General features: G+C 33.5%; 1 long non-coding RNA gene across 1 annotated transcript; it reads right to left on the bottom strand.

The window, feature by feature from the left end:
* Positions 1–43,748: 43,748 nt before the first annotated feature.
* On the bottom strand, positions 43,749–108,777 carry LOC149773252 (uncharacterized). The gene is made up of 2 exons (XR_016417432.1): positions 108,638–108,777; positions 43,749–45,567 (listed from the first exon to the last, which is right to left on the bottom strand). It is a non-coding gene; the product is annotated as an uncharacterized LOC149773252 (long non-coding RNA).
* Between the last annotated feature and the right edge of the window lie 35,402 nt (positions 108,778–144,179).

The raw sequence follows: 144,179 nt of genomic DNA, 5'->3' as shown, positions 1-144,179 counted from the left end.
ATTGCAAGAAGAAGGAAATCTGCATCTTTATTTTACAATTATCCGATCATGATATTTGGATGTTTTAAATTGACAAATGAACGCTTTTGTTCTCTTAAATGCTATCTTTGATACAACGAGATATAACGACCTTTTTTCCTCAAAGCTTGTATCAGAAATAGGCATTATCTAGTCATACGTACTGAGCTGCTTTCATGTGAAATTAGTGGCATATATTATCTAAAACCTTTTACATGTAATACCTTGATGCATGTTACATTATCTATGATGCGTAAAATTTAAATTTTACTCTATCTTGGCTCCACAGCTTTTTCTGCGCTAACTCACTCAATGTGTCTGGTCTATTAGTTTTAATTCTTGATCTAATGTTCCAGTTCTACCTGTTCTACTGACATTTGTTTTTGTTTTTTTTAGATTATAGCTGTAGTTGTTCTTAGAGTAAGATCATTTTGTTTCGAATTCTGATGTTAGCATTTCTCAATGCATTCATTGTTTATCTAACGCACGTAAGTGATAACATTGAAGTCGTATAAAATTTAACTAGCATCAGAATATCCAAACTTTACACTAAATCTTCAATTACGATATCGGGTACAAATCAATATAAAAATAGTTTTTAGATCCCTTTCGCAATAGGAATAATCTCCAGTATAAAGTATCATTCATCATTCTGGGTCATTAATTCTTCTATTGTGTCTCTAAACTATTAAACACAGCGCGTCATTATCAATGATTAAATTGATCATATATTAAATGAATAAAAAGCTCAATTGATCACATATCAAATATTTGTGAAAACCTTTTTAATATCAACTTGAATGCTGGCTTCGTACCAGATGTTTTAACTAAAGGTGTTACTTTGCCAATTTATAAAAATAATTGCGACCGTCCAGACAAATTAAATTATAGACCTATTAATTAATTTATCTTTTTTGGTAAAGTTCATACCACAATATTTACTTTCAGATTGTCTAAATTCCTTGATGATAATAAATTATTATCTGAGACTCAAGCTGAATTAAGGAATGGCTGTTCCACACTAAACAATGTCTTTCTTGTATACATCCTTTGTGAATTTATTTGACAATGCAAAAAGAACTTCTTTTTTGCACTTTGTGGATTTCAAAAGAACCTTTGATATGGTATAGCGTGTTGCATCATACAATTCATTCGGCAGGCATTAGTGAAAAGTGTTAGAATGCTATGCCGAATATCTATAATATCAAATCATGATTCTTTGTAAATTATACATTTCGGGAGGGCGGGGGGCTCTTAAAACGAGATGTAAGACTAGGTGAAAATTTATTTCCTTTATTATTCTCCTTATTCCTAACTGGCATATAATCCTTTATACTAATAAATATTTGTAAAGTTTGCTCCAAACAACCTACTTTGTCAATATGTTAAATATTAGGTTGCTTTTTCACAATGATGACACTATCCTTGCCAAAGATAATCCTGCTGACGTTCAATAAGACCTATATATGTTAAGTTTGTATTCCGATAACTAGCAAAGTTACAGCCAATACAGAGAAAACAAACAATTATATTTCTTTAAAAGAAATATCACACATAAAAATTTAAAATGGAAAGAAAAACATATTTCTTTGATATATAATTCAAATTACTTAGGCGGTATATTTAGCACGAATAGAAGGTTCACCTATGGCTTGAGAAGTCTTATATCCATAGCTAATACATGCACGCGGTTTAAAATAGCAAATCATACGTTTGCTGTTGAAACTGGTTGATGGGCTAATGTTCTCTTTAACGAAAGTCACTGTACACAGTAACAGTCACAGTAAATTTTGATGAATATCACCATCTTTTGTATCTTACTTATTTGCATATGAAAAAGCAACATTTATACCTTCCTTTTTACATTTCTATGACTAATGTCTAAAATATAATCTAATAATGAATACAGATAACGCTTATAAATATAATCTAATAATGAATACAGATAACATACGACGCTAAACATATTTGCAGGTTTTGTGTTCATGTAACCCTTGTTAAGCAACGTGTTATGATATCACTTCCTATATTCATGTTCTTGTTCTTATATACCTCATATGTTGTGAACTTTACAACCTGAGTGTACTAATGCCTCGTGTCTTGTCGTCATCCATAAACGGAGTGTACTAATGCCTTGTGTCTTGTCGTCATCCATAAACGGAGTGTACTAATGCCTTGTGTCTTGTCGTCATCCATAAACTGAGTGTACTAATGCCTTGTGTCTTGCCGTCATCCATAAACTGAGTGTACTAATGCCTTGTGTCTTGTCGTCATCCTTAAACGGAGTGTAATAATGTATTGTGTCTTGTCGTCATCCATAAAATAAGTGTAATAATGTATTGTGTCTTATCGTCATTCATAAACTGAGTGTAATAATGTATTGTGTCTTATCGTCATTCATAAACTGAGTGTAATAATGTATTGTGTCTTGTCGTCATCCATAAACTGAGTGTAATAATGTATTGTGTCTTATCGTCATTCATAAACTGAGTGTAATAATGTATTGTGTCTTATCGTCATTCATAAACTGAGTGTAATAATGTATTGTGTCTTATCGTCATTCATAAACTGAGTGTAATAATGTATTGTGTCTTGTCGTCATCCATAAACTGAGTGTAATAATGTATTTTGTCTTATCGTCATCCAAATACTAAGTGCAATAATGTATTGTATCTGTCTCTATCTCTGTGTCTGTCACTGTCTGTCTGTCTCTCGCTCTTGGTATTTATACACATTATTGTACTCTACATAATTGTTATAATTGTTATATATACTCGCTTACATAATATTGATTCGAATTTCAAAGCATACGTGTATGGCCTTGATCTGCCATAGCATAATGAGAAGCCAGATCAGGGTCTATGATGTCTGTTTAAATTATTAATCCTAACACGCTGAATATACCTAAACGCGATTAAATTTCTGTACTAAAGATTGGCAATAATCTGTACTGGCAAGATAATAAGTCAGGATATGCAACACCCTTTTCTCACAGTTTTTATTGCTTCTATCAACCGATTTCCAATTTGACTTCTTTTGTCTTCTGTTCAAATGTCTCTTTGCAAGCTTCAATCTGAAGTTTCTTTCACTACTCGTTGCAACCAAGGGGCAAACAGCCCATCTATTTGGAGTGATGGATTGCATCATAATTTGCAGTCATTGGAAGGATCGATAGCTTCCCAAACATCAATCTTTCGCATAGTATCTGGATGAGAGTGATCGCCGTCGCTTGGGAATGGATTTGACACGAACCAAGAGTGGTCTGATGGGATCCATATCCTAGGGGTAGACGGTGACATTTTCTATCAGAAAATCAACATGAAGTTAAAAACATTAATTTCCCTTTTCACTATGTACCCACTAGGCTTCTTTATCTGGTTTTGAAATAGATACAATAGATACAAAGCAGTAAGGGCAAATGATTTCAAAGGAATCTTATCGTAAATTGCAATTTCTATCGTTCACGTGCAAAGAATACCAGGGGTTTAACTGACACATGAATTATATTTATATCATCACATACCCAGGATAGGTAGGACGACATGTATGTACGTATCACAGAATAAACCTATTAAAATTCATGTCATGTTACCTTATTGTCGCGATTTCCGCTACAAAGCAATGCCCAACCCCATCCACGAACTCATACCAGAATATCTAGGCTTAAATTATTTGCAATTTTACGATAAATGGAAAACTGATTATATTATAGTTACAATATAGTATATCATATACACATTTTACAGCATTATATTGTATTGACAGCCATTTGATATAACTGACATTAGCGGTATTATTCACTGTTACCTTCAGCATCATCACACAGTTGTGTCCTTCTGGATGGTGCAATAGTATTCACCGATATACAGGACAAATCCAGAAAGATCGTATAAGGGAAGGGTAAATACCCACCTAAGGTGGCCAAGCCACGGCAGCTCGTGTAGTTTACGCGTGTAGATTTAACCCCTCTAACTGTGAAGGGAACCATTGGAAACGTCTTTGAAACCTTCATGTTTTTTCTCATTTTTAGCGGGGCTGGGGGGTGGGGGGGGGAAGAGGGAGAGGAACTATCCAGTACGTTTAAACGGCTGCATACCCAGTCTGCCGAGCTGTGCCACATCTGCATCCTTTGTCCTCCAAATCTTGACACACCTGCATCCAGCCATTTCTAGTACCTTGACACAGATGCATCCTCACTGATATAGCGACTTTTGTTTACACAATTAATTAGAGAAGTATTAAATTTAAATTATAGAGCAAACACGATAGCAATAATTCTATCGTACATTCATTTAATGATGATGAGAAGCAGGATGATAATTATTAATTATTTTATCATTGTTTTATTGTCGTCTATACAGTCTCTCTATCTGTCCTGTGTTTGTCATCTTCAATGTAGCTAATGTAACATATTTGTTCACCATTGACTTATATGGCACTGCTTAATTAGAAGTCATAACAGTCAATTCGGTAGTCAGAAAGACTTTATATACATATCTATCTATCTATCTATCTATCTATCTATCTATCTATCTATCTATCTATCTATCTATCTATCTATCTATCTATCTCTGCTATTACATATACTGCAATGGAAATTAAATAAACTGGGATTGGACATGAATTTTTGCTAATACATCTAATGAAATAAATGTTCATTCCCAAAACGACAAATACAATTCTCTCAAGAAGCGTGTTCTTGTACCTGTCTCAAATATTCCTAAGATGGAAAATGTAAAGGTTTCATTTCCCTACGATTTTTTTTTTTAGTGTAAACAATATCGACAACTGAAGCGGTGCATATGTTTAATGCTGCACATGAAATGAGATTTCTTGGGTAATGATTCACTCTGAAATTTATGACGGTCGATAATAAATTTACATATATCACTAGCTTGATTTATATATGAAGATCCAATTAGTGTCCAATTATAAACTGGGCATCAAACCAAACATAAAACAAATCGCTCATTAATTGCGCAAGCCCATACCCAAATAATAAGCGAACTATGTCTTTTAAAAGTGACTGAAATAAAAGTACATAGGATAAGATAACAACAAATAGATAAAATAATTGATTTATTGACACGAATCACAATTAAAATAAATTAAAAATTAATAATAATTATCTATCGCCTCTTGTTTGAAAAGGTACGTGACATGAATGAATAGGCAAACCTGTGCATATCTCATGACACAACGTTTACACTCAGGATGATGGAGAAATATGCATGCAACAAGATAAATTAGATTCAAAATGGACAATTGTATTGTTCACAAGTTAATATGGACGTCTACATAAAACAAAGCAGATTCAAAACAGACAACTGTATTACTCACATGTTACTATAGATGTCTGCATAAGACAAAGTAAAGTCATGCTGCACATCTGTATTACATGTAAGTTTTATGGAGATTTGATTTTACGTTTTCAATAGTAATCGATTTGTACGTTTCAGATATTAACGTGTGACAGATAGAAGTAAGAGACGGTAGGAAAGAGTCATGAAAAGTTAGGAAAAAATGTCACACGAAAGACAGATCAAATGGAAACACATGTCAAGTTGCAATTCGTTGTTCTTCGTGTTTACTCTGTGGCATCGACTCTCAACAGGTAAACCTCTAAACTGCATTAGCCCCTTTTATTGACTTTGTAACTTTTATGATAGCTCCTGCATGTATATGATAAAATGTCCAACTTTTACCACTTTAACTGTACGAATGCATGTTCAATGTTAGCACAGAGCTTGCACACAAGAAACTGAATCAACAGAAGCTTGACATATGGAATACTTGGTCTTAAACTGACCAGTTTTATATGCATTATTTCCCGAACTAAACGGTCTGCTCATCCAGATACCCGTGTCTGGATCTTCAAGAGTCGCTGGACATTTTTAAATCTCCAAAGTGTTACCAAAGGTTAAAGAATACTGCCTGAGCAGCTGTCCACTCACTGGCACCCAAGGTGTCATCTTAATCCTTGATCACGCATCATCACATAAATTGGCCGTCATACCAAAATTCTTCTTGAAAAAGGACAGCAACCACACTCTGTTTATCTTCCAAACAAGGCTGAGTTAGTTGCGAGTCACTTTCGGCTGAATCGTTGCATCAGCAATTCAATGAGGGGCAGGCGACTTAAACGCCCCAATATGGTTGCCAGTGTAATTTTCCAGTATGAACTAGATTTCTAAAAAGTGAATACAAAAGAGTACTTGATAATGGGATAATCAGACCGAAAAAAAAGCATACAGACTTTCGTAAGGAGTGCTTGAGGAGATGCTCTGGCGTGTTTTTTTCTAATTTAAAAAATCGCTTTTGTTGTACAACGCACTAATATTCAGAGCTATTTAAGTACCACGCATAAGGGTCAGGTAACTTCGATTTAAACGATTTTAATTGGGTTAAATGTTATCAAATACCCTAGTATATATATATATATATATATATACATATATATATATATATATATATATATATATATATATATATATATATATATATATATATATATATATATATATATATATATATATATATATATATATATATATACATAGATAGATACATAGATAGATACATATATAGAGGTAAATATAGAAAGACGTATTTGCTTTCAGCTGCCTTAAACCTTGACTTTATCATTAGGCGGATTTGAGTGTGAAGATTCCTCTGCTTCTTGTATAAGTAAAACTCTGAAAATGGTTGTTAGGAGAGAGAGAGAGAGAGAGAGAGAGAGATGCAGTTCGTATTTTTTATAATAATATTTTTATAATGATACAGAATCAAAGACAAGAATCTGGTACTGTCGTACTATACAAGTTCATATAAACGGAAGTATGCTTTAAATTCTCTTTAGTGGATGGTATTTGTGTTGTGACATTTATATCGGCAAATGCTATCTGTTCAAGAAGAGCAGCATCGAATCCAAGATATTAAGCTGATGTGACTGCCGTCTGGCAAGCACGAACTATATAGCTGCATGGAGAGAGAACGATATAATATATGTATGAACATCCTTTCAGGATTAGAATGTCGACAGCACGATGAGTTGAAACTCAAAATGCATGTGAAGGCCCTCACACTATGCACAACACATTAATTGTTAACGTTTTTATTTTCAGCAAAATGTATAAAAACATCGAAATCTTAAATAAATGTATTTCTTCATTACAATTCGTATTGTTTTAAAAGAAAAAATAAAATAAGCTGTTTGAATTTACTAAAAGAAGCCAAATCTTTCATTCATTAGAATATTTCTATAAAAATATGTTACATAATATTGTTATATCTCTAGGGTCTTAATCTATGTAACCATAACAAAGCGAAATCAACAAATTTAAACAAATTAAAAAAATAATGTATTTCTCCAGAATACAAATTATATTAACCAGACATACAAACCTGCGCATTAGAAATGTATGCTCCTCAACGAACAATAGGACACACAAGCGAACACACACACACACACACACACGCACACACGCACACACACACACACACACATATATATATATATATATATATATATATATATATATATATATATATATATATATATATATATATATATATATATATATATATATATATATATATATATATATATATATATATATATATATATATATATGTATGTATGTATGTATGTATGTGTGTGTGTGTGTGTGTGTGTGTGTGCGTTCGTACAAACTTGTAATTTCATGCTGCGGAAAATATAATAAATGTCATTCTTGTAAAAATAGACAGAGATATATCTGTCTTGAAACGCGAAGAATCGCAGCTGTTTGTCAGATGGATGAAAAATTTACTCCTCTTGCAAGCCTCTCCAGAGACTAAACGCACTTGTCACCTGTGCAGATACCGTGCAGGACACACCTGACAGGTACCGAGTATAAATCATTTTCAATGTGACTGTGATTGACATGGGTTTACTTCTTTCAATGATTAAATGCAAGTATCTCCACGCCCATCATACCGTGTAACTACATTGAATGTTGCTGTGTGATGTGATGTGATTTGGATTTTTAACGTAGTTTTAACAATTTTTCAGTCATATCGCTACGATGTCTGCAATGTGGCAGTTTATAGTGACGTCTAGCACTGGGGCATCATGCCGCAGACATGTAGCATGATGTCTCCCACCCAGTCACATTATCCTGACACCTGGCCGACCAGTCGTAACATTAACCTCTTAATGCTGAGCGCCATCGAGGCAGCTGTTAGTACCATTTGTGTATGTCTTTGACTCGGCCGGGTATCGAACCCACGACATACCGCATCCGAGGCGTACGCTCTAACCGCTAGGCCACCAGAGTGGTATATTGAATGATGAATGAGTTTGATTAAATGTTTTTATTTTTGTTTAAATCAATAAAAAACTCTGATACTACGAAATAAGTTTTTCACGTAATGGGTAATGGCCGCAGATCGCTTACTGTTAAGCTAACCATCGAAAGAATGGTTAGTAAATCAATGTAATGTTCCGCAGAATTGTTCATTTATTGAAGCGTTGTGCTTTGTTAACCAGCGTGAAGACTATTCAATGTAAATTTAATTCAGAATAAGTCAGATATATGGCAGGTTTTATGTTTAGTTACGTTGTACTTTCGCTTAACGCTGTACGAAAGTTGCACTTCACGAGTAAATGATATCGTAGGAGAATTTGTTGGAGTGTGGTAATATTGCCGGTTTATATCTTTATTCCCCCCTATGGCGATCTATTCGCAACATGATCCTGTTTCGAAAGTGGGGAAAATAACCTGATACCATATAGATCACATATAATCGATAGGTTTAAACCTACTTCATCTAATGGGGTCAAGTAATGTTAATGTTAATTATGTCAGGGTCAAATTGTATATGATATTCATCGTATCTAATGATATTTTTGTCTGGCCACATTGTTCGGAAAAAATTAAATTAAATTAACCAAAAGAAGTATTTGTCTGCTACTTAGTGACTGAGATTGTGATTATTGTCCTTCATACAGTGACGCCGACTTATTGGTTCTTCGTGGAGTAATTGAAACAACTTAGTTATATCGCCTTACAGTGTAATACGGTTATGTTTCTGTTCTCGTTTTCTTTTGTGTTTGTTTGGTGGCAGATCAAAGACCTTTTTTACCTGCTGTCAATAATCTTTTGTGGAGTGCAGGCTTTTTTGTGAAACACGTTTATAAATGTTTTTTTATTTGCTATATCAGATCATATGATGATTGACATTTAGCCATTCATTTGTATTTGGAATAGAATAAAACAATTGTTGATCTGTATTTGGAGTCGATTAAAACAATTTTCAATTAATAATGGTGGAGTCACGATCTCTGGAAGTCATCTCAGCTTTAGCATGTCATTCTTTTCATGTCTTTTCAGTCTTTGTCATGCTGTAAAAATTTGACTATGACGCTGGGTAACATATTTTAAAGACAAATATAAAGTTGCAGGTTTAACTAGTTTCAAATTTCTTTTAATTACATTGTAATACCACACATTTGCTAATAGCCAAGATTGCCCCCCCCCCCCCCACTCCATTGCTATTGTGGGCAAGGTCTGCTACATACCGAAATAAGAACGAATAGAGCTAAATATGTGATATGTCAGTTATATCTTTCAATCCCATTTGACATCACATAGCACGTCTTGTATCCACCAATCCCGCCTGCCATTACAAAGCACGTATTGCATTTACCAATCCAATTTGACACAACATAGCACGTCTTGTATTTACCTATCACATGTGACATCAGATTCACGTCTTATATTTACCAATCCGATTTGACATCACATAGCACGTATTGTATCTACGAATCCCATCTGCCATTACATAGCACATATTGCATTTACCAATCCGATTTGACACAACAGCGCACGTATTGCATTTACCAATCCAATCTGACACAACATATCACGTCTTGTATTTACGAATCCGATTTGACATCAAACAGCACATCTGATATCTACCAATCCCATCTGACATCACATAACAAGTCTTATATATATCAGGCCAAATTGACATCATAGAGCATGTTTTCTATCAATCCCATTTGACGTCACCGAGTATATCTTACTGATTCGTTTTATGCATCGTTTTTTAGCATACAGCCTATATACTAGGCCATTTTTATCATAAAATCATGACTGTAACTACTCCGTTATACCAAAGCGGTGACCACATGAACGGTTTTGATTTATTCGTGCACAATTTGAAAGAGATTTTGTCATAAATTTATTCCGTTTATTGAGCAGATGCTCGTACGTCTGATGGCATTTTGCACCTGCACGTGTCTTAACCATCAAGTACACGTAGAGATGTAATCCATAATGTGTCAAACATCTCATAAATTTACTGAAACAAGATAACTTTTGTCTGTTGCAAAGCATGTGGGTATGCCGTTAACTCCCTTTTTTCACTCCCTTTAGTTTACCATGACTATTTGAATCCGAGTGTGGCCTTCGGTTTAGATTTTTTTTCACTTCGTCTAGTGGCGGATACTAGAATATACTGTAAATGAATTGTTTCATACAAAAACACATACTCTATATTACTGTTTTAATTATTTATGTTTTTCTTTTATCGTTTAATATCAAATTTTTCTATAGCTTCTACGTTTTCACATTGTTTTTTTTTTTTTTTTTTCGTCCTGTTAATTTACAAAGTCAGACTTTCTGCCAGACGAGCGATGGAGCTAAAGCTTTATTTATTACTAATTATGGTGAATATGGATACCACTCGTTCATTCATGATTTGTAAGTAATGTCCTTAAACACCTTAGCATTCCCTGTAGAGGTCTGTGATTGTTGTATCATGTTTCAATATTTAAAAAAAACATGCCATGACAAATAGAAAGATAATGGACTTCCCTGACAACAATTCATCGTGTTAGATGACCTTTTTGTTTGAATAAAATACGCATAGTATACCCCATCAAAAATCACATTTTGTTACTCGTATGTGTAGAATAATTTATTAGCAGCTTTCCTTGTGAGTCATTAAGCAACGGTTGTATACTTTGAATCATAAATTCCTTTGCATCATAAAATGATTGGGTTACTTTGCTAACCTTTTGTTCGCTTTTTCTGTTGTGAATGAACGCAGTTTTGGCGCTAACCTACATAATTCTCTAATTCGGATGTTGTTTAACACATCCTGGTAAAGTCCGTGATGTAAGTAGTGCATAGCCATTGACCATGGTGACGTTGATTCCAAGAAATGCACAGAGCTTGAAATTCCAATAGCGCCCATTGTCTCGCAGGCCGAGAACTAGCTTCGTGCACTTAGTCAACTTACCATACCACAATACATATACCTAGGCATGCGAATGGTCACTTGGCCAGCTTTCATGAACGCACATTTTTCCTGCCAGCTTTTCTCAGAAATGTCAGAAAAGTTAAGCGGGCTGTAAAGGAATCCACCACGAAAGCTGTGCATCTTCAACTCGCTCCTAGCTGCCGATAGATGGAACTTTTGGTAAGAATTGCTACGGTTGCAAGATATTGTGAGTAAACCGCAACTGCCCAAGTAACCACATTTTTTTTCACTGGCTGGCATATTGAGGTGACCGTCGTAGCCGTGCAGGTTATGGAATACCACTGGCATCTCCTTTTCTTTCCGGGCAAATGCACAGCTTGATGTTAGATGCTTTAAGGGCGACACCTGTGGTACTTGTCAGTAATATCACGGTGGTCTCGCCCACTTGTCAGCCCCTAGCTCTCCCCCATAGAAGTGGTAGTCGACCAATTCCTGACAATTTGCTACTTTCGTCACCGTCTATGATCATCTCTGTGGGGCTTCAAGTAAGTCATATTTAGTGTATCAAATACAGTTGATACTGGGTTTGTTTTGGGGCCAGTCCCATTGGATGGGTTGGGGTAGGAGATGGTGGCCTTGCAAAGGACGTCGTTTTTAGATGCAGTTGGGCAAAGAAAGCCCTTGTGATGTGCATTATTATAGGCAGCTACGAACAAAAATAATAACAACTTTAAAACAAATTAAGCCAGTAATGCAGTTTGCAACATACATTGGGCCTTGACGTGATAAAATGGTTTCCTACATCATTCCAATGGTCTGTTCCAATAGTGTATTCATTTTAAATTTAGTGATGTTTTATTTCATTCAGTACCTTTGTATTTATTTTTCATTAATTTATTAGCTTTATAATTTAATTTTCATAAATTAATGAATTTCCACAAAACATTGTATTTCCATAAACATATTGCATTTCCAAATAAAAAGAAAATGTGTGGTCCGCGTTTGAGACAGGAACAAATCCAACATAATCAATCTAAATAGGATTGCATAAAATAACTCTCTAATTCTCTAAAACATATCACATGGTTGTATACATATCAACGTCAATTTATGCCATATATGGCTGCCGAATCCAGATGTCGTAATTGTCCATTATCTGACTCGATACGATCATCTTTCTTTTAATTGAGATCTCACAAATCCTCATAAGCCAAATATTTTTCGAAGGGACGTATGTTAATCTTATATTATAAGAATGCTTCAGAGGCAAATTTCTAAAAGTTTAAATGGTTAAAGATCGTAAAGCATTCTTTCCTGGTCTAGAGGTCTTCTGTTTTGTCAAATCTGACAGATTTTGTTTTGTTTTATTGGTAGAAAAATCATATATGTTCATTTTACTGTATGAAATTAACACTGTCTTTTAGCGACTGTTGCAGGTTTGGACGGGACTTATTTCATTATATGACATTTTCCCCACCCAAAAAGTCGCTCAAAGTAGGGAAAATTATATCTGCTGTCAAACTGAATGTGATTTATAGGTCTATGGAAAATTTCAAATGGCACGATCTCCTGTCAGATGGATGTTTGTCGAGTGAAGAATTAATACATTTTTAAGAGCTGAACTTCTATAATTATCTGTTTCAAAGAAAGTATTTCAAATGTGATCACAATGAAGGTTAATAATCGGCTTTCACGTCTTATAATATTGCTTTTCCATATGAATAATGATTCATCCTGTGCATTCTTAATAATAATATATAATAATAACAATGTTATCATCATCATCATCATCATTATAATCAGACACAAAATGACCACAATATCCTTACATGCCAATGAATACAATAGCCAAAATACAATTATATGTACAACTCCTATTTGATTCATGTTGCTGACCACGTGCTGTGCAATCAAGACGTCAGGATAAATAGACTCCATTAAGGAAACGATTTTCCTGGTTTTCTTTGTACGTTTGCAAATTATTACTTAAGTTTTGTAAATATTATTATCTAAATAACGCATATTCATGAATTACACTCATGGTTCTCTCCCTCTCCGTCTGTCTCTGTATTTTTGTCTCTGTGTCTGTCTGTCTGTCTCTCATCCCCACTTATTGTTCCAGATACTTCGATGCAGTTAAACTTCCTTACCTTAGTTGAGTAACACTTGTTGGCCAACCCAGTTACTTCATTACTATGGCGACGAGTATAAAACATATTTGAACTCAACCAAAAGTTGGAGAACTTACTGCGCTCTCCAACTGAGTCATTAAAAAGGCAATGCAATATGTTTAAACTGAAACAAAGTGCCTGGGTTGTAATTTTTAAATCATTATTTGAAGTAAAGATCAGTGTGAAATAATTTAGAGACTCAATATCTGATCACCTGCAATGAATACGATAACATGTCTGTGATTCAAAGAATGTCTGCTTTATATAATTTCGTCATAAATATGGTGCAACCTTTTGACCACTGTGTCTCGTAGCGCTGTAAATTCTTAGAGAGATTGGTCATGATTTTACGTGGGTGCAACATCTATAGTTTGCTAGATACCGGAAGAGAAAAATGCTTAAAAATGTTAAACATTATTATAACAATACCGTGAAGAAAGAAAATAAAGTGGAAAAATGTGATATCAATACGTGTGTCACGTATGAAAGCAATTCACTCTCCACCATACCCTTTTATCAGTGTATTATTGTAGAGGAATCTGTGAGTTTTTAAATTTGATACGTTTTGTACTTATATGGCTGTTCTTTAAATGACAATAAATTATATATATATATACAATGACCCTCATATGGGATGTCAGCTAAGTAAATTGCTTTTAATTTGACTGCTTTTCGTATTTCCTATACGAGATGGTAATGCACAAAACTATGAATAGTCCGGATTTTTGGAAATATCTATTACCCATACAGTAGTATGTGTGAATAGAGAAAGATCCCTCTTTGCGTTCATAGTTCATGCAAATTTTTTGCATATGTTTAGCAACTTAATCGCAAAATGTTTGTTGTCTGAAATCGGGTATTTCGAAACGTTCTGAAAAACACGACTACTACTATTACTACTCTCACTGGTAATAATAATAATAATAATAATAATCATTATCATCATCGTCATCATAACGATAAAAATAATTGTTATGATGATGATTACTAATAACATTACCACTATTACACTGCTACTGCTACTACTACTACGAAGAACAACAGCAATGTAAAAAACAATAACAAGAAGAAGAAGATGAAGAAGAAGAAAAGCAATAATAACAAGGATAACAACTCTCTATTCATAAGCCAAAATGGCGGCACATAACTTGAAACGCCTCTTTAACTTGACCACCTCTATTACGTGGACACCAAAACCGTAATTTAAGAAAATAATATGCAAATGGTAAACAGCTTAATTTCTTCAATGATTTCCTGGATTAGGTATAACACTCTTTCAAAATGGCTCTTTTACCTGCAACTCAATATAAAATTTTAATACAGGCAAGTCAATATTAGTCACACGTCTAACACTCTATTTGTCTTGTATATTTGTTCAAATGTATTTTTTTCTTCTTTATTTTCGCTAATATGTAAATGTCTTTCCATTCATACAAAATCCAACAAGTTTCCGATATTCTGACACCATCATGTTATTTTATATTACTTTCTTCTCTATTAAACGTTCAGTGGTCAGGTATCTCTGGAATCTTTTGATACACTACCTACATTTATATACTGATAACTGTCAATAGTGAGATGATTTGATTGATAAAGATGGGATCAGTTATAGGCTCAATAACTTTCATAATAATCTCCCCCATTCAGATTTTTTTTCCACGTTATTGAATCTTTATATTTTGGAGAAGAAAAAAGACCATTCACTATTATTATTATTACTATTATTATTATTATTATTATTATTATTATTATTTATTACTACTCTATTATTAGCAACAGTGTGTGTCTTCGAAGTAGTAGTAGTAGTAGTAGCAATGGTAGTAGTAGCAGAATATTTAATGTTTTCCTGCCACATATAAGGATTCAATGCCATGAAAAACAAATAAGAGGATCTTTTGAGGTAAACGTCGTGAGGCTAGAAGGTACATTCCTATCGCGGCATCGTCGCTAGAAGAACCGAACGTCATCCTAAGTGTATTTTGCCTGCGGTAGTTGCACATTTTATCGCAGATAATTCATTTATAGATACGGCACTTATAGATATGGCATTTATATTTACTACATTTATAGATACGGCACTTATAGATACTACATTTATAGATACGGCACTTATAGATATGGCATTTATAGATACGGCATTTATAGATACACATTTATAGATACGGCATTTATACATACTACATTTATAGATACTGCACTTATAGATATGGCATTTATAGATACTATATTTATAGATACGGCATTTATAGATACTACATTTATAGACATGGCATTTATAGATACGGCACTTATAGATACTACATTTATAGATACGGCACTTATAGATATGGCATTTATCGATACGGCATTTGTAAATAGTACATTTATAGATACGGGACTTATATATACGGCATTTATAGATACGGCCTTTATAGATGCGGTACTTATAGATACTACATTTATAGATACGGCACTGATAGATACGGCATTTATAGATACGGCGTTTATAGAAAACAGAGATTATTAGTATTGTTCCATCGCTGTTTTCTTAAGTCGTTAATGATTGTTGTTGTTATTGTTTTAGAGACGAACATCCCATAAGTAATAACAGGTGCTAATTTTCTTACGTTACGTATTTAGGGTTGAGAAAACAGCAGCCTAAGAAAGAGTGAAGACAACACGCTTTGAAAAATATAACAAATAATTTATTTCCCTGGAAAAATACAGTAAACTTGAAAAGATAAGAACTTACGGTTTTAAGAATCAAATCCAAAAATAATCCAAGAATAATCCACGAATATAATTTTAGAAGAATCATAACAAAATGTTTTAATGAATTCAAGTTCAAGTCCTGACGAATAATCCAAGATGGATGGCGGTGACGTATGCTGTAGCCTGTTCAATATTGTTGTCTACAGTTCCTTGTAGAAACTCAAGAAATAAGCCGGGGTTTGAATAAATTTTTAAAAAAATGTCTTTGTTCAATAAATCTATATGAGGACAAAACTATTTCCAGAGAAACGAATTAATCTTTTGAAATCCAATTAAATCTGAAGACAAATTAAACTATAACTCGAAAACTGGCTTCCAAAGAAGGAAACGACTTGACATCAATCACATTTAAGCCAATACTGAGATTACTTCTCTAAAACGATGGTAATACCGTAATTTTGTGACTCAGAATGAGTACACATGAGGGCCACGTGATCATGTTTACATCACGTACTATCAGCATGACCATGACGAAACCCATTCATTTTACTCTGAGGAAAAATGTTGTTTACTTCACTAAAACTACTTACATGGCGATAGTCCAGTATTCAATACAGCCTCGATCTCATTCTTATTACTCCCACAAAAAATAAATAAAAACGAACTTGTTGACGTGACTGTTACAAAGTTTGAATTAAGGTCGGGAACCAAGTCAGCCTTATGTGTTTACGGAAATGAACAGTCAAGGACGAACTATTTTCTGGAAAAAGTATGAGTTCCTAGTACACAAACTATATTATTTTGACATATAGTGAAATTAAAAATTGAAAGATTTTAAAACTTTCAAACAGTTAAATCAGATATAAATTAAATCAAATATACATACACTTCCCTTCATAAAGAAATAGAAAGATTTATATGATAAAGCTTTCTTTTTACCACGGACTAATTTTACATAAGGTCAAACAATCTCAGATAAATTACACACAGTGTACATGAAATAATATATTGTTTTACACGGACAAGTGCGTCTGCTATTAAATTATCTTTGCCCTTGATGTGCATGATGTCAAGATTATATCCATGTAACAACAAAATCCACCCTAGTAATCTTTGATTTTGTTTTAAAATCTTGCCGCTGAAGTAAGGGGGTTGTTGTCAGTAAACACAATAATCATAGAAGGAGTTGAACTAACGTAAACTTCAAAGTCTTGTAATGCCAATATCAAAGCCAAACACTCCTTCTTGATGTTGAATAATTTCTTTGGTGCTTATTTAAGTTCTTTAAAAAAAATAGCACACTGGATGATCGATGCCATTTTCATCCTCTTGAATCAAAACTGCTCCAACCCCAACATCACTTGCATCAACTGACAATTTAAATGATTGGCTGAAATTTGGAGCTGTACGAACTGGCACACGTTTAAGTATGGGTTTTAATTTGTCGAAAGCCTCCTGGCATCTTTCAGTCCAAAAGGAACTTGTTTTTCTTACTCAATACATTTGTCAGTGGTACATCAATTATAGAAAAAATTTCCGATAGTATCCAGCCATACCTAAAAAAGACTCAATTGCTTTTTATTAACAGGCACGGTAAATTCAGAGATAGCCTTGATCTTGGAATTTATAGGTTTAAAATGTTCCACGGTATGTAATGGAAAATGTTACACTAGCACGACAGAACTCACTTTCAGAAAAATATATTGTCAAACATGTATCAGTGAATTTGTCAAAGAGTTTCCGAATTGTTGCTAAATGTTCTGTACAGGTGTCGTTGTAGACGATGACATCATCAATGTAAGCATCACAATTGTCTAGTCCAGAGGTAATTACATTCACGAGACGTTGAAATGTACTTGGTGACACTTTCATTTTAAACGGCATTACTTTATATTGGTAAAGTCCATCTGGAGTTACGATTGCCGAACTTTCCTTTGCAATTTCCGTTAGCGGAATTTGCCAAAATTGGTCAATATAAAATCATTCTCCAGGAAATACTGACTTTCTTTTTTCAAGTATTCCTGTTTAAGAGGGTTTATAGTATACAGGTGTTGTGTCACAGATTTTGAATTTACAATTTCAATTTCAATTTTGTTTGTTCTTGTACATTTGGAAAAAGTGCTCATATTCAAATAATAATTGTTTAAGTTCATTTCTTTCTTGCTCTTGCACATGTGAACGTTTCTGATCCAGATCTTTCATAATGTCTGAATTACAAAGATTTTGCACTCCATTATCAGTAGAAGCGGACGATATTTCTTCACTTAAATCTTCACTGAGTGTGACAGGTACAACTAAATTAATTGCATGTTTAACCTGATTATCTCTTTCGATATACACTTTTATCATGTTTATGTGACAGAGTTGTTTTGGTTTATGCCTTCCAGGAGTATTTATGATGCAATTTAAATCATTTTGTTTCCTGTCATCTGTGTAGAGACCAAAATACTTGGCCTGAAGTGGATTTTATGGTATGGGCAAGAGAGCCAGAACTCTATTATCAGGATGGAAGCTCCTTTTCTTCCAGTTTGTGTCATATCGTGACTTTATTTTGGTTTGAGTAAAGTGCAGATTTGCTCATTCAACCTCACAATCCTTTGACAACTTACAATTAAAATACGAAACATAATCAAGAAGATTAATTTCAGAATCTTCTTTGAAAAGAAGTTTCTCTCTCAATAACTTAAATGGTCTAGTGTGTCCAAAACCCAGGTCAAAGGGACTGAAGCCTAAAGATTCTTGAACTGATTTCCGAAACGCAAACAATAGCAAATGAATGCCTTTATTCCAATCTTTACCCGTATCAAAAAATAATTATCGAATCATATTTTTCAACCTCTGATGGAATCTTTATAATGCCTATTGACTCTCATGGCGATATGCAGAATATCTGAATTGCTGGATGCCCAATTCACACATAATTTGCTGCGAAATTCCAGACATAAAAATTTGAGACTTGATCAGATTGGACAGCTTTGGGAAGGCCAAATTGAGTAAAACTTTATCAAAGCTTTCGTTATTGTTTTAGTTTTATATTTTTCAAAGGAATTGCCTCTGTAAACCTTGTTGACGCACACATAATGGTCGACAGGCATCGGTTACCTGACCTGGTCTTAGGTAAGGGAAAAACACAGTCTACTATAATTCTACTAAAAGGTTCGTCCAATACAGGAATTGGTTGCAGATGAGCCTTAGGTATTCTTTGCTTGGGTTTTACTACCATTTGACAGGTATGGGAAGATCGACAGTATTTACCAACATCACTTTTCATTTTTGGCCAATAGAAGTGAGTCAAGATCTTGTGATTAGTTTTATTAATCCCTAAATGACCAGCCAAAGGAGTGTCATGGGCCAGACTAGGTATTTCCTGTCTGTAAGATTTTGGAACTACAAATTGATAGATCACTGACCACTCATCATCAGCTGGTACCTTGGGAGGTCTCCATTTTATCATACGAATTCCATTTTTACTTAAATAACAATTAGGAACTTCAGTAGCGTCAGTTTCACTAATGGTCCTTTGAAACAAACAGGAGATCACATGATCTTTTTCCTGTTCGACTACAAGTGATTGTAGTTTATCACCCTGATTAGGATAAAGAGAATGAGTCGTTTAAAGAGGATCACTGTGATCAATATCGTCTGAGTGATTCAATCAAGGAGTGAATGTGACCTCATCAACAGTCTGACCAATACACGTGTGAGCTAAAGGATTACTTTCCTTATCAACAACATTATCACGAGCTTTATTTGCCATAGATCTAGTAACTACACAACCTGTGAATAAATCAGGGAATTCTTTTTCAATTGGATCGACTCTCTGATTCAAGCAAGGCATGTCAGTTACAAGTGGATTAATCATAACCTTGTCTCCAGCTAAGTCGTTGCCTAGTAATAAATGAATGCCATCAACGGATAAAACAGACACTGTTTCGACTGTCACGGGTCCTCAGACTAAGTCTGATGACAAATTTACACAATGGAGAGGAACATTAACAAAGCCGCACTCTACTCAATAAATAAGAAAATTCTCGTTAGAAGAAGACTTCTCATAAAAATGTAAAGTACTAGACAATAAAAGACTATGAGAAGCTTCTGTGTCCCTTAAAATTTGTATAGGGATACGATTGGCCGAATCACTCAAGAGTGATATAGAACCCTTCGATATAAATGGTTCATAATTCTCCATAATAAAATCAGACATTTTTTTTTAGACCGAACAAATGTATTGCTTTCAATACATGACCGTGACCTTGACCTCTTAGAAATAAGAGCATTTGGAATATGTCTGTCTTAGTTCTGATGCCTATTTTTCACTTTGGTGCAATCAGAAGTAACGTGTCTTTTCTGCTTGCAATAGGTACGCGCAGGAAGAGGCAATGATCTTGAATCAAGCTTATCAGAAACTTGATGTTTAAAAGTTGTGCCAGTTTGAGTTTTAGAAGGGCTTATATTAGGCTGAAACAATTTTCCGCCAGAAGACTGTTGAGTAGAAATCTAATTTATACAACAAACATTATGAGCTAAAGCGTAATTGTCTGGGGCACGAGCAGCATTTTCCAAAGTTTCAATCTGATGCTCGTTAAGAAAAGACTTAATGTCACTAAGGACACAGTTTTTGAAATCTTCAATTAATACAACTTATATGACACTTTCATAATCTCGTTCAACTTTCTTGGTTAAACACCAACTATCAAATAACTATTCTTTTTCTCTAGCAAATTTGACATGAGTTTGTCCAGCTTCTTTTCTTTAGTTTATGAATATTTGCCGATAAGCTTCAGGGACTAAATCATAACCCCTTAAGATGCATTCCATAACCGTATCATTGTCACCACTTTGGTGAAATGACAGAGAAGTGTAAATATCACTAGCCGTACCAGTGAGTACACACTGTTATAACTGAGTCCAATGCTCCCTTGGCCATTTCAAATTTTCAGCACCTTTTGTCAAAAGGAGTAGAATACTTGTCTACTTCTTTTTATCTGAAATGAGGAACTAATCTATTATTCTTCGCAAGATCAAAACGTAAATTTGGATTTGAAGTATGAATGTGCTTTTCGCTTGCCATTTCCATTTCTTTCATTCTACATTGATATTCTCTATATTGCCTCTCTTTCTCCAACTGTAACTGCATTTGCTCTTTCTGTAACTGGATGTGTTCGTTTTGTAACCGCATTTGTCTTTCTTTCACTCTTTATTCCTTATCTAACTGCATTTGCATCTGTTTCTCTTTCTCTCTTAATAATATGTATTTGTTCAATAATTCTGTGTGAGCACAAAAATATTTCCAGAGAAATGAATTATTCTTTTAGAATCCAAATAATCTGAAGAATAATTAAGATAAAACTCGAAAACTGGCTTCAACAGAAGAAAACGACTTGACATCAATCATTTTTGAGCCCATTCTGAAATTAATTCTCTAAAACAATATTTATACGGTCATTTTGAGACGTAGAATGCGCCTTATACGGGTCGCGTGATCATGCTTACATCAGGTACTCTCATCGTGACCTTGACAAAAATCATTTTACTCTGAGAAAAAAGTTGTTTACTTCACTAGAACTATTTCAAGCCAATGGTCACGTATTCAGTACAGCTTCGATCCCACTCTTATTACTCCCACAATAAAAATAAATTAAAAAAAGAACTTGTTGACGTGACTGTTACTAAGTTTGAATTAAGGTCGGGAACCAGGTCAACCTTATGTATTTACAGAAATAAAAAGCCACGGTCAAACTATTTTCTGGAAAAATTACGAGTTGCTAGTAAACAAATCTACATTACTTTGACATATAATGAAATTAAAAAATGGAAAGAATTTAAAACTTACAAAAATTAAATCAGACATAAATTAAATCCAATTTACATAACAATATTGATGTACAGATTTGCAATTGATTTATGTTTCAATTTCATTCAAAAGCTGACCATTACCCTGTACCCAAAAATGTATAATAAACTTAGATGATTGTTCGTTGGATATTACTCGAAGTGTACAATTTTACCTAATCTATGACAACGTTCAAAAGTCTACATTGTAGGTGATTATGTAACATGTACACTTCGATAAATACCCAGCTATGATGAGTCGATGCTTTTAATTCCAAATTTTCTCTTTTCTGCCTTGACAATAGCGGAGTTAATGAACAGAGCATTCGAATTTACGTCACTAGTAGGTTTCTTTTGTTAGCACCTTAGCGTTGCACCAGAAAGCTAGTCGCATCTTCGGTAATGAAGTGTCGTCGATGCGCATCATTTGTCGTTGGTATGGAATTGCGAACAACTTATCCAGTAAATTTGGCAAGCGAAGATGACCTAGCCCAACTAAAATAAAAAGTTAATGAAGGTCAACATGATGTTTAACTTAGCAAATATACTTACATGTTTAGCTTTCTCCTCTCGTGTTCTCTACACAGTTCGCACCATTCCTCCTCCACAAAGTTGCATTTTGAGATCGATATTCTTACGTCAAGTGACCGTGACCCCAAAGTCAACATGCCGTTATTTAGAAAGGTTCAATTGTTCTTACAGGATGTCACATGTTTTAGTTGCCAACATCAGTGAACGTTTGAGTGCAGTAAGGATGATTCTAGTCCACCAAAGTAACCCCTACAAATATATGTTGATACTGATGAACAATAAGTGGGGCTAATATCACCTGTTTATTAAAATGTGCCATTGTGCTGCTATCAAATGATTCCGGAACAAACCTACGTAAACTTGATATACATACTGGTAATTGGTCACAGCAATATCTAGCGCGAAATTAAAACTGGTCACATGACAGATGGATGTGCTATTCCCGGTGGATTTACAAGTTACCAAACATAGGCTTTGTTCCAGAAATATAATGCACATGTCACCATGAGAAACCCTTTATCCGACGGTAGCTCCACATCCACGAGAAATACCTGTAAGTGTGTACAATATACACCGATGTGTGCAGCCTAATTTGGGTGAAAATAATTGCAGGTTTTAAATAAATGGTGATATCAGTCCCGAATCTGACAATCAATATTATCACTGGTGAGGGGCTGGTTTATCGGCCTAGGATAATACAGGCAACGCTTGACAGAAAGGCACAGAAAACCGACTGTGAACCGAAAGTAGGTCAAATGTACACAAAGATCCCAAAACAGTATCATGTAGCCGTGTACAGCCCAAAACATGGCAGAATAAACATTCACTTCATAACAATTTTAATTATTACAAATAATATAGTTATTAGCAATGATCTGATTCTTTCATAATGATTAGGAATTAAATGATGTGTGCAGTTTCTATCATAGTGATTAGCAATGACATGTTGAGTAAAGTTTATATCATAGTGATTAGCAATGACATGATGTTTACAGTTTCTGTCGGGAATTGCGTGGAAAACCTCATATTAACATATTCTGGAAATGCCGCCACAAATTGTGTCCCTCACAAATCCCATCTTGACCTTCACAAATCCCATCTTGACCCTCGCAAATCTCATCTTGTCCCTTACAAATCACATCTTGGTTCTCGCAAATACCATCTTGACCCTCACATATCCCATATTTGCCTTCACAAATTCCATCTTGACCCTCACATATCCCATATTTGCCTTCACAAATTCCATCTTGACCCTCACATATCCCATATTTGCCTTCACAAATTCCATCTTGACCCTCACATATCCCATATTTGCCTTCACAAATTCCATCTTGACCATCAAAAATCCCATCTCTGCCCTCACAAAACCTATCTTGACTCTCAAACATCCCATGACTACCTCCACAAAACCCATCCTGTCCGTCACAAATCCCATCTTGACCTTCAAGAAACCCATCTCGTCCCCAACAAATCCCGTTTTCTCCTAGCAATTTCCATCTTGCCTCCAGTAATTATTATTATCTTTACGTACATCCGTCGTTCCTAGCTTACTGCCAATAACGCAAACATTAACAAAGATTTGGTGAATTCAGTCAAATTAGTTCTTATGGTAGATAAAAATCGTTCTCTATTCTTGCACATAGTGAATAGTGTATCGGGAATAAAACGTCTTAGGTAGCACATTGAATGCTTATGGACGCGTCTTATATATCCTATTGAATGTTTATGATTGCGTATATATTTTAGTCCGTCAAATAATACCATTTTCGTAGTCATTATTAGTTGAAGTTAGAAGACAGTGTTTGAAAACATTTTGTATCTGAATATATCAGAACAATTTTCAGAGGAAACGGAACTTGAAATATATTAAAAACCAGATATAATACAAGGTGATTTTTGTTTTGTAGATAGTTGAGGGAAGTTAATCCAATAAAGAAGAACAAAAATGTGTACGTTTTCTTCGGTACGCTTTGATTTAAAATATGTTCTAAATTATCAATACCACATACTTTGATGTTACTACTTCAAATGAAAATAAGTATATAGCGATATATTTTTCTTTTGGAACGAATATTTTTTGAAATAGCTTTTAATCACAAAATTAAAAAGACATTAAAGGCCATCTTTGACCTCTCAAGAGAGGAGAAACAGAATTTCCAGTTTTCTGACTGGAACTCTGTTTAGCCATTGCATAAAAAGTCATACTTATTTAAATATTAGTGAGGAAAACATTGTACAGATGGCACCACGTTGCCGTTCCTAAAATCCCAGTTATGATTTTGTGGCCACTTTAAGTGATCATCGCAGAAAATTTTACCGATTAATATATCAAGAGACTACCGAACGACCATTGAAAATCAATTATCCTTCGTTAAACTAGTTAAAGATGGCAAATTAGCTAGACACTGTATGCCTGCAAATAAAATCAGGGCATTCGGGGACTGGAAGTTTTAGGTCACCCAATGAAATATGAGTTGGATAATCCGCGCACAATTGTGAGTTTGAATGTAGTAATAAAATCCATAGTCAAATCAGATGCGCCATGGTATGCCCTCAATTTATCTTTAAGAAATGAAAAAAATTGAACAGACGCATATGAACGCAGTTGATGCAAATGATCAGTAAGGAAAATGTATATGCCGGTATTACATACGCTGTTTATAGTATAGGTACTAAGATCCAATTTGCTTGTTGATTTTTCCTGATAATGTTTTGTTGGCTATTTCCTGATATCAATACCCCCATGGTTTGTTGGTTATCTCCTGATTGTCGGTTAATTCCTGATATGAATGCCATCACGCTTTGTTGGTTAATTCCTGATATCAGTGCTATAAGACTTTGTTGGTCAAATCGTGATATCATTGCCATCACGCATTGTTTCTCCAATTACTGATATTGCCATCGAACTTTGTTGGTAAATTTCTGATATAAATGCCATCCCGCAAGCTTTGCTGGTTAATTCCTGTTATAAATGCCATCACACACGCTTTGTTTGTTAATTCCTGATACCAATACCATCAACACCTTGTTGGCTACTTCCTGTTATTGCCATCACGCTCTGTTGGTTATATCCTGATATGATTTGTATTAAGCTTTGTTGGTTACTTCCTGATATCATTGTCATCAAGATTTTATGGTTATTTCCTGATACGATTGTTATCATGCTTTGTTGGCTACTGCCTGATATCACTGCCATCACTTTTTGATGGTTACTTCCTGATATAACTGTCATCATACTTTGTTGGCTACTTTCTGATATTGCCTTCATGCTTTGTTGCCTACTTATAGATATCATTTCCATCACACTTTGTAGGCTACTTCCTGATATTGTCACCACGCTCTTTTGGCTACTTCCAGATATCATTGTCATCACGCATTATTGGTTATTTCCTGATATGATTATTTTCATGCTTTGTTGGCTACTTCCTGACACCATTGTCATCAAGCTTTGTTGGCTATTTCCTTATATGGTTGCTATGAAGCTGTGTTGGCTATTTCCTGAGCACGGTAAACAAGTGAGCGAGACCAGCATTCACAGTTTATTTTTTTTAAAAAAAAACATTGTCTAACGTCTTTCAGGACTGCGTCTTTGCCATGCATTATAACACAACTGATTTTATATCATTCTCAATTTAAATTATTCTTACATTAGTTGGGACGTCAAGCCTTCTAGGGGTAGATTCCTAACCTAATTTACATCGAGAAGGAAAATATAACGATAGATTTTGATAAGATGTTGTTTTTAAATGCAGTTTGAAATATTAAATCCATTTATGACTATAGACCCCGAATGTGAACAGTTTCAGATTTCATACTGAAATAAATCTGGAATATTAGAACTTTCTTCAGGAAGAAGTCACGTTAACAGCCATAGTAGTTATAACAAAATCGGCACAGTGGCTTAGATTTTTTTCTTTTAACGGTGGTAGTTGTATGGGACGCTTGAACATCAACTTATAATTATATTAGCGCTCTTAGGTTAACGTGCAGGGGTAATGACCTCACACTGGAAATCCTATGTTAAAATATTCCATAGAATTAACATTAGAGTAACATTATTACAAATGAATGACTTCAATTGACTTATATTGTAAGATTGTTAGAGTTGACCTCAGTATATACCATGACATGTATTTAGAGGAATTCATACATAAATATGCGAATGGTATTATAGCCTCACAATTTATATCTTCCAGCGGTTGCAAGTTTCTTTCTAAAACGGGAAATTAACGTTACATCATAGGTTTGAGGTCATACCACCATCTAAATGTTAGTCTTTGGAATCTAAGAATTTAATGCCGTTTTATAGCCACAAAGGGAAAGCTAATGTTACAATTGTGATCTACAATTCAACACACAACATTACAATTCACTGGTGCTATTCAAACACACCACATACACAGTCAGCCACTAGTTTTTTTATAACTATCCAATACACCACCTATAACATGCAACACTGTTCTTTTTATTATAATTTAAACCAACACTTACAAGGGTCTACGGGAACTTCAAATAATAAAGTTTATGAGGGCTACAAGAATTTGACATGGGAAATGCTAGGTGGTCAGTGAGAATTTAACGTGGGATTGTACATGTTGTCTAAAAGAATTCAACATAGAAAAGGGTATGGAGTCTACGTAACATTAATATGTGAATAATGTTGAGTTATAAAATTCTCGAGTTATCTACTATCCAACGCCCCATGTCCTTTATCCTAAACGTCTAGTGCAGCGTCTACACCTACTACCAAACGAAAATGAATGATGTGAATAAATTGAATGAAATCAAGCAACATACCATCCGACGCCTAGTTTGTGATTGCTATCCAATGCACACCTCACTGTACAACACCCACCTATGAGTACAATCCAAGATCTACATTTTGATTGATATTGTACACTAGCTTTTTGATTGTTATCCAACACACCATGCACATTATCAAACATGCCTTGGATAGAGAATACAATCTTACAAGTAATATCAAGTGAAACGATGTGAAGTAAACTGATGGAATGAAATCACACAACGTACTTTCCAACACACCACCTATATTTTCCCACACCCAAATGTTTTATTGATATTTGACACACTGTGGTTGTCATCAAGACCCCTTACACTTAATAGTCAATGAACAGGGTAATAGTGCTATTAACGCTTTATGCTTGCATACACACAACCCTACTAAAACGTGTGAGTGGTAGGATGTAAACAAAGCTGATGCAATATACATACATTATCATGCACAAGCAATGATACGTGGCGAATCTGGAGAATGCACTGCTTTTTTTAAAGCAGAGACATGATGGCAAACGTCCCTCCAAAAACAATGCGGATGTGACGGAAAAATCAAACTTGGCAGAGTGACCGAAAGACGATGTCACTACCATTTTGTTTTTATTCAAATACAAAACACATCACTACAATTTCTTTTTAACAATCAACGTATTTCACAATAAGATGAAGCTTCCCTGGCCAATCAATGAATAAAAATAAACAAGCAATATTAGCTTGAACAAAATTAAAGGGTTGGCAATATAGAGCCAAGTTTCACTTCCAAATGATAATTTTCAATAATGTAAGGCACTGCCAATTATGCCGTCGATGCAAACAAAGTTATTGACCTAACGAAAAGAGATAGGCATAATAGTTGCAAGACCAATTTTCAAGTTTATCATCATTACCAGAATACGGACGATCAAAACAAGTCACTAAATGTTCTGAGGTAAATCAAAGAAGGCGTTAACTTAAGAAAATACACATACTATTGTGAACTCAATATGGAAAGTGTTGCTTTTTATCGAATATTATTTAATCGAGTAGATACTGCATTTCGTCTCATAAAGTCAATGGTGTCGTCTTCAAGAGAAAATTATCCATATAAATCAAAATATTACACACTGTGAGTTTTGCGAAGGTAGACCGCAACCCATCATGGTCGATGACTTTTGTCTGTGTTCATTAAATAGGCTTCAACATTTTATTCGATTTTATATATCGTGTTACTTTCACAGACATCGATGTTACGCATTCCGGTCTGATTTTTGTTCCCTTGAATGGGTCTGTCAGATAAGTTAATGAACCACGGCTAGTCTCCTTTCTCTGTTGTAAGTGTGGTCTCCAGAGATATCATCGACAGTATTTAATGGTCACTTAAGTCTTTATACCACTTTCTAAGAACCGTCTTTTCTGAAATGACGGTCCATGCCTATTCCAGATATTCTTCCTACGTTTGTTAATGGCTCCTCATCAAATATTTGTTGTAATGTTATTTTTTTATTATTAGGATGATCAATTTGATATCCATAACAATGTTCTCTGCCGGAGAGACCTGTAATTCTTTCAACCAGGTCTCCAGCAAAATATTGTTCTTGTTATTTTAATGGCAAATACACTGAGCTATGACTTGAAACCTTCACAGATTCTAAATGCATTTGTTTTGGTAATGTTTACGGTTAGCAATAGAAAGGTCAAATGTGCTGCAATCTGTGACTCTTGTTTATTATTTTCTGAATGTGTCTAAGAGGCCTGAAAGGTTTTCGGACTCTCTTTTGACTCGTCGTTCTGGTGGCGTAGAGGAGTAATGAATGACTTTGACAGAAGCGAATCGAACTTATATGGGTCTCTTGGCGACCGAAAATGATTATTTCTTGTTTGAATGAAACACATTGTTTCCAGCTTTCATAAAGTCTTCTTCATGACCTTGTTGATAAATCATTTTGCTTGAGAAAATCAACGTCTTTTAAATTATGCAATCCTCGAATGACCATACGTTTCCTGATGTGCACTACCGTACAAAACACTGCTAGTAACGCAGCTCCTTAAACACGTCCTCGTTCTGAAGTGATCCAAGATCGCCTTGTATGTTAATACTGACACTATAAAAATAACATTTAGTAGCGGGAAGAAAATGAAGATGTACAAAGTATCAGTGAACGTGATACATGCTTACTCCTTCGCTGTAAGCAGCTATGTCAAAATCCACTTGAACATCCAAGAAAACAATATTTTAAAATTCAGGAGATTTGATTCACATAAGAATAACTAAGCTATAAATTGGAAGATACCAATACAGAAGTGCTAAATGAACTGTTAATTTGCCTCAGATGTACAGAGTGATTAAAAAGAAGGCATTATCCCACTAAAATGCAAATGTACAGGCAAATTGCATAGCTTGTACAATATATGAAAACAAACATACTAGTATACTATGTTACGAGCCTAGGCTCTTACAAAAAGTAACAGGAAAAAAGTGAATACAACAAGATTTGTGAAATTTAACAAATAATTTTCTAGAATATCAAGTGAAAAATTATAAGGAAAGTTCTTACGGTTTGAAGAATAAAATCCAAAAATAATCCAAGAATTAAAAAATAGAAGGCATATTAATAAAAAGTCCTGAATTCAAACCCAATGAAATCCAAAATGGAAGACGATGACGTCATTAATAGTCTGCAAAGTGCTGCAGTGTCAACAATCTCTTGTTGAATCACAGAAGATATTATTCCAGTTTCTGAATTTTGTGTAAATTTCGATAAATGTCTTTGTCCAAAAATTAATTTAGAGGACTGTATTTCCAGGGAAAATGATCACTTGGAATTCAAATAATATGAGGAAAACAAAATTTCAGTCCAAACTGGTCACAACAACACAACGTGTTAAAACCCACTGACTACTTCTGTACAAAATATCCGGCAAAATGCTAACTTAAGACGCAAAGCAGATTCCCGGACGGGGGTCAACCTTCTAGAAATGGATGTTACATGATAAATATCACGTCGTCAAAGTATGGCTTTGATGTGTATATATAATAATTCTTATTCTGAGAAAGAATAACAAAAAATATAAAATGTTGTTTACTAAAACTATCACTGGTTCTGAATCAAGGTCATAAACTAGATACAGTGTTCTATTATTAGTTGTTTATATATATATATATACATAAAAAACCCAGATCAAACAGGACTGAACTGAATTTCTGGACAATGTCAACTACAGTAAATACAGTTATATTACAATATCATTTACTGGAATAAGAAAAAATTAAATAAAAAATTAAATTAAAACAAATATAAATTAAATCATATATATATATATATATATATATATATATATATATATATATATATATATATATATATATATATATATATATATATATATATATAACAACTATCACATAAAATAGCAATTATAATCGAGGGATGTGGTTTTAGTTTGATTGTTTCGAATCAGTATGGCAGTACCTCTCTTTCAAGTGATCTATTCAGTTGAACAAAATTCATGTGTATGTCTAGGTGGTTCACAAAATACTTAACTTGAAACAATAAGTATGTTGATAGATTTACGTCATGAGTAAGTACGAATATCGTTTGCATTACAGATATAAATATAAAATTATTCTTACATTACAAACACTTCAAGTATAATACATAGCCTCCTTCCTGGTGGTAGATATGATTAAAAAAATCGCTATCGTCATCTTCTACCGACTTTTCTTCTTAAAGAGTGTTGGTTGACACAAAACCTCTTTGTCGTTTTACATTTGGAAATATTTGATCGTTTCGTGACATTCTACGATTCAAATTTATTTGGATTAGTTTACATCTTTTTTTTTCCCCAATGCACAGGTTGCCACTCGACCTAAAAAGAAAAATGCACTCATTCAGTTTTAAGTCTGTGAAGAAAGAAGAGTAACGGCAGATCGTACTTCCGTACCCCGACCGACCCATACCAACGACTTAATGTTAATAAATGCTACAATCAGCTGCCCCGCTCGGCGCTAGGCATTAAGAGGATAGTGTTACCACTGGTCGTCCTGGTGTCAGGATAATATGACTGGATGGGAAATCATGCTACTTGTCTGCAGCATGATGGGCCAATGCTAGACATCACTATAAAATTACACACACACACACACACACACACACACACACACACACACACACACACATACATACATACATACAGACAGACAGACAGACATACAGACAGACAGACAGACAAAAAGACAGACAGACAGACAGACAGACAGACAGACAGACAGATAGATAGATAGTTAGATAGATAGATAGATAGATAGATAGATAGATAGATAGATAGATAGATAGATAGATAGATGTTTATCAGTCTATGTAAGGAAGTTTGAATGTTTGAATGTATTTTCTATTTAGATCCGTGAATGGTACGTGTTTGTGTGTGCATATTCATACATGAATGTGGATGTCAAATCGAAATAACTGATTTTGCTGTGTTGCTGCATTGAGACAAAGATTAGCAGCAACTTAATAGTAATCAGCATCCAATTATAAAAGTAATGGCATGGTTATGGTCTGACTATGGTTCTCTACCCAGAAGTCAAATAACTTGCTCCTGCGTGAGTTCACTTCTTAAATCTTTGGACGGCTTTGACGTGCCGCTTTATTCTACATTATTTCGCGCAATTTACCCGAACGCCCCCGCTGACAACGTCAAAATCAATAGCATTTATCCCAACTTTGTTTCCAACTGATATCAGTTCCAGCACAAAATCAATTTTCCAATCGGATATTTTTTTATACTTTTCTGATCTTATTTAGAATGCAGGAAAAGGACCGACGTCAAAATCAGATTTCGCGCCGAACACAAAATGATAAGTCTTTGTTGCCCTAAATGAGACGAAAACGTTTATAATCCTGGGAGATATATAAATAAAAGCATGGTATATCATCATCTCATCATCATTCCCCAACCCTCTCTCTTTCTCCATATATATATATATATATATATATATATATATATATATATATATATATATATATATATATATATATATATATATATATATATATATATATATATATATATATATATATATATATATATATATATATATATATACATATATATACATACATACATATATATACATACATATATATATGTATGTATATGTGTGTGTGTGTGTGTGTGTGTGTGAAATTTGTGGAATCTTGTATTCGCCCTCGTTTTACACGTAAACTTAATTTAAACTCACTTCGACAAAAATGGATAGCACAGTGTCATCGAATTTACGGTTAATACATGAAGTTGGTAAGAAAAAATGACACGTTCGAATCACACGTGGCGAAAGGTTATCTTAGAATGGTATAAATCGATTTCTTTATATAAAAAACTAACTGTGTTAGGGACTCTTTGTATTAGAGACTCTTTGTATTATCGACGCTTTGTATTAGGGACTCTTTGTATTAGGGACTCGTTGTATTAGGGAATGTTTAGTGCTACAAAACAGTTACATAGACTGCTCAAATTCTTCTGTAAGTTTCAAAAAGTTCTCATACGAAGGATTAAGCCAGAAGAATGGCTGTCTTGGGAAATATTAATAGACAAATGGTCAGTCGGCATAGAGCTCAAATATTCATCAAAGTCTTATTAGATATCCGAGTCAGTTTTTATGGCATATTAGTTTTGTCAAAACGCCAGGCCTTGTGCTCCAAAAGCAATAAATCATTGCATGTTTGTTCCTCTATCAAAAAGGCCTAAAATAATAATTTCCACCATGTATTACAAGCAAAATGGTATATGTGTGAATTGGAAAGATTAGTGAAAACTTTTTGTATGTGTGAATTGGAAAGATTGATGAAAACTGTTTGAGTTTAGACCTATTTTTGATCTCATTATGTTATAAAAAAGAAGCTATACCAACTTTAAACCATGACTGCTAGAACCTCTTCCAAGCAATTAATGTCAAATTGTTATTATTATTATTATTATTATTATTATTATTATTATTATTATTGTTATTATTATTATTATTATTATTGTTATTATTATTATTATTATTATTATTATCATCATTATTAATATTATCATTATTATTATTACTATTAATATTATTATTGTCATCATCATCATTAATATTATTATTATTATTATCAGTATGATTATTATTATTATTATTATTATTATTATTATTATTATTATTATTATTATTATTATTATTATTATTATAAGAAGACAGTTTGGCATTAAAACTGATTGTTTAAATCAAACAGTTTCTGCACAGGTTTACATGTGTAGAGTTATATTTTAAAACAATATATGCGACGCATATTTTCATACACTTTAAAATTGTAATACTCTTTAATACTTTCACACACTTTAACACTTGTATAATATTTAACAGTTTCATACTGTTTAACACTTGCGTACTCTTTAATACATTTTCTAATTCCATTCCACACTTCCCGAAAGTAAGCTATGCAATTCAAATAGATGTACGTATTACCACTATTTAGTTTAGAGGAACAGAAATTCTCAAAATTTGAACATGGGATAGCACACAATATATAGATAGCCATATCATGTTATTTCCACTGTAGTGAGAAAACGATTGCTATGGCAATCAAATTCAAAAGCTTAGCAACAATCTAAGAATGTAATGATGTTACTTTTGTAGATTATGTATTGCAAATTAATTCTCAATAAAAAGGCAATAGCGAGAAATCGTACATTTAAATACAGGGTGTACGTAAGTTTTAAAAAGAGAAAATAAGACAGACGGAGAGGAAGACAATGTGATCCTTTCCTCCCTTAGAATGTGAGATGGTTAGAAAATTAATGTGTTGCAAGATTACCTATATTTACTTTAACTTCCTGGCTCGTGAAAATGATAGCAGAAGAGGAATGCTCAGATCAGAATCATTTGAATGTTCTGTGTTGTAAGCGGTTACTTAATATATCTTTTGTACCAATACAGGAAAGAGTGTACAGGTAATGTTTGACTAGTGTTTGACTGTCTGTTTATTTGTTTGTTTTATATATCCCTCCATCACATGTATACACGTCAAGTACGTCCTTTCCATTATTGTTAAAGATATTTGTTTCTTTTCAGTTGATGATTTATACTACCTATCTGATGTTCGTAATTTGGACTTTGGGTATATCAAGACTGTCAATCTAACTTAATGTGGACATCGGGTATATCAAAACTGTCAATCTAACTTAATGTGGACATCGGTATATCAAAACTGTCAATCTAACGTAACTTGGACATAAGGTATATCAAAACTGTCAATCTAACGTAATTTGGACATCGGTATATCAAAACTGTCAGTCTAACGTAACTTGGACATCCGTATATCAAAACTGTCAATCTAATGTAACTTGGACATCTGGTATATCAAAACTGTCAATCTAACGTAATTTGGACATCGGTATATCAAAACTGTCAATCTGACGTAACTTGGACATCGGTATATCAAAACTGTCAATCTGACGTAACTTGGACATCGGGTATATCAAAACTGTCAATCTGACGTAACTTGGACATAAGGTATATCAAAACTGTTAATTTAATGTAACTTGGACATCGGTATATCAAAACTGTCAATCTGACGTAACTTGGACATAAGGTATATCAAAACTGTCAATCTGACGTAATTTGGACATCGGTATATCAAAACTGTCAATCTAACGTAACTTGGACATAAGGTATATCAAAACTGTCAATCTGACGTAACTTGGACATCGGGTATATCAAAACTGTCAATCTAACGTAACTTGGACATCGGGTATATCAAAACTGTCAATCTGACGTAACTTGGACATCTGGTATATCAAAACTGTCAATCTAACGTAACTTGGACATCGGTATATCAAAACTGTCAATCTGACGTAACTTGGACATCAGTATATCAAAACTGTCAATCTGACGTAACTTGGACATCGGGTATATCAAAACTGTCAATCTGACGTAACTTGGACATAAGGTATATCAAAACTGTCAATCTGACGTAATTTGGACATCGGTATATCAAAACTGTCAATCTAATGTAACTTGGACATAAGGTATATCAAAACTGTCAATCTAACGTAACTTGGACATAAGGTATATCAAAACTGTCAATCTGACGTAAGTTGGACATCTGGTATATCAAAACTGTCAATCTAACGTAACTTGGACATCGGTATATCAAAACTGTCAATGTGACGTAACTTGGACATCGGGTATATCAAAACTGTCAATCTGACGTAACTTGGACATCGGGTATATCAAAACTGTCAATCTGACGTAACTTGGACATCTGGTATATCAAAACTGTCAATCTAACGTAACTTGGACATCCGTATATCAAAACTGTCAATCTGACGTAACTTGGACATCGGGTATATCAAAACTGTCAATCTGACGTAACTTGGACATAAGGTATATCAAAACTGTCAATCTAATGTAATTTGGACATCGGTATATCAAAACTGTCAATCTGACGTAACTTGGACATAAGGTATATCAAAACTGTCAATCTAACGTAACTTGGACATCGGTATATCAAAACTGTCAATCTAACGTAACTTGGACATAGGGTATATCAAAACTGTCAATCTAACGTAACTTGGACATCGGGTATATCAAAACTGTCAATCTAACGTAACTTGGACATAGGGTATATCAAAACTGTCAATCTAACGTAAGTTGGACATCGGGTATATCAAAACTGTCAATCTGACGTAATTTGGACACCGTGTATATCAAAACTGTCAATCTGACGTAATTTGGACATAGGGTATATCAAAACTGTCAATCTTACGTAACTTGGATATACATACACACATACATACATACATACATACATACATAACATAGCATTGTTTATCGATAAAAGAAGGACTTTTAAGTCGAAAAAGAAACATTATACATACTTTGTGTATCGGTCTGTGCGTTCTTGTTGAAAACATTTTGGTTTAGTTTATTATTATATGACTTCATGAAAGGAAGCTGAATCTTACAGAGGCATTTTTTTACTTCTTTTGTTATGTGTGGAAACATAGTCTGATTTTGTTTTCCAATTCAGCAGATATGTTATAGAGAAAAAACATTCTCGCATAAAGACGTTCACTGGTTTAATCTTTACCCTGCGCTATATATGCTACTAGTGTGAAAGTGGAATATTTACAGGCTCTCCTTTCTTTAATTAGAAACTGCGGTAGTTATTTTAGGTGAAAGGTCAAACTATTTTATAGTTCCTATCAGCCGCAGGACTGACATGTGTCTTTACACCCATTTCAAGTCGTGATGGGTTTGCTATAGTTCACACACCATAAAGGGCGGAGGGGTGCTTATTGGGCCATTTATTAAGGGCCTCAATGGTTATTTTCAAGGTACCCAGACCGTGTAATTCCCATTTCTATAATTCTTCGACAGGCAGCTGAATTTAGAGGAGATTTTGCTACAATGGAATGAATTATTATGTTTTCTGTTCCCGCAGTTTCAATGTTACTCAACGAAAATATTTATATAGTTTTTAGGAGCCGCTTAGTGGCTACAATAGCCAATACTTTGATAAACACATAATCAAATATGTGCAGCCTTAAATGTCTTTTGATAGACTCCATATTTATATCGAAGTAATTTTGTTTCTGAATTGAGCATAATGTATTCTCCCTCCACACTGACACAATCGGTTGTGTAGTATTGTTTGTGTTGTACACTAACAATATTATCTGGAGGTACAACAAAAAGTTATCATTTGCAATAAATCTTGCACGGGCATTTTGTAAAAGGTTTCTTGGAATCATGTTGAAAATGCGTGCAATAATCCCAAAATAAAAAGGGGTGGGGGACTAGCACCCCTATTTTTAATTTTCACAAAGTTATAGGCATCATGTATGTTATCTTTCAATGACAATTTACGCAACACCAAAATTTTTAGTTTTGACATCGGAAAAATATAACCTTTAACTTGCATTTAGGTAAGAACGGCTTCTAAAAGTTCATATTTATTTCACGCCTGTTTGTGTAAGGATTACAATGTCAGCCTAGTTAATTACAGGAAAGACGGTAGCGTAACTTGCATACACATATTACGAATAACTTATGTTACCAAGATTTTTATATTACATTCCATGAAAAAAAATATTTCTCAATTGCGATGAAGATATTTTGCCTGTGAATACGTGGTCTCAACGGCCATGACTACACATGCCTGTGAATACGAGTATTTTGTGTAGCTGTATAATCGATGTATACAATTTGTCATCGTTCTAATTCTTGTTCCAGTATCCTGTACATATATATATATATATATATATATATTGAGCAATGTTAAAAGCTGTAAATGCATAACGTTTTTAAAGTATAATCACTACCTTGCTTACTTTTCTACACTGTTTTCTCTGCCTTACTCAAATCTCTACACTATAATCACTTCTTCGCTTACTTCTCTACACTATTCGCTGCCTTTCGTAATTCACTACACTATAATCAATTCCTTGCTTAATTCTTTACACTTTAATGGAGGATCATTATTTTTCACTAGGGTCACTACAGCTTCAAATACAGTTTATTATTTACAGATAACCTGTAAATGTTGGCGTCATTTAGAAGAAGAAAATAAAAAAACATCCACGTATAATTTACAGTTGCATTTTTACTAGATAATCTTTGTTCTAGTCCCAGATAGATTATAATGACGTCGATACAATAATAAATAATACATATATCATATTAAATCTGTCCTGATTTTAAGTGTGCTAAATAGCATCCCTATTTGCAATACAAATTAGCCTATTTTTCCATTTCGTTCAGTCTGATCTAAGAGTTGACATTGATACCACCAGACAATGATCTGACAGAACACCACCTCCGCCATTTATGTATTCTGTACCCGGTATGGATGGATTCTCATATTAATTGAAGACAAAATTAATTGAGTTGCATGTATAATGTGCTTATTCCTATGAAAGCTTTATTGCCACTTGACGTTATTGACAAGCACGTCGTAACGTGACAAATGTTTCATAACGTATGTTGACACTGTTGGCTGGAAAGCATCCATTAGTAAATTGACTTTATGTATTATTGTAAAGGTATCAAGCACCAATGTCTATGTACGGACGTATTTAAAACAGCTACTATAGTATAATTTAAAAGGCAGAGGTACCCGCAGTAAATCTACAGACAGATAACAGAATAATAATGCGTTAAAGTTTTATCAGGTCCTTCAGGCACATTTTAACACGAATCGTATGTATTGTTAAAGCGATAAATCAATACGTACAGTTATTATCCTTTCAGCGACAGAACACGTGAGACCATACGTTTTCACATCTCACAGAACACATACAATGTACTTCAGAATAGTAAATAGTTTGTTTTGGTCTAACGGTATCCTGTGTTCACATCCCATGGGATATATAGCATGTACTGCAGAATAGTAAATGGTTAGTTTTGGGACTACCAATATCCTGTGTTCATATTTCATTAAATATAGAAAAGGTAGGTCAAAATGGTTAACGGTTAGTTTCTTATCTAATTTTGTCCTGTAATAGTGTTCGCATAAAACGTTTGAAGTTTCATCTTCATTTCATGCAATCGTTTAAATGCAAACAAAAAGGAAGAGAAAATAAAATAAAAAAGATAGTTGTGCGGACTTTTTGCCGATCAGCTTTTGATTGACTATCTAAGGCATAATTGATTACAAACCAGGTCAATTTTGAAACAAGAGAAGAAGATTGGAACGCGTTACAACAAGAACATTTGTAGGGCCTCGTTTGGTCTAAAATTACCTTTTGAAATGATGCTATCTTTACATGTCAAAGTAACGAGAAAGCAACAGATAATAATTACGATCCCTTTACTTAACAATCAAAATAGCCCCCGGAGTGTTTGTTCATTTCATTTCCTGCGTGAATCTTTACGGGAGCGTTTTTTTCCTTTACTCCAACAAATTCAGCTTTCCATTCTAGTCCATCAATCAATCTCACTTTACCGCCATTCATCACCGCGGTCCCTTTTCAAAGACACTCTGTCACACTAATATTATATTTTCCTCAGTTACTCTAGTATGAAGTTGTGGATGTCTACTGAATCAAAATTAAAATGTATGCGTGTCAACTCCATCTAAAATAAATAATCAAGACCTACCACAAGAACATGTTAATATCAAAGAGATCGAATGCAATAAATTACTCTCAAACGAAAGAATTCCATTCTTGTGCAAGAAGTCTCTCATATAATTTTCTCGATGTGCATTTTAATACCTTCGCTAGATCAGGTTTTCTCATTATATTTGGTGTTAGCACAGCCAAACAACAAATAGCTCCGATAAGAATGTGCTGACTGGAAACACGATGCTCTTTTCCGATTAATGGTTACTGGTGATAAATCTAATAAACTATAAATACAGAGTTGCTGAAAAAATCTGACATATTTTACATGTTTTATACATGTTACGATTCAAACTTTTTGTACACATTTAAAACTATACATCTTTAAGTAATTTCAAAATTAAGCTAATCAAATTTATCGGGTGGCCAGCCATATTAAAAATCACAGTAACATGAGTTCCTCTGATTTAATAACGACGAAAAAAATACGGGTATAATATGTTCTACAGGGAGTCAAAATACATCAAGGATATACATTTCAAAACTTCTTTATGCCCGTTGTCAGCTTTCTCTCCTTTCTTTCTAACATAACTACATTTCAATTGGGCTATCAATGGTTGTGCCCACAGTTGCATGTAAAATTCTATGTCGATAACAGGAGACAACTTTAGAACTATTTGTGCTAATTATGTTCTTTTTTGCTGGTGCAATTAAGAATATGTTAAAATTCGTTTCTTAATGAAAAGGTTTCCAAAGCTACCCAGAGAAATGTTTATGGTAAGGACTTGCCGTGATACTGAAGAGTCTAAAGAGGGGTTGAAATGATAATATCAAATGGAAAGGACATATAAATATAAAATGGAAAAGGGCTGCTATCGTAGTATATATTTAAGGTCACCTTGCGGTGTTTAAAGGAAGGGCAGGCATATTAACCTGTCTTTAAGGTAGCCTTGCAGTGTTTATAGAAAAGGGCAAACCTTTTTTGCTGGCTTTAACGTAGCTTTGTAATGTTTACAGAGAGGGCATCCATCTTAATATGTCTTTAAAGTGATCTTGCCATATTTATACAAAGGGCACCCATTTTAATCTGTCTTCAAAGTGGCATTGCAATGTTCATAGAAAGGGCACCCATTTTAATCTGTCTTTAAAGTGGCATTGCGATGTTCATAGAAAGGGCATCCATTTTAATATTTCTTTAAAGTTGCCTTGCAATGCTCATAGAAAGGGCAGCCATTTGAAGCTGTCTTTAAAGTGGCTTTGCAATGTTCATAGAAAGGGCAGCCATTTGAAGCTGTCTTTAAAGTGGCCTTGCAATGTTCATAGAAAGGGCAGCCATTTGAAGCTGTCTTTAAGGTAGCTTTGCTAAGTGCATGGAAAAGGCAGCATGTTTAAGCTGTCAAAAAGTAGCTTTGCAATCTGTATAGAAAGGGAGGCCATTTAAGCTGCCAATAAAGTAGCCTTGCACTGTGTAGAGAAGGGGTTGCCATTTTAAACTGTCTTTATAGTAGCCTTGCTATTTTCATACAACTGGCAGCCATTTTAAGCTGTCTTTACAGTAGCTTTACAAGATGTTTAAAAAGGGTTGCCATTTGAACTGTCTTTAAAGAAGTTTAACCTGTCAATAACTTACCCTTACAGTATGCATTGAAACGATGACAATTTAATCAGTCTTTACGGGAGCCTTGCAATCTGCATAGAAAGGGCGCCCAGTTTTAGTTGTCAGTAATTTATCCAGGCAAAGTTTATAGAAAGGGTAGCCATTTTAAGCTGTAACTAAAATAGTCTTGCAATGTTTAAATAATGGGCAGCCATTTTAAGTTATAAAAAGGTAGTCTTATAAAGTTTGGGAGTGTTGGAAACAACATCAGCAACAGATGTGTTAACATTAGTCACGTTTGGTACATAAGTAAAAGTTATCTTTTTCTTTCATTAAGAGAAAATACTTTTATGTAACAAACATACCCAATGTTTTAGTCAGTTTATGTTAACGAAATCAATTAGGCTGGATTTCAAAACATGTCGAGGATACAGAAATATGAATGACCATGAAATAGATATAGTATGTTTATTTAGGAGTTTCTGATGTCACATATACTGACGACTTTTAAGACAATTTCGTATCCAAAATGATTTGTAATGTTACATATATTGACGACTTCTAGGATACTTTTATATCCAAAACGATTTATGATGTCACATATATTACTGACTTCAAGGATACTTTAATATCTAAAATGATTTATGATATCACATATATTAATGACTTCTAGGATACTTTAATATCTAAAATGATTTATGATGCCACATTATTGATGACTTTTATGATACTTTTATATCCAAAATGATTTATGATGCCACATATATTGACGAATTTTAGGATACTTTCATGTCCGAAATGATTTATGAAGCCACATTATTGATGATTTTTATGATACTTTTATATCCAAAATGATTTATGATGCCACATATATTGACGAATTTTAGGATACTTTCATGTCCGAAATGATTTATGATGCCACATATTGTGACGACTTTTATGATATTTTTATATCCAAAATGATTTATGATGCCACATATATTGACGAATTTTAGGATACTTTCATATCCAAAACGATTTATGATGCCACATATATTGACGAATTTTAGGATACTTTCATATCTAAAATGATTTATTACATCAAATACATTGATCTCTTCGACGGTACTATTTTATTGAATTTTCGCAGGATACGTTTATATCCAAATTGATTTATATATTCAACAGATTTTTTCATGCAAAACGCCTGAACCGATTACCCGTTACTGTTCTTTATACTGATATATACATGTGCTAGGCTCATGTTGAGTCATGACTTTTATCGGAATGATTATCAATGATAAGAATATTTATGACGTCATTCGTCAGATATATAATCTCAAATTTCACGTTTATGGGCCGTTTATAGCTTTTTCTCCACAAAAAGAGACATTCTTTCAGGATTTATTCCAGTCATCAATTACAATCAAACACAGAATTTGTATGCAAATTGACATTCGCTATCTTCAAATCTAATATCGGACTGAAAATGGTAATGTCTGTGTCGGTTACTGTCGTTTAACTTTCCATTCATCATATTTTGCGTATGGTCTGTAAGACACGGTGACTTTGAACAAACTTCATACGCCATGTATTTAAAATACCTGTACATTTATTTTGCCTGTACTCTGTAAGACACCTTGGCATCCAGCAAACGTCCCATCCCACATATTTAAAACACCCGTACATTTATTTTTGCTGTATTATCTTAATATCGAGATGATACGATTGCTTCTTTAGAGAAACTTCTACGTCATATTCGTTTAGTCTGTTTGATTTTATATCTTTCTGTAACACATGTTTGTGTCTTCTTTGTATCTTCTGCTCTAAAGTTACAATATTTTAGACGGTTTGGTATGAGAAACAATGTTTTATTTCCAGAACACATTTTCGTATCATAGATGTTTATAAAACACATAGGTGTGGGTTTACTAAAGCATTTTCACATTTAGACATTTATAGTTGTTCTCTTTTTATTTCGTTTATATTATCCACTACAACAAAGGAATATTATAAGAGAAGAGTTCTCACTGATAGTTTATGTAATCATGTTTCTGCATAATGAATGTGTTGGACAAATATTATTTTCCTTTCCCAGGGTGACGATTATTACATCCACCCATTTTTTGGTATCAATCTCGTCAGAGGTTACCCATCAAGCAATTAATGCATACATTGGCAAGTATCTTTAGGAACAAATATATGCCAGGTATCCCAAAGTGTGAAATATCACTGATATGTCTTTAGCAGTTTCTAAAATTATTACAGCGCAATCCTAACTGGAAAGATTGAGTTGCCTATAGAAACTTTAACCTAGTGCACCTGTTTAAAATGAAAACAGGAGAGTTTCAACGAATCAAATGATCAGATGGTTTAACTATCCATGCGTATCTGCGACCCAGTCTAATATTTACTTTTAAATTGTCTGCTCTTCAGAGAAACTTGCACGAGATTCAGCCAAAAATCATTTGGTCTTGTATCATAGCTGTACTGAGGCTGTCACAAAGTTGGAATAATGAACAGCTTCAGGAGGCCTGTCACGGGGGCTAAAGTTTGTACGGTGCGTTGTCATTGAATATATAGATAAATACTGTACCGGTGCTGACGAGTGGTTCGATAGTTTTGCACCTTTTTTCTGGCAACACACTTTTGAGGCTGTGAAATGTCAGGTGACTAAATGAATGACCAAGCACCGAAAAAATAATATATTAAATGTTCTTTTAACAGCACGTCTACGTCGACCGATTTGCGGTTTCTGATCTAAACTTTATTATTTTTTCTTGAGTCGGGTTATAAAAAAGTAAACACATATCGCATCACCTATGACTATTTTATTCAAATGTCTCTGGTTATTCTTTCATACTTGGTGATTTTAACCCAAGTATGAAGTTGACTAGCCGCCAATAAATGAGGGATCATGCTTGTACAAACCATTCTGAGTTTCATACAATAAAACAGCTGACGAATTAATACGAATGACAATTTGAAATACATTCCACTAGGTACCATGTATATTCATAACCTACCACGTCCACGTTCGCCAGGTATCCGTTTTGTCCTTGACATCAGTGGGAGAGTATCCTATCAGCCACTGCTTGTATACATAACCTCATCGTGAGTAACAGTCTAAGCGTCACACCGGACTGCTACTGCTTGTATCATGAATGGCATTGTGTGTAACAGAAATAAGCGTCACATCGCACTATCAACGCTTCTTCTGCTTGTATCCAAAATGTCATCGTTTGTAACATAAATGTCACACCGCAGCATCATCTCTTCTACTGCCTGCATGCAGAACATCATCGTGAGTAGCATTGCTGTCAGAACGCACATACACCACATAAACCGCTTTTATCAAGAATTTCATCGTACTATCATCATTCCTGATGCTTGTATCCAGAATGTGATCGTATGTAGCATGAATAACCGTCACATAGCACGTTAAACACTCCTACTGTTTATACTCCTACTGCTTATATCAAGAATGTCATCATAACTAACAGTACTGTCGCACCGCACATTCACCACTGATTTTATCAAGAATTTAATCGTGTGTGTCATAAAAAGCCATCACATTACACTTTCGTCACCGATACTGCAAGTATCTCGAATGTCACAAAGCACATTCACCGCCGCTACTGATTGTGTCCAGAGTACCATCGTGTGCAGCAAATATAAATGTCACACCGTAATTTCATCACTGCTATTGTTTGTATCCAGTATGGCATTATGAGTAACACAAATAACCGGCTCATCAAATTACCATCTCTGCTACAGCTTTGTATATAGAATGTTATCTCGTGTAACATAATAAACCATCACATTGCACTTTCATAATTGCTTATATAAAATTTGGCATCGTGTGTAGCACACGTAACTGTCAGATGATACCTTTACCACAGCTACTGCTAGTATTCATAATTTCATCGTGTGTAACATTAATAACTGTCATTCCATACAATCGTCTCTGCTACTGCTTATATCCAAAATACCATTGTGAGTTACATTACTGTCGCACCGCACTTACACCACTGCTGTTACTTGTATGAAGACTGTAATCGTGTGTGACATATGTAACCATCACATAACTGTATCACCACTGCTACTGCCGGTGTATAGACTGTCTTCACATGTAGCATAATTAGCGTCACACCGCAATGTAGCATAAATTAACGTCACTTTCACAGTTGGTATCTTTGCATCCAGTATATTATTGTGAGGAAAATGAATAACCGAAACACCGTACTATCATATATGCTACAGCTTGTATCTAGAATGTTACCTCGTGTAACATTACAAGCTGTGACATTGAATTTACACAACTGTTCCCGACTTTATCTAGAATGTCATAGTGTGTAGCATAAATAACAGTCAACGTGGCACAAAGTGTTACCACTTGTTTCCAGAATGACGTCGAGTGTTACATTACTAAGCATTACACCGCGCTTTTACCATCATGTGTATTACTGCTAGCCGTCACATCACACATTCATCATTGCTACTACATGTTTCCGGAATGTCATCCTGTATAAAATTGCTAGCCGTCTTATATCACACTTTCACCACTGCTACTTCTTGCACCTAGAATGCTATCACGAGTAACACCATCAGTCGCCACATGCTGTCCCTCCCCTGCTACAATGAGAACATTTTCCACTTTTAAACCTGCTAATTTACTTTATGGAATCAAAATGTTTATAAAAATAATAAAAATTTAGTGTAGGTATTGCCATCTTCATCATTCATGTTTTTGTCGTAATTTCTATTGTATTACCACTAATAATACCACCACCACTACTATTACTACAACTACAAATGTAGTAGTAGTAGTAGTAGCAGCAGTAATAGTAGTAGTATATTACTACTACTACTATCATTATTATTATTATTATTATTATTATTATTATTATTATTATTATTATTATTATTAACGTTTAATATTAACATTAGCATTAACCTTAACAACAACTTGTTCATCTTCAGCACCGTTCGTGATTGATTTCATTGCTTTTGAAATATGTCTGTAATTAAGCATCCAAATGATTTAAATATATTGGCAAAAGTTATTTATAAAATGTAAATACAATGATCTACATATGACATTAACATTATCTGCATTTGACAATAACGGTGTCTCCATATAATAATACAATTACCTAAACATGACAGAAGCATTATCTACTTCAACTTATGACAATAACATTATTTACTCATAACAATAGCATTATCTACTTACGATAATATCAATATCTACTTATGACAGTAACATAATCTATTTATGACAATATAATTATCTACTTATGACACTAGCATTATCTACTTATGACGATAGCATTATCTACTTATGGCAATAGCCTTATCAACTTATGACTATATCACTATCTACTTGTGACAATATCATTATATACTTATGATAACATAATTATCTACTTATAATAATAGAATTATCAACTTACGACAATATCATAATATATTTATGATAATAGACTTATCTACTTATGATAATATAATTATGTACTTATGACAATAACATTATGTACTTGAGAAAATATCATTATCTACTAATGACACAAACATTATCTGCATTTGAAAATAAAAGTGTCTTCACATAATAATATAATTATCTAAACATGTCAACATCATTATCAACTTATGACAATATAATTATCTACTTATGACAATAGCATTATCTACTTCTGACAATATCATTATCTACTTAAGACAATAACATTATATACTTATGACAATATAATTATCTACTTACGACAATAGCATTGTCAATTTATGACGATATATTGATCTACTTATGACAATATAATTATGTACTTGTACCAATAACAGTATCTACTGATGAAAATATAATTATCTTCTAATGACATAACCATTAACTGCACTTGGAAATAAATGCGTCTTCTCATAATAATATAATTATCTAAACATGTCAGCAGCATTATCTACTTATGACAATAGCATTATCTACTTATGACAACAGTATTATCTACTTATGATAATAGCATTATCTATATTACGACACTGTCATTATCTACTTATGACAATAACCTTATCTACTTATGACAATATAATTATCTACTAATAACAATATCATTATCTACTTATGATGATAGCATTATCTATTTATGACGATATAATTATCTACTTATGGTAATAAAATTATCTACTTATAACAATAACTTTATCTAGTTATGACAATATAATTATCTACTTATGACAATAGAATTATCTACCAATGACGATAGCATTATCTACTTATGACAACTGCATTACCTACTCATGACAATAACATTATATACTTATGAAAATATCGTTGTATACCTTTGACAATATAATTATCTACTTACGACAATAGCATTATCTACTTACAGCAATATAATTATTTACTTATGACAATATACTTATCCACTTACGACAATATCATTATGCACTTATGACAATAAGATTATCTACTTATTAAAATATCTTTAACTAATTATGAAAATAACATTATCTGCATTTGAAAATAAAACTGTCTTCATATAATAAAATAATTATCTAAACATGTCAGCAGTATTATCTACGTATGACAATAGAATTTTTTACTTATGACAAGAACATGATCTATATTACGACAATAGCATTATCTACTTATGGCAATATCATTATCTGTTTATGACATTAGCATTATCTACTTATGACAATAGCATGATCTACTTATGACAATACCATTTTCTACTTATGACAATAACATTTTCTACTTATGACAATATAATTATTTACTTATGACAACATCACTATCTACTTATGACCATAGCATTATTTACTTATGACGATATCAGTATCTACTTCTGACAATAGCATTATCTACTCATGAAAATATCATTATCTAATTATGACAATATTATTATCTACTAAAGACAATAGCATTATCTACTTATGACAAAATAATGATCTACTTATGACAATAACATTATCTGCATTTGACAATAAAAGTGTCTTAATATAATAATATAATTATCTAAACATGTCAGCAGCATTAACCACTTATGACAATAGTATTATCTACTTATGACACGAATATTATCTATATTGCGACAATAGCGTTATCTACTTATGGCAATATCATTATCTACTTATGACAATAACATTATCTACTTATAACAATAGCATTATCTACTTATGACAAAATTATAGTCTATATTACGACAATATCGTTACCTACTTATAACAATATCATTATCTACTTATGACAATAACATTATCTGCATTTGACAATAAAAATGTCTTCTTATGATAATTTAATTGTCTAAATATATCAGCAGAGTTATCTACTTATGACAATATCACTATCTACTTATGACAATAGCATTATCTACTTATGACAAGAACATTATCTTTATTACGACAATATCATTATCTACTTATGGCAATATCATTATCTATTTATGACAATAAGATTATCTACTTACGACAATAGCATTAACTACTTATGACAAGAACATTGTCTATATTACGACAATAGTATTATCTATTTATGACAAGATCATAATCTATATTACGACAATATCATTATCTACTTCTGGCAATATTATTATCTACTTATGACATTGACATTATCTACTTATGACAATAGTATTATCTAGTGATGACAATAACATTATCTACTTACGACAATAACATTATCTACTTACAGCAATACAATTATCTACACATCACAATAATGTTAAATGACAGTAAAATTATCTACATATCACAATCGCATCATCTATATATGACAATAAAGGTGTCTTCATATAAGAACACACTTAGCTAAGCACGCATTAGTATTATCTGCATATGACAATAACATTATTTACTTATGACAATAATATTGTATACATATGACAATATTATCTCTTTGTGACAATAAATAACCTTGACAAGTCACGAGTATGTAAGATGTTTTTACAACACGTTTAAATAAATAACCACATTATCAATTCTTGATATCATGGTTTATAAAAAAAACAAAAAATCCAAAATGAAATATAGTGCACTCTAAAATCCAGATATAGCGTGTCACTGTTCTCAATATGATTGTCAAGTAAATTATGAATAATAAGCGAGCACGAATAAGTTTTTCGTATGTGTGGTTTTAGTTTTATCATTAAAACAAAGATTTCGCACATTACATTCGGCTGGTTGAACAACAATGTCACTCCTCGATGTTGCATTTGACTGATCGCTGTCATCCAAACTGAGGAGGCAAAAGAGGGCAAGTAAGGAATGACAAATCCTGCATAACAGCTCAAACAAAAGCACGGTCATGCGCCATATTGGTTTAACTTTAACGTATAAGTAAGGTCTCTCTCATAAACGTACAAATAAGAGTGCACACATGTATATGCATGTGACAATTACAAGTGCACACATGTATGTACACGTGACGAATACGAGTGTACACGTGTCTATGACAGTAGAAACATTTAAAGTAATACATGTATAATACTGTATCAAAGTTATAAATGTATAATGCTGTATCAAAGTAATTCATGTAAAATGCTGTATCAAAGTAGTTCATGTATAATGCTGTATCAAAGTAATTCATATGTAATGATGTATCAAAGTATTTCATGTATAATTCTGTAGCAAAGTAATTCATGTTTTGTGCTGTTTCAAAGTAATTCATGTGTAATGCTGTATCAAGGCAATTTATGAATAGTGCTCTGTCAAAGTAATTCATGTATAATGTTGGATCAAGGCAATTTATATATAATGCTGTATCAAAATAGTAAATGTATAATGCTGTATCAAGGCAATTCATGTATAGTGCTGTATCAACGTAATTCATGTATAATGCTGTATCAATGCAATTCATGTATAGTGCTGTATCAAAGTAATACATGTATAATGCTGTATCAAGGTAATTCATGTCTAATGCTGTATCAATGCAATTCATGTATTGTGCTGTATCAAAGTAATACATGTATAATGCTGTATCAAGGTAATTCATGTCTAATGCTGTATCAATGCAATTCATGTATAGTGCTGTATCAAAGTAATACATGTATAATGCTGTATCAAGGCAATTCATATATAATGCTGTATCAAGGCAATTCATATATAGTGCTCTATCAAAGTAATTCATGTGTAATGCTGCATGAAGGTAATTCATATATAATGCTGTATCAAAGTAATAAATGTATAATGCTGTATCAATGCAATTCATGTATAGTGCTGTATCAAAGTAATTCATATATAATGCTGTATCAAAGTAATAAATGTATAATGCTGTATCAATGCAATTCTTGTATAGTGCTGTATCAAAGTAATTCATATATAATGCTGTATCAAAGTAATACATGTATAATGCTGTATCAATGCAATTCATGTATAGTGCTGTATCAAAGTAATTCATATATAATGCTGTATCAAAGTAATACATGTATAATGCTGTATCAAGGTAATTCATGTCTAATGCTGTATCAATGCAATTCATGTATTGTGCTGTATCAAAGTAATACATATATAATGCTGTATCAAGGCAATTCATATATAATGCTGTATCAAGGCAATTCATATATAGTGCTGTATCAAAGTAATTCATGTATAATGCTGCATGAAGGTAATTCATATATAATGCTGTATCAAAGTAATAAATGTATAATGCTGTATCAATGCAATTCATGTATAGTGCTGTATCAAAGTAATTCATATATAATGCTGTATCAAGGTAATTCATGTATAATACTGAATCAAGGCAATTCATATATAGTGCTGTATCAAAGTAATAAATGTATAATGCTGTATCAATGCAATTCATGTATAGTGCTGTATCAAAGTAATTCATATATAATGCTGTATCAAAGTAATAAATGTATAATGCTGTATCAATGAAATTCATGTATAGTGCTGTATCAAATTAATTCAAATAAAATGCTGTATAAAAGTAATACATGTATAATGCTGTATCAATGCAATTCATGTATAGTGCTGTATCAAAGTAATTCATATATAATGCTGCATCAAAGTAATACATGTATAATGCTGTATCAATGCAATTCATGTATAGTGCTGTATCAAAGTTATTCATATATAATGCTGTATCAAAGTAATACATGTATAATGCTGTATCAAGGTAATTCATGTCTAATGCTGTATCAATGCAATTCATGTATTGTGCTGTATCAAAGTAATACATATATAATACTGTATCAAGGCAATTCATATATAGTGCTGTATCAAAGTAATTCATGTATAATGCTGCATGAAGGTAATTCATATATAATGCTGTATCAAAGTAATAAATGTATAATGCTGTATCAATGCAATTCATGTATAGTGCTGTATCAAAGTAATTCATATATAATGCTATATCAAGGTAATTCATGTATAATGTTGCATCAATGTAATAAATGTATAATGCTGTATCAAGGTTATTCATGTATAGTGCTGTATCAAAATAATTCATGTATAATGCTGTATCAAGGCAATTCATGTATAGTGCTGTATCAAAGCAATACATGTATAATGCTGTATCAAGGCAATTCATATGTAATGCTGTATCAAGGCAATTCATATATAGTGCTCTATCAAAGTAATTCATGTGTAATGCTGCATGAAGGTAATTCATATATAATGCTGTATCAAAGTAATAAATGTATAATGCTGTATCAATGCAATTCATGTATAGTGCAGTATCAAAGTAATTCATATATAATGCTGTATCAAGGTAATTCATGTATAATACTGAATCAAGGCAATTCATATATAATGCTGTATCAAGGCAATTCATATATAATGCTGTATCAATGTAATAAATGTATAATGCTATATCAAGGTTATTCATGTATAGTGCTGTATCAAAGTAATTCATGTATAATGCTGCATCAAGGTAATTCATGTATAGTGCTGTATCAAAGTAATTCATATATAATGCTGCATCAAGGTAATTCATGTATAATCCTGTATCAAGGTAATTCTTGTATTATGGTGTATCAAAGTAATAAATCAAGGTATTTCATGTGTAATGCTGTATCAAGGCAATTCATATATAATGTTGTATCAAGGCAATTCATATATAATGCTGTATTAAAGTAATAAATTTGTAATGCTGTATCAAGGCAATTCATGTATAGTGCTGTATCAAAGTAATTCATGTATAATGCTGTATCAAGGTAATTCATGTATAATGCTGTATCAAGGTAATTCATGTATAATGCTGTATCAAGGTACTTCATGGATACTGTTGTATCAAAGTAATTCATTTATAACTCTGTATCAAGGCAATTTATATATAATGCTGTATCAAAGTGATTCATGTATAATGCTGTATCAAGGCAATTCATGTATAGTGCTGTATCAAAGTAATTCATTTATAATGCTGTATCAAGATAAGTCATGTATAATGCTGTATCCAAGTAATACATGCATAATGCTGTATCAGAGGTAAACTAAATGGCATCGATGCAATATCTAATGTTACCCACCTTGTGATCCATATTCAATGCTAGAAACCGAAATAATGCCCTCTTTGCAATACATTACTGAAACACTAAACATTACAGCCCACTACTGTGGCCAGACTAATTACTGAATAAACTGGTTTAAAACTCCAACCATGCAGAATAAACTAACATTAGATCCGATCTGAATTCAAATTTGCAGCAGAAATAAAAATCAACTCTGCTTGGACGCAATTTAAGATTCAATATAATGATATTTTTCTTTCTTCATTATTATTTTAGCAATTGATTCGCCCGGCCTCTTTGAATTTCTCTGGTTAATGCATATATTTTTTTAAAGCCACGCCCACCTGCCCTACTTTTCTTTACATATACTCTATGAATAAAGACTATATTTAGAATATAGGATAACCCCAAAATCAGATTTCTAAGGTAAGAGTTTTGTTATGAACCAAATAATAGATATCCTAAAATACACATTGAACAGATAAATTAACATCTTCTTATATATCTTGATTTGATAGTATACTGTTACAACAAGGAAAGTAGAAATGTGTTAGTATACCGTTACAACAAGGAAAGTAGAAATTTGTTACTATACCGTTACAACAAGGAAAGTAGAAATGTTTTAGCATACCGTTTCAATAAGGATGTTAGAAATAATTTTCTTTAGAGTAAAATACATAAAAGGAGACAGCAAAATAATGTGGACACTTGGATAATTAAACCCACGACTATTAATACAACGTTCTAAACAGGTAAGCTATGCGATCACTTGATAAATGCAGGATTAGATAATGTACATAAAGCCAGTATATCCTGTTTACAGAGTTTATATATACACTTCATTCTATGGATTATTGTTTATTACGAAACAAATTGGACTTGCATAAAAACACACGTTAGCGTCTACTTCAGCTGATCAGCGTGGGGTATTGACGTTAGCCCGCGAGCTTTTCTCTGTTTCGCTGTAAATATATCAATGGAATTCGCTGGCTGTAAATATAGCACTGGGATACACTGTTCTGTATAATTGCGGCATAACGAATTAAATTCAAAATATTATATTATATAATAAAAGAATGTTATCAAACTGTGAGTTTGTGTAATCATTATGATGTTGAAGTTAAGTATAAGGATTGACCTTTTTTTTTTAATTCAACGCATTATGAACCGAACAAACAAAGTTTTGTATGATCTACTTTGCAGCTTGTACACTTTGCAGTGTTTTATTGCGGTTCCTTATTCATTCAATTTAATTTTTAAAAAATAAAAACTGTAAACAAATAAATCCTTAAATATTAAATACGTATAATAAGACAGCTTCATCAACGACACTACATATTTACGCTATTTTGTACACTGTACACAACTGACATTATTTTTTAAACTGTATATAATAAAAACTGAGATCACTTTGTAAATGCAAACAACAGAAATTGACATTATTCCCTCAACTATATATAACAGAAATCAATATTACTAAGTTCGCTGTATATAATAAGTTGTCATTATTTTGCAAACAATATACAATTATATAATATAAAATGACATTTTCCTGGTTAACTGTATATTCTTTCGTTCAACGCTCTGGTGGCCCAGTGGTTAGGGAGTCCACCTTGGATTCGGGAGGTCGCGGGTTCGAACGCCGGTCAAGTCGTTTCAAAGATATACAAAAAATGATACTAACAGCTACCTCGCTAGGTGCGCAGCATTAAGAGGTTAGAGTTAGGACTGGTCGGCCTGGTGTCAGTGTAATGTGACTGGGTGAGACATGGTGCTATGTGTCTGTGGCATCATGCCCTAGTGATAGACATCACAATAAACTGCCACATCGTAGCCATATGACTGCAAAATATGTTAAAGCTACGATAAGATCCAAATCACACACACACACACACACACACACACAAAGACACACACACTCTTACGTTACATGTTTAGGCTCTAAAACAGTAACTCAAGAAAGAGTGAAAACAACAAGCTTTGAAAATATAATTTATTTCCCCTGGAAAATTCTGTGAAAATTAAAAAAATTAAAAACATATGAACTTACGGTTTTATAAAATCAAATCAGAAAATAATCCAAGAATAATCCTCGAATACAATTTTAGAAGTCCTAGTAACAAAATGTTCTGCTGATTTCAAGTTCGGGTGGCAACGAAGAATCCAAGATGAAAGACGATGACGTATGATGTAACCTGTGGTGTTGAAGTCTACAGTTCCTTGTAGAAACAAGAAATATCACTCCGGTTTTGGAAATCTGCATAAACGTTTTATAAGAACTGTCTTCTTTCAAGAATCTCACATGAGCACACATATTTTTCAGGAAAACAGAATTAATCCTTTTGAATCGAAGTAATTTAAAATAACTCCAAACGACACAACCCTTTCCAGTGTATAGAAAATCCCAACAGAGATTTATTTCTCCAAAACAAAGGTCATATCGTATTCTAAAATGCAAAAGCGGGGGTGGGGTGGAGGTGGGGTCGCGTGATCATGTTTCAGAACCTCGTAGAAATTATTTACTTGTTAAAAATCACGTGTGGCCCTGATGACAACCAATCGTTTTACTCTTAGAAAATAAAAATTTTAAAAATTGTTTGCATCTTAAACCACGTAGTCCCATCATAACTTCGACAACAACCAATAATGTTAAAATACAAATCTAACTTATTTACGTGGTTGCTACTAATTTTGAATCAAGATCAGGATCTAGGTCAACACCTGGAGTTTTCTAAATCGAACAGTCAAGGACAAACCATTTTCTGAAAAAATTACAAGTTCCTAACAAACAGAACTACATTATTTTGACATATAATGCAAAAGAAAAAGATTTTAAAACTTACAAACAATTGAATCAGATATAATTCAACCAAATATACATAAACACACACACACACACACACACACACACACACACACACACAAATACACACTTTCATTAATGGGTTATCGATTTAAGCACTCGTAGATAAATGAGATACAGTGACAGTCATATTCCTCGCTCAGAGTAAAATGTACACTGATGAGTTCTAAATTTGCGATGTAGTATACTTTGTCTTTCTTCGATGCATGAGAGATGTTTGCTGATCTGAGTCAATCGTATTCAGTACAATCTAATTTTCATCGTGCATAGTAGTACTTCTAACATTAAATTATATATCACAATAGCCATGAATGTCAAAGAATAAACGCGTAAGTGTTCCTTCACAAGCGCGAAGTATCCGAGCGCGCAGTGAACACCTTGCTGAGTTGTAGTTTAATAACAAGAGTTAATACCATAAAATAAAATATAAATCTTCATAATTTGAAATCCATAATACATTCAGATGCCTAAAAAATATAATTTACCATGACGAAACAAAACGAAAGACAATATATTATAAACCTCGGGAAAAAATCTAAAATAAAATCGAACGAACTTAATATATTGTTACGACTCAATTGTCTTAAACTAAGTACAGAAAAAAGCGAAACACAACAAGTTTTGTCAAATTCAGAAAATAAGTTTTTCACAAAAATTTAAAGTAACAATTTAACAAGAATTTACAGTAATGTGAATGAAGGTCCTATCACAAGTCCAGATGTATAAAGTTCTAACTGAATCCTGTGGTGATCCAAAGGCATTCCAATATTGAATGAGCTAATGTGTCTGTAGTCTCAAATGTGCTAATGTGTTAATGGCCTTGAATGTGGTGATGTGTTAACCATCTTGATGTAATACAATAATATGTTCCTCGAATGAATTCACAATAGTTCTAAACAAAAAGTATGAAAGAGAACTTTGGAATTTCAGTAAATTATTTAAATGGATAGATCAACAAATACACCCAAATTAAAACCTGAACAGAACAGTAAGACTTAAATGGAAATGTTAACATTTCGACGATTAGAGAACGTTAATCCTGATTTGCTAAGCTAAAGGAGGGTGTGAGTTTCCCAGATGAAATTCAAGGTAATAAGTAATTTCCATACGACATTCGCCAGTCCAGTTTTTCTGTGGAAAAGAAGCTGACTCAGAGATAAGGTAAAAGGACATATCTCGTTAAAATTGTCCAAAGGATGAGGTCTGGAAAGTTGATGGACCTCGTAAATGGGGATACGGATTCATGAAAATGGAACCAGTCTCTTAAAAGCACCAGGTATTGTGTCAACCACACGCAGTGTGCTCGTTGATTTAAATTAGTAATTATTTTTTGAATTATTCATTTTAAATTAATACTTCAATTTGCATCGAGTTCAGAAGTTAAATTCGTTGTATTGAATATTATATGTATCATTTATTAGAAAAAATATTATACAATATCTAGTTGATAATGTACTCGGATTTAATGGCTTTTATCTGAGAAAAATTGTGTACTGTATGAATTTCATTCATGACTCTGATACGAATTTTAGAGAATTGATTATTCTGTCTTATATGATATGTAGCATGTATGCTACGAATTGATTTTACTTTGCCTAAGTCAATGAAACACTAGTTAGCAAGGAATTAAGTTGTGTATTCTCTTATGTGGAGAAAATCGGAGTGTAACCAGCGACTTGGTTCAGCTAATAATATATAGCCCAAAGTGGAATGTAATAGTTATCGAATGGGTCTAGTTATGCCATGGTTCCATTTACGAATGTAAGTGATGGTAGGAAAAGGCCATTAATCTTACAATGATAACGTGTGTTCATCAGGTTGAGAACTGACCACATATGTTTACTTCAGTATGACGTTATCAGACGTTTAAAGTGAGGGAATAATGTTCGTTCACAGGAAAAGTAAAACCAAATATATATATATATATATATATATATATATATATATATATATATATATATATATATATATATATATATATATATATATATATATATATATATATATATATATATATATATATACATATATATATATATATATATATATATATATATATATATATATATATATATATATATATATATATATATATATATATATATATATATATATATATATATATATATATAAACGTGAAAAATAGATCAATACCTATGCACCGTTTAGTAGGTACTTACAGCACAAAGCCAAATTACGGTTGATGAGAGAGAGAAAGAAAGAAATGCGGTAATGCTGACACGTCAAAAACACTGATTTGGAAACGACCGGAAGCAGCCAAGTTATGCTGACATGCTGACAATTTGAGTATTTATATATTTGCTTTAACTAATAAAACTGTATTATTTGTTTAGGCTTGCATTGAGGAGATGACAATTGACAAATGTTTCACCAACTTAATATATTGGACCACTCTGGTGCCCTATTTTGGATCCGGGAGGAAGCGGGTTCGAACCCCGGGAGATTTCTACCAAAGACATAAGAATGGCGCTCAGCATTAAGATGTAAGTGTTAGGACATGTCGGCCTGATGTCATGATAATATGACTGTGTGGGACATGATGCTACTATAAACTGCCATGCTGCAGACACTGTCGTGCTATGGCTACAATTGTTATAGCTACGTTAACGATAAATATTCAAATATCACACGCACAAATACAAGCATATTTAATACCTTTGCTTTCTGTAATGTGCATTTTTCTGTGTTTTTCTGTATCTAGTGCAACACTTAATTATAACTGTGAGGTTTATTTCCATTCGCTCGAATTGAGTTTACTGATTGGCAGGACTTTGTATTGACCGGGAAAGACTGTAATTTATATACCTTTCCCCAGAGAAATGAAAACATTACCAAAAAATATCAACAGAGATGTCGTTATTTCATTTAAATTACTTTAAACGATCATTCCTTTCCTTCTTGGCTCAAGCGTGTTGTTCGACAAGTCAGAATAACATATTACCGTTAAATGGACAAACTTTAAACCTTAGAACGCCATTCCTGAATGAGTGATTCACTATGGGATTTTTGTAATTAAGTTAATGATTCAATAAATATTTACACTCAGCTGCAAATGATGTTATGTTGTCTAGTTTTAACATTTTATAATGCAATTATATCTGTCTTTAGAACAAGCCATTTTAGTAATTCCTCATATCAAGATCATGATCGTGATATCGTATTTCTTTGTGAATTGAAAATTTTAAAATACAGTTCCAAAGATGGAGGAAATGAGTGAATAGTAATTAACTGCAACTCATCTGCCATCGTTGTTAAAATACATAAACTTAATTATTGAAATTTTAATGAGACAAGATAATAATCAAGTAATAAGGGCGTAAGCTTCGCAAATTAACGTTTCTATAATTTTAAATAATTTTTACCCAAAGTGAAATTCATATTATTCACCAGAGGCAATAAATGCTCAATTTCGATTGGCTATATCTTGAAACGTCGACCATTGCAAGGTCGTAAACTGTTTGTAATGTTTAGAAACAAAATTGAGTTAGTTCTTTCTGTACTTGAAATAAAGGAATCAGGTCTTAGGAAATAATGTATTTTCATAATTAAGATCAAGTTCTGAACTCATGATTTACATCACCGCGACTTGTGCAGACTCAATCACAAAATTCTATAAAGCGATTCAGATTGGTCTCCAGATAAATAAAGTTACGATGATATTTACAGTAGATCAACTTGGTCTTTGCTAAACAGTTCTTCATATATTTATTTCTCGATATTTTGTAAATACTATAATCTAATGCATTATTGAAAGGAAAACAATTATCAGAAACAAATGATTCGTAGTACGCAAATGCAACTCCGACTCTAAATAAACGTTGTCTGAACACGAAATGCACATTACAATGGCAAAACGATATTTTTAGATTACGTTTGAAAATTGATTAGAAAGACATCGACAAGATTCTCGGTGATGACCTTTGCCATAAACATCAGCAATAATGATAAGAATAAGAATAGGCACAATGTCTGTGTCATACGTCAGTAGCGAAGTTGAAGCATGTAGCAACTTTATCCGCCTAAATTCATGGAACAGTATACCTTGTAAATGCTTGCATTTTACATAGTTCAACTATCGCCGAAACGTACTTCGCTCCTGCAGTATGCAATGTGCTTTGGAGGTCCCAAGGTGACTGAGTGGTCTAAAAGAGTCCGCCTTTATCGATCACTGCCACCTCACCTGTGTCCACGTGGGTTAGAGTCTTGCGCTCAAACATTGTGGTTATGTGAGAGAGAGCTTCCAATGACTTCCCGCGAAGCGATGGTTCTTACTGGGCGTTTTCCGGGTTCTTTCTCCATCAGTTATACTTGTCGTCATGTATAGCCTATTTTGCGCTGAGAAATGGCATTAAACTCAAAAACAACAGCCACAGAGTGCTTTGCAACTTGTTTTCCAAGTTTTTAATTTCTCTTAAAGGCATGGTAAATGGTATGTTGCGATGCACTGGTTGCACGAGTGAACATATGCCACTAACTGTGTATATAAAAGGTTGCAATATTGGGCTAGGCATTTTTGCTACAGATCCCATGATGTAGGATAGTGTAAACTGATGTTTGCAAATTCTTTGAGCATGTGGTTGTGAAGGAATGTGATACAATTGATTACACCTTCACATTTTTACAGTTTTAGTTGCTTACATGTTTAGCATGAGAATATTATCTTACTGAATCTCCCAATTATAGCATTTTGAATTTTGAGTCCGTGCATATTAACAGTGTGATCTGCATCATCCGGCACGTTAAATATTGAATCCGTGCATATTATCAGTGTGCTGTGCATCTTCTGAAAGTTTTAATTATGAATGGGTATAGCTTGTTTACGTTTCTCCAATAATGAAGCAAACTATGTAATATCAAAAAGTGATCGTATGGCCATCCTACCTCCTACAGACCCATTATTAATATGTTCATGCCTTGTTCAAGTTCAAGTTACCAGAAAACAAGCAACGCAACATTCTAGCAGTGTTCTGACATTCAATGTCTCAGTACAGATAGTGTGTCTGAAATCAAGTTTTACAGTCACATTTGTTATGCTATCATCGTAGCCCACTCAACTGGTGGTGGGTCGTACGGAACGCGATGGTGTTTGGCAACACGACATCCGAAAAGCGATGATTTTATCTTTCACGAAACTCAGATATACTCCTTCGTTCAGGATACCCTAGCAGCTCACCAGGTAAACACGGGGTAGAAAAAAAAATTAATCTCGCCGTTTCAATGTACATCCTCCGCTTGGAATTGCGTTGACTTCCGTTGGGTTGCAAGTTCTTCGGCACCTGACCTGTTATGCACTTCACCAGAGCCTCGTTAGTCCACAGTTCCTGACAAACCTTCAGGACTACCATAACGACTAAAAGTAGCTAGACCTTCAGGGCTACCATAACAACTAAAAGTAGCTAGACCTCCAGGGCTACCATAACAACTAAAAGGACCTAGACCTTCAGGGCTACCATAACAACTAAAAGGACCTAGACCTTCAGGGCTACCATAACAACTAAAAGGACCTAGACCTCCAGGGCTACCATAACAACTAAAAGGACCTAGACCTTCAGGGCTACCATAACAACTAAAAGGACCTAGACCTCCAGGGCTACCATAACAACTAAAAGGACCTAGACCTTCAGGGCTACCATAACAACTAAAAGGACCTAGACCTTCAGGGCTACCATAACAACTAAAAGGACCTAGACCTTCAGGGCTACCATAACAACTAAAAGGACCTAGACCTTCAGGGCTACCATAACAACTAAAAGGACCTCCAGCGTCCTTGTAAACCATATCTTGCAGGCGATACATCCTGATAACTGCATCACAAAATTAGTGTTTTGAACAACTGATTTAAAAATAATAATTTTTCAAAGATAGGTTCTGAACTGTTATTTTCACAAATATACGTCTACTGATGTTAGTGTCTGTCTTAATCAATTTATTGTTATTATTATTATTATTATTATTATTATTATTATTATCAATATTATGCTGCTTTTGTTAGAATAGTAATTAAATAGTAAGTAAATAAATTATTTTATTTTATCAAAAACAAATTTTATTGTCTTCTTCTTACGCAATCCATTTGTGGTAATTATCGGATATTGCTGCAAGTTCCGGAAGTTGATCAATGTCTGATTTCAGCCTCTATCAAAAACACATATAAATTGCTTCCCAAGCACAGAAACACATATTTTCAAACTCAATTTTATCTTCAGTATGTTGTCAAAACTGCTAAATTTGACATATTTAAGCATGCTTTGAATATATATGTATATGTGTATACATACATTGAATTTGGAAACGTAAGTACGTATAACATAAGTTGCACCATATGATATTCATTTACGCATGCGTGGATTGTTAGGGTCAGATGATAGTGGACATATCTCCATAAACAACGATTACAACAGTTGGGCAGATTTACTATTTTCACTTTCCTATTTCATTCTGATCTAAAGTCAATGGCGGATCTAGAACTGGCTGCTGTCCTGTCCAAACTGTCGATATCAGACTTATTAACTAGATGAAAAAATAATTTCTCTTATCCCTCCCATACCCCCTTTATTTATGGCACTCATATCATTTAAAATGTTTTTTCATTAACGCGGAAGCCCTTAAAAGTTTATTTAAAATCCATATTACACGTTCTAGTTCCTATCAATCATTACAATTTCCGGGCTTTTACCAAACATTGTCATTTGAAAACATACATCATCTACGAAGGTCCCATAAATCATTTCCTGTGTGAAAAGGCTTTCATTTTTTGTGGGACACGGACCTTTGTCTAACGTGGTTTTACCACATATTTACAGCTCTAATTCATCTGTTGCGCCAAAAGGTAACAGTATATGAAAAAAAACTAGCTGATCATTTTCTTGTCCGTTGGTTCAGTTACATAGGCATCAACAACTGAATTTACGAAGCACATGTACAAGCAAAGGTAATCCATCATGTATCTTAAATGTCATAGCACCTCATGAAGTTCTCGCATGAAGTAGGAAACAATTTATTATGTAACCCATAACAGCCAACATGTAAAATCTCATCCAGGAATCGATACATCAGCTATGTATCTTGATACAAGTTGTCACGACCAACCGATAAAGGTGAAAAAACGATGACACTCGAGGAATATTAAGATATCAAATCGAACGCTCCGTCAAAGGAATTATATTTAAATAGAGTACATCGAGTAGATATTAGTAAAGAATGAAAGGATCTGAAATTGATGCAAGTCTTCCACAAATAGATATGTTTTCCAGAAAGTTATATGTCTTCCACAAATTGATACAAGTCTTCCACAAATTGATACAAGTCTTCCACAAATTGATACAAGTCTTCCACAAATTGATATGTCTTCCAGAAAGTTATATGTCATCCACAAATTGATGTAAGTCTCCCACAAATTGAGATAAGTCTTCCACAAATTGACATAAGTCATCCACAAGTTAATGTCTTCCACGAATTGATAGAAGCCTTCCACAAATTGATATAAGTCTTCCACAAGTTGATATAAGTTTTCCACAAATTGATATAAGTCTTCCACAAGTTGATATAAGTCTTCCACAAATTGATAGAAGTCTTCCACAAATTGATAGAAGTCTTCCACAAATTGATATGTCTTCTAAAATTGATATAAGTCTTGCACAAATCGATTTAAGTCTTCCACCGATATATGTTTCAAGTTAAAGTTTTCGTCATCGCTATAAATAACAGATGTTATAATTATACGATTTATCTTAAGACTGAATGGGCATAATTACATACACTTAAAGAGTTTAATTGTATACCCTTACAGACCATAATTACACTCATACATGGAATACTTACATACGCTTAAAGAGTATAATTACATACGCTTACAGATTCATGTTTCAGTTTTAGGAATTACGAGTGCAAAACAAAATTCATAAATTACATGCAAGCCGAACGAATACCACAATCATAAGATGTAAAATAGTACTGGCAGAAAATACGACAGTTGAGGCCCTCGAAGTAATTTTTGTAAAGTTATGTTTTTCTTTTCTTTTCTAAACGAAATGCTCTTACTTCAGAAAAAATGTCAACATGGGGCATGTTTATGTTGGTTTTTATCCAGTCACCTGCTGCTGAATTCATTGACTTTTTGATTTTCTAAGTGGACTTGAAGGAAGGCTAATTATATATCTTCTAATAACTGGGGCCCAAATTGATGTTTTGTCATTCAAATTACGTAAAAGGAAAGGAAGGTATAAAAAATATACATATTTTTTATGGAAATCATTGGTTAAAAACGTATGTATATATGCGATTAATCTTTGTAAACACAATTTTCTAAACTGTTTGAAAAAAGCAAACAATGATCACTATCGACAAATTGGTATTTGAATTTTGTTACGATGTGTGTTCATACATAAATAGGTGTCCAAAACACTCACCAATTATTCTATAATGTTACGACCACGAGGTCTTCGACTACAAAAAAGATTTATGCAAAAGCCTTTTTAAACTAGCAATAAAATATACACGTGATTAAAAATATATAAGTAAAGTCTTATCAATACCAGAAAATATTCATGAAGCAATATAACACGTATATGCACGTGAAAGTACATCGGCCATTTGATTATCTTTTGCCTTGATATTCCCGATGTCAATATTGCATTCCAGCGACATCAAAAGCCACCTTAATCATCTGTGATTTTCAGTTTTAAATTTGCCAGTGAAAAATATGCGGTAATACTCGGAGAAGGACCTGTACTAATTATACACTTCAAAGCGTTGCAAAACCAACATCAAAGTCAAATATTCATTCTCGATTCCAGAATAATTTCTCTGTTAATTATTCAATGTTTTAGAAAAATAACACACTGGAAGACCTATAGCATTTCGACTTCTTAAATCAGTACTCCACCAAACTCAACATCATTCGCTTCAACAGTCAATTTAAATGCTTGACTACTATTTAGAGATGAAAAAACTGGTCCAATTTTAAGTATAAGCCTTTAATTTATCAAAAGCATCCAGATATGTTTCAGTCCATTGACACTTGCTTTTCTTACTTATCAAATTATTCAGAGGTTCGGCAAAGTGTACGTGTAACGCATCTGTCGTTGTACATAATGACATCATATATGTAAGCATCACAATTAACTAATCCGGATGCAATCATGTTCATTAAAGGTTGATACGTACAATGCTAGTATTGTATATCAAAAGGCATTACTTTTTATTAAGTCCATCTGGATTTACGAATGCCACAAATCCTTTGCACTTTTCTGCAATTGAACTTGCCAAATTCCTTTCAAATGATCAAACTTTGTAACATATTTTGCATTACCATTTTTCTCGATGATGTCATTGATTCTTGGCAATGGAAATGAATCTGTTTTGGTCCAAATTCACTTTTCCATAGCATGTGAAAATGCCGAAAGTACTATCTGATACATGGTGATCTATAGTTATATATATATTTGGTTCTATGAAAACATTATCTAGCAAATACTAAAATTACTTTTTTAAACATTCATGTTTGAAAGTATTTATTGTGTACGGATGCTGTTTCACATTTGTGGAATCTATAATTCAACGTCATGGTAGATTTTTATTTGTTCATGTAGGAATATCTGCAAACAAGTGCTCATATTCAAATAGTAGCTGTTTTAGTTCACACTTTTCTTGTGCCTACAGATGTAAAAGATTCAGGTCCATGTTATTTGATATTTCTGAATACAGAAGATTGATTCTATTTCAAAATATAATTTGATTTCATCTATCGATGATTCTCATAAAACATATTTTCGTTGCTGTAGGAAAGCCGTGTATTATCACCCGACCCCCAATATTTGTTTATCACAGATACCAAATTGTCTTTCACTTAAATTTAACTAGCTAAACGTGCACATTCATTAGAACATCACAAGATTTCAAAGTCTCCAAATACAATTAAGTATTGGTCGCTTGATACATATCACCCAGCACAATAACCGTTTGGACAAATGTTAACTACCTGCTAGAGAATCGCTTATGTTCAGTTTCAGACACATTTGGTGTAAATTATGTTTTTACCACGATTAGTCATTGTAATTAGAGAATCTCAAATGGTCAATGATTTAATATTGAATTTATGAAACGAGTTGAACCATGTCTAGCTTTTGCTAGCATTAATTAGCGAGTTGTATGAATTTAATATCTTATCATTATCTATTTGAGATTCATCTTATCATTACCTATTTGAGATTCATCTTATCATTACCTATTTGAGATTCATCTTATCATTACCTATTTGAGATTCATCTTATCATTACCTATTTGAGATTCATCTTATCATTACCTATCTGAGATTCTTTTTTATTTCAGTAGAAATAATTTAGATTGAAAGAAGAATGTATAATTTCGTTCGTTCTGACAGACGTGGCGCCTTTCATTTGTTAACAGTCCAGAACAAAGTGGAAATAGTAAAAGTAGGTTATATATTCTTGTAAACTATAAATCAAAGAATAAGCGTCCATCCGAATAAACAGAACATTTCAAAAGACAAAATCATTTTTTAACACAAAATGTCCAATGCGGGTGATGACACAATGCTTGATATGGTACACACTATTCAGTGCATGTTAGAGTAGGCCTACACTACACGATCAATGTTTATCCTGAGGTGTCACTTCACAAAAACATTACATTGTGGCGATATTCATGTAAAAGGAAGTTTACAGGATGCATAACTTCCCATTTCTTCTGTGAAGTATCTGGTATTATTTGATTGGGAACAGTAGACTTTACCGAAGACGTAAACAAATTTCTTTTGAAGTCGGATTTGCATGACATATTTACCGCGCAAATATACTATGGTTGGATAAAGTTTGGTCAGTTGAGAGACCGGTTTATGTCCACATTCTTCTGTGCACAGAGGTGAGTTTATTTACTTGTAAATTAACATTTAAACCACTATTTCATAACGCACACCATTAAATACATTTGCAGACTGATTTTAAAACAAGAACATAGGACATATGAAATAAAGAACGAATTAAGTCGCTCCTTCTGTACATCTCCACCACTCTACTGCGATTCTATGTCGCAATACCTCCTTTGTGACGTACATCGCAACACAACCCACTTAACGTAATTGTCAAATGGTAAATAATCCCAAACTTGTCAACAGGTTCAATATAAAGAATTAAAGCAAATAATATATCTTTTCATAGCTCATTTCCATCTACAGTCATGTACCAAAGTTAGACACAGTATAGTTTTACCACTACCATATCAAGTTAAGTTAGATACAATGAATGTTAGAGAGAAACTATCCTTTAACATTTACTTTGCTATTTTTGTAATCCCCTTGCTAATCAACGGTAAATTCTTCGTTTCTTATGTAAACTATAGGCTCAGTTGCAAACGATGAAAATAAACCATGCTTGGTAGACTTTCTATCATCACCAAGATCGTCTCCATTGCCTGGTCTTATAACTTTTCCGGGTCAACATCTATATTATTTTTGCACATTATTATATTACTTTCAAAACCCATTCTGGGACAATCAAGAGCGGTTTTAGATAAAGATGCAGAAGCTGATATTTCTATGACTCTCTTTCTCGATATGGTTACAAAAGAAAGAAAGTCCATTCCTGTACTTTCATTTCACCGATTAAGCACTTGGTTGAGATGCCATTGTATCGTAATGGTGACAAATAGTTTTCGTTTCGCAATGCTGGCAATCACGTTTTGTTACTTCAGCAGCTTTTACGAATGTAAAGGTAAACATTGAAATCCAGAACACGAGCATCATGAATACGATAGTTATTAATTGAAAGCCAAGTTGCATCGTCAACTTCAATATTATTAATTTTTCAGCTTCAGTACAAGTGCTTTACTCGTTGCCAACACATAATCTCAGCTACTTAAATTGCAATACATTTTTCCTTCATGAAACTTATTTGGTTCTATAAAATGTCGTTTACTACTGCATTATTAGCAAATCCTTCAGCTTATTATCAGACGACGCTAAACAAATTTAAGACAAAAATGCCAGACACAGTAATAATATAGACTGTGTAACTTATTACGCAAACTTGCAGTGTTTGCTAGGGTTCAGTGAGATTAAGTTTCTGGGTAGTATCATGTTTGACCGGGGTACTTAATACGTTGTAAGGGAGTTGTGTGTTTATGATACGTCGACTTCTTCACAATTTATATTGGAACCCCTGGGGCCGAGTGCCCTAAGCCTCTCGCCAGTGACAGCTGATTTGTATGGGTTCGAGTCTTGGTTCGGCCAACCATGATATGTGCGAAAGCTTATCAGTACCTTCCCGTGGGTCGTTGCTACTTCCAGGAGTATTCCCAGGTTTTTCCTACACTAAGTATATCTACAACATATAGAAATCAAAACGCATCACATTAGCAATGAAAATGTATCCATTGATACCTTATTCATTTGAATGTAGGTAATAAATCATTCATATTAGGTTGTTTTTGTTTTTATCATTTATCCGATTCCCGTAGCCAACATAATTATGCGTTTTACTCGTAAAGGCTGAAAACATCATCACTGTTCAAATGCAGAGTAGTGTTCTCCAAAAATTGCGTTCAACTAGCAAAGTGTCCTCGCCATGTTTTCATTGGTTTTCCATTTTTATCTAGTAGTTCTCATTCGTACTTGTCGTGTCTAACAGATAATTGCTCATTATATATATTAAACGGTAAACGATTGTTCATCTATTATTTTCTACTGCTGCTAAGCTGTAAGGGATTGTTCATCCAATCAGTGGTGTTCTTGTGTCCATTTATCGTATTGTATTTATAAGCAACATATTTTGCTACTGTTTTTCTATTTTCTCTACATTTTAAGAAGTCTTCTGTAGTCGTTTTGAACCAATCTCTTCCCGGCATATGTTTATTTCAATCTCAGATTGCATATAATAGCTCCTTTATGACGTCTAATCAGAAAGAAATATTCGGTGAAAGTATTCTCTTTTATCATTCTGATTTCATCACCTAAAATTAAAAACATGTGGCTAGATGGTATGTTTGTCTCATCTATCTAACCATACTTTCAATAATATTCATTTGGTTTTGACATCTAACATTTTCCTAACTCTGTCAGATCATGGTTGTCCTGCTCTGTGGACAGCATATATGCAACAGTTAAGATTCTGCCATTCAGCCCGCTATTCCACGTTCCAAAATTATTTAAATTTGTTTTAATCCCTTCCCTGTTTAGTTGGATTCCGTCATTCCAATATCTTCAAATGTTCAAGCTCGGATGTTTTTGATTGCTCCATTTGACTTTCCAAGACTTACTTATTGTCTTAAACTAAGTAACAGAACAAAGCGAAAAGCAACAAGTTTATTAAAATCCAGCACATAATTTGCTTCTCTAGGATATACAGTGAAAATTTTATAGAGAACCTAGAGTATTATGAAACAAAACCCATTCAGTCCAAAAAGTTCTTTCAGAAGTTCAAAAGTATAGAGGATTCCAGTCTTTTCCGAACGAAGTCCAATCCACTGTTGATATGCAAACATTCTTTATGTATCACAATGATAGAATCCAAAATGTCGTTAAATAAATTTATAGTAATTACATAAATGGTGACAGTCCTGAAGTTTATGAGGACCTTGTAATTCCAATGAAGAACTGAAAGAAAGAAATCCTCTCAAATAATATATTGAACACAACTATCTCCTCAAAATAATGTACTTGATGTCCTTCTGCCACGTAGTCACACCATACTCTGGCTAAAGATTCTTGACCAGGTCCTTCTAGTTGTTTAGACCATGTCCCTTTGAACGTTTGGAATCGATGTTCCATGTCACAACAGCCAGAACAAACCACGGGAAACGTGAATTCTTCTTCGCATTGTACATCGCAAAGATTTCGTGGCATCCAAAAAGGCCTCCGGTTGCATCGATCCATAGATAAGCACACAAACGCCATCAAATTTGCCAGTGAAATTGAAACGTCGTGCTGTATCACTTTCGCTAGTAGAGGGTTAAGGCACATGGACGCTGCATCGCTGATATTGCAGAGTATGGTATCACTCTAGCTCCAAGGCACATCACCGTACTCGAATTCATCACTGAACTTGAAGTCTGGAGTGGGTTCCTCATTCAGTTTCATTGTCGAATTCGTCATCGGTTAAAGTGTGTTGACCACAGAATTGCACTTTGAGTTCATGGCTGGTCATTCATTCGGTTCCTGTGTTGAATGTACGCCGTCTTTCTATGCGGTCCAATATATGCGCATTGAAGTGTTTGTCATCGAACATTCTCCTTTCTAACGTTCAGCGTAGCGTGTCAGTACTGTCAAGCGTTTTGGTCTTTAGATCGTGATCGTTTTCTGTGCATAATTCGATACTCTTTTTCTACCGTTTTTCTTACAATTTGATGTTTTTTTGTAAATATGTACTATTAGTGTGGATTCAGTATTGTCGCGTGAAAGTGTTTGATCATGTTCGGACTATATAATTTTTTTCAAGACCTCAAGAATGACTAAATGACTCGAACGATAGTTGAGTGTCTGTCATGTGACTCTGAAGTTGGTACGCACTTGCCCATGTCGGTCTCTGTAATGTTTGGAGCACAGCAAACAACAATTACAATGATGTCTTGTATGTGTTCTTTAGTCCGTGCGTCTAAACGGTCCCCTTCCATGCCTGGGTGATGGAGATGAGGGCAATGAACTTCCATACAGCTACTCGTTTAAAGGTAAAAGACACGATCTCCAAAACCTTCCAATGCATCATACAAATATAAATCAGAAATGATTATCACATACGCGGCAATGATGGCATTTCTAACGCTTCGGCTGGTGGGGGGTCGGGTGGAATGCAACCACTATCACTCCTTTAAAAATAACCAAGATTAAATCTTCGCGAATGATTTCCACGTGTTTCGTTATGCTTTTTTGTCGTCCAACAGTTAGCGACTTCAATTTGCTAACTTCTTTCTATGAGCCTATCCACACGATGATACAAGCTTACCTCAAAGAATCAATATATTCATGATCAATAAATCATTGTGGAAATTCACATTAAGTATTACGACGTACCAAGGCCTTCACATCTACCTACATTAAGTATGACGGTGTCCACAGGCTTTCACGTGTTCTAGGCCATCAAATCATGTCACTAGCCAGGTCTATAAAACTGTCATAATGCCATCCTATCATGGCACTAGCTATGGTGTATAAAGCCGTCATAATGTCATAATATCATGTTATTAACCAGGGTGTATGACGCTATCATAATGCCATAATACCATGTCACTGGCCAAGGTATGTAAAGTCTTCATAATGTCATCATATCATGTTAATAGCCAGGTCTGTAAAGCTATCATAATGCCATCATATCATGTCACTAGCCATGGTGTATAAAGCCGTCATAATACCATAATATCATGTTACTCTCCAGGTGTATAAAGCTATCATAATGCCATAATACCATGTCACTGGCCTGGGTGTATAAAGTCGCCATAATGCCATCATATTATGTCATTAGCCAGGGTGAATAAAGCTGTCATAATGCTATCATATTATGTCACTTTTCAGGGTGTATAAAGCTGTCATAATGCCATAATACCATGTCACTGGCCTGGGTTTATAAAGTCGTCATAATGACATCATATTATGTCACTGGCCAGGGTGTATAAAGCTGTCATAATGACATCATATTATGTCACTGGCCGGTGTGTATAAAGCTGTCATAATGACATCATATTATGTCACTGGCCAGGGTGTATAAAGTTGTCATAATGCCATCATATTATGTCACTGGTCAGGGTGTATAAAGCTGTGATAATGTCATGATACTATGTCACTGGCCAGGGTGTATAAAGCTGTCATAATGCCATCATATTATGTCACTGGTCAGGATGTATAAAGCTGTCATAATGCTATCATATTATGTCACTGGTCAGGGTGTATAAAGCTGTCATAGTGCCATCATATGGTTCATATCGCTTTTACATGTATAACATACAATCCATATGCCACCATGACTGGTGTTGTATGAATGTACCCCAAGACCATCACATATTTTAGATGCATAAGACACTTGTCCTCAGCTCTTAGTGACTTGTAACTACATAGCATGTATGAACGTGTGTTCAGGTCATTGTGTCTTCTTGATGTATATGTGTGTATACTTGAAATAATCCACACATCCAACTACAGAACAAACAACATAGTATAAGGAAACACATTTAGAAAGCAAATGTGTTACATATTTCAAGTCTTGTTATATAACTATATGTTTTTAGTAACTATTGTTCATGCCTGTAAATTGCAATGATTATCTAAACTCAGTGACAAAATACCCAAAGTCCGTGACAAAATACCCATTCTCCTTGACAAAATACCCAATGTCTTTGACAAAATATCCAATGTCTTTGACCAATACTCAATGCCCTTGACAAAATACCCAATGTCCGTGACAAAATACCCAGTCTCCTTGACACAATACCCAATGTCTTTGACAGATATTCAATGTCCTTGACAAAATAGCCAATCCTTGACAAAATATCCAATGTCCTTTGTCAAGATTAGTGATGACACCTAAAGTAACAGGATGAAACCTAGGACGAGCTCAAATCGCATTTATTCTGTATGCAAATATTTGTATTAATCAAGAGCAATTGTTATGAAATTGATTTATACCATCGACATTTTCAATATGATTATTTTTCTGCCATAGTAATGTTGCCTAACTATACGTCTTTTCCACACCAAACCCAGGGGGTAGCTCTATTTCCAGGTCATTTGAATAAAGCGCATGTTGCTGAAACATTCGGCACTACGGACAGCACGGTTTAACTCTTTTGCTTGTCATTTAGTGAAGTTTGACTTCAGGGTCTTAACATTACAAATACATGGAGAGAATTTAGTCAGCTGTTATCCCTTGTATATTCACTCTTGATGAGAAGAAAAATAATGGCATGCAACTAAATCATTCTTTTATTACGAAAACTTTATGAAGACTTAAATATGTGCTGCTAGATGAATGCGATTAATGACATTGATCATCACGCAGAGGCGCTTGCTTGTGCCTATACTCTAAATATTGGTATCGGTGGATGACATATGGTCTAAAAATTCTTTAAAAAATCGTTAATTTGTATAGTAATGATAGTCTTGCATTTTTCAAAATATTAGCTAAGAAGAGAACAAATTATATGCGCTTGGTAGAAATTAAAGCATTTGCTAAAAATACATATCATTTATTTTGTTTAAGCATCGAACTTGATTTTCGCAACAACAATAATAAAATCTTATTCAAGGCATATACTGTGTTGCAGTTTTTACCTGCCGATAATTAAAAACATTTGTGGCCTTTAGTTTTACGAAGATTTTAAAAGAAATAAATATTTAATTTGTTGCAATGTGCATTTCTGATATGTCCTTGAAACCACAGCTGTTTTAATTATAGCCCTTTTTGTGCAAATCTATTTAGGTATCAGTATGCGCCTTGTCTATTTATGCAAAGATACGCAAGATTAACGTACGGAGTTCATAACATCACGATGTTAATGGACTGAAAATAATTAGAGATGCTGTATTTAATCGTTTACATGCATGTTACACCATATTTAACCGAATGACTTTCAAGCTTAATATATACAGTAACCATGTATATGCATCGGTTAGAGTCTTACTGAATATTAATAAGCTACTGTTCAGTGTCGTCTCATTATAGATCCTTTTACAACGAAAGGATGGAGAATAATGATCGCATATAAGCTGCTCTCTTTCCGTTTTTAATTCGAATGCTCAAAATACCAATATCAATGGCCTGTATACAATGTTACGAGATCGAACTATTTTTATCAACTGGTTACCTGAGAAAGATATGTACTTTGTCGTGGATCTGAATAAAAGATGCTCTCAAATATAATTAGTGGTTCATAATCAGTCGTTGATCGTAAAAGTTATGTGGAATTAGTTATACAATGGGCAGTATCTGCTTTTGTTTCGAAATGTTTTTGCAAAAATGTGTGCAAGACAATTGGATACATTATCTTTACAATCAGATAGAACAAATGTGTTGGAAACAAAATGATATTAATACTTTTTAATAAAATCCAACATGAAAGAGTAAAAATGTAGCTAAATAAAATACACAAAAGAGAGAACATACCAAGCAATTAACATAAGACATAAATCGTCTGTGTATATCAAACTAAACAATGACCATATACAAACAATCAACAAGACTAAAATTACATATAGTAGCGCTCTGGCAATATTATTAAATCCTAAAATAATCTTCCTTATTTCGGTGAAGCATCTTTATTTCCGTACAACATCTTAAAAACTCATAATATCCGTACAGCATCTTTAAACCTCCTCGTGTGCGTACAGCATCTTAGAAACTCCTCATGTCCGTACAGCATCTTAAAAACTTCTCGTTTCCGTACAGCATCTTAAAAACTCCTAATTTCCGTACAGCATCTTAAAAACTCATGTCCGTACAGCATCTTAAAAACGCATGTCCGTACAGCATCTTAAAAATTCCTCGTTTCCGTACAACATCTTAAATTCTTCTCAGAATGATGCTCTGATGTTCAGCCTTAGATACAATGCGTTGTTCTTAACGGCGCTTTAAACAGTTTATTGGTTGTAACATGCCGATGAACAACAGATCGAGGCAGTCGACCCAGGCTGACCCTAGGCAGATGTCAAACTCTAGACCATTGTATTACGAGTACGACACTCTAACAACTGAGCTAGTGAGGCTTCGTACACCTTAGTTATACAGTTAAAGGACACTGGCCAAATTTAGGTCTAACACGAGTACATGGATAATAGTCTGTATTGCATGGTTTGATTACACACATTTCGTCTCATTGAACACATTTGCCTGTGCTTTAGTTGATTTTACAGCGCAATTTAATTGTGTTGAATTAGAAAAAAAATCGTGGTTTAAGTTAAGACAATTTGGATTGCAAGGGAAAATGTTTGAAAACAATAAGATTAATGCACTCTTCTGCATGTTTTGCGTGAGAGATTGTAATCAGCTTAGAAATTGTTATCTAGATTTTTATTTCTGTAAGTCTTACAGTCAGTAGCAGCAAGAAAGTGAAACCATGCATTTGATTAAAATTATAAGGTCATTTTTTAAAGTTGTAAACTGTAAATTTAGGAAACACTTAAATTACAAATGATCCTAAATGTTCTACAAGTCCAAAAGTATAGAATGTTCCGAATAAACTACAATAGTCCTCAATGTCCTGATGTGCCACAATGATGTCATCCTGAATAAAATTTAGTAGTGTCTATAAGCCGTAGTAGTACAATAATACCATATGTTATCCAATAAATATGTCAATTCAAATTATATCTGAACACAACTGCATACCCTGATCACATATTCCCAAAAACAGATATGAAACAGGGATGAAACAGGAATGAAGACATGTTTACAAACCTCTATTATACAGCCGCAATATAATGTTCTGGAATTCCCTAGATTTGGGTCCTTTTTAATTTGAAAAAATTCACCATATAGCATCTAGAATATTTTGAAGTCAAGAGGCAATATACAACGTACAATCATGGACAGATGTTAACTACTTAAAAGGTTTTTAGCAATGAGAATTATCAAAAAGTACGATCTACAACCATGGACAAAAGTTACATAATAATAATAATAATAATAATAATAATAATAATAATAATAATAATAAGGACTTTGTATAGCGCCTAATCTTTAGAAGCTCTAAGCGCTTTACAACATTAGATAATACCTATAAGATAAAAAATCATATAGTGATATGATTACAAAAACAAACACCATGCAATTAGAAAACATTAAAAAAAATGCTGAGAATATTTAAGGTAGGAAACATTATTAGATCTTTAAGTTTGTTCTTGCAGTCGAAATAAGTGAGCTTTGAGAGCCCTCTTGAATGTGATCACTGTGTCTTTGTGTCTAACTTCAGTGGGCAATTCATTCCACGTTGCTGGGCCCTGGTATGCAAAACAACGCTGCCTATATGACTTTGTTTTCACAGTGGGAATAATGAGTATACGATTGTCAGAAGAGGGGCGTAAGTATCTTGCTGGTGTGTACATATGGTGAGGTCGGATAGGTATGTTGGACTAGAGTCCTACAGTGAAACGTAGCACAGAGAACAAATTTTGTGTTTGATTCTGGATCGAATGGATAGTCAGTATAGGGTACAGAGCAGCAGCGAGCTGTGCTCTGATCGTGGTACTCTAAGTATTATCCGAGCAGCTGTGTTTTGAACCTTTTGAAGTTTCTGGAGCAGATATTGAGATGGACCAGACAGAATTGAGTTACAATAGTCCAGTCTTGAAAGTACTAATGAACACACAAGTGTTTTAGTGGCATCAACTGAAAGATATTTGCGAATTGAGCTGATGCGTCTCAGCTCAAGATATGCAGCCTTGCATATGTTCATGACATGTTGGTGCAATGTGAGAGTAGTGTCCAGAGTAACACCTAGGTTTCGTACTGATGTGTGAATTTAATGTTCGTGTTGCTGATATTTATTGTTTGAGGTAAAGGATATGAATGAGAAAGTATGTGTGTTGTGATCAGAATGGCCTCAGTTTTATCATCATTCATCTGCAGCTTCTTACATGTCATCCATGATTTTACATCAGAAATGCACATCTCTACACCTTGGATGGTAGCATCAACTTCAGTTGGGTGGCTATATTTGTATATTTGGGTGTCATCAGCGTGTAATTTGTGAGACACAGGACGATGATCTATGACACTTGAGAGCGACTGAGTGTACAGAATGAAGTGAACAGGGCCAAGAACAGACCCCTGTGGAACACCTCAACATAGATCAACTGGGCTGGAGTATATTCCATTTGCAGATACAATGTGTGTTCTGTTCACCATGTAGGACTTGAACCACAGTAAGGCTGTATCATGAATACCAAATATATGCTGGAGAAGGTGAAGTAATATACCATAGTCTATTGTGTCAAATGCTGCAGACAAATCAAGGAGGATGAGGACTGTAATCTTTCCGCTATCCAACGCAGAGAGAATGTCATTAACTACTTTTAAAAGAGTAGTTTCAGTACTGTGGCAAGGGCGATATGCAGATTGTACATTGCTAAAAAGACTGTTTGAATTTAGATGAGATACAAGCTGGGATAGAACAACCTTTTCTAAGATATTTGATATGAATGGGAGATTAGAAACTGGGCGGTAGTTCTTTAAATCGTTATGGTCTAGTGTTGGTTTCTTCCGCAGAGGCTTTACAATGGCAGTTTTGAAAAAAATGATGGGAATTCCCCGGATGAGAGAGAGGTATTAATAACATCAGTTAGTGAAGAAAATATTGGATCTAAGCACTCAAGCAGCAGTGATGTTGGAATTAGATCAAGTTCACATGACTTAGGTGCACTATTCATCAGGATTGTACGTACGAAATCCATAAAGACAGGTTAAAATGCTGATAATGGTTGCCGCTCAAATTCTGTATCCCAACTGTATGGTGACGACGAGTCAAATGAAATTGTGGTGTCAAGCTTATCTCTAATGGTATGTACTTTGTCACGGAAGAAATTTGCAAACATGTCCGGTAGGTCGACTGGGGAGAAGGTAGTTGGAAGTGGTGTAGATTTGTTCCTTGACATTAGCTTGTTAGTAATGTCGAAGAGCTCTTTGCAGCTGGAACTTTCCATGATCTTAGTAGTGTAGTGGGCTGATTTTGCTGCATGGACTATATTTGTGACATTCTTCTTAGCGGCTTCATAGATTTGCTTATGAATAGTGAGTCTGGTGGAAAGTCAGAGCTTCTCAGCTTTACGGCGGTCTCTTTTAGCAGTGCGAAGCTGGTCCTTAACACTTCTATACCATGGAGAACACTTTTGAATTGATACTCTGTACTTGGTAGCTGGGGCATGTTTGTGAAGCAATGAACGCAGGCAGTTATCGAGTTGTTCTGCGGTAGGAGGTAAGCAAGTTATTAGGTTAGCTTGGATGTCGTGCATTAGTTTGGTTCTATTTATCATACGGAGGTTTGTCTTAGTAGCAGATAAAGGTGGAGGGTTAGGGACTGATACGTCAAGATGACATATAATGCAGAGGTGATCTGATGCAAGGTCATGGGATACCAGGGAGGATCGTATAATGTTATCATCAGGTCTATGAAGAATTCAGTCTAAAATGTGACCATGTTATGGGTGGGTTAGTTAAATGACTGTTTGAGGTTGAAAACATTAATGAAATCTATGAGTATGTTTGGTGTTAGACAAGGTGAACGTCTGTCTCCAAAGTTTTCTTTATAGTTTATACGCAGGAACATATGTGTATTAGATTTAGCTCTTAAATAGTTGTTAGGTTACTATATAAAGCTGATATTGCTATGTTTATATAATCCCCCAGGAATTCTACTTACTGAATTAGTTGAGAACCAAGATACATATGGCTAAGACACAAATATTGTCTTTATGAAGGTAGTATATTGCCTAGAAATCTTTCTCTGAAATACAATAACGACACTTTGGAGATAATTAGTAAATATTCCTGTTTTGTGATCACTTTTACATATAGTGGATCTTTTTTCATAACTCATTTGACAAGCTTAGAATACTATTTTAGAACTCGATAGGTAACTTCACAAATTTATTTGTATTGCACATTAACATAAAACAGACATGTTTGACAAACTGATAATTCCCATTTGGGATTATGTTAGTAAAATGTAAGCTTTGTCGTCATTCTAAATCTGTTAAACAACTTCATTTACGGTTTTGTAAAATGTTGTTGGGGGTCTAAAAGACAACTCAAAAAGAATTGGAATACGATTGATTTGGCAGACCAGCAATTATAACATTGCGTTATCTTCAAACTGTGAAACACTGGATACAATTATTACAGGTACATAAACCATGATACGTAAAACATGTTTTAAATTGTTCTTAAATCAGTATTCTCAAATAAAAAGCTAGTTAGGTAACAGTATTAATGGTATCCTTTAGCTTCTCTTGGCTTTTATAGCTAGAACAGAGTTTAATTCAACAAGATGGTTTTTCTATCTCTTTTCAAAGGAAGAGTTAATGACCAGTTTGTTTCATATTAAGACGGTGGACTTAATGATTCCAGTAGAGAACTATTTTATAAACGTATTTAGCTTACTAACTATGAAATGAATTTTGCTGTGGTAAAATGGACGTCATCACATAGCTTATAAATTTAAATTTGAAGATGGGAATAATGTAGATTGTCTTATATTATAGAAGATTGATACCACTGTGTAATGCATGATTTAATTGTTTAAAATTATTATATTAATAATGGTATTGGAAAAGACCAAACATGCATACATTTCTAGAGCTGATTAATTTTACAAATGTTATTAGCGATTTTACATGTCAATATTTTTAATTTTACAAGCTAACCATTGAACACCTTCTCCATGTCTAAACAAGCCGATGTTTGTACATATTTTATATTGAAGCAATTGTCATTTTTGTAACAAAAGTATAATACATTATTATAAATGTATAGTTAGAATGTATGTGTAAATTATTTCTATATCATGTTGAAAACTGTTTTCTTCTGCTTTGCTTGAATTAATTTTGTTTCCAGATGGGTGTTAGCAGCAGAGCTAAACAATTTGCTCCAAATATTCATAATTAACATAATTAACTGCCCAAGTTGAAAAAAAAAACGAGTGATGTGATAAAAGTACCTTTTAAATATCCTTCTCGTGCCTTCATGAACTATTACATTTACATCATAGCCATGGAATAATAATAATAATGATAATAATAATAATAATGATAATAATAATAATAATAATAATAATAATAATAATAATAATAATAATAATAATTGGTAACAATAATAATTCTATAATATAATAATAATAATAATAATGATAATAATAATAATAATAATAATAATAATAATAATTGGTATCATTCCTTTAGCTGTTCTGTTCGCCTGACACCATATACATCCCATGGCCTTAGGCTTTTAGTACCCTGCGCAATGTTCTTTCTTTTCTAATGAGTGTTACTTTATGTAATAAATCATTCTTTAATACTTTTCCAGACTTCTTTTAGAGGTTTCTTTGTTTGTGGGTCATAAGAATTATATAAAATCTCCAATTCTCTTTATTTTGTGCCTTTGCAAGTAATATTGGTTTTTATTGTAGAGCTTTGATGTCAACACTTCCTTTCACTCAGTTGAATATGATTACCCGGACTTGAAATTATGAATCCATTAATTTATTGAATATGATAGCATTATGATAACATTTTGGTATGTTCATGGCATCCGGTCATGTTCATATCATATCATCATGTTCATAACATCCCATGATCTTCACAGCATCTCGTCATGCACATAGCATCTCATCATTATCATGGCATCTCATGTTCATATAATATCGTCATGTTCGTATAATCTCATCATGTTCATGGCATCTCATGTTCATATCATCTCATCATGTTCATAGCATCTCATAATATTTATAGCTTCTCCTAGTTTTCATATGATCAAATCATGTTCACATCATCTCATCATGTTTGTATCATCTCATAATGTTCAATGCATCGCGTCATACTCATATCACCTCATAATGTTCAAAGCATCTCCTCATGCCAATGGCATTCCATCATGTTGTTACTGTTTATTCGAGCCTAAACACTTAACGCACGAATTTCTTAGAAAAAGGTTATATCGTATTCTAAAACGCAGTTTCGAGAAACCCAAAGTTGCAAAAAATCGAAAAGGGGGTCACGTGATCGTGCTTATATCTCGTACACCTAACATTACCCTGACGAAAACAAATCATTTTACTCTAAGAAATAAAATAAAAAAGTGTGTACTCTTAAATACGTAGTCCCATCATGACCTCGACAACAACCAATCATTTTAAAATAAAAATAGAACTTATTTACGTGGCCGCTAATAATTTTGAATCAAGGTCAGGATCTAGGTCAAATGAAAAAATAAAAATAAAATAAAACTGACAAACAATCACTTAAAATAAAATAAATATATTTTAAAGCAGATATAACTAAATCAAATATACATAAAGATTTTCATATTATCTCTTCAATGTTCATATAATTTCATCATGTTCATTGCATCTCCTCATGCTAATGGCATCTCATAATGTTCATAGCATCTAATCATGTTCGTGGCATTCCATCATGTTCATATCATCTCACCCTGTCCATAGAATCTCATAATGTTCATTGCATCTCCTCATGTTCATGACATATCATCATGTTAATGGAATCTCACCCCGTCCATATCATCTCATCATGGTCATACTATCTCCTCATAATGGCATCTAATCATTTTCATGGCATCTCATCATGCACATACCATTTCTTCATGTTTACAGCATATCTCCGTGTTCATAGCATTTTACACTGTCCATTGAACCTCATAATGTTCATTGCATTTCCTCATGTCAATAGCATCTCATCATGTTTATAGCATCTCACTCTGTCCATAGCATCTCATAATGTTCATAGCAATTCCTCATGTTAACGGCATTTAATCATTTTCATGGTATCTTATCATGTTCATATCATTTCCTCGTGTCTATAGCATCTCTCCATGTTTGTACCGTCTCAACATGTCCATAAAATCTTATAATGTATCTTCTCATGTTAATGGCATCTCATCATCTTCAAATTTATCCATCATGTTCATATCATCTCAAAATGTTTATAGCATCTCACCCTGTCCATAGCATCTCATAATCTTCATAGCATATCATGTTAATGGAATTACATCGTGTTTATTGAATCTCATCATGTTGATATCATTTCATCATGTTTATATCAGTTCATTATGTTTTTATCATTTCATCATGTTCGTGGCATCTCATCATGTTTGTGGCATCTCATCATGTTCATAGCATCTCACCCTGTCTATACAGTCCCATAATGTTTATAGCATCTAATCATCTTCGTGGCATTTTATTATGCCCATACGATCTCATCCTGTTCATGACATGTCACCATCTTCATATCATCTCATCATGTTCATTCCCTCTCACCATGTTAATGGTATCTCATCATGTTCACATCATCTCATCATGTTCATTCACTCTCACCGTGTTAATGACATCTCATCATGTTCATATCATCTCATCATGTTCACTCCCTCTCACCATGTTAATGACATCTCAATATATTCATATCATCTCGTCATGTTCATACTATCTCATCATATTTAAAGCATCTCCTCGTGATAGTGGCATGTCATCAATGTTCATAGCATCTCATCCTGTCAATATCATCTCATAAGATTCATAGAATCTCCCCACGTTGATGGCATCTCATCATATTCGTAACAATTTATCATTTTAATGTCATCTCATCATGTTCATAGCATCTCATCATATACTTTGCATCTCACTCTGTCCATAGAATCTCATAATGTTCATAGCATCTCCTCAAGTTAATTGAATAACAAAATTTTTATGGCATCTCATCATGTTGATATAATTTCATCATGTTCATATCATTTCATCATGCTAATAGCATCTCCTCATGTTAATAGCATCGCATCATGTTCATAGCATCTCATCCTGTCTATAGCTTCTCATAATGTTCATAATATTTCCTCATGTTAATGGCATGTAATCATGTTCATACCATCTCATCATGTTCATACCATCTCATCATGTTTATTGCTTCTTCTCGTGATAATGGCATCTCATCAGTGTTCTTATCATCTCACCCTGTCCATACCATCTCATGATGCTTATATCATCTCCCCACATTAATGACATCTCATCATGTTCATAGTATCTCGTCATGTTCATACCATCTCATCATGTTTATTGCCTCTTCTCGTGATAATGGCATCTCATCAGTGTTCATATCATCTCACCCTGTCCATACCATCTCATGATGCTTATATCATCTCCCCACATTAATGGCATCCCATCATATTCCTAGTATGTCATCATGTGAATAATCAATCTCCTCAAATTCATGTCATTTCATCATGTTCATATCATCTCATCTTGTTCATAGCATCTCACCCTGTCCGTAGCATCTCATAACGTTCATAGCGCGTTATTGTCATTTCATCATTTTCATAGCATTTCATTATGTTCTTATCATTTCATCATGATCATGGTATCTCATTGTTTTCATAGCATCTCACCCTGTCCATAGCATCTCAAAATGTTCATAGCACTCCTCATGTTAATGACATCTCAACAGGTTCATGACATCTCATCATGCTGTTGGCATCTCATCATGATCATATCATTTCATCATCTTCGTAGCATCTCACCCTGTCAATAGCATCTCATAATATTCATAGCATCTAATCTAGTGGATGGCATCTCATCATATTCATAGGATCTCCTCAAGTATATAGCATCTCATCATCTTAATTGCACCTCATCATGTTCATAGCATCTTACCCTGTCTATAGCATCTAATAATGTTCATAGCAACTCCTCGTGTTAATGGCATCTCATCATATTCATTCCGTCACATCATGCTCAGTCATCTCATCACGTTCGTGGAATGTCGTCATATTCATAAAATTTCGTCATGTTCGTTCCATCTCATCATGTTAATGACATCTCATCATGTTTATTGCATCTCATCATGGTCATATCATCTCATCATATTCACAACATCTCATCCTGACAATAGCATCCCATGATGATTATATCATCTCCTCGTGTTAATGGTGAGTCATCAATGGTTTTAACATCTCACCATGTCCATAGCATCACATAATGATCACATAATGATCTTAGCATCTCCTCATTATAATGGCATCTAATCATGTTCATAACATCTCATCATATTTAAATCATTTCATCATGTTCATGTCATTTCGTTATATTCATATCATTTCATCATATTCATAGCATATCCGCCGTCCATAGCATCTCATAAAATTCATAGCATTGCATCACATCATGTTCATAGCATCTCACCGTGTCTATAGCATCTCATAATGTTAATTGCATCACATAATATTCATAGCATCTCCGCATGTTAGTGGCATCTCATCTTGTTCATATCATCTCATCATGTTCATATCATCTCATAATAGTCATAGCATCTCCTCGTGTTGATGGCATCTCATCATCTTGATAGCATCCCACCCAGTTCATAACATCTCCTAATGTTCATAGCATCTCTTCTTGTTAATGACATCTCATAATGTTCGTAGTATATCCTCATGTTGATGGCATCTCATCATGTTCATAACATCTCATTATGCTTATATCATCTCATCATGTTCATGGTATATCCTCATATTCATATCATGTTCATTCCCTCTCATCTTTTTAATGAGATCTCATCATGTTCATAGTATCTCGTCATGTTCATATTATCCCATCATTTTATAGCATCTCATCATGTTCATATCATCTCAGCATGTTCAAAGCATCTCACCCTCTCCATAGCATATCATAATGTTCATAGCATCTCCTCGTGTTAATATCATTTCATCACTGTTCATAGGAACTCACTCTCTCCATATTGTATCATACTGTTCATAGCAATTTCCCATGTTAATGGCATCGTATCATATTCATAGAAACTCATCACATCATTTTTATATCATCTCATCATGTTCATAGCATTTTATCATATTCATATCATTTGATTATATACATATCATTTCATCATGTTCATGGCATCTCATCATGTTCATAGCATTTCACCCTGTCCATAGCATCTCATAATGGTCATAGCATCTACTCGTGTTAATGGCATTTCATCATTTATATAGCATCGCATTAGGTTTAAACCATTTCATCATCTTTAAATCATTTCATTATGTTCATATCATTTCATCATGGTCATTTCATCTCACCCTGTCCATAGCGTCTCACCCTGTCCATAGTATCTAATAATATTCATAGCATCAACTCATGTTAATGTCATTTCATCATTTGTATAGCATCTCATCATGTCCATATCATTTCATCATCTTCAAATAATTTCATTATGTTCATATGATTTCATCATGGTCATTGCATCTCATCATTTTAATAGTATCTCACCCTATCCATGGCAACTCATAATATTCATAACATCTCCTGATGTTAATGGTATCTCATCATGTTTATGACATCTCATCATGTTAATGGGATCCCATCATCATCATATCATATCATCATGTTCCTATCATCGCATCATGTCATAACATCTCAGCCTGTCCAAGGTATCTCATAATGTTTATAGCATCTCCTCATGTTAATGGCATCTCGTCATGTTCATAGCGTCTCACCCTGTCTATAGCATCTCATAATATTCATAACAACTTCTCATGCGAATGGCATCTCATCATGTTCATGGCATATCATCATGCTCATACATCTCATCAAGTTCATGGAATGTCGTCATATTCATATCATCGCATCATGCTCATCCCATCTCATTATGTTAATGACATATCGTCATGTTTACTGAACCTCATCATGCTTATATCATCTCAATCTTTTTATAGCATTTCACCCTGTGCATAGCATCTCATGATGTTCATATCATCTCCACGAGTTAATGACCTCTCAGCAATGTTCATAGCATCTCACCCTGTCCATAGCATTTCATTATGATCGTTGCATCTCCTGATGCTAATGGCATCTCATCATGTTCAGATCATTTCATTATATTATATCATATCATTTATGGCACTTCATTATGTTCATAGCATCTCACCCTGTCCATAGTATCTCATAATATGTATAGCATCTCCTCATGTTGATGGCATCTCATCATGTTCATAGCATCTCATCCTGTCCATATCATCTCATTATGTTCATAGTATCTCTTCATGTTAATGACATCTCATGATTTTCATAGCATCTCATGTTAATGGCATCTCATCATGCTCATACCATCTCATCATGTTCATCGCATATCGTCGTATTCATATCATCTTATCATGTTCATTAAATCTTATCATGTTAATGACATCCATCATGTTTATAGTATCTCGTAGTGTTCGTACCATCTTATAGTGTTTATTGCATCTTTTCATATTTATTTCATCTCATCATTTTCAAGGCATCTCACTCTGTTCACATCCTCTCATAATATTAATGGCATCTCCTCGTGTTAATGGCATCTAATCAATGTTCATAGCATCTCACCCAGTCCATAGCATATCATAATGTTTATAACATCTCCTCATGTTAATGGCATCTCATCATGTTCATAGCATATCATCATGTTCTTACCATCTCAGCATATTCATGGCATTGCGTCATATTCATATCATCTCATCATGTTCATTCCTTCTCATCATGTTAATGATATCTCAATATTTGCATAGTATCTCGTCAAGTTCATAGCATCTCAACATGTTCATAGCATCTCGTCATATTCATATTATCTCATAATGTTCCTAACACCTCATCATGTAAAAGGCTCCTTATCATATTTATATCATCTCATCATGTTCATTCCTTCTCATCATGTTAATGATATCTCAGTATTTGCATAGTATCTCGTCAAGTTCATACCATCTCAACATGTTCATAGCATCTCGTCATATTCATACTCATCATGTTCCTGACACCTCAACATGTAAAAGGCTTCTTATCATGTTATTATCATCTATTCATGTTCGTATCATTGCATCATGTTGATACCATCTCATCGTGTTCATGGTATCCAGTCATGTTCTTAGCATCACATCATGGTCATATCATCTCCCCATCTTCATAGTATTTCACTATGTTCATAGCATTTCATAGCAAACAAAATGGATAATATCAATATTTTGCAAGCCTTAAATTATTCGATTTTTTTAAATTAAATTTCAACCAGAAGGATTCTCTGTGTATTAGTATAACGACCTAGTGATTTTAACTGCGTAATAAGAAAAAGTTAAACCCAACATTCATAACCCAAAATATATTTCCCTAAACTATAAAGTCAAACAATGTCAAAGGTTTAAAAGTAACTTGCAATATGGAAAGTATTCCGGAAATGCTCAAAAGGTATTCCGAATGAAAGTTCTAATATGCATATGTTATAGCACCACAGAAGAAAAACTGTTTTAATATCCAAAACGTTTTACTTTAAGGAAAATCATATAAAAAGTTGAATATAACAAATATTCTTGAATATTTTACTGTAATCCAGCGAAATTAATAAATATCCAAGTCCTTAAATGTTTCGCAATTATCCAGTAAAGTAGTGTCTGTTTATAATAAATGGATTCAGTTATGAAATTTTAACGAACAATAAAGAAACAAGTCTAGATCCTCCCGTACACTCACAGGACTTAAATATAACTGTACAATAAGAACTCTGTACTTTAAGTCCTTTATACAGTCACCTAATAAACATATCAGAATTACTGGAACAGATTCCCTAATATTTAAATTGTTTAATATTGCTAAATATCTTAACAGTCAACACTTGACATTTTTATAACTTATCCAATCACCAGCTTGGGCAGTCACGACATATCTACAGTACAAATGTACTTCCTAGATCACGTGATGTTGACCTTAGCTGTATTCAACAGTCATGGCCGATTTAGACTAAAAATGCGAATATGGTGTGAACTTGGCAATTAGACCATCATTTATGAATGGAAATAGTGCTACGTAATACATGTACTCTACGTAATACATGTACTCTACACACGCGACGTGGCCTCACCTTTAAAGTGCATTTTGTAGTGTTAGAATACAAATCATAAGAATAGTGTCAAATAGCCCATACCACTGAAACAAAAACCATGTTGAAATGCGATATATGTGATATAGATATCCGTAACAATTATCATTATCATTGAAATAGGTGCTCACGCGGGATTCCCTGTGTTTTATTATATTTTCATCCGTCATTGAAATGAGCGTTCATGTAGCATTATTACTGAAATGAGGGCTCAAGTATTATTATTATTTTTATTTATTATTATTATTATTATTATTATTATTATTATTATTATTATTATTATCATCATCATCATCATCATCATCATCATCATTGAAATAAGCACTCCAGTATGATTTACTGTTTAAAAGCATTATCAACGAAATGGGCGCTCAAGAAGTATTCTGTGTGTTTTAGTAGTTTAGTATTTTTTAATCAAAGAAATGAGCGCTCTAGTAGGATTCTCTGTGTATTGTTCTCGATACCTCTCTGCAAGTTAAATAATGAACTGTGGACTTATTAACTGATAAGCAAACGCACAGCCAGCAAAGGAAACTTTGACTGACATAAAATAAATAGCTATGACTCGTAAAGCTAAACAAATCACACGTTTCACAACAAACGCATACTAAAGAAAAAATACAGTTCGCTTAGATGAAACAGGCGCCACAAACTCCTTTTATATGATTTCATTACAATTGTAAGACTGGATGTAAGATTCATGAGTGGCAATAATAATAATAATAATAATAATAATAATAATAAACACATAACCTTGATAATGATAATTACAGAGTCCTTCCTAGCCTTTAGGTTCCTCTGAGTAACCATGATGATATCGATAGTGCTGACAATTATTTTCTTAAAACTATTTTCGTTCCTGGGCTTACTCATGGGGCGTCCTATAAGTACGTGTTCTTGGATTTAATCGTGGAAGAAAAGTCTTTGAATTAAGTGTTTCTGCACTACTTATGGTAGAAAAGTCTTTGAATTAAGCGGTTTTCCAGGTAATGTTGTTAGTAGTTGTAGTGGCAATAGTAGGTTATTGACACCCCGAAATTAAAAGAATTTGAAAAGCTTTTTGCAGAAGATTAACGTGTTCACCTTCAAACAAAGAACACGTGAAGATCCGTTATTTCTTTCAATTTGTAACAAGACGCGATTAAAATCACATTCGTCAGTGTATAATGTAATTATCATAACCGATACCATCATAAACAATCTTTCCTTTTCCTTTTGTTATATATTCTTTATGCGCATTATTATGGATGAAGTACAAGCTTTCTTAGAATGTTTAATCTCACGTGTGGTGTAAACGTTTCTTATACATATCAGCATTGATAAAGTAACCTCAGTCTGAGTGAATTCTGAAAAATTATTGCTTATTGAAGATAGACAAAGTTCTACAGACCTTAAACGAAATGAGTAATAAAACTCGATAATTTTAAAAACTACATGAATCATGATACGCTCCTGCATTATGAAACCATTTTTGTTGCTACTTGTGTCGGATGCCGGTATAGCGCCTCTGCACCCACGTGATTAATGTCTGCCAAGCTCTTATTGCCCATTTTACAGCTTTTGTTATAGCCAAGCAAGCGGTTTAGATAACCTTATCTAGATAGGATCGCTTTCAATGGCCATTAAATCTAGCTTCAGGGTGGAACGCCAGTATTGTACAGGAAACAGTGCCTATTTTTCAAGGCAAAGGCTGGTCCAATCAAATGATAAACTAAGTGAAAAATATATGGACGTTAAAGTAATAAACCCTGTTATTAAAAAAAAGTAATATGTGGGAGCAATTTATTTATTGCGCATGAGGTTTTTTTTAAGATTCTAGAAGACAACTTTATCCAATTTCAGTACTTTTTCTATAAGCAACTAGGTTGTAAACTAAGCATACTTTATATTTGTTTTAAAGTTTAAAGTTAAAGCTTAATTTCAGTGGAAAATATTTCAAGACTACGCCATTTTACCTCATCCTGAGACAGTATACAGAATTAAATCACTAGTGTAGCTCCAGCTGCTTTGAAACGGCTCTAAGAAAAACGTGTATATCCATGCTTCGTTTTTCTATGGTGTCTCCTTTGAAACGGCTCTAATAAAAACGTGTATATTCATGCTTCGTTTTTCTATGGTGTCTCCTTTGAAACGGCTGTAATAAAAATGCGTATATGCATCCCTGCATCTTTTTTCTATCGCATCTGCTTTGAAACGGCGTATATAATAACGTGTATATCCATGCATCGTTTTTATACGGTGTCTACTTTGAAAAAGTTAGATCAAATTAGAAGTATGTCATGAAGTTAAACCTGAGATGAACTTTGTGAAGAAAGCTAACGTTCTGCAATTAATTAGACTCCACTCTTTCATAAAGCAATATTGTGTCCTTCTAACTAGTTAAGAAGTTTTAATCTTTTTAAATATACAAAATGGACAATAACTGCATTTTTTTTAAAAGTCAATATGCAGTGCACCCGTTTATATTTTCTTTTAACTTAGCGATAAAAACGCTCACGTGTTGCAAAGGGAACCATCAATAAAATGTGAATTATTGCATGCGTTGACTTAATTATGCATGTAACATAATTAGGTCAACGCATGCAATACAGTTTAGAAGGATATTCATTAGAAGTTCCTCAAAACGCAAAACATAAGATCATTTACGCTTTTGATGGACTTGAACATTACAGGGACCCCGCGGTACAGTTTGCGTGTTTTGTGGGTTCGCGTGTTACGAGTGCAAATAAAATCACAAATCCTACATTATTTAATTTTTACTGCAATATCCTCAGATATGCTGATATTTAGCGTGATCAAGATGTTATTGTGCTTAGGCCAAGTCCAAGCAGAACAAAAATACATTATCGGGTTCTATTCCATTTATCAAAGCTACAAATTCGTAATGAGCCGTTTTATACTGTTTTGTCCACCGAGGATATATTTGGATTCAGGAAACAAATGTAAAGACAAACAAGAAATGTTTCTCTGTCTCTCTCTCTCTCTCTCTCTCTCTCTCTCTCTCGCCTTTGGACTAGAATTTGTTTAATTTAATGTGAAAATTGATAACAATAAAATTAATACTGTCAAGGCTATTCTCTGGCTTGTTTCTCATTTCGGTATGATTTGTGTCGGTTTGGAAGGCATTGCAAGTAATTATACCCCTGGGAAATGAGTTAGTTTCAGCGTTGAGCATTTAAAAAAGCTATTAATTTTTGCCTATTCAACCCACGCGTCATATCAGCAATGTTACGTGCACATTCTTTAAATCTTTTCATTGTCATATAAAAGGCAAACGATGTAGTGTGCAAAAAAGCTTTTTCCTGACTGGAAAGAACGGAAAGTACAGGTACTAGCTGCATGCAGCTTATCAACTCGGTACCTTTTAATAATGTATTCAGCACATTAAAATTACCATGTATTTGGTCTTCATTTCATAGTAGTTTCAATTGTATCATACAGTTTTGTTAATGTTAGCACAGACTAGATTAGCATGATATGGAATAACAACATTATTTATAACTGTTGTAGACAAAACTTACTTTAATGTTGAATATTTACTTCAGTAGAGTCTTCTGGAGCTTGTATATTAAAGGTCTTTGCTTACATTATAAATATATCTTATATAACACTTATCTAGTGCAACTTAAATATGTCTGTTGTTATTATAAATCTATTTTATGTAATACTTATCTAGTTTAAGTTAAAGGTGTTTGTTTACATTAGACATCCATTTCATGCAACACCCGTCTATTGTATAAGCAAATATAATTTATCTATCTACGGAACACTGAGTCTGAAATAAACAATGCATCATCGTGACACTAGAGAAGAATTATCATCCATAGTCTTCAAAGAAACGAATTATTTTTAATCGTACAATACCGGCAGTTAAAGATATAAATTCATATTTAACTCCCGCATAAGGGTGAAATGTATCAACGCCATGTTCGAGTGTGTAGACGCGCTTTATTTTGTATTATTCTGCTTAAATCAGCCAACAGCCCTCGTTGACAACATCATAATTAAGGAGGCTTCTCTTTGTCATAAATGGACCACTGACATCAATTGAAGCAAGACATCAAACTCATGAGCTTTTCATTGATAACACTTGAGATCATTCTGATGGCCAAACTAAAGACCATAAGTCGAATTCTCGAATTCAATTAGCTTCTCATTCAAGGTTAGGATAAATGATGGATCCATTTAAAACAGATGCGAAATTAAGTATTTGTATTTCAAAGGACTATTCAGATCGAATTTGAATTAAAGAATTTACGCTCATGAAGACTTTATTTTATTGTCATGTTCTTTATTTTTAATGTCATACAATTTCACATTCTGCGTGCCTTTGTTCATGTCTTAGCCCAGATTCCCTTGTGAAAACGAGGGGAACACCCTTACAAGTTTTATATTCCCATTTCTGGAGTGTTTGCACTAACTGTACATTTCATTTATTCTGAAATAAATGTCAATACTATTCTGATTGATCCTTTCATGGTTCCAGTTCTTGAATGCACAATAAAAAACACGAACCAATTTTATTCCAGGCAGCATGACAGAAAGTAATATTAAATTTATATAAAGCAATTTCTACCATTAGGGACTGTTGTGTCACCAACAGCCAGCATGAATCAGGCTGTCTGTCTACCATTAGGGACCCTCTGTTGTGTCACCAACAGCCAGCATGAATCAGGCTGCCTGTCTTCAATTAGGAACGCTCTGTTGTAACAACAACATCCAGCAGGAATCAGGCTGCCTTTAGATCTCAGCAAGTTTTCATAATATTCACTTGAGGGGATTAACTCGTATAAACAACCACCTAGGGCAAATTCACTTATTAACCGGCCATTTGGCTTAGAGGTCTAATAGAGGAAATCTATCGGTTTCATTATATATATATATATATATATATATATATATATATATATATATATATATATATATATATATATATATATATATATATATATATATATATATATATATATATATATATATGTATATATGTATATATATATATATATATATATATATATATATATATATATATATATATATATATATATATATATATATATATATATATATATATATATATATATATATATATATGTATGTATGTATGCAATTGCTCGCAAGTTTTGTTTACCTGTTTTACACAATTTACACAACTTTACTGCAACTCCCCTGCAACCGTGAGTGCAAATTGCTTTTTCTTATCTATGTAATTGCTAGAGTCAGGGAGCGGGGTATTTTGAGAAGGTCTCTGATATTCCAATAAATACAGCGGGTATTTCTCTAACAAAATATTGTTATAATTCTCCTTGAAAGGATACCATGTAAATATTTATGCGCAATACTACATTTACCTTAGCTGATTGACCACCAAAATAAGAACAAGTGAGACATTAATCACAAATTTACTGAAATTCAAGAAAAATGGAAGCAAATGACCATTTATATACGGCATGTCAAGGTCAGGAAGTTCTGATAGATAGGCGTTCCACCAGTTTAAAGTACATTTTGTCAAATTGTATTTTTATAATGACTAATAAAAAGTATTTCATACACAGTCTGTGGTCCTTCAAAACGAGAAAGTAATATAAAAGGACATTTGAGCATGAGAGGTTGAGGGTTGAGAGTCGGGAATTGCCCCCCGGGCACCTGCTAAGAGGACACCGTATGAGCTTTTTGGGGACTGCGGATATTTTAACCTATTTATCCTTCACCTCAATATAACGGGTGAAATTCTTCATAAAACTGAATTTAATAAGGGGGATAGCGATGCTGGCAACTGATTTATGTAGCAAGGTAGGGGCGCAATTATATACCACCCCACCCACCCCGAACGCCTAGGTATTCCCATTGGTGTTGTTATGAATCGATAATGAGAGTAGTAACATATTCTCACTTGTTATTTTTCCCATCTCCCTGAGATATTTTGCACAGTGAATAATATAAGCTACTAATATTGTGAATAATAAATGCTATGCTCTATGTAAACCTGGGAAGCTATTATTATAGGAAATGTTTAGCTGTTTCCGGACATATCAGGTAAGATTCGACCAGACTTCGACTGAAATAAATTAAATTGAACATTACAATAACAGGGCTCAGATTCCTGTTCACTGGAACACGCATGATTATGGAAATACTGTATTGTCTGAACACTAAAATTCCAAATTAATGTTCCAGTCCAAGAATATTATTAAGCACTTTGTAATTGAACAATAATTTGAATACGTTAATCCACCCAAACAGAAAACTAAATACATCAATAAGAATGTTTCAACTTCAGATGTTAAGGCAAGAATGAATAATTTCTCAAGTACACAATATTATATAAAAGCTAAGATATAATACTAGTGCTAGGATGTAGGACAGTCTCCTGTAAAAAAATATTCAATGTTGACGAGTGTCGGAATTGCCAAGTTAAAAACTATGTCCAAGTCGCAGATTCAAATAAACATGTTTACCTCCAAAGATAATAATCTGAATATTTAACCCACAGTCATAGAGAAATGCTAGCTATGTATTATTTTCTTTACAAAAAAGAAAATGTACTGGTCAGGAGCACCATGAACTTGATTTTAGACAACGTCGACAATGTTATACAGATGTGCATAACATATAACCATTACGAAAAGCCAAATATATTGCAAATTAAATAGACATAAGGTTTTATTTTAAAGAGTTCATTAAGGCGTCCCATAAGTAGAGCCTTAGTATGGCGTTTGATCTTAATACGCATTTTTTCTTCTAGTTTGCTAATTTACAGAGATAATGTTAGCAACAAAAAGAAGAAAGAACAGAAAAGAAACTTAGTAAAAGGATGGAAAATTATTTGTTGTATGAAGTCCAAACACAGAGACTAGTATCCCATCAACGAAATGAATGTGCATATTTTGGTGAAAATGTTGTTTAAATTAGAGAATTGAAATGATTTTCATTTCCACAGAATTACCATGCCTCGAGAGATGATGCGGGAAGCGTATCTGTGCTACTTTCAATTATTTATTTATTTATTTATTTATTTATTTATTTATTTATTTATTTACTTATTCATTCATTCATTCATTCATTCATTTATCGTCTCGGCTTTTCACCGTATTATTGTAGGGATGCGAAATACTAGTATATTCGTACGGCATTCCCTTAAGTGGCACGAAAATTGGAATACAGTAGCGGACAACAAAGGCGGTAGGCTAAGGCCGAAGAAGGTGAGATATAGTGTTCCAATGAAAGCATTTTTATTTATCTTATTCCTGAGAGGCTTTGGAGTTAAGAGATGGTAAAAAAAACCATTATTCTAACTAGTTTTCAGCTGATATCTCTTGTATCCTATTAGACTTAATCCGTTATACACGAATCATTGACTCGACTGCAAGGTATTGGAATACCGGACTAATATAGATGACTGGCATTAGAAGAAAAGGGCTGTGATGTGTTTGTATCAGTTTTTTGTTAGCCACTTATCATCACGACAATTTAAAAATCAATTTTGCTTTTAGAATTGTATTTCCTTGTTTTATATATTATATCGACTTGTTAAAAATTCAGTTGATGACTTTTGACAAAGGTCTCCACAGAAGAGGAGTTAGATGCACTAGTTGTGGAGTGTTCCAGGCGATGAGTGTACTATGGAAGTGGTGTACTAGGTGTGGATCGTACTGGTTGTGGGGTGTACTAGGTGTTTAGTGCACTGGGTGGGGTGTACTGTATGTGGGTGTACTAGGTGTAAAGTGTGCTGGGTGTGGGTGTACTAGGTGTGAAATGTATTGATTAAGGGTGTACTAGGTGTAGAGAGTACCGGGTGTGGGTGTTCTAGGTGTAGAGTGTATTGGGTCTGTGTGTACTAGGTGTGGAGAGTACCAGCTGTAGGTGTACTAATTGTGGAGTCTACTAGGAGTGGATATACTAGTTGTGGGGTGTACTTTGTGTTGGGGTGTACTGGCTGTTGGGTGTACTAAGTGTGGCGTATACTAGGTTTGGGATGTACTAGGTTTGGAGTGTACTAGTCGTGGAGTGTATTAGGCGTGAGTAGTTTGTTATCAGAGGCGATATACCGTACAATTTGGACATATGGCACACTTGATGTAGTATTACAATATTATAGAAATGTGGTTCTGTCTGACTTGGAGCACTTCTATTTCGCTTCTTTGTCAGGCTGGTGTTATGGTAGCTGATTAATGTATCGTGCTGTCCAACTCGGTCTTGCTAATCTTCTTATCAACGGAAGTAACACTCAGTATCTCTTCAGCTATTCTGATTCTACACCTGCCCCTTAAGACAAGGAAAAACTTCATAGGATTTAACATCAATAAAAGGCGTCCATGTCAGCATGTAAATTACGAATATCTATGAAATTCGATTAATTTCGACAGAAGGATTCCCGCACACCGTTGTTTGAAGTAACAAACATATTTTCTAAGGGATGTTCTACGTATCTTCCTGCATGGTTCTAATAATCATAGGTACCGCCATGTCGGCCTATTCTGCACATCGGGTAATTCTGCGCGACGATACGTCATTTCTGTAAACATTTGATCACGTGTTATTTTGGGTCAAAAATCCATTTTGTGTTTCCAGAAAGAAGAATCATACATTAATTAAGAAAAGTGATATTCATAAAGTGTACAAAAATATCCCAAATTTAGACTCGAAATGCACATAAAAATGTGATTTCTAAATGGCAACGTGAAGACCCACTCCATGACCTTCTTGAACCGGTAACCCAGAAAATTCGATTTACTATGCATCTTTTAGAATCATACAAATACAAACATTGTATAAAAGATGGAAATGTGTACCTTAAAACAAAACTATTTTAATCCAGTTTCCAATTTTGCAAGAAGTTGTCCCACACATACAAAATTGTCTGCTACCCTACGTGTCTACTTACCGTTACAACATAAATTCTGTTTCTAAATTCTGTAGTAATGTTTTCCCATCAACAAGACGTTGTAAACACATTGCATCCTATTCATTGTTGTTTCTCTTCCATGTAATATCTTATTTTTCATAAAATGTTAAACTTTACTAACTTTTTTACAAGAACGGTTTAGTTTGCTTAATATCTCTTGCCATTTATTGGCATTTTTACGTTGAATTTTGGAAAACTAGCTATAAACCTGACCTAATTACTCGACTGAACTGCTGACAGAAATAGTCCAAAGTAATATATTTCATTTCTATAGCAAGATGGATAAACATTACATCTTTTCAAAGCTATGGCCAGAATAGGCCGACATATCGCGAGTCAGGAAATCAGGGGGATGGTATTCCCTGTGTCCAAAATTAATATTGTTTTGAACAGAATATTCTGTTGACAATTGCATCTTTTCAAATGGTAAGCATTGCTGTATTTTATTTTTGTCAATCGCTCGAATTCGGTATGCGTTTTGCTTCAATATTGGAAACGAAAACCTTAGGTGCGCAGAAATGCCCGACAGTAGTGTGTGTTTCTCCAGGAAATTCTCATCTGTGGCAAACTAAAGTCAGATGATGACAATATCCCTAATGTTTAATACAGTTATGAGGATGGCAGGTGGGGCGAGAAACTCTAAAAGTATAGCGGGTATTTGCGATGGCTTCCATTTTATTTTATCAAACATGTATGCACCAACCTATGTTCAAATTATCTGTCTCCGTTGTTCAATCACCATATTATGTCAGTATCTCTTGCAAGCGCTATTGATAAACCATGTTATATATATATATATATATATATATATATATATATATATATATATATATATATATATATATAATTCTTCCTATATATTAATTTGCCAATTCAATACATGGCATATTTCAAATTTGTTCTTTTTAGAAACTATTATCCAAAATATCTACATTGTTTAAAGGTAGGTCCAGCGCATACATTTAACAACATATATCTTGTAATAAGGGATATGATACTGCCGTACGCGTGGGGTCTCTCTCTACCGAGCGAATCAAACTCCTGCATGATCGTAGCTTGAACTCAAATGTTCTTCCTCTTTCCAAACACCTCAAGACAGTTGGTGTCATCAGAAAGGTTCTTAAATGCGCAAATACTACCAATAGTGTTTCCTAATAACCTAATGACCACACGTCACGAACTCTAATAATTGCACATTTGCATGTTTTCTGCATGATTCACCAGTAGGCCATTCTGGGCCGATTATTAGTATCTCTCGCAATGCAAAGCAAAACACGATTTCAAATCCCAGTGCAAAGAATTATTCATATTTCAAATAACTAAGCGCGTACACCTAAAATATCCAGAGAATTCATTTTGTTATGAAATTAGGGACGGTATATTATATGAAAATATTACATGCTTCATAAAGTCAAGTCGATGCTGCACATTATAACATATGTTCCTATAAATTGCCTAATTACTCGGGTGGAGAAATAACTACCCACACTCAACAAATATTCACTAAAACCTAGCTAAGCTATCAACGGCAACATAAATGTAAATAGTACAAAACCTAGGTTCATTGCATTTTTATGTAAAACACTCATTCTGACATACAAATACAGCATTTACGAATCATCACTCATTTTACCAAATTAATGTTACACTTCAAGGGACATCGTGCAATAACTCAAATAAATACTTAAAATTCAATATACACAACGGTAATGGAAAGGTAAGAGTGGATGCTGTTTTAAATAATTTGATAACAATCCACTATTCACACATGCGGGGTATGTTATGGAAGGTTAACTTGCACCTATTATTACAAACTAACACATATCTTTAAAGACCAACACCTAATCTCTACAAACCAATGTGTATGTGTGAAAGGAAGTATATGATGTTGTGTGATGGAAAACACACATGATTACAATGACAGAGATACGCATTTACAAACCAATGCATATAGTGCAAGGGGTGTGTCATGGTACGCTCTCTCTCTCTCTCTCTCTCTCTCTCTCTCTCTCTCTCTCACACACACACACATACAGACACACGAATGAGATGAAAGTGATGGGGGTATGGCATGGTATAAAGTGTAAGACATGATCACGCTTATAAGCCAACACACATATGTACAGATGAAAATCTAGGCTGTTCAGGTACGATATATGATGACCAATATACACTCTTGCAGACCAACACACGTCCTAGAATTAAAATCTAGAGGGATTGCATGTTTTGTAAAGCATGATAACAACCCTATCTATCACAAAGAAATGCTCGTTATTTACACAACAACACCCATCATGACAATCCAATATCCACTCTTACAAACTGATGATACGGTACATGGACTAACGTATCTTTGCTGACAAATAAATCAGCTGAACGCACTGTTTGTGGATTGGGCAGTACTCGCCTCAGTTTCATTTACGAACAGTCTAAGTTCAAGAAGGATGCCTTATTCTCTATAACTTGTAATTATATTTTTATTCAAGGTCACCGTCGATTATTGTTCTGATTTGCAACTGTAGCCTTAGTAACAACAAAAAAATGAACAACACTCAAGGAAGCGTTAATGATGGCAACAAAAGAGAAGAAATTACATAATGTTCACCAGCAAGAAATGCTATAAATGCCTGGATTTGGGTTTAACTTCAAGGATTATTAGATCCAAAAAATTATGTAAAGCAAAATAATTTAGTTTCGCAGTTTCTCTAGGTAGCTGATCTTGACTCGCGAACTGTTGCAAAACCTGGTTTATGGAGTCATTTTAAAATAAATATCCTTTACAAATAACTGCATGTCCATAAGTCTGAGGATGATGATTTTTGTCTATTGTATATAACGGTATATTATAACTTAACTTTGAATTATTTTTTTCTTTCTTTAAGAGTTGACGGATGATCATAGATACATTTGTCAAAATATTTCAATAGCAAATACACTACTATACTGTTTCTAGTTCATCATCGTAGAGACTCACTACTTAACAGTAGTTTTACTATGCAAAGATACAAGAAATTCAAATGGACTTGATTCCGATGAACCTCTCTGAAGTTCTTAAAACTAAAGAGAGTGTGTTAAATTGAAACTAGTTCAGCAGATTCTAGACCTTTTCTAACTTGTTATTTGTTTTCAATTTACTAGCTAAATACATGACACATGCGCACATGTTCTGATACGGCCCTTAAAGTTAGGCAAAAATCAGTTCAGATTCCACACGCAGGGAAATAGCGGTACATGGTTGGCATTCTGAATTTGGTTCCACGTAGGACGTACAAATTACCTAAGTGTGCAAACTAGATTGACGAGAAGAACAATTACCTTTGAAACTGTTCTTTATTTCTTGTTGCAGATAATTTGAATACAAACGAAGAGTTATTACATTATTTACACTCATACATTTAAAAACTGTATCGCCAAAATAAAAACGAATATGATGTTTTATGCGAATGAATAATGTGAATTGATCTGGTGATGCATTGATAAATCTATTTAGTCATACTATTTGGTCGAAATTTTAGTTTGGTTGCGATATTTAGATTTTTGAAAATATTACAATGATAGGAAGAGTGCATAATGACTTTAATAGTAACATTTCAATAAGAGAAAAAGCACCATACCTTTCATCCTCTGTGAGTAAGTAGGCAAAATGTATTATAATGTTACTAAATGATTTGTATGCAAAATTCATGTCACGTTAGCATTAGCAGGGTATTTTTAGAACTAGAAAACCCATGGAAATATTGATTTCATAGTTGAAATGCGATCGATGTAAATCGCGTGATAGTACTAAATTACTATGTACTTTACATAAGAGTTAGGTTCAATACTTAACACACTGGTAATGTTTTCCCAAGTCATTTAAAGCTAGTTAGTTGACTATCAAGTCAAAACATAAAAGCCAACTACTCTTGGAAAGTGTTTAGGTCTCTTTCTTTACATAACAAAGCTTATAATTTCAACGTAGTTTTCAAATCACTGATTAGTTTTAGTAGATTCTGAAATGTTAGACTGATACAATGTTATTCTACTGGAAATAAAACTGAAAATACAATGTAATAGGCGCTATACCTGTATACAATTTAACTGTGAGGAAATCATTATAAACCCAGCTGAGGAGCCTCTTCCGACAATGCAAGTGATAACTGGAGTTCTTGGTTTCATCTGCCAATTTATCTAACAATGAAAAAGAAAGAAACGACAGAGTTTGAATTTCTGTTAACACCGACGAAGGAACATGTACTGCTTAATTTTACATGCAATGTATTTATTATATGCCATTTAAATCTTTTATCTTTGGTATAACGTTCCATTGAGATGCTCAATCGGCATATTGAGGGATCAAATTTTCCGCATCCCGCACATAAGCGGTGTAAGTATGTAATCGCAGCGTATATATATATATATATATATATATATATATATATATATATATATATATATATATATATATATATATATATATATATATATATATATATATATATATATATATGATTGAATATTAATAAAATATTATTGTCAAGTATAAACTGCCTTACTTGCTGGACCCATCCCTCAAATAGGCCGTGTCATAAAGTGGGTGAAATTGACGAGATCATCCCAAAAACATTAAACATGATGACAGTTAAAAACAATGTACCTAGTTACTGTCTTTGAAAATGATTCTTTTGTTATAGGTTTTGGAAACGCTGTGAATGAACTGTTTTAAAAGAGAGAACGAGTCTCATCTGTATTTCTTCACATTGCATTTCCACTCACATGTAATAATTTCTCTCTTCATCGCATTGCATTTCGACTCACACGTAATAATTTCTGTCTTTATTTCATCATTTTTGTTTACCTGTCTCTTATTAGTGGAGGCTGATATATGACACATTTTTATTTCATATGAATTTTATACTTCTCTCGTTGAAAAAGTAGCATATTCGAATCAAAGCGAATTTATTCTCGAAAATAATCAGTTCCATTCGATCACTTTAATTTAGTTTTACCCCGCTCAAAAGATAATTTGCTTGCGCCGAAGAAATGTCGATTTCTGTTTTAAATGCAATTTTATGAGAAGAAGAATCTTTCTTTGACAGAAAATTAATTTTAATCGATACCAGAAAAAAAAACTGCAGAAATTTTGTACCTTATTTTTGTGCTTCAAAAATAATTTGATTAGTATCCAACCTAATTTTATTTTTAAAAATTCTTTTTTACGGGATTATTTCCAGTTTCAAATTGTTTTTGTGATACAACTACACTCAGCTGAAGAATACGAAGAAGAAGAATTTTCAAATATAACATGTAAGCCATTTATCATTCCCCATTTATATCCACTGTTGCTTTGACTGCTTTTTAATTATTTATCAAATTCGCGTTTTCTTCACGCCATAATTTAAGCAAGTGACGCGTGATTCAAAATGGATGTAATTTTTCTCTGCATTTTTACAAGAACCACATAAAAACAATAGTTTCGAATTTCCTGAAAATTAAAGGACGAATTATATAACGTACCTCTGTTAAATAAACTGGTGAACGTAAATGCCTGAAGATGTAAAAATGATGATATATTCATAATCACAATTGAATAATATGTCTTCTTCTCAATCTATTTTATTTTTTGACTAGTATGTTTTAATGTTTTGGTGATCATTGTGATCCTGCTTGAATTTTTTAGAGTATGCTGTTCCTGTGACTTCCGGGCACAATAATACCTATATAAAGATGAATTTAATCGTAGTTAACATCGTCTGTGGGCCCATACACTCAAAATAACAGTTGTGTTTACTCGTACATATTACAAGTTACTTTATTATTCCAATCACTATGTTAATACTGAATTTAAAATGGGACTCATAATCTTTTTCTTGACATTGAACTACACCTACTTAAATAATTTTTATATCCTTTTTATTTAATTTTTGTTTTCGTTCTTGGTGGACTAAGAAAGTAAGTAAAAGTGTTACATTTAAAAACCCGAAAACAAGCAAAAGCCCTCGAGACACTAACTTTTGCAAAGTTTTGACGTGAATTGTCAGTCAATGTGTAAAATGGAAACTTATCAAATTATTGATCATGATTGTCAGCTCTAAAGTTTGCAAGCAATAAGTGCCAGAAACGTTGATGGTCTCGATTGCACCGGTAGCATGACATTCCATGTTCTGAGATAATGCGATTCTGAAAGGCAAATAAACATACCAACTAAGTCAGAGCAAATTTGGAGAGCAATTAATATATTATGTTTTCCCTAATAAATGAGAATAAGTTGATGTTTATATTTTATTCGTCACATATCTATATTGTTTAGATGATACTAAAGTGTGCCTTTTCCTTAATACAGACACATGTTCGAACGAATCAAACATGGATATAGGTTACATCTGTGAAAGCCATAATGAAACAGAGAGAGAGAGAGAGAGAGAGAGAGAGACAGACAGACAGAGAGACAGAGTGAAGTGTGTGGGTGACTGTGGTTTATATCTATGAAAGCCATAATCAAACATAGAGAAAGTGTATGTCTATGAAAACCATAATCAGAGAGAGAGAGAGAGAGAGAGAGAGAGAGAGAGAGAGAGAGATAGGTGGGTGGGCGGGGTTTATATATATGTAAGTCATAATCAAACATAAAGACAATTAGATCTGGAACAAAAAGTGTGGTTGAGGTACAGTGTGCTAGGCTCAATATCGAGTATATACCAGTTTGTAACTAAATTATTTTGCGTGGATGTGGCTTGTGAACAAACGGATCTAACCAATGGACGACATTGGCTGACGGAAGAAACAGGCATGAAATCACAGTATAACGAATTGGGACAGGGGGTTTGATCTGAGGCAATTGGAGTAAAGAGTCTGATCCAAGGGCACAACACAGTAACCCACTTTGGCTAATCCAATGATATGGATGCATGCATGCGTCAGTGAATTCTTCCTCCTCAGTTATGTTTTGTAAATAGCATAGTTTTGAATTTGTAATACGCTGAGGGGAAAAACAAATTGATACTAATTTAGCGATGTGTACTCCTCGTTTCTGAATAACATGGTACGATACTTATATGGTATTGCTTACATCAGACTTGTTTAACTCGTAAGTAAGCCTTTCCAAGCCGGATATTAGTACATTGAAATATTTACCACGTGATTCTACCCAATAACATAACAGACATAATTAATCCAGTCTCAAATTAATAAACACGTATAACTTATAATATAAAATGATTTCGCAATGTTATGAAAATGAGAAGGGTCTGTTTTACGAAACTAATATTCTAAATCATGACTTCTTCTCCTAGACAGTGGTTGAGTACTCGGTTTGAGAAATATCTCTGTTTCAAAAATATCTTGCCAACATCGACTGCCCATAATCAACACATGGTGACGAAAATCTTGTAAAGCCATAAACGGAGACTTGTATATAGATAGCGCATGTTTTTACAGCATTTAGCATGCAGTAAGTCCTCAGAAAATGAATATTGCAACATAATTCAAAATTCAAACGTGTATAATCCTTTCTTTTGTATCGAATCTAACATTATCTATGCATAGTTTTAAGCACAATGATGGATCACGTTTGTCTTATGTCGGAGCCTATGAACACTATTCAGCATAAAGTCACTCTAGTAAAGAGTGTTGGGAAAATAATTTCAGCTCAGAACTTTCCTTAGATTCAAACGACTCCTCGAAATAAGACCAAATTTAACGCACAGAAAAACATATATTGGAATCGCAATATTGCTATAAATTGTGTGCAGTCATTTTGAATTTTAATTATTATTGTGAGTATCTTCAGTATGAATGTCATTTGAAAATGTTAACAAATTTCTCATTGGTCAAATTGAAATGAAGAAAAAACTATTCCCCAGATACAACATAGCTGTAAGGCAAATAAACCAAAATCTACGTCTTCAAATTATTTTCAATGACACTATTTACTTATGAATTTTAGTTTAGAATCACTCATAATTGAATGACTTATGTGAGATACTGACAGCGTTCAATGGTCCGAGACAGGTGCCTAAGGAAAACATAAAATGTGTGATTAAATATGTCATAGATTTAATTTGTACTCTCTTTTTCATCTAACTAGCCTTGAAGTTTAACCTAACGTCCCTGGTGTTACATTTGATGATAGCTGCAGTGAAGCAGGCCTTCCTGTTAATTTGTTTCTGTTAGTTAATGTTGTATGCATTCTTCTATTTACTTTTTCACAATTGTTGCTTTGTTGGTCGTTTGTTCCTTAGCTTGCAAGTTACTTAAATTGCTGACTGAGTCGCAAATCCAAAATAAGACTTGAGGGTGATATATATATTCCATCGAACTAGAATTGCACGTTTTCGAGAGAAAATTAGGCAAGGTTTATCTCGTATCTTCCTAAATGAAAAGGATGTGTACACTGTACTTCTCAAATAAACATGAACTACATATTGGGCCTATTTGGCAAACAAAGATGAAGTACACACTAGTCTTACAGCCCAAATGAAAATGATGTTCACACTGCACTCCTTACAAAAATTATTGCACACAATGTACTCCTCAAATTGTTGCACACACTGTACTCGTCAACTAAAACGTTGCACACACTGTACTCGTCAAAGTGTTGCACACACTGTACTCGTTAACCAAAACGTTGCATACAGAGTACTCGTCAACCAAAATGTTGCACACACTGTACCTTTCAAATGAAAATAGTGTACATATTGTACTTTCCAAATCAAAATGGCATTCACATTTTACTTTCCAAATGAAAATGATTTCTCACTGTGTCGCGACTTATTATCCTAAAAATAAGTACAAGAAAAGAGCGAAAACTAGCAAGTGTTGTAAAATTCAACAAATAATTTCATTTCCCTTGTTTACAAAGTTAATAGAAAATGGCATTCACAAAAACGATGTCTCATTGTGTCGCGACCTATTATCCTAAAAATAAGTACCAGAAAAGAGCGAAAACTAGCAAGTGTTGTAAAATTCAACAAATAATTTCATTTCCTTTGTTTACAAAGTTAAAATATAAAGTTACCAGTGTGTGAATAAAATCCTAAATGGACGTAAACGTTCTTTCACAAGTGTAGATGTATAGATTATTTAGAAAGATTTCAGTTGGTGTTCCGAAAGAATTCTAGTTTTGAATGAGCGTATATATCAGTAGTCACCAATGTACTAATGAGCCAATAGTCTTGTTGTTTCACAATTAAATAATCCAAAATGTTCGTCAATGAATTCACGGTAATTCCATTTTAGTGGCTTAGTCACAAAAAACCGATAAGCACATTGTAATTCCAGTGAATAAATGATATAATAAGTCATCCCGAATTAATGGAAACACATCTTTAATTAATTCCACTGAGAATGATGTTAAGATATGAAGTGAGTAATGGAGTGATTATAATATAATCAACCGTAATATAACAACCTATGACACAACTCGAGGACCAGGATGAGTGTCATCGTAATTGAATTGTCTTTCAAACTGTGAATATTCTACGTCAGAATCAGTATCTAAAGCTCAAACTTCATAAACTTGTTTACCACACATAGCATTAGTTATGTAGACCCAGCTCCTATCCTCAGTCATAGGAAAGTTCAATCAAACGATTCTAATTCTCTCTCTCTATCTCTCTCTCTATCTCTATCTGTCTGTCTGTCTGTCTGTCTCTCTCTCTCTCTCTCTCTCTCTATCTATTTATCTCTTTCTATATATATATTTGGAATAGAACTTGCCGCAAACAAGTGAAAATGAGAGAAAAGTACTTACTGTATTGCGAATTAAATCCAAAAAATAACCAAAGAATTATAGACACAAATCCTAATAATAAAAGGTCGCGAATAAAACTCAGTTCAAATCCCAAAAATATCCAAAATTGAAGGCGATTACGTGCTTTTTATAACCTACGAGGTGCTGGTGTATCAACAGTCTCTGGTTGAATCACAGAAATATTATTCCAGTTTGAATTCAGTATAAATTCCCGTGAATGTCTTTATGCAGGAATCTTATCAAAGCATGTTTGTATTTCCACAGGAAATAATCACTTGAATTCAATAGGTACACAGTGTACAACATTTTCATTTTTATTTATATTTATATAATAAAACATCATTGACAAACTGTACCTCTCAAATGACAAAGATGTGCGCAATCTACTTCCTAAATGAAAATGATGTACAAAGTGTACTTCCCATATGAAAATGATATACACAGCATACTTCCCAAATGAAAACGATGTACGCAGTGTACTTCCCAAATGAAAATGATGTATGCAGTGTACTTCCTAAATGAAAATGATGTACAAAGTGTACTTTCCATATGAAAATGATGTACACAGCGTACTTCCCAAATGAAAATGATGTACAAAATGTACATCCCAAATGAAAATGATGTATGCAGTGTACTTCCTAAATGAAAATGATGTACGCAGTGTACTCAAATGAAAATGATGTACACAGCTTACTTGACATATGAAAATGATGAAACTGCGAACTTCCCATTTAAAAATGACGTACACAGTGCATTTCCCAAATGAAAATGATGGACACAGTGTACTTCCCAAATGTAAATTACGTACGCAATGTACTTCCCAAATAAAAATGAGGTAGACTATGTATTTCTCAAATGTAAATGATGTACGCTGTTTCCTTCCCAAATTAAAATGATGCACGCAGCGTACTTCCCACAATGAAAATGCTGTACACAGATTACTTCCCAAATAAAAACGATGTGCACAGCGTACTTCCTAAATCTATAAACAGCGTGTCTATCCTCTTTATGTGTTAGTCCGAGTGCTTTTTATTCCGCATACCCAAACATCCCTCATATATTAGTTAAATGGTTTGTATGTGTGTATAGGATTATAGAAACGCTTCGGTGTGTACAATCCAATGTTAATCAGCATACTATACTAATTGCCAAATTACATATTGGTATGTAAGTGTGCTTATTGGTTTGTTACTATTGGGTTCAGTCTCTAAAGGAATATTTTTTTTGGTAAGAGTGTGTTATGATCGTACCGAATCAGAGACATATACATATTAGACTTTTAATTGTAATGACGTGTTGGTTGGTACGGGTGCGTGTCTGGTCATTATACCATGCCACACACCCATACACCCTTGACTGTGTATTGCAACAGTTGTTTTGTTTGTACACAACTGTATGTCTTGGCCATCATACGATAATATGCTCTATTCCCTTTCCAATATCAGGTTGTTTGCAAGGGGTGTGTGTGTGTGTGTGTGTGTGTGTGTGTGTCGGATTTTAAACATGCACATTTGTTTTTTTTTTAACTACACTACGCTCACCTCCCTATTCGTAATCAGTGTACTTGCAAGTGTTTTCTTAATATATGTGTGTTGGCTATAATAGTATCACCTTACACTATATATATGTGTTTACAATGAAGTGGGTTGGATGGGCAATGCATGTGTTAACATGAAAACCACGTTTTCTTTTACAAACCATCATAGTCCGTGTCAGTCGACATTCATTTTTATGGGTGCTTGTTAGACCATACCAGTCCCTCATAGTGTGTGCGATTGTATGTGTTACAAAAAATATACCTAAAATATACAACATAAACTACACACACCTGGCATGTGTGATGGTGTGTCCGATAGTAAGTAAAAGAATGTTAATCAGCTTCGCCGACTCCTTTCTGTATGTCATATTACTTTAGAACTAAACCACTGCTTGTAATTAGGTTGCTTCTTATCACAAAATACAAAGGTAAGACTAGAACAATGCTGACTCGTATTTATTTTCAAGTTCCATGAATTTGCGTCCACTATAGCATGCTTATTCAATTATATCATGTTTAATTCTCATTTGTCCCACACATCCACCCTGTTCCTTTCCCCTTTATATCACAATGTCATCCATAACGTTAAATTCCCATAAGGGCCACAGTTTCGTATGTCATGTTAAATTCCGTTGAGAACCCATACAGTCATGAGGTTCCGATAACGTTACTCCCACTGAGCACCATGGTGATCCATCTGTTAAATTCCTGTAGGGCTTTGTATCTTCTCACAACCGCTAATGTTAGAATCCATGCCATCTCAGATTTGCCATAATGTTAATTTCCATAGGGACTCATGGTCTGCTAGTAATGTTAATTCATGTACAGCGTCATGTCCCAAAGTCCAAATTTTACATTTTATAAGAGCACATAGAGCCACGTTAATGTACCGGCTTCAATATTGACCAATCGATCGTACTTACCACAGAGTTGCTTCCCACATAAGCTCATATATGTCAAAAACCGTTAATGTTAAATTCCCATTAGACCCAATATCCGTCCCAAGTTTATGTAATGTTAATTTTATCTGGGAGCCATATCCTCTCTTTGAACTACTTACGATGTTCATTTCTTTGTTCTCTATTTTGTCTCATGTTATGGGATTCCTAGCTTTCTTTAAGCGTATTATAAGGTAGCAGATAAAATATGTTTACCTCTGATACTTTTTTCTTTTAACTTATTTCACACAACGATGGAGCTGGGTTTGGTTTCCGAACCTAGTTCTTGTGCGAAAATATCACAATGAGCAAATTGTTAACTGGTAAGCAACGTAAGTTCATGTTCATTTAAAATTGATCTTTTCGGAGGTTTTGGCTTCGTTTATTCATTCGTAACATGGTTTTAAAATAGTCAGACTAGAAAGCTAACATTCTGGAGCTCAAATACAAAGAAAGTGATACAAGAATGACACATGCTATTTCTGTTTCTGGTGTATTAGAAAGTTGTATCTCTTTCCTTTAAAAAAAATGAAATTAGAGTGAAACGGATGAAGTCACTGTTGTCTCTAGCTTCGATTAAAAAAAATCTTGAAATCATTTTAAAAGTTTGACTTGTATCATTCTTATTACTTTAATCCCTTTTTAAGCATTAAATATATCTTACCTCGAAAACTACAGCTTTCAGTTTATAATTTCCACTAAGTTACATCCATCAGACTAAGGACTGATTTCCAGGAAAGAATCTCAGCAACTAAATACCCAGAAAGTATATTTCAGAATATATACATATATCCCATATATGTCCGCACTCGTTTACTGCCATACAATAACTGACAGAGTGTATGAAAAACATGAATTTATTCAAGAGAATTAGATTCAATTACTATGACGGTGTTAAAATTCAGCAGGCACTGGATTAGCAGGCATTTAATTGCCAGATCCCGGTGTTCATTTTCAGTATTGGCAACACGAGCGAGACGTTCATGAATAATATAAATATATTTAAGGGTGATTTCCCTTAGAATAGGGGAATTGGATCGAAAATCGACATATAGTGGGCTGACCTGAATTTACATTATTTGCTTGGCTTGAAATGAGATTAAAATTTGCAATTCTCGTGAATGTGATGGACAGCGAAGAATTCCGAATGGACAACGTCAAGCTAAATTATCATAAGCTGCTGCATCGTTAAGAGTGGATTTTTTTTTAACCAAGTGTGTTTTAAATGTTACTAAGTCTATTTTAACCATATATATTTCCTATAGGTTATTGTGGACGAATTTGTTGAACTATAACAATACGTGCTCTAAATACTTTTGTGTACCGATAACCTAACGTCAGATATACTGTCCAGTTTTGTGGCTAATATTTAACAGTTATTCCTGCTATCATGCCAATTATTTCGTTATTGAGGTGGGGGGTGGGGGGTGGGCTCAATTGTACAAATAGCATAAACTTGTCTGTTTTAATTACCATATGGCTTCTTTTCTGGCGTAAGAATCCTGACTGACAGTGTGTTAGATGAGAGCACCAAACGGGTGGGTATGCTATGCAGGTATGAGGTGTTTGCGTGGTCGAGGGCTACAGGTTTTTTTGGGAACGGCGATTATTACCGTAAGCTGCAGACCTTGGTTCGAGTCTCCGTATGTAAAGAAACAAATATTCCATAATCTGGAGTATACTGTTCATTATCAATATTGGTCTTGTTGCAATGTTCTGAGTATCTTCAAATATGGTTTAGTGAAATTCGCTAACTCTTTATTTATTCTCCCTCTGTTTCTGTGTAGAGCAATAAAAGCTATTTCTGTGATATAAGCAATACTATGAGACGGGGAAAGTTAGATTCTTTGCCTGCGTGCTTTTGGTGGTTGTATATAAAACAAGGAATTATATGCGCTGTACATAAAGCAATGATAAATACATGCCAATTGTAGCTTGGTGGTTGTATATAAAGCAAGGAAATATTCATGCCAATTAAAGTCCGGTAGTCTTATTTTTAAAATTGTATAACTATCAGATAAAACACTTACTCAAATCTTTAATTTGATGTCTTGATAATTTATCTCTTCTTGACATTTTATTATAAAGGTGTACAATTAATTTTGCAAAACATCTATACTATATGTCCATGCTGCCTGTGTATATATAAGGAGTGCCAGTAAACAAAATATTGTACCGTGTACATTGTACAACAAATAACTGCATTCAATAAAAAGAATATTGTGGAATATGAAGAATACAACAAATACAAACATTTAGTAAACAAGAAATAATGCAATACACAGAGTACGACGCATATCACAGCGCATTAAATATGAAATTATCCAATACACAGAGTACGACACATATCAATGTACAGAAAACATGAAATTATGCAATACACAGAATACGGTACATATCAATGTGAATTAAACAGAAAATTATGAATATACAGGCCACGACAACTATAAATGTAGTGTAAACAGGACATTATGCAATACACAGAATACGGTACATATCAATGTGAATTAAACAGAAAATTATGAATATACAGGCCACGACAACTATAAATGTAGTGTAAACAGGACATTATGCAATACACAGAATACGGTACATATCAATGTGAATTAAACAGAAAATTATGAATATACAGGCCACGACAACTATAAATGTAGTGTAAACAGGACATTATGCAATACACAGAATACGATACATATGAATTTATGCAGTACACAATGTACGAAATATATCAATGTGAAGTAACCATGAAATTATACTATTCATATAAAAAGAAAAGAAAACAACATTCGTTGAAGAGATTATTGTACATTACAACGCCATTTTGACAACTTCCCGATTCATGGCAGACCAGCCCATTTCCGGTTCTGAAGTTTATACAGAACTATTCATTCTTTCGGACTTATATAACTCTTTCAGGATTATTTTGGATTCGCCACATAATACTTTCTCCCACATTTTCAGTTATACCTTTAATAATTAAATTATTTGTTAAGTTTTACAATACTTATTGGTTTTGTTTATTTCCGTTACATAGTTTACGACCACAGGGTCTTAACAATATCATACAATACATAAGATACAACACTTGTTAACATGCAGCGAACAGGACACAATGCAATACAAGGAGAACGACAAATAGCATTCAATAAACCGGATATAGTACAATATATAGGGCGCGACACACGTGAACGTGAAATAAAGAGGACACGAAGCAATGCATTGACCAAGACACGGAGTACGACGATGAACAACGTACAGTAAACTAAATATTATGCAATGCATAGACCATGACACTAAGGACGACATTGAACAACATTCAAGAAACAGAACATTATGCAGTTTATAGACCACGACACTGAGGACGACATTGAACAACGCGCAAGAAGCAGAACATTATGCAGTTTATAGACCACGATACTGAGGACGACAACGAACAACGTGCGGTAAACAGAACATTATGCAATGCATAGACCACGACACAAAGTTCGACAATGAACAACGTACAGTAAATAGGATACTATGCAATGCAAAGACGAGAACACAGAGTACGACAATGAACAACGTACACTAAACAGGGCACGACGCAATGCATAGACCACAATACAGGGTACAACGACAATCAGCGTGTTGTAAACAGAACATTATACAATACATACAATATAGCATACAACTACATGCAGTAACCACAACAATTTACATAATTATGACACAAAACGTTAACTCCACTCTATGCATTCTTATATCAATATTTGATGCAATTTATTATGATCTTGACATGAATGATTGCATTAATTATATCTCGTGTGAAGTAATTTATAACGTCCCTACTTGTGAAGTAATTTATAACGTTGCTACTATATATATATATATATATATATATATATATATATATATATATATATATATATATATATATATATATATATATAGTGTGTGTGTGTGTATTCTTTATGGAAGGAAATAGTAAAATGTTCTTTTCAAGAGGTTTCTTTATTTATCCTGGAGCACCATAAATAGATAAGAGTACAAAGTAAAATCTTTTTTTTTTTTAAATGTATGTTTCCATTGTAGAATTTGTTTCGGGCTAATAAGTTTCCAAAATTCTAATCAGAAGGTTTCTGATTTACCAATCAGAAATGAATAGCATTAAATGCTGATTGTGTAAGGATATCTTGTTTAGTCGGCAGGTGCTCATCGCAAGCTGTTTGTTGCTTAACAAAGTGAAAGCAGCTTCGATTACCTACTCGCACGACCTAAAGGAAGTTTCAAAACTTAAATGCGTCTTATGATGATGCTGATAAGACATCCTGAAAAGAATAGAAATCATTTTACTTTTTCGTTGTGCCACATCTGCTCTTTTATAACTATTGTACTTGATAAGCATTCGTAAAAGAAGGACAAATCCATTACGTGCATTTTGCATTCAGTCTACATATGGGTACTTCTTGTGTTACTCGGGTGATTGTTGAAAATAAGACACCAACAACTGTATCAGTTTGAAACAAACCGGAAGTTGTTTAGATCGGTATACCGACATAGATTCATCATGTAATTTCAAAGACAGATTAATGTTGATGATAGAACCGCTCGGGTACGGAATTGGACACATTTAAAGGGAGAAATTCAATAAATACATATAAACATTCCCTATTTACTGTGGTATTTATTATAATATCCATTGTAATTTAAAAGCCATGTAATTGCATTCATAGTACCAACGAGGGCAACAATAGCACTCTCATATGACCACAGCCTGTCGGTGGTTCTTTCCGGGCTTTTCCGGGTTCTTCCTCCACCATTAATACTGGCCGCCATGTATAGCCTATCGTGCTGAAAAATGGCGTTAAACCCCACAACAACAACAACAACAACACAGCCTAATGGGTGCTTTTTTTTAAAAAATCCCAACCGTGTCAGTAAATCTGCCCTAACTCATGACAAATCCTCTTCCGTACATCGTTTCAGAACCTCTTTTCCGAATAGTCTGCACGAAGCGATTCCGCAAATGTGATCGATTTTTATATTTGCTTTACAAGGTTTCTCCTATCTGAAACGTCTTTTCTAAACTCTGCCTTTAAAGTGAAATTATATCCTGGCTGCAATCTATTTGAACAAAATGCCATCTCACTGTCAAATCATGATAAACGCAATCCGTCGAAATCATGAAGAAATAAATTTGGGGATATTGGGTTTAATTTTCACATGCCCCAATAGGTTGATGCCAATGTTAGTATAGTCATATTTTCACACAACTTTAAAGACTGGTGTTTGACAGGTTCATTTCCCTGTCTATCAAGGCATAATGCTAACAGTCCTGTGCAACCCTGAATATTTGTGATGAGGTTTGCCGGCATATTCCTTAAATGAAATTTATTCTTGATATCAATTATCAAACTGATAGAAAGATTTCTGTCGAAAAGATATATAAACCTAACTTTCAAAGAAAATGTATATTCCATACCTTCCTAATGCAAATAAACTGATTCTATATTGATAAATATTGAGCCCTTAGATATTATCAGCAAACTCAATGTTAGATGTGCTTTTGCAGCTTGGGTTGTTGCGCTAGCTTATAATAGATGAAAACAACGAAACAAGCGACAAATGTGCACAGTTTCGGAAATTTCAGTTTCATAGTGATATCAAATTGCATTAACGTTGCTTATTATAACGATCATTTTATCCTATATTTCTACCAAATAAAATGAATGATTTCAGGAAAATGTCCTACACGTCGGATTAAGCAATTTTCAGCCTTTCAAATGCTTTATAGGCACTTGTGATCTTTTGAAATCTGAAATCGTTACCTTTTTGTTTACATTCTCTTATGACACATTTACTTCTTTAATGGACACGTTTTATAACATGACCTATGGGATATGAATGAAACTTTTTCTTGAATCACTCCTACATGCTGCGTATGTTAATAGAACCTGGTCTGTGTGCGAACTATCTCATATGATTGAAATGGGACCATACTACACAATACTACACAGTCTCTGATTTCGATTTTGAATCATGAGGCATTTTCCCTGAAGTGGGGCCTTATGTTGTGTACCATACTGTGGTAATGTATACTTAGCTTGAAATGATTTTAATAGGCAGGTCTGGACCGAATTGATCCAAGAATGTCCTGTTTCTCTGTATTTATAAAGCTCTTTGTATTCTAATATAACACTTATTATGCAAGTCACGAATGCAAATCGATATGCAATTTCTGAAGACTGGTGCAATTAATGTTTATTTCCTTGACGTTGTTAGGGCACTAAAGAGTTGTATTTATATTGGTTGATAGCGACCTTTTCAGCTTTCCTACTAATAAAAGAAAGCCTCCTGACAACGGTACCAATAATATAAAGATCCGCAGAAGATTCTCTTTCTTTTCTCCCAGGAGCACTTCCACTGCATATACTTGCCTTGACAGACTTATAATGCCTTGTGGAGAAAATTTGATCCTTTTTGGAAAACACTTGGTTGCGTGTGTGATCACAATATTCAATTCATAGCACGCTCAACGCGAAATATTCGAACCCCACGTCCAAGCTATTGGAATCCCAAACGCGAAGTATATTTCTGTTTTAGTGGAGTGAAGCTGATGGTTTCGCACATTAACAATACTTCTTGTCCATTCTGTCCTCACTTTTTAGACACACGCACACATGTAAAGCTCATAAACAACTGTGCAAAACTTCGGTGTTAAGCCAGTCCAAGAGCTTTTGGAATCTTCCGATTCCTTTTCTAAAACCATTACACAAGGGAAATAAGAAAAAGGCATTGTAATTCTTCTACAGAATATACCGGAAGTGTGCTGTAAATATTTCCTAGCTGATGCAATGGTGTGATAAATAAAAAGAGCTGAACAAGGTTAACTTTATAAGGATGCAGCTTAAAAAGTAGCAACGTTCAGATTGGAATGATTTTACATAAATTCGAAATCAGTTCTGAGCTCTATGCAGACATGTATGTGGTAAAAAGGTGTGATCTATCATGATCGTGTCAGGACATATATAAGACTTGAGCTCCTGTAGATATGTCTCGGGATTTTTCCCTACCTTGGGATTTGCCCCTACCTCCAAAACTCAACTAATTGATTATAACATAGAAGCTATAAGATCCCCAACTATAACCGTACATATCATTAATGATACTGAAGGGCAGATCAATGTATGCAGCTGACATAAACAATGAGTAGTGTACATTTAGTGATTTCTGAAAAATACTGATATTTAATATGACCGCACATTTTCTTTAACGTGCGCTGTGCCCAGCTGCATTGAAAAAATAAATGAATAAATTAACACTTCTCTAACAATTATTTGTCTAGCCTCTCTTGGGTATTTACAAGTTACAAGTTCTTGACAAAACAGCAAGACAGTATTTAATGCAGTAATATAATAGTCAACCGCAGAAATGGACAAATTTAGTATCAGTTCGAAATCATTTACACGATTGAAAAGAGTGACGAGAGATTTGAAACTGTTGAAAGAAAAGCCCCCTTGTTAATAAACACGAGTCACAATAAAAATATTTCCCAACGATGAGTTTGTCAGTCATTTGGATGGTCAGTGGCAAGCGGACATAGTTCGCATGTGAACAACGAACATTTTTCGCAATCTATATGGACTGAAATAAATAAATCAAGTAAGACGATAATCACGCTGCTATCAAGGAAATGTTAAAAAATGAAAATAATGAAAAGATACTTTGAAGAAGGATGAAAATTCTGCAACCAATAAGATTTGAATGAAATAAAACTATTTAATTTTGTTCTGCTAATTTGCATATAGGAAAATACACAAAAATAAGCATACAAATTTATATTACATGATGATTGGTACAAATAGAAAACCTAAATTCAAAATACAGTAAACATTTAGATACCTTTCCATACTTACCAATGAAATATTTAAAATAACGAAAGTAATTTTAGGTATTCAAATAGTTTGCAAACTCGAATACATAAAGGCAGATAACATATAGTGAAAACTGAAGTAGAGAGAAAAAGAAAGCATATATGCAACAAAATGTTACACATGAAAAACGTGATAGGTTGACCACAAACTGTATAAATAAATACTGTAATACATAACAAGTGATAATATCTGTAAGCCAATAATTTATAAAGTCAATTCGCACTACATCCGAAAATAACATAAAAATCAATACAATGAAGAAGACTAAAAGATGGAGAGTTTGACATGACGAAAATTAATGACAATACTGATGCAATCATGGGGACAAGGGGACAATGAAACTTCATATGAATTATTTTTTTAAAAACTGTATCGCAGCGCGTCCGGCAAATGCAACATAAAACATGCATTGTTTTATTGACAATACTATTTCCATGTTCTATTCCAAATCATCCATACAACATTCATTCTCATAGAATTAGCGCATAGTTACTCATAACCGGTTGATGTGATTTGTTTAATATTGTATAGATGCAAAAACAGTAAAACTATCAAAAGGTGAAGATACTCTGATTTTGAAATCATTAGTTTCTATCAATTTTCATGAACTATTTACTTGCAATTGAAATTCAACTACACAGATAAATGGTGCAATCATGATCGGAAGGGCAGCCAGTCGTAACATATTGTAAATATAACAGATAATGCCGTTAGAATAAACCGAAAAACCTATTGCAAAATAGGACGGACATAGACAGCATGTTAAATCAATGAGATTCAATATCGTATTAAATATTGGATAATAGATACAAGCATAATTACAGCAGTTCGTTTGAAGAACCTATAGATAGATTTCATGACCTCGGTACAAAAACAATATAAGTTTTGACACAATATTTGGAAACGGCTATCCAAATGAAAAAACAGCATCATTTAACTATTATTTAACTATTCAGATGTAACATCTAATTTGACCTAATTAATGGATACATCTAAACGGCAAACACATGCAAATACTGTGATTGACAATAGACTAATATATATATATATATATATATATATATATATATATATATATATATATATATATATATATATATATATATATATATATATATATATATATATATATATATATCTATATATTTATATATATATATATATATATATATATATATATATATATATATATATATATATATATATATATATATATATATATATATATATATATATATATATATATATATATATATATATATATATATATATAACTGTATCCCGAACATTCGTATAGGCTACAACGCTAATGTGCTAACTGCTTTAAAACGTTATGATGGACATTGATGAGGTACTGGTAAATACTGGAAAAACTGACAGTTGATGAAAATTAGCTATCTTGCAGATCAAACTAAAGCAAATATGTTGGACTTGTTTCTTTTTGTAAGGAACAGCGAATCAAAAGATAAACGTCAAATGAATATATATAGTATCAAGCTTTATGTAATCAACATATTTTCAAGTTATGAATACAACCTGTATAGCACAATCTTTCTCCGTTGTTGAAAACTCTGTTATAAGGCTGGGAATAAAACCAGCATGGCACAATTGTAACAAGATAACCGGGTGGGATTTCGGATTTTCAACAGAACACTTTTGATGGTGATACAAATACAATGTTTAATAACGAGCAACTTGAGTGAGCAATTATTACGATTTATATGTGCGTGTATATGATCCAAATATTGGATCAATTAACATAAAACGCACGGACTTAATAATGAAAATACAAATAAATGACTTTACACAGTACAAGCACGAGGTGTGAATGATTCACGGTGATTTCAAAAAGAAAGAACAGCGATCACTCCGATAACTCGGATCGCTCTGGTCACTCGGGTCAGCTGAAAATACATCTATCACCGTGTACTATGCATGACACGGGCATATACGATAAAAAGTAATGACATTATATACAGTAAGTTATAAAGAATACATTATCGGCACAATAATTACAAAACAACAAACAGGTTCAGAGGTAAACCTAACCGTTCCCGACAAGAATCCTACGGTACTAAACGTTTCTTAAAAATGTAGCTTTATATTGCTAATGTAAAGCCCTTGCTAAGTCACAAACCTGAATAGAAAATATTTGCATTACACTACGTAAACCGAGCCGCATAGCAAACATACAAAAATAAACGTGGTAGTACAATAGTTATAACTTATACACAAGAAATTAATAATTCACATACCTCTACAACTGAAGATGTGCAAGTCCTTAAAGTAGATCGCTCACTGACAAGACGTTCCGTAATGTGAAGATTTAATCTTACAGTGAGGCATTTATACACAGACGAAGTCATCATACATTGTTTACATTATATTCTTCCCATTGAGAGCGTAATTTTGTCATACAAATTAAATAGAATTTAAATAATAACATATATCATGCAACATTCAAGCGATCACAGTGATTTCCGCACTACATTATACATCGAGACAAAACTGAGAGAGAGAAAAACGTAATCGAAATGCGATTAAAATAACAGGGTATTAAACCTATATATTACCTGTTTGGGAACATCATGTCAATGAAAGAGCGTATATTTCTCATTGCTGAACATTCACTTTGATAACGAAAGAGAAAGAACCTTGATACATAGAATCAATCATAACATAAGATATTTAACATCTAACAATATGTACAATCAATTCATTTGAGTATAAAAGTGAAATAGATACTTTAGAAAGTGACATCCAGGGGGAATAACTTACTGCATGAATATGATACTGTGCGATCTCAACTGGAGCGATTTACCGAAAGATTGGAGTAACAAAAGTAACAAGGGCAATCAAGAAATTGGAAATATCTTTTTTATTGTAAATAACAATTTTAGCACAAACATTATAGACGAACTGATTAATGCTGTCAAAGGTAATATTGATGAAATACCAAAGGGATAGAAAAAGATAAAATATATAATTGAGTTGACAATGAAAACATGCAACCGATACTGAATTAGATAAAAATAATATCGCATAGAGTTGGCTGAATTAATACAGTCAAAAGAGTAGCAAATATCACACCCATACAACTGAATTCAATATTCAATTTCTAGAAACGTTTTGCCAGTTTACTTTGCAGCTCGTTGATGCACCAAAAAAGATAACCCTGAATTAACTGATCATATGTTTTGTACAGATGACTTAAACTGAAAAGAAAAAGGTAATATGAACGATATTACAAGCTAATGTGTGGGGAAGTATTGATACAGGTTCATTGTTATTTTTTTTCTTAACTTTGTGGTTTTAGTGTACGCGCCATTTGTTGTCAGCTCTGAAATCAGATCATAAATTGTTACTGTAATGAGTGCTGAATCTAGACTATACAAAGCTATAAACTATGAAAAAGGAACATGTTTAATTATTTTATTTAAATGTTTGAATAATAAAGAGGGCCTCGAATGATCGAGTGGTCGAGTGGTCTCACCGTTACGAATCTCTGTCATCTCACGTCTGTCTGTATGCGTTCGAGTCTCGGACACTGCCTGTGTGGGAACGTGAAAGCTTGCCCGTAACTTCACGTGGCTTGGTCTTTCTTTCTGGGACTTTCTCGCGTTCTTCATCAACCAGTTATACTGGCAGTCATGAATCTACTAACTCGTGCTAAAAATGGCGTTAATCCTTGTAACAACAAAACACAAAATAATGAGTATCTAAAACTAAAATGTATGTTTTGTATAAGGTGCACAATATAACATTAGAATCGATGGCGGTAACGTTTGTATTATTTATCTTATTTGTTATAGGTCTATCAAGAACAGCAGACAGTTTATTTTAATTTGCTTCGTTTCTAACTTGCAACACATTGCAAATCCATTACCATGTCCAACCATTTCAATACGATACGTGTGTTCGCTATCAACATGACAACAATATTTTTCTCAATTTAGTAATCTAGCCTTCCAAACAGCAGTGTCCAGGCATATCTGCAAGATCTGGGAATGCTCCTATGTTGTTATCTATGCAAAGCAGAAATAAAATAATGAAAGCGCTAATGGTAATTAAAACTAAAGAATTAATTGACTTCTCTTCAAGCGAAATGATTACCTGCGGTACGCTGTACAGAATTAGTTTTATGTGTTGTCTATCTGATCAGAACCTAGCGCCATAAGCAACAGCTATCCAATCAGATTGACCAAAATGAAAATATGGCATAATAACAAATATTTATTACAAATATAATTCTGAAACTCCGTTCTAGATCTAGCGTGATTTATGTTATATTGTTGTCATCTATCCGTATGCTGTAAACTGGATACACACATTGCCTAATCAAAATAATTAAAATATGCAACATTCGTGAATAGTTTGATCTAACAGACATCCAACTTTACCTTCCTACTCATTCTTTGAAATGAAATATTATAATCGATTGTTATTCAATCTGCAGCGATTGCAATGAAACACTAACATAGCTCTCGTCACACTTCAAATACAGTGTAAAGGCCTAAGGTATCATCTTTGTCTGACTTGTAACATATGGCGATTTTATCATCACTGCAAAATTCAATCAGTACAAACGGTACGTAAAATCTAAAGCAGATAAACAAAAGTGAATGTGATTCTTTTAATGTGAAAATACTAAAATATAAATGTATATATATATATATATATATATATATATATATATATATATATATATATATATATATATATATACACACACACATACATACATACATACACGCATGTTTTTGTTTGTTGTAGGTTAAAATAACATTTTTTATAATATGATCAAGCCATAAGTATCGGACATATATTTTTGCTCATACAAGGAATATTTGAAGGTAAGTTAGATTATGCCAATTTATGACCCTCAGATTTCGTACAGTCTTAATAACATACATAAAATTGATTTGAGAACGATCGTCCAAATGTCCATTAAAAATGATTTTTCATGTTTCATCATTAGCCATCATGTATAAGCTAGTATTTAAAGCCAACCTTTAAGATGTTCTGTCATGTGTTAACATAGATTAGCCTAGTGTAAAGTCCGCTTTTTACGATGTTCCATCAATGGCCATCAAAGATAAATCCTAGTCTAAAGTCGACTTTTTAAGACGTTCCGTATTTGGAAATCTGTTTTGTTCAACAGAAGCATAATGATTACAAGACATGATGTAATCCGAAACTTCAGTTATCTGTAGTTTATTCATATTTTACAAAGTTTAAATTATTGCTTGCTTCGTCAACCGAAAACGAAATTGTACCAAATGGCCCTTCTGACATTAATTTTATTACTGAAACATTTGTCATCTTCTTAACGAAGAGGATTGGAAATTGTCCTTTAATGAATATTGACCCGACTTTACATTCTCATGTATATTTGATTTAATTTATGTTTGAGTTAATTTAATTGTCTGATTGTAAGTTTCATTTATTTTTATATTTATTTCATTACATGTCAATATGATGTAATTTTGTTTACAAGGCGTTTGATATTTTCCAGAAAATTCAGTTTGACCTGAATCTTTGTTTCTAAATAACTAATAATAAAAGCACTGTTTCTATTTTTGACTTAGATTACTACCTTGATTCAGAAATCACTGAGACAAGTAAACACCGTTTTATTTTTATTTTATTATTGGTTTTTACTGGGAGTACGTGTTTATATTAAACACCCTCTATTCCGCAATTCTGGGTTTTCCGAAATTGCGCAGTATTCAGGTTTTATACCGATGTCTATAAAAAAATTAATTAGTTAGGTTTCTAAACAGTGGGACGTAAAGATTTTCGTTGTGTTGTGACAGTTTGGAGTTATAATTTGTATTCAAATATTTTGGATTCTAAAAGATTAATTCCTTTTTCCTGTAAACATTTGAATGTTCATAAAGAATTCTTGGACAAAGACATATATTTAAATTTTATTCGGAAATTCAAACACCGGAATATTATTGACTGAGGAATTAAAAAAAGAACAGTACAATACCTAAAGGCTACAATGTACGCCATCGCCCTCCATTTGGGATATTTCTAACTTGAATGTATTAGAACATTTCATTACTAGGAGTTCTAATATTTAATTCGTGGATTATTCTTGGATTTTGTTTTGATTTGATTTTCAAAACCGTAAGTTCTTATTGTTTCATTTTTATATTGTTTTTCCAGGGAAATACATTATTTGTTAAATTTTTCAAAGCTTGTTGTTTTCATTTTTCTATTGTTACTGTTTATTAGAGTTTAAACACGTAACATCAGATCATATATGATCACACCTTTGACCGAAACTTGCATAACTTAAGAATAGAATCTAAAAAAGACATATCAGCTGGCATTCTTTAGCAACCATATTTTAAAGATAGAATAAGAGTACAAACAAACCCAGAAATAATGGATTCTTTTCTTGAATCCTAGTTGATTATTATTTACACTTTGCAAAAGGTACTGAGCCGATACTATGTCAGTTATACGATATCTGCACAAATGTACAATTAAAATCCAGTGAAAATATAAAAGCCATCTCTTTATTATTGTAACGATATTCTAAGTTAAAAGAATGAGGCCGTTACTGCTGTTAAAACTATTATATTGTATGGTTGCCATACTGAGCGGTAGACCATTTGAAAATAGAGTCTAATAATGTCATGTCATATTGTTGGAATATTGAGTAGTCTACCAATTCGAATTCAAATCTAACATATCACGTTATGAGGTAGGAATATTGAGTAGTCTACCAATTCGAATTCAAATCTAACATATCACGTTATGAGGTAGGAATATTGAGTAGTCTACCAATTCGAATTCAAATCTAACATATCACGTTATGAGGTAGGAATATTGAGTAGTCTACCAATTCGAATTCAAATCTAACATATCACGTTATGAGGTAGGAATATTGAGTAGTCTACCAATTCGAATTCAAATCTAGCATATCACGTTATGAGGTAGGAATATTGAGTAGTCTACCAATTCGAATTCAAATCTAACATATCACGTTATGAGGTAGGAATATTGAGTAGTCCACCAATTCGAATTCAAATCTAACATATCACGTTATGAGGTAGGAATATTGAGTAGTCTACCAATTCGAATTCAAATCTAGCATATCACGTTATGAGGTAGGAATATTGAGTAGTCTACCAATTCGAATTCAAATCTAACATATCACGTTATGAGGTAGGAATATTGAGTAGTCTACCAATTCGAATTCAAATCTAACATATCACGTTATGAGGTAGGAATATTGAGTGATCCACCATTAGGAATTCAAATCTAAAAAGTTACATCATACGGTTAGAATACTCAGTAGTAATCTCATGATGTGTGTTAAAACATAAACAGTTATTTCAGTTTGGTGAGATTAGATCCAGTACATTTCTTTCGATTAGATGAAGTACAGTTCTTTCAAATGGGCGAAGGTAGATGCCATAGGTGGAATTGGGTACAATTAAGTTCTACCACTTAGGTGAGATTTGGTACAGTAAAGTTATATCACTTGGGCGATATTTGGTACAGTAAAGTTCTATCACTTAGGTGATATTTAGTACAGTAAAGTTCTATCACTTGGGTGATATTTGGTACAGTAAATTTCTATCACTTGGCGGAGATTAAGTACACTAAAGTTCAGTCACGTGGGGGAGATATGGCGCAGTACAATCCTTTAAATTGGATGACTACGTGAGAATAGATGCTGTTCTAATTTTGTTCATATGTCACAAATGAATCCATTTCAAATGTCGTTGTATTTTATTAAATGGTACTAAAGAATAGTCGTTTACATTCAGTACTCATCCAAATATCCATTGACAGTAACACATGCCATCTAAAAGTTTAAAAATGCCCTATTCAGCATCAGCTTGCTGTAACATGTTCAAAACGAAAACAATTAAATTACCCTATCAGCCTGATCAGCCCGGTGAAATGAGTTCAAAATAAAAATAACATAAGATTCCCTATTTCTGATTAACCTCATATACAAAATTCAAAATAGAAATCAGAGAAAATGTACTATTCCTGATCTGCTTGATGTTATATGTTTAAAATAAATATCAAATAAAATGCTCTATTTTGGATCATGCCAACCACGAAACCCTTCAGTGAGATTGTTACATTTTCATGAAATAATACAATAAACAAAATAAATACAGCAAAGGGTCTTAAAGTCTCATTTTAAGATTTTTTGACGACTGAATGATTCTTTTTTTCCCTGTAACTATGTGTATGTTGTTAACCAATGAGCTCCGCGTAAAACACGTAAACACGAATAAAATGCATAGTTGTCCGTTCACACGTAACTAACTGGAAATCTCCGGAAGAGAAACTAATTCTTTCAGAAGACTTAGGATATCGAGGAAGTAGTGTTGCTGACGAACGATTTTGAAGGTGTTGGTTGAAGGCTTTTCTCGCCATATTGAGACAAGATCCCAACAATAACTAAACCCTATAGAAGTTAATTCAGCAACACTAAATTCAGATCCGATCTCGGCGGTTGTGTCCGATTGCAAATCATTCTTCTTTGTAATTTTAGTACTATTTAGACAAAACACGTGCAAGATGATGCCCCTGCTAATGTATGCAAATTGAATGTTTAAATATCTGAAACCGTCTCGATGATTTTTACACTGACAGTCACACTAATAAGCTGCAAACTGGTTTGTAAAGATTCCTTCTTCTCTATCTTTACCTATATTTTGTAAATGGAGTATTGTAATGAGATTCACTTCACTGATAGTAAGTCCAAACGTGTCAGTTTCTTGCAGCAAACATTATCCTACCTACCCTGCTATAAAAGAAAAATTAACGACCGTAAAGAGTATACGAAAATTTAACATTATAAGCTTCAGAGAAAAGAGATACACTTTTACAATGCCGTGATGAGAAAATAATTATCTTCATTTTCTAAACTTCGCTGGTAGCTTTCAAACAAGTGCTACAAATCAAAACCGAGAAAGCAAGAATAAAACTTCTGTCACTTTTTATTTTCTGGATTACCTTTGGTTGGTCACTGTTGAGCAAGGGTTCAAATTGAACACGGTTGATTTCTTCTTTTTAGGAGAGACGAATGAACGTACGTTTAATTTAGTTGCATTGTAACATGATACACTATATCCCAAGCCAAAATCTAAATATTGATCACAAGTGTCCATTTCTAAATTCTTCTCATTGCATCCAGTGTGTTACATTACTGCTTTCTGCCATCAAATTTGCGTTTCTATCAATCCAAATCATAATTACAAAAGTATGAAAGAATTGAAAAGCTCTGATACAGTGACCGCTCCTTTGGTTAAAATTGGATATACGAACGCGATTTAACGCTGGAAGTAAGATTATGACATCGAGTTTGACATGCGGATAGTCTCATATCGCTGCATTGACCAATTATTAATCACTGACGTAAGCTATACAGTAATAGCTCAATCATCCAATCGCACCGGTTCAGTAAATATTGTTTCTAAAGGAAACCTGATATAATGTAATTGTGCAAGTAACACTATCCTCGGAGGTTTAAAAAGTCTAGGACGCAGGAAATTAAATTTTGTTTAAGAAGCAGGACCAATTATTAGTTCACATAATATAGTAATTTGCCATTATTATTGTCCATAATAGATAGTATAATGCTTAAACTAAGGACCTAATAGCCTACGGGAAGATGATATATCGACTGTAAAATTAGTGGTGCATATATGTTTTAACATTACTTCGACATCACTGTCTTGTACAATATATTAACATTTTTAAAAAATCCGAAGAAGAAAGGTCTCTGAATGATCTGGTGCATTTGGAAAGACTGTTAATTTCTATATAATTTGGACCTTAGTGCCGATATAAACCCACAAATATATTTTGGTTTTGCTTGTCTTGTATCCAGACTGGGTAAGTAAATATTTAGTAATTATGGAGTGTTGGGACCCCATGTAACTTGCTTATCAATTACTAGGAATAGATGTCATTATGTGTATTATTCACAAGACGTTATGGTAGCGTTGATTGGTACTGTGAAATGGACACACGCTAGTTTCTTATCCGAAGAAGTTCTCGATTTTATTCTAATGTACAAGATTTTAGCAATTTGATATATGAATAAGTCTTTATATTGTTATACATAATTAATTTGCGTTGTTTGTTGTGTTTTTATATAGAAAAAAATATTTCATTATATGCTACTGATAATGTAACATTGTTTGTTGGACGTGATCTTGCCCAAACACAATTTAATTTTCTGCTTGATCTGATTCATTAATTATTTTCAAATTCTGTAAACAAGTAATACATTGCAAAAATATTTTCTATAAGTATGGGTTTCATATTAGGATTATCATCTATAGAATTAATATATTTATTTGGGTCTGGTTCTAGGTTATTGGAATTATCTATTACACATTCTATAGTAATAGTTGTAGTAACAGGTATTATAATTATAACTTAAACTTTATTTTGTAAACATTAAGAAGCTTCTAGAAGGTTATTTTCCATTATGTCACTTGAATCATTAAGACTTGAATCTGAAATTCTAATATTATCTGGGATTTAATTCGTGATACCGTACGTTCTTTTTACATTTTTACTTTGTCTTCTAGAGAAATAAATTATTTGCAGAATTTTACAACAAGCTTCTTACTTCTCACTCTTTTATATTACTTGTTTTAAACCAAAGAGTTGCAATAATATTTTTTGTTTGGGTCGTGTATTGTGGTGTATGGCGCAAAGTACCAATATTCCGTTTTTTTTTTTAAAAGCTTACTAATGAGTCATACCATGTTAAGGAAAAATCAACAAGTTTAAAATTAGTGTTTTGTGAGGTGTTTTCATAGAATGATTATATAAACATTATTTTTAGTATCCGTTCTTTTCAGAACCCTTCTGTTGACAACGACTACTGTCTTGAGGTTCTTTGGAAATAAAAGAAACAATTGACAACAAGTCACACTCACGAAGGTGTGTTTTCCAGTTTAAAAATAATAACTTTTAAATCGTGTGCGTAAGCTACCCAGTTGTTACACGTGTCCTTTTATGCAAATATTACATTTACACCGCCATCCCCCCCCCCCAAAAACAAAAATAATAAAAGAAACTAAAACGAAACAAAGCTACAGTGATATATTGATCTCAAACAATAATTTCGGTATTCTGCAATTATGTTAACGTAAACAAGTCTTTTCTAATTATTCCCTTTGTATTATGCTAATCTTTCAAAACTAATATCGTTTTCTCTTGTTTTTCTTTTCTTGTTTTGTTCGATATGAATTGCAGATGTCTTGTCTGGTTATTATGACATTATTTAAGCTCAATTTCCAGTGTGTGCGTCAGTGATTTTTTTCTCCATTAAAAGAAAAATGTATTGGAGTCTATATGGAGTTTCTGAGCTTGCAATATCGTACAGAAAGCAAATAACTTTGCGAATTAGTATCAATTCTTGATTTAAACCTTAATTTAACGGCGGTTACGAACTGTAAACTTGATGAATAACACGATTTATACCCTAGCATAAACCAAGCCAATTACTCAACGACTAAAAAAAAAAACAATTATGTCAGTCTACGCGGAGATCCGTATAGGATTTTTGAATTTTGTTTTGTTTTTTACGTTGATGTCATTTACATTGGTGAAGATTATTTTGAACCCCTCAACGATTATGCTAATTTAATCAGAGCATTCTTAAGAATAAAGGAAAAAAATGATCTTGCTCATTTTCATATACTCTAGAAATGTATTCTTTCGAAAGGAAACCTGATTATAGTGTACTCGTGTGTATCTCGTTGCATCGAAACTGGAACGGTTCAGTGTGCAAGACATGTTCGAAGTATCTAAGCCGAGATTTTATTATATTAATGTATTAAAAAACAAAAAAGACTTGACATCTGCAAAACATTTACTCCTAGGGTTTGTCTGGATACCTCGCATTTGTCATTCTAAAAATACTTTTATTAAAGTTAATAATGGCCGTAAGTTTGTTAAAGTGTTTCCTCTAGATAGGGAGTAATTTACCATTGACAAATTGTATCGATCGAATTTCACTATTATTATTAATATTATTATTATTATTATTATTATTATTATTATTGGTAGTAGTAGTAGAAGTAGTTGTGGTAGTAATAGCAGTAGTATTAGTAGTAGTAGTAAAATGTATATATTGAATATGACTATCAATATTCATTACGGTATTCTTTCTTTCTTCTCTTTCATAACATTAACATATTAACCTGTCCCAGTAGACGGAAACAATTATAGTATATTAAATTACAACCACAGTGATACTGACGTAATTTATGTAATTACTGTTTCCTTTCTGACGATTGTCTATTTGAAGATCGTTGGCGCTAATATTTTCAACTATATATTCAACTCAATTTTAGAGATGTATTTGTTTAGTTTCTATAACGACGTCAGTGTGCTTTGATGAACCTAATATACAATTGCAACATGTGGGTAATAACTTTTGTATAGCCTGACAAACTGTAATTGCAATATGTGGGTAACACAGTTTTATACAGACACTTTGCAAGTGCAGTAATATGTAATACAGTTTAATACATCGTAATAGGTACAGTTGCAACATGTGGGCAATACAGTTCTATACAGCCTAATTGCAATTGCAATATATGGACAATACGGTTTCATACAGCCTAATTGCAATGGCATTCTATGAACAATAGTTTAATACAGCCCAACAGACATTAACTGCAATATGAAGGTACTTCATTTGTATACAGCCTATTTGTAATTGCATTGTTTGGGTAGTATAGTTTTATACAACCTATTTTTGTAACTGCAATATGTGGTTAGTAAAGTTTTATTCATCCTATCTGTAATTATAATATGTGGCTAGTAACGTTTTATACAGCCTATTTGTAATTTATATATGTGGGTAGTAAAGTTTTATACAGCCTATTTGTAATTTCTATACGTAGGTAGTAACGTTTTATACAGCCTATTTGTAATTTCTATATATGGGTAGTAACGTTTTATACAGCCTATTTGTAATTTCTATATGTGGGTAGTAATGTTTTATACAGCCTATTAGTAATTGCAATATGTGGGTAATACAGTTATATTTATGGACCAATTGTATTGTGGTAAGTACACATCTTATTTTGATTTTTTTTAAAGTAGAATATGTGTTCAGTGACATATACATGATTACGCAATAATTCATCTCCTGTAAAATAGCCATTTTTATACTACATTCCCATATTATGGAGGCATGGTTCCCTAGGTCAATTTGAAAAGCGCCCCCTTTCCGGCATCTTAGTTCTCCTCGCCAGGAGGGACCGTGTAGCAAATGCTCCATTTGCCCCTCTTTCAATCCGGCTTTGAACATTCGGTAGAAATATACAAATGCAATCAAATATTGTTTTTACTTTATTTATTTCATTATTTGGGTAATTATAGTTTCAATATTTAGTCACGTGTACATTTTTTGCGTCCTTAAATTTCGCGGTATATTTGATATGGAAATGAGCTTTCAGCGTATTCTACTTGTACAGTCAATCAAGAGTTACTTATCACATTTTGCTCTGTCTCTTACTGTATTCCACTCGGATCCAATATCAATACGGAGAGCTTTGAGAACGATATTTGCATAGAACATGAAAACATCGCTGTATGACTGCTTTCTTACACTGATGTTTGACAAAGAGTAGTAAAAAGAAGTCGTGAAGGGCAAATACATTTTGGCCTTTTATTTCGCTAAGTGTTATGATATTAATAAAATTTGTTGACTTCTTCATTTCTATTACAATTTTGAATTCTAGCTCATGGCTGTATTTTGCGTAATGAATGTTGACGCTTTCAATCTATGCCCATAACGATACCATTTCTGTTTACAACTTGTTCTACTGAATATTTCGTATTTTATCTTCCAATATGGATTATGTGCCCTATACTTCCAAAACATTGCATGTGTTTCTCCTATGTCTCAACATTGTGAAGTTTTCTTGTTTGATTTATTTATAACGAACTTATAAAATGATAGAAAATTTCCTATATATTTTTAATTCTTCTGTAGGCATATTCAAGGTTATTTTTGTTGCTGTTATGTATATTTGATTTAATTTATATTTGATTTAATTTAATTGTTTGTTTGATAGTTTTAATCTTTTTATTCCATTACGTATTTTTGTACTGTAACTTTAATTACTGGATTTGATATTGTCCATAATAGAGTTCAATTCTGACTTTATTTTTTTTAAAATGTTTTGACGTAAACGACTGTATAGAGACATTGTATCCAATGCTGACCTAGTTCCTGACCTTGATTCAGAAATCAGTGACAGTTGTAGTAAACAACGTTTTAATTAATTTATATTCTTTCCCAGAGTAAAAACCATTAATTTCAGTTAAAGCCATAATGGGAGTACGTAACGCTAGGCATGTAGAAAAGCTTCTATTTTGGTTCTAGAATGATGACCATGTGACCCTCATCCGTTAATCTGTTTTGCGTCTTAGTTAGACTTATTGTTAATGTTTTGAGAACGAACTGACACTCGTGCCTTAACACTTGAGACGACCAGATCTTTTATGTTGCGTCATGTTTTGAGCTTACTATTTTATTTTCCACAAATTATTTGGATTTTAAGTTATTGTTTTCCCTGTCAATACTTGCGCTCTAAATTAATTTTTGGACAAGGACATTTATCGAAATTTATTTAGAATTAAAGAACTCGAATAATATTTTCTGCCATTCAACAAGAGACCGTTGACACTGCATTAATTCACAGGTTACGACATACGTCATCGTCTTCCATTTCGGATTTCATCGGGATTCGAACCAATATTAATTTAGGACGTTTTAATAATAGGATTTCTATTTTTTAATTGTTGGATTAATTTTTTATTTGATTCGTAAAACCTTAGTTTTTTTCTCATTTTTGCATTGTTTTTCTAGGGGAAAGATTTAGTTGTTAAATTTTACAACGCTTGTTGTCTTAGCTTTGTTCTTGTTACTTTCTGTAAGAGCCTAGACACGTAACATTACTTTATTCTGATAGGAACTAAAAAATGACGGCGTCCGTTGATGCTCGCCCAGTCCATACAGATAATTTGTTGTTTGTTTATTTGTTTGTTGGGGGGAGTGGTGTTTGGGAGGGAAATGAGTCTTCTTATTCACATACATTTGGTTTCCTCCACATAGAGATGTGAAATAGGTCAACCATATCTAAAACTGGAGTGTGAATTTCCCATACAAGAAGCCGAACGTAACGTGATGTGAACTGTATGCAGAATTTAAACTATACATGCATGAAAACAAACTAAATGAAAAAATATATATTTTTCTTAACAATCAAAATAAAAAAACGCAAAGACATTGTAACTTGATTCTAGTGACTATCACTGTTTTTGATGTTATAGCTGATTCACTGGTTTTTATGTTATGGCTGATTCACTGCTTTTTATGTTATGCTAGATTCACTGCTTTATATGTTATGTCAGATTCACTGCTTTATATCTTATGGCAGATTCACTGCTTTTATATTTTATGGCAGATTCACTGCTTTTATTTATATTTTATGGCACATTCACTGCTTTATATGTTATGGCAGATTCACTGCTTTATATGTTATAGCAGATTCACTGCTTGTATATGTTATGGCAGATTCACTGCTTTATATGTTATGGCAGATTCACTGCTTTATATGTTATGGCAGATTCACTGCTGCATATGCTATGGCTGATTCACTGCTTTATATATTATGGCTGATTCACTGCTATTCAATGGTAAGGCTATATTTCAAATACGGCAAAGTGAACAAAACCATGGGCAAATGCATCATTACTTATTTCATTACTTATTTATAGTTTTAAGCACAAAACGTATAAAAAACTCACGTGTATTTTCAAGACTGTAAAACAATCACAGGAGGTAATAGACATTCACACTACTTTATCAACAGCATATGTTTTATTTTTCTCAATGCCACTCCGAACCAAGTCAAGTCCCAGATGTTGCATTGCTGTACAATTCAACAGCAAACCTTTCCAAGTCGCGAAAGCTGCACTAGGAGGCGCCGAAGCGGACAAAAGCTGGTCCAGTCAGAACATTGCTGTTGAAATTTTAATGGCATATGTTTAGAATTCCAATTTCACGTATGGTATCAAAAATGCTTGTCCTTAAAGTTCCATTTCCTAGGTCGAGATTTTAGAATGTATCTGTTGAATTAACAGTACTGTAGTGGTTGAAAGTTATATTTTCTATGTCGAGGTTTTATATTGTGTCGTTTTAATTACACGGCGTTGGTTGCAATTTCAATGTCATACATAATACAATTATTGGTTCAAAGTGTTTATGTTGAACGTTCCATTTCATATGCTGAGTGTTTAGATTTCATCTGTTGAAATACAAAGCGCAGGTTGAAAATTCGATGACTAATGTCGAGTTTTTAGATTGTATCTTCTGATTTACGGTTGCTAAAATTTTAATGTCATATGTTGAGAGTTTCAATTTAATACGTGGAGTCACATTGATTGTGCTGAAAGTTTCATTTCGTATGCTGAGTTTTTAGATTGTATCAGCTGAATTACACAGCGGTGGTTGGACATTTTATTGTGCTTGTCAGAATTTGTATTTGTATGTGGTGAAATGATGTGTATGTGTTAAAAGTAACATTACACAATGTCGACTTCAACAATTCAAAATAAAGTCGAGTATTAAGATACATCGTTCGTGTATTCAATTATGAGGCGTCGTTACATTTCATGCATTTACAGTTTGAAAGTTAACATTCACGGGTCGAGAATTACTATTAATGTCTTCGCTAGAGGTCACTTTAGTGAACGGACCGCTTTATTTTTAAACAAGGAGGCTGCTTCTCGTTGTTGTGAAATTCAACAAATGAAATCTAAATACTCACCGTATGAAATGGAACTTTCATCACAAACAGCTACATACAACCTGTGAATTAGGGATTCGCGACATATGATATTGAAATTTCAACCACCGCTGTATAATTCAAAATGTGCACTGTAAAACGTCGACATAGGAAATATAACTTTACACTACCACTGTATAATTCAACATATAAAATCTAAAGTCTAGATCTAGAAAATGGAACTTTAAGGACATGCAATTTAATCCAACACGTGATATTGGATTTCTCAACATACGACATTGAAATTTCAACTGCTACTTTCTAACTGGACCAGCTTTTGTCCTCTACGGCGCATTATAGTTGCACACCCGGAAAATAACACGTCAAGCCAAACTGAGTCCCGGATCATAAATAGTGGTAGAGTGGCAAAACAACCTTGACCTGAATTTAACCATCATATGTTGCATTGCTGTACGTGCCAAACAAAACCAAACTAAGGCTTTAATGTTTCATTACCGTACAATATAGCAACAAACCAAATTAAACAAAGGCTCGAATGTTGCATTGCCATGATATTGTATTGTTGTACAGTGCCACTCCGGACCAAACCATGTCTCGAATGTTACATTGCCCTACAATAATAAACTAAATCAAATCAAGTACTGGACGTTACACTGACGTACAATGCGACGCCAAACTAAACCAGTTCCCTTATCACAAGTAGTGGCGGAGTGGAAAAAATAACATGCATCACAGTTCGATGAAAATTAATATTTCTGAGAGAGAGATAGACAGACAGAGAGAGACAGAGACAGACAGACGGTGAAAGAGAAGTTAGATGAATCCAATTGCAAATTATTTCAATGTGCGATTAATGCGGTTGATAACACTTAGAAAATAGCATTTAAAATATCCAGGCAGCAATGGTCTCCAGTGGTAAAGATTTATGTCAATCTTTTGTCGAAGCACTTAATTAAATCAAAATCATAAGATTAATGATTAATGGGTTAATGACGCTGAAAATGATATTTTGTTGGTATAATTACATCCATGTTCGAACCCGCGACCTGCTGCATCCGAGGCGGACGCTCTAACCACTAGGCCACCTGAACGGTTTGATGCATAGTGACGTGCAAGACCAAATGACTGATATCAAAATTATTATATCTAATCTTTCTTACAAAATGTATGATATCTAAACATTCTTTATAAAATGTAGGATATCTAAACATTCTTTGCAAACTGTATGATATCAAAGCATCCTTTAGGATATATATGATATATAAGCATTCTTTATAAAACGTTTTGATAAATATATGGGTTTCGATGCATTTATTTTATATAATTTAAATTGAGAAGAAAACGCGGAATTTTTAAAAACGTGTAGTAGCTTGGAGGGAGCATCAGTGTAGTAGATTCCTCTCTTTGTCATTCTGAATTATTATAAATGAAAATTTTTAGATTCCATTGTGTTGTTAGGACACCGCTCACTAGGATATATATTAGCTTTATAGTCATTCTACCAATGTCTTTCAGTTATGTTTTAGTTAATTCTATGCATGATGCAAACTGTTTAGATAATGAGGGCCACTGTCTGAGCATTGATTGTTTTGTCCCCGTTCACAGCATTTACCTGTCAACTCGGTACTTTTGCCAATCTAAAACCGTACCCGTACACCATTTACTTTTCAGCTCGGTACTGTGTCCATTTTATAAACGTACCCGTACACCATTTACGGTTCAGCTCGGTACTGTTTCCATTTTATAAACGTACCAGTACACCATTTACCGTTCAGCTCGGTACTGTTTCTATTTTATAGACGTACCCGTACACCATTTACCTTTTAGTTTTGTACATTTTGAACTCTTCAAACGTTGTCAAGTGGGGGTTTTTTTTTTTGTTTTTTTTTCTTTGGTGAGGGTGGTCACCAATATCTTTAAAGGGCCCTGACTTTCCTCCAAAGGGCACTAAGGCAAACGTCTATTTGTCTATTTACTCAGAATGTGCATACTACCAAATAAACGTATGCAAGAATAAAACGATGGTCAAATTGCAAGTGACAAGTGACTGCGGTTGTGTGTACGGTTTATTTTAGCCTGGGGGTCGATAAACCTGGACCCCCCCCCCCAATTCCCGTCCTTTGATCGGGCCCTGCCATTTACCTTTTAGCTTGGTACTTTTGCACTCTGCAAATGTACTAATTATGTACGTACTGTCGGGCCCAGGAACCTTTAGGCAGATAAAATATTCCCCACACCACCACCTCCAACCCATCAATGTGTTAGTGCCTTGTTGTCATGGAGATGTACACACCACCATCTCCACCACGTAAATTTTTCAGTGTCTTTTTATCATGGATCTGCACACACCACAAACTCCATCCCGTCAATCGTTTAGTGTCGTGTTCTCACGGATCGATATGCAATCTGTCTAATAAAGTTCGATTTCCTTAACGATATGAATCCAGTACTTGTTCATTGCAAAGTCCATCTTTCAGACTCAGTTTGCCTTACAGCCACACGTCTGAGTTTGCAATGCAGCTGACGGACTTTTGTAGGGTTCGTCCTGGGGCGGTATACGATAGAATGCTGTCTCCGCATTTTATCATTGTAAACGAATGCTATCACGAACCGCATCTCATTGGAAAATACGTTTTTCGATCTTGATCTCTCTCAAATATTTTGCCTAGAGTCATAAACCGTATTCTGCACAAAATATTTCGCTACGTACAATGATTTTCTTTTTTATTACGCGAAACGTGCTCCAGACACTTCTATCATTAACGCATTTGAATTTGTTAAGCCAGAATCCACACAAAATCTTATTGATTATTAATCCATTTAATACTACTACTACTACTGCTGATAATAATAATAATAATAATAATAATAATAATAATAATAATAATAATAATAATAATAATGATAATGACATTAATGATATTGATACAATTTAATCATTGTTTTAATTTCTATTTTTTTCTAGTTTTTATTTTCCTTCTTGAAAAATACCTTCTCAAAAAGTTACATGTTCAAATTACCGACTCTGTTATAAAAACTTATAAACAGTCAAAGTGTTATATGCATGATATGCATACTTTATATACAGTCAAATTGTTATATGCATGCTATGCATACTTTATATACAGTCAAAGTGTTATATGCATGTTATGCATACTTTATATACAAAGTTTTATATGCATGATATGCATACTTTATATACAGTCAAAGTGTTATATGCATGCTATGCATACTTTATATACAGTCAAAGTGTTATATGCATACTTTATATACAAAGTGTTATATGCATGACATGCATACTTTATATGCAGTCAAAGTGTTATATGTATGATATGCATACTTTATATACAGTCAAAGTGTTATATGCATGATATGCATGCTTTATATACAGTCAAAGTGTTATGTACATGATATGCATACTATATATATAGTCAAATTGTTATTCGCATGCTACGCATACTATACAGTCAAATTGTTATATGCATGACATGCATACTTTATATACAGACAAAGTGTTATATGCATGATATGCATACTTTATATACAGTCAAAGTGTTATATGCATGCTATGCATGCTTTATATACAGCCAAAGTGTTATGTACATGATATGCATACTATATATATAGTCAAATTGTTATTCGCATGCTACGCATACTATACAGTCAAATTGTTATATGCATGATATGCATACTTTATATACAGTCAAAGTGTTATATGCATGCTATGCATGCTTTATATACAAAGTGTTATATACATGATATGCGTACTATATATAGAGTCAAAGTGTTATACTCATGCTACGCATACTATACAGTCAAATTGTTACATGCATGCTATGCATACTATATATACAGTCAAAGTGTTATATACATGATATGCATACTATATATAGAGTCAAAGTGTTATATGCATGCTACGCATACTATACAGTCAAATTGTTATATGCATGCTATGCATACTATATATACAGTCAAAGTGTTATATACATGCTACGCATACTATACAGTCAAATTGTTATATGCATGCTATGCATACTTTATATACAAGATTACTTAACAGAATTACATTCATCATTCATTTAACATTGAGTGCCTTACTATCTTGAATACTGACAATTATAATGCCAAATTAATCAGCCTTTTGAAGTTAAATGCTCTCAAACTGAATTCAATTTTACCAAATGAAGGTATCACGTTATAAGTGAAAGGGTCGTCTTATTTCTCTCACCCCATTTATCCTTGTTTTCACAGCTAGTTCACCGTATAACATTCTTGCCTTTATCAACACCCTGATCCATTGTCACGTGAATATTTTATTGGGAAGCAGCCAAACATTGTGTTTATCTAAGTGATCTTTTATTCAAAGCAATTTAATTGAAGGTTTTATCTTCGATATCAGATGTTTCTAATATTACATCGCTTTGTTTGCGTAAATCATAGTTTTATCTAGTCGTGGTGACTTTAAAATATTGCATAATAACACGAGTCAATTTATTTTGCAACAGATTGTTCTTCAGAGGAAAAACGTAATGCATAACATCATTTTTCTTAATGGCAGCAAAGACATAGTCTAATATTGCTCTGATTTAGACAATATTACCTACCCAGATTTCAAATACATCTTTCAGCAACGATAAATGGAGAGACTTTAAGAACAATGACAACAATTAATATTACACTGCGTTATTGATTGAGAAAGAGACAACTAGTAAACAACCAAATTATGTTTCGTTGAACTTCTCAAAAAACGATATATCCCTAACTAGTATACAAATATGATACCATATGACGAAATTCGCAAGCTGTTCGACCGCTCCAGTGGCCTAGTGGTTAGAGCGTCCGCCTCGAATGCGGGAGGTCGTGGGTTCGATCCCCGGCCGAGTCATACCAAAGAAATTTAAACAAATGGTACTAACAGCTGCCTCGCTTGGCGCTCAGCATTAACAGGTCTGTGTTAGGACTGGTCGGCCTGGTGTCAGGATAATGTGACTGGGTGGGACATCATGCTACATGTCTGTGGCATGATGCCCCAGTGCTAGTCATCACTATTAACTGCCACATTGCAGACATCGTAGCGATATGACTGAAAAATTGTTAAAGCTACGTTAAAAATCCAATTCACAGACACGCACACACACACACACACACACACACACACACACGCTCAGCCCTTATCAGTTATTTAATGTTTAAAAAAATAAATTTAAGTTAGTACGTTGATCCTTTTTAACTATTATTAGTGTTCTTCTAAATGAACGCGTTTTCCTCATCTACCTTACACAAACATATCTTCCTTTGTTTTCAGAAATTCGGCATATCTAATAATAATATTGATTTAGTCAACTGGTTTCAATTATAAGATACAGAATTCATTATTTTCTTAAATTATATTTAGCCTACACCTTTGTATGTTATTTACCTTTAATAAACAATCTATTTTAAAAGTACATGTGTAAATCATTTTTAAAAAAAAATGTTTTCCTTTATGAAAATACTTGTATAAGTTTCTTGGATAATGTGAACTTTATTTACCGTAGCATTTGGACTACCGTGATGTTGCAAGTAGTCTCAGAAAACAAAATTTCAGCTGAAGCTTCTTGAGTTGAACCAGTGGTGACATTCCTTTGCGACATTTAAGGAATCAGCAATGAGTTGAAATCTGCTTTCCTTGTTCAAGTGTACGATTCAAGTAACTAGATAAAAAATAAAACTAAAAGAATTTAAAACAAATTAAAAAGTCGCGTAATGAAGTATACCGTTAATTCAAACAATGACGAAATAGTAATATCGTACGTGTAATCTTAAGTAAACATTTTTTGCGTGATACATTGCAATTGCTTAACTGGGTTGGCAGCGGGTTTAATATTCTTCTCTCTCTCTCTCTCTCTCTCTCTCTCTCTCTCTGTGGCAGATTTCTAGGTGTTGTTTATTCAGGACTTACTACGTTTCTGACTTGTTTAGCACAATGGTTTGCCTAATCTGTTATATTTCTTTTATATTTACCAAATGATTCAAAGTAGAGAATGGACTAACAAATTCCTGTTGTGCTTTTTATGGACGCGGCCCTAATTCTACTGTGGAGCTACCTGGGAGCATGGGTTTGTATTTTATCCTAATGTCCGGTTAATGGAAGATGGCAGTTCTGGGACTCTTTTTAGACTCTGTAATCAGATACCTGCAACTTAAAACTGCTAGAAACCAATAAAAGAAAGAAAAGAGTAAATTAAGCTTGAAAGGAATCTCGTATTAAGTGCTTTCCATGGGGCAAAATGATCCATAATTACCCAGTTTGGGATTAGCAGCCATCAATAACGATGCAGAGGTCTGATATTTCACATCAAATGGTTGAACTGGATGGTAGCAGATACTATTTCTTGTCATAAACAATCACATTGGAAGATATAATAATTGCGATAAATTCTGTTTATCCTAAATCTGATATGCGCCTTTTTATAGACTAAAAACGTTGCACATTTTATTACAGCATTTACAACTTGCTCAGTATAAAACGCAAATATAATAAATATGTGCGGTCATAAAATACTTTTTTGGTTTTGTCAAAATAATGTTGTCATTCTTTCAGTGGCAGGAAATACGCTTTTTCTCAGTCACGATTCGCACAATCTTTCCATTGTATTAATATACTTCTGCACTAGTACTTAATTTTCTTCGTTTATTTTTTTTTCCTGACGTACTTTGCATATAAAATCATTAATTAAAAATGTGCAAATAAATGCTGATGCAGAGATTTTGTTTGCATTTGTTAGTGTTCTATACAAACAGAATCCTCAAAAAAGAGAAAAAATCCACATATTTAAAAAAAATTCATAGGCCTTAGACAGGTTTGAAACACTTTGAATGCACATCGGGCAGAGCAGAAATGTTCTGCATGATTGTGTGTATCGTTGGGAAAATAAGGATGAGAAAAATAAGCGGTTACACATAAAACGAAATATAATGCAATTGTGACATCACAATTTTTTATCCTCTAACCATGATTTAAGTATGAACGGAGACTGAGTAACATGTAAGCGTTTGCACCGTTATCAGCACATTATCATGAATCTAATTTGTATTAATTTTTTCTTGGAAAACACAACAAAGAAGAACTAGACAACTCCTGATAGTACATAAACAGCTTGATAGAAGCTACAAGGATGAGATATGATTCAGTAACTACAATTATCCAGCCCTGATATAAAACACCCTAATCAAGCTGACATTTCCAAAAAGCATGACCACTCTTAGAAATACGATTATCCAACATCATGACTGACTTTAGGACGGTTTTAACAATGAATTGTTGGACTGTGTCGCATGCATTAGACTAAATACTGCAAGGAATGAAAATACGATGCATTAGATTTATATACTCCCCCCCCCACACACATACATATATATATAATTCAATCGCACGAAGAAGGGCATGTTCTTAAAAGCTATAATACTTATTATCAAATGATCTCCGGTCTGATTTCTAAGTCCCTTGAGTAGATAATGAAGTAAATATATTTCACCTGGCCTGAAAGAACTTTAACAACCGTCCCGCCGAAGGGTTTATCACGCCTTTTCTTAGCTGTCACGGTCTGCAGATCTTCAATGGCTACCAGGACGGTCTTGCTACATGTTTGCTCTTCAGTCTTATTTCTACTATATCATGACGTACATGTTTATACAAGCGTAAAAGCCCATCTCAAATGTTAGGTTCTGAAAATTAATGTTTGACAATGGTTTACTTGATCAGTTCTTAAGCTGGTCGCTTCACTGCTAAGGACCTAAATTCGCGAACTGGCGAAATCGGTAGCACGTGTATGTCAACGTTGTTTCGCATTTGGCATGACGACAATGTGTTCGGTGCGTACACCACTCTACATTTTTAATAAAGATCTTGGCCTAATTTGTTATTGTCCTCTTTATAATCTCGTATGTTCTTGTGTTGCCGCAATCCATTATACTAGCAGCAGATTACATGGGGTATCTTAACTAATTTCTCGGGATAAGACTTGAAAAGATATGCGATAAACAAAGTGTGGAGAATTTGAATAGCTGTGACTGTTCGGTCTGGAGGCATACTTGGCTTCTGCTACAAGAATGCTCCATACTCGAGTTAATATGTCTTAGCAAAAGTTCTTCCAAGTGTGATCGATATATAAAGAATATTTGATCGATATATTTATAGGGTGGGGAATACGTGATCGATATATTTATGGGGTAGGGAATACGTGATATTTATATTTATAGGGTAAGGAATACGTGATCGATATATTTTAAGGCAGGGGATATGTGAACGCTTCGTTTATAGTGTGGGGAATACACATTATGTTTGAGGAATAAAATTAGACTTTATTGCTAAGGCCAATGATGCACAACAGCTAGGTTCTCTTCCTATTTGTATTCAAATACATGTTTATGATTTTAAATCAAGAACTTATATTATTAATATGTGGTTTATAAATGCTCGCTTCTTGAGGTAGGCGGTACATGGTATTTGATCGCGTCTTAATGTTTCTGAGGCAAACAAACGTGCACGGGTGTGTGTGGTAAAGTGAACTACCTGCCTAGGAGTGAAATGTAACATATAAGGTACGTTCCGTGTAAACTCGATTCCAAAATAAGATTCGTGGTCAGAATCGATTGCTGACAAAACATAACACAACACAATAAGTGTCGAAATATCATGATTCCCATGGAACTAACATGCTACACTCTTGCTTGGTCAATACAGCTTCAAAGATTTTGGACGTGGCAAGTAAATAATAATAATGTTGTTCTTGTTGTTGGGTTTAACGCCATTTTTCAGCACACGATAGGCTATGCATGGCGGCCAGTATTAATGGTGGAGGAAGAACCCTGGAAAACCCCGAGAAGAACCACCGACCCACGAGAAGCTACTAGCAAGCTTTCTCACATACCCACATTGGCCGAATCTGAGACTCAAACCCACACGGACAGAGGTGAGATGGCAGTGATCTATAACGGAGAGCGCTTTAGACCACTCGGCCATTCGGGGCCCCGAAATAATAATAATAATAATAATAATAATAATAATAATAATAATTCTATTATAGAAAGATTGTTGAGGAAAGCTACATGACAATCATAGAATACAAAAATATTTACGATATGTTTAATTAATAACATGAATTAGGAAAAGAAGAAACGGTCACGAAATATATGCTGCAACTTAAAGAGAGTAAATCTGAACCTGCATTGTACTTTTCGAACTCTTTATGTGCTGAACATGGCTTTTAATAACATTAGGTCAAATGTTTTACAAGAAATCATCGCTGTACGTGAGCAGCTATTAATAATACCAGTTTTGTGTTCTGAAATACTCGTCTGATTTTTATAAGAAGTGTGAGTGCTGCGTCTTTGATTGGAATGAAACTGTTTAGATAATATGGCACAAGACGTATCGAAACTGATACGAACAGACTGGCAGATGAATTAGTCTAACTTAATACGAATTGACTGCGACATGGATGTGTCGAACTTTATATGAATTGATTGGGACACGAATCTGTCGAACTTTATACGAATTGATTGGAACATGAATGTGTCGAACTTGATACAAATTGATTGGGACATTAATGTGTCGAATTTTATATGAATTGATCGGAACATGAATGTGTTGAACTTTATACGAACAGTCGGGCACATGTCACAAGACTATATCGAACTTTACACGAACTCTTAAGTCATGTGTTTAGGCTCGAATAAAGAGTAACACAAGAAAAAGTGAAAACAAGAAGATTTGAAAAAATACAATAATTTATTTTCCTTGAAAAAATCTGTAAAAAATAATATGAACTTACTGTTTTATAGAATCAAATCCAAAAATAATCCAAGAATAATCCAAGAATACAATATTTGAAGTCCTAATAACAAAATATTCTGTTCATTTCAAGTTCCAATCCCGGCGAAGAATCCAAGCTGGAAGATGATAACGTATGTTGCAATCTGTACTGTTGAAGTATACAGTTCCTTGTAGAAACAAGAATTATCACTCCGGTTTGAAAACCTTTTTTAAAATAACTGCCCCTGTTCAACAATTTAACATGAGCACACGTATTTTCCAGAAAAATAAAAAAAAAAATCCAAGTAATTTGAAATAACTCCAAACAGCAAAACATAGAACATATTGTGTAAGAAAACGCACAGCTGCAACTGAAAATGATTCTCCAAAACTGAACTTATATCATCTCCTAAAACGTAAACAAGGGGTCATGTGATCATGTTCTAGAAGCTTATAGAACTTAGGTATTTGTTACAGGTCACATACACACAGTGTGACTCTGACGAAAACCAATCATTTTAATCTAAGAAATAAAAAATACAAAAATGTTTACATCTTAAACACGAAGTCCCATTATGACCTCGATAGAAAAAAATTCATTTTAAAATAAAAATAAAAATAAAACTTGTTTACGTTGTTCTTACAAATTTTGAAACAAGGTCAGGATTTAGATCAACAGCTGGTGTCTATAAAACAAACAGTCATGTTCAAACTTTTTCTGAATAAAAGTATCATCTCTAGTGAATACATTTACATTACAATTCATGTAATCAAAACAACAAAAAATTCAAGTAATTTGAAATAACTCCAAAACCAAGTAACCTGAAATAACTCCAAACAGCACAACATACAATTAACCGTTTAACATCCGAGCTTCTACTTAGATTAATGCTCTAAAACATGGGTTATATGGGCTTTCTAAAACGTAAACAAGGGTCACGTAATTTTTTTTGGAAGATTATAGGAGTACTTATTACAAATCACGTTTACAAATGTGTGACCCTGACGAAAACCAAACATTTTTACTCTAAGAAATAAAAAATAAAAAGATTATTTATATCTTTAAGACAAAGTCAAATCATGACCTTGGAAACAACAAATCATTTTAAAAAAGAGAAGAACTTGTTTACGAAGGTTGATATAAATTATGAAATAAGGTCAGGATATAGATCAACACCTGGTTTTTATAAACTAACAGTTAAGGTCAAAATAAAATTCTAAGAAAGTGTCATCTCTAGTGCATAAATTTACATTAAAATATCATGTAACGAACAAAAAACTGACAAACAATTAAATTGAAAAAGATATATATTAAATCACATATAATTAGATCAAATATACATAACACTTGCCCCCATAAAGAAAAAGAAAGAGTTATAAATAAAGCTTTATTTTTACCATATAATAATTATACATGAGGTTTAAAAGAACTCATATAAATTACAAACTGTGTACCTTATATAATACATCGTTATACACGGGAAAGTGCATCTGCTATTAAATTATCATTTCCCTTGATGTGCCTGATGTCAATATTATATTACTGTAATAACGAACTGATACCTAGTAGTCTCTGACTTTTATTTTTCATCTTGCCGATGATAGTAAAGGGGTTGTGGCCACTAAATAAAATAATCGAAGAAGGAGCTGAACTTAGGTAAGCTA

This window comes from Sinohyriopsis cumingii, unplaced genomic scaffold (genome assembly GCF_028554795.1).
Source record: "Sinohyriopsis cumingii isolate HCF-2022 unplaced genomic scaffold, ASM2855479v2 utg000741l, whole genome shotgun sequence".
NCBI lineage: Eukaryota > Metazoa > Mollusca > Bivalvia > Unionida > Unionidae > Sinohyriopsis > Sinohyriopsis cumingii.
This window is presented reverse-complemented; position numbering and strand designations above follow the sequence as displayed.